The 116659-nt window shown below is 45.8% G+C and overlaps 1 protein-coding gene across 1 annotated transcript; it reads left to right on the top strand.

Moving 5' to 3' along the window:
• The first annotated feature begins 22904 nt into the window (after nucleotides 1-22904).
• On the top strand, nucleotides 22905-96870 carry arhgef10la (Rho guanine nucleotide exchange factor (GEF) 10-like a). Its single transcript, XM_042343619.1, has 29 exons — nucleotides 22905-23125; nucleotides 32294-32379; nucleotides 41729-41857; nucleotides 45072-45377; nucleotides 46715-46742; nucleotides 49339-49430; nucleotides 51915-52007; nucleotides 52689-52864; nucleotides 56539-56655; nucleotides 60834-60942; nucleotides 61525-61631; nucleotides 62311-62388; nucleotides 63431-63610; nucleotides 64291-64407; nucleotides 68841-68933; nucleotides 70144-70314; nucleotides 71340-71485; nucleotides 72117-72295; nucleotides 73254-73369; nucleotides 73679-73806; nucleotides 76284-76384; nucleotides 78737-78858; nucleotides 83066-83152; nucleotides 84533-84744; nucleotides 87431-87585; nucleotides 88309-88448; nucleotides 90099-90270; nucleotides 90861-90983; nucleotides 91918-96870. Exons 2-29 carry the CDS (start codon nucleotides 32343-32345, stop codon nucleotides 92439-92441), a joined length of 4038 nt encoding a protein of 1345 aa, XP_042199553.1. The 5' UTR covers nucleotides 22905-23125; nucleotides 32294-32342; the 3' UTR covers nucleotides 92442-96870.
• The last annotated feature ends 19789 nt before the right edge of the window (nucleotides 96871-116659 follow it).

Genomic DNA, 116659 nt, shown 5'->3' with positions numbered 1-116659 from the left:
TGATATAGCACCTTATCACGTCATTGAGGCACCCCAAAGTGCTTCACAGAATATATTGCAAAGTGAATTGGTTGTATTTGTGGGTAAAACGTGGCAACCAATTGCACACCGCAGTGTCCCACCATCAGTCGTGGATTGAGTGACCACATTTTTGGGGGAAGGCATTATCATTAAATTTCCATTAGAGGGGAGCTAGGAAAGTGATCCTCCAATCGACTAACAACCAAGTTCCTACTTACTGCTAGGTAAACAGGCGTGGAGTAGGGAACTTGCCGAATGTTTTGCCCCACCAGGAATCCTCTCACTTTCGAGGTGAGTGCTGTAACCACTGAGTTACAGGACTACAAGGTATAGAATTCATGGCAATAATCCTTGCATTTGATATAGCGCTTTTCACGTCTTCTCGACGTCTCAAAGCGCTTCACAGAATATACTGTAAAGCGAATTGACTGTTTATTTGTGGGTGAAATGTGGCAGCCAAATTGCGCACAGCAGTGTCCCGCAAACAGTCGTGGATTGAAGTGACCAATTTATTATTGTTTTGAGGGATTATTATCAGGCTTGTGGATTAAGGAAATTTGCCCAAGGTTTCACCCTGCCGGGAATCAAACCCAGGTCTCTCGCTTGAGAGGCGAGCGCTCTAACCACTGAGCTACAGATAAGGAGAATGCAGAAGTGAAGGGCAAAATTCATGATCGAGTCCCCTAGGATTTTCTCCTATAGGTTAGTGTGCTGAAGATATCTGCCTGGTCGGTGGCAGAGGTTTGTATAGCAAAGCAGCATAGAGATGGCTCAAATGTGGAGAGCAGCAAGTACAGTATCCAGTCCCAGCAGCAAGCTACTGACATGGAAAACTGCCCATATGAAATATGTGCAGAATAAATTTCATATTTTTTGTGTACAAAAAAATATTTCAACTATCTTGAGAAAAGCACACCAGAATTCAATAAGGTTCAGCTTTCAACTAATGTTGAAAGTGGCCCGACATTTACACATTATAAAGTCATAGGATGATCCAAACTTAAGAGGATCATTTCCTGTACCAACAACTTTGCAGTTGACAATTTGTAAATAGGTAAATAGGTTTACAGATTCCAACTCACAAATCCCTACATCGTAGTGTAACTCTACTGCAGGATACTGGCTAAATTGTCAAATCAGTTGTTCAGATCCCCAGATATCATATTTAAGCCATATAGTGCTCTCGTATTGCATTCATTTATAATAATCCTTGCATTTGATATAGCACTTTTCACATTTTTGAGACGTCTTAAAGAGCTTCACAGAGTACACTGTAAAGTGAATTGACTGTATATTTGTGGACGAAACGCAGCAGCCAATTATAATAATAATAATCCTTGCATTTGATATAGCGCTTTTCACGTCGGGAGGACGTCCCAAAGCGCTTCACAGAACACATTGTGAAGTGAATTGACTGTATATTGCGCACAGCAATGTCCCACAAACAGCCGTGGATTGAAGTGACTAATATTGTTTTTTTTTCTTGAGGGATTATTATCTGGCGTGTGGAGTAAGGAAACTTGCCCAAGGTTTGCCCTGCCGAAAATTGGACCCAGGTTTCTTGCTTAAGAGGCGAGTGCTCTAACCACTGAGCTACAGGACTCCACATTTCTGGTCTCCGCGACATAAGGGGAGAGGAGATAGCTATGAAGAACAATCAGACAATCTAGGGCTCTTCAGTCTTGAAAGGAGATGTGTCTAAAGGGACCTTAAAGATGTCTATCAAAATGTAAATAGGATAAAGTAAGCCCATGTCAATACTTTATCAATGCACCATAGATAGTAGAACAATAGGAGATAGGTTAATGTTTGGGATGAGCAATTTCAGGGCAGACACCAGGAAGTCTTTCTTTACCCAGAGGGTATTAATGATTGGATCAAGTTGTCAGAAAGAGTGGTTGAGGCCAGGACCCTGGCATGACACAAGCTGCCCCACCACGTTCATCAGATAGCTAATGTGGAAATTCTGAGGCTTCGGCCGACAGTTGGAAGGTGTTTCATGGGGTCTGAGTTTGTAAATGCACATTTCTATATTCAGGGCTTGGAATCCACCTTAATTGGGTAATGGACTCATTTAAAAATAGCTGGGACGAAGGTAGGTTGGGCATTCTGAAAAATGAGATCATGTGGCCAAAGGGCCTTCTTCATCCAAATGAATCTTATAACCATAAAATAATATGAATCACTCTTAAATCTCCACCAAATAAGAATGAAATACTGTATATCAATGCACGACTGCATCGCTGTGAAGTGTTCCAAGCAAGCAGTAAGTCCACAATATACTTTACAGTATACTCCGTGAAGCGTTTTGAGACGTCTCAAAGACGTGATAAGGCGCGATAGCAAATGCAAGGATTACAACAACAATAGGATTACATTAGTATAGCGCCTTTCACGTCGGGAGGATTATTATGTTATATACATATAGGGCAATAAATAAATGCCAGTTGTTGCTACCTCATCACATTTCCTCATGAGCATGAGTAGTTTGAAAGATAATGTCCTCTGAAGCATCGTTCAGATGTTGCCGATCTTCTGCTGTTGATTGCTGCATATAATTTTATGTATTATAGCTCGGCAACTTTGGATTTCAAAAATTGTCACTCCCTAGATGAATGGAATTTGTCATAAAACTTTGCATTTTTTAACCCCAATTTCTTTCTTGTATCCTGTCCTTCCAAACTGTACATCAACAAATTTACATTGATACAGAACATTTCCTGTTGGGCGTATGTCCCAAGGTACTGGACAGTCCAGGGTTTGCACCCAAGCTGAGGGTGGGAGCTGGGAGGGGTGAGGGCCAATGGGTGGAGAAGCAAAAATGACAGAAGATGTGGTCAAAGAGGAAGATCTCGAGGCAGAGCTTGAAGGAGTTGAGGGAGAGTAGCAGAAAGTCGGTGTAGTTATGCCTGGACGTGATGAATATGTGGATTAACGTCTTGGCAGCCTAAACAGATAGGTATTGGTGGAGATGGGTATATTAATATTAATCATAGGAGTTTGAGGAAAGCTGAAAAGGTCAGAGCATGGACTTGAGGTTTAAAGGACAGTTGAGAATCAAATGAGACACTGAGATCCCACATTGGCTCCCCAAAGCATGTAAATTGATGCTGTCAGCATCTAAGGTGTGAAGGCACTGACAGGCTAAGCAGGAGGGACTCTGTATTGTCAACACTCAACTGGAGAAAGTTAGCGCTCATCCAGGACCAGTCCTAGAATCTATAGTGGAGGTGATATCGCTGAGTGGGAGCATGTAGATATTAAAGAGAAGAGGACTATAGAAACAGCCCTGAGGAATGCTGCACATGACATTGCGGGGACCGGAGGAGAAGATGTTGGAAGAGACAAAGTGGAGACGTTGGGATAGGTAAGAATGAAATCAGGAAAAGGCAGAGCTATGAAGGTGGAGCTAAGAGGAGAGGTGGTGGAGAAGGATCGACGTGGAGAAATCAGAAGACATCAGAAAGAGGATAAAAATCGAGACACTTTTTGGCACTTTTAAAAGTACAACTTTCCTAGGTCGCTATTCCCTTCAACTCTCGTCAAATATGGTCCTGAGTTTTACTCATTGTTTGGCCATAAATATAGTGCTTGCACCTGGTACATGGGGAGTTTTTCCAGCGTGAAAGCACATAGCTGTTCAATTCAACATGAACTGAAACAAACATGAAAGTGAAATTCCAGGCCTCTAATTATTTTGGTTTCATTGCTCAAAATTTCTAATTTTTCTCAGCTTTACACCATTGTCTAAAAATGTAAAATTTAGGAAAACAGTCTTAACTTGCTGACCAGTTCTTTCTGGATCCTGTGGATACGCCTTCAATATTAAGACGTATTTAAGACTGTTTTCTACACAATCGTAAAAGACAGTGACCTTATCGCAAAGTCCAGGTGACATTATTCAAACGTAAGAGAAGATCTAAGATCTGACATTCCAGTTATTCTCATCCTGCAAGAACACTTGTCTTTAAAAATAATAATAATCCTTGCATTTGATATAGCGCCTTATCACTCTTCTAGACGTCTCAAAGCGCTTCACAGAATGTACTGTAAAGTGAATTGACTATATTTTGTGGGTGAAATGCGGCAGCCAAATGCACATGTCCCACAAACAGTCGTGGATTGAGTGACCAAAATCAAACAGAATTGTGAACTATTCTTAAACGCAGTCTCAATTTGGAACCCGGTTTCTTTGCAACTGCAGGAAATCATCTTTGCAATACAGATTGAATGTAAGACATTTCCATTGAAAGGTGTGGAAACATTGCACTGACCAGGTCACTGGCTTTTTCTTTGTTGGAGAAAAATAACAACACATCCCTGCCAAAAGTTGGTGATTGTATATGGGGTGCATTACAGAGACAATCATTCACCTCCCTCAAATGGGTGTTAATGTAAATCTGAAAGCAGTGTCAACCTTAGAGAAAATTTAACCAGATACATTAACAAAATAATTTTATATATTATTGTAGATAAATGTTAGGTTGATTTTTGTTATTTTTGATATTCTCTGCAATGGACCCTTCCCTGGGCAAATGGGTGTTCAGGCAACCTGCTCCCATCACACTGGAATCCTTCCTTTTCCCTCTGATAACTATCGGGAGATGCACAAGAACTTCTTGCCTGTAAAGAAAGAATTGGTCACTCACTTGATGGCTGCTTGTTAAACATTGCTGTGCACAAATGGGCTGCTGCATTTGCCTGCAAATCCAGTCACTACACTTGACAGTGAAGCTCTTTGAGACATCTCAACGACGTGTTAAGGGGCTATGTCAAATGTAAGGATTATTATTATTGTAACCTGCCCCCACTTTATGTGTTTGATTGTGAGCCTAGTGAGCTTTGCATTCATTGTGTGAGAAATCAGAGTTTCCTCAGCATGGTCTCTATCAGTGCATTACGCCACCACTGGTCTGAGGTGCTAGACTTTCAAAATGTTGCACAAAGAATTTGTTTTAGTTCCTTGTTTTTCAATAATTTCCAGAACCTATAGGCATCTTCAACCAGGATCTGCGGGCTGCCAAATTTACTGAGGGTTTGGAGTCTTCTCATTGGTAAGTAATGCTGTTGGTAATCACACAATTATGATTCCTCACACAAGGAATAACCAAAGCCCTGATGGTTTGGATTTGGTCCTACCTGGACAAGCAACGGGCAGGTTGCCAGCATTCGTAATAGCAAGTTGTGCGGTTTTAGCTGGTTGACCTCCATGATTACTCCACTACACACTCTGGGGTCCTCAAATCTTGGAGCTTAGCGACTCTTTTCCTATACTCTACCAGGGAGAGCATGCGCATTCTGTAATGGAAATCATATACATCTGGAACTCTCAGTTTGAAGACTGTTAAAACTGGTGATGGTTTTCTCTGTGTGACACACGTCCAATTAAAACAAAAAAAAGCTTGCAATAAATATTTTAAACTTATTTTCCACTGTCCATTACTTCTATCAATTTTTAAAAAAAAATTCTTTAAAAATATAATATTTGGTACAACAGAAATCCAAAACAAACACAAAGTACAACATCTTCTGTTACAATTTTTTCCCTTTCTCCCGATTAAAAAAAACATTCAGTTGTTTACGATACATTCCTTCACCGCACATAGGTTGTCAATTGACCACTAGGTGGTGCAGAAGACCTACCTTGCTTGGCTCACCATTTCACACTCGACCTTTTCCTCTCTCCCTGAGTGGCATATCTTGCCTTTTGTGCATCACTCCCAGTATTAGACATAGTTTAGATATATTGGAAGACTGTGATGAATAATATACCAGATCTGTACACTACGTTGTTTCCCACAAACAGCGCAGCACAGCCAGGAATTGTTTTCTACCTTGACAGGGTCTGGCACCATTGATTGGTGCAGTCTATTTTGTGGCCTTTCAGCATTGGTTAGCGAATAAGGAAGAATATAGGTTATATGCTAAATGGTAACATTTTAAAAGGAGAAAAAACCCAGGGGTTAACACACTAAAGGTGGGAAGGCAGGTGGACAAAGCTACAACAATAATTTGGATTTATAGAGCTCCCTTCACGCAGAGTAATGTCTTGGAGGACTTAACAACAACAAGATTCCATTTATAGAGCGCCTTTCAAGTCGGGAGGACGTCCCAAAGTGCTGGACAGTTGGGTCAGGACCCAAGCAGGGGGGAAATGGTCAGTGTGAGGGGAGGGAATGGAGGGAGCCAGGAGGGGGGAAATGGTCAGGGTGAGGGGAGGGAAGGGAGGGAGCGAGGAGGGGGGAAATGGTGAGGGTGAGGGGAGGGAAGGGAGGGAGCGAGGAGGGGGGAAATGGTCAGGGTGAGGGGAGGGAAGGGAGGGAGCGAGGAGGGGGTAGAGAGTCGAGAGGGGAGCTGAAGGCACGGTCAAAGAGAAAGGTCTTGAGACCGGCTTTGAAGGAGGAAAGGGAGGAAGTGGCGAAGGCACTGGAGACAGAGTTCCAAAGCCTCGGGGCTGAGAGGATCTAAGATCTGAGATCTAAAGATGGACAAGCAAGGAGCAAGGCTAAGGGATTGAGGCAGAGAGTTCCAGAGTCTTGGGGTGTAGTGGTTGAAGGCACGGCTGCTCATGGTAGAGCAGGAGGAGGACAGAAGGGCAGAGCAAAGGGGCAGGGTAGAGGAGTGGGGTATAAGCAGGTTGGAGAAGTACGGAGATACCATGGTGTGAAGTGATGATTTGGCAACCACTGCTCGGTGTGTCAGTGATAAGAGGGCATTGATTTAATGATAATAATCTTTGAATTTGACATAGCACCACATTCATTGTTGAGCCATCTCAAAGCCCTTCACAGAATATACTATAAAGTGAATTGCCTGTATATTTAAGATAATTATCAAAATAGCAATAGGGGAATGTTAGGAGGATTATTTTTGCAGTATTGTTAGAGAGAGTTGAAATGTCCTGCCATATACAGTATAGCTTTCAAATCCGTTGGTGGGCGGGAGACTAGTTACTGTAGATATCGTCCTCCCGACGTGAAAAGCGCTATATCAAATGCAAGGATTATTATTATTATTATTATTATATCCAAAAATGAGTGATTTGCATGGATATAAGGGGAAAAGGTAGGATTATGAGGAACTTGAAATCGATTTGTTCTGCAATAGGGAGCCAGTGGAGCCTGGCAGTGGAGCCTGGAGAACTCAAGACTGAGTTGATGCCGCGCAGAGTTTGCTATGGGTGAGGATACAGGCAGCAGGGTTTTGAATTAATTGGATTTAATTAAACTGTGAAGAAAGCTAATGGATTTTATATATAGGAGCATGGAACATAAAGCCAAAGACGTGATATTTTTACTATATAAATTGTTAGTCAGACTGCAGTTAGAGTACTGTATCCAGTATTGCTCAACTCACTTTAGGAAGCATATCAGGGCAATAGTGAGGGCACAGAGGAGGTTTACTAAAATGATAGAGCGAAAACTGGTTTGACGTATGAGCAGAGACTAGAAGAACCCGGCCTATTTTCACTGGAATAAAGAAGGCTATAGAGAAAAATGATCAAGGTCTTTAACATGATCAGAATTACCAAAAGATTAGTTTGGATGAAGAAGTCCGTTTGACCCCTCTGATCTCATGCCTCCAGAATGCCCACTGACTGTCTCCCCATCACAACATTAAACTACTTTGTAAATACGTCCAGCATTCTGGCTTCATCCACCCTTCCTGGTAATTATTTCCAATCGTTATTTACCCTTTGAGTAAAGAAAAACATTCTGGTATCTGTCCTGAAATCGCTCTTTGCAACTCTAAACCCTCATTGTCTGGGTTTATCCTAAATTATTGTTCATTAATAGAGTTGAGGAGAAGAAATTATTTCTTTTGGTTGGTGAGACAAGAGGGAATTGATTTAATAATAATCCTTGCATTTGTTGTAGCGCCTTATCACATTGTTGAGCTGTCTCAAAGCGCTTCACAGTGCATTCCAGAACATAACACTGTAAAGTGAATAGACTGTATATTTAAGATAATTATCAAAATAGCAATCATGATATTATTATTATGCCCAATTCTGTGTACCACACTTTAGGAAGCATATCAAGGTCTTGGAAAGGGTGAAGAGGAGATTTACCAGAATGGTACCAGCGATCAGAGACTTTAGTTATGGGAGACTCTAGAGAAGCTGGGATTGTCCTCCTTAGAGCAGGGATGGTTAAGGGGAGATTTAATAGGTGTTCAAAGTGATGAAGGGTTTTGATAGAGTAGATAGGGAGAAATTGTTTCCACTGGCTGGTGATCGGTAACCAGGGGACATAGATTCAAGATAATTGCCAAAAGAACCACGAGGAGAATGTTTTACACAGAGAATTGTTATGTTCTGGAATGCACTGCCTGAAAGGATGGTAGAAACAAATTCAATAACATCTTTCAAAGTGCTTCACATAATATATTGTAAAGTGTATATCTTGTGAACGAAAAATGGGAAAGGGCAGTTACATGGGACTGAATAAATTGCTCTCTCAAAAAGCCAGCACAAACAAAATGACCTTCAAAGCCAGGAATGTCCAATTTGCACCCCGTTCTATGCTATGAATAATAATAGTAATAATAAAATAATAATTTATATCACGTTGTTGAGACGTCTAAAGTGCTTCACAGAATATACTGTAAAATGAATTGACTGTATATTTTGTGGGTGAAAAGGCACTGTACCAAATGCAAGAATTATTATATTTATTATAAACAAAAAGCAAAATACTGTAGATGCTGTAAATCTGAAATAAAAACAGAACTCGCTGGGAACACTGAGCAGGTCATGCTACCTGACGTGCTGAGTGTTCCCAGCGACTTCTGTTATTATTTCAATCTTTAGAAAGCCTAGCCACTCACACTTAATGTGACCTGGCATTATTCATAGACATTGGCCATATTCTTATAATCAACAAGAGTTAACCACGTTGCCCACACACTGTAGAGCCGGCCACATTAAAATACACTCAGTCTTATGAACTTCACACTGAGGTGCAAGCTGGGCACAGACGTGGGCTGGAGGAGTGAGGTGACAAATGAATTGCACTAGTTTTCGAGATGTTCTTGAATGGGAACCTTCATCCAAGGAATCTATGTGTAGGTTAGAAAAATGTGCTGTGTCGGTGGAACAACTGCACATTGTTCCGCATTATATTTTCCAAGAGAGTTAAACTGCAAGTCATGTCTGCATATCAGTGTTGAGGATAACTACAGTCAAAGGAGCTTTACTGCTTTTTCTTGGCAACTTTTTCTACAAGGGGTCACAAACCCCCCGTTGTAATGATTTTATTATTTAACCTCTGATAGATTTATAGATATAAGGCCATCGCTATGTCCATGCAGGGCAGAGCTGTAAAGTCTGGGGGAGAAAAGAGCAAGTGCTCACTCCTCAATTTTCTATGAATAAGTCAAAACAGTTTATTCTCACTGTTTTGAAATCTTAATAGGTGTATCCATTTCTTGTAGCCAGTAACCAACAGGAAAATATAAAGTGGGAAGGGAAAAGAAGATGGAATTCAGACAAACAAGGGAAACAATCTTATGGCCTAGGCTCACACTTCAGTGCAGTACTGGGGGGAGCACTGCTGACAGAGGCCCCATTTTTTGGATGGATTGTTAGATTCATGTCTTCTCTCTTTGTTAAGCAGGTAAACATTAACATTTGGGCACCCAATCTTAGGAAAGATACACTAAACTTGGAAGAGGACCAGTGATGATTCACCAGAATAGTACCAAGGCTGAAGGTGACATACTAAAATGTTACCAACCTGCTCCATGGTCCTGCTCTACCCGCTCTATCATTGATGGTCAGGCTCTCAGCCTTTCTGCCCCCACCCTCTGGAACTCCATCCCAGAGCCCTTTCGCCTCCCTTGCCTCCTTCAATGCCTTCTTCTCAAGACATTCCTCTTTGGCCCTGCCTTTTATGTCGGGAGGGGTATGTTTAACCGAGAGTCAGATAGATACTAATGGATGTAATGAAGGTGCAGGAGACTGGGATCAATTGATCTGCCAAGATCTAATAATTTTGTTGAACAGGTTCATTGCAGTAACACAGGCATGATGGGCCAAATGGATCCCTTCTATGATACATTTTGAATATGTTTTACTGTGTTTCATCTGATTAATATGCAATTAGGAGTGTATTGGTTTTCGCCTCACAAGCAAGATGACCCTGGTTCAATTATGGGGGATGGAATCTTAGACATGTTTCCTTACTCCACACACACGCCTCTGTTTACCAAACAGTCAGTAGGAACCCGATTGTTAGTCAATTGGCAAATCGCTTTCTGGTGTTATAACTATCCCTTCAAAAAAAAATTATAATAATTTGGTCACTCAAGCCACGACTGTTTGTGAGACGCTGCTGTGTGGAATTGGATGTCGCGTTTTGCCCACAAAATATACAGTCAATTCACTTTACAGTATATTCTGTGAAGCTCTTTGAGATGTCTCAACGATGTGATAAATGCAAGGATTATTATTATTAATATTATTGTATTTGCCCTGTGTTGCGTCTAATCTATCTGCTAGTGGAGTACAAAATGTGATATTTTATAACAGGTTCAATGTGTTAATGTTAAGAAACAATTGCATTTGATAAAAAGTGATTGATTTCCCATCTGAAACCACTGCACACCAATTTTGCCACAATAGTTTGGCCCAAACGCGGGACAGAATTACCTTTTAATTAACTCAGGGAGCAGCAACACATCTGTAACGAAATGATGCCTTTTTTAATGACAATATTGTTGTGTTTATGTTATGCTTACTTTTGGGTCCTTTACTTTGTATTTTGCTCCTGTGTTGTGTCTGTCTGTCAGCTGACCTTGGGTATTACAATATAATAAATTAACTGGAGGTGATCAGAGTTTATTTTTAACCAATCCACATATTGCCACCAGCAACATCCTGTTTGTTACAAGGTTCCACTAGCTCTGCCAATACTGTGAGTGGTAAACTGCCCAGATGGCGAGGGGGCTATCAGGTATCAGCCTAACTCACTTGGTAGCACTTTTGCCTTTTTGGAAATGTTCAGGTGAGACAATAAACCAAGATGCAGTCTGCTTGTCCAGGTGGATATTAAAGATCTAATGGCACTTCATGGATGTTTATGGGACATGACTGCTGTGGTTGCCTAAAAAAAGTGAACACACTTTAAAATAAATACTGCAAAGTGCTTTGAAATGTCTTCCTGATGTGAAAGATTTGTTAAATGCAGGTATGATTATTATTACAGCAATTTACACTGAGTACAACACTTTTAATCTAAGATTGGAATGCTTCATTTTTGGGATGACTGAACAGGGAGAAGGATTGGGAGACTGTTGACCAAAGGCTTGGTGAAAGAAATAGGTTTTATTGCTTTTTTTATTTATTGCTTTGAGACATCTAGAAGACGTGAAAAGCGCTATATCAAATGGAAGGATTATTATTATTATTGCGGGCGGGGAGAATTTTTCTCTGTCACCCACATGTCTGACACATGTGGAATCCCACCACTATAATTAAGAGCATCCAAACCAGATTCAGAGCTCCAGATATGTATGGACATCTCCCTGTGTATTGAATGGAATGCATTATCCTTGACAACAAACCCTTTTTGCCTAATTCTGGAGAGGATACTGGCAGAGTGTGCATTGAGTTTGGATTGTATCCAGCTAAAACCTCATAACTCCCCATTGAGAACACTCTCTGGCAAGCTTGCTGCTGCTTGTTCAGCTAGGACACCCTATTCATTAAGGCATTGGTTTATAGGATTAACAGGAGCAGGGTGGGAAGAATCCCACCCTTCTTAAGGTTCTTAAAGTCCTGCCAAAGAGCCAGTTTGGCTGGTCTGTCATCAGGGGTGCGTTGGATTACTCCGGATCTGCCTGACTCAGCTACTGGACCATCAAGAATATGAAATGTTGACTCGACTCTGACAGAGACACCCACACAATGTATTTACTTCACAAAGGAGGCATCTGTTACATAAGATATGAGAATGGCCTGTAAACAAAAGGTCAGTGTCCAACATCAGCCAGGCTCGGTGATGGGCCATATGAGATATTGTAGTCTCCAGCTCACTGTTATAATAATAATAATAATCCTTGCATTTCATATAGCGCTTTTCACGTCGGGAGGACGTCCCAAAGCGCTTCACAGAACACACTGTAAAGTGAATTGACTGTATATTTGTGGGCGAACGCGGCAGCCAATTGTGCACAGCAATGTCCCACAAACAGTCGTAGGTTGAAAATGACCAATTTATTATTGTTTTGTTTTGGAGGGATTATTATTAGGCTCTGTGTGGAGTAAGGAAACTTGCCCAAGGTTTCGCCCTCTGCCTGGAATTGAACTCAGGTCTCTCACTTGCAAAGTGAGTGCTCTAACCACTGAGCTACAGAACTCCAACAAAACATGAAGAGTAAATGTGGCCTACCTAATATTGAGAACCAGGAAATGGAAGGATATTCTAAAATAAAATCTGAGATTCACACTGTGTCCAGATATCTGTAAGTGTGAGTGTGGAATAATAATAAATAATAGTAATTATTATTAATAAATGTGAGTGTAGAATAACTCCTAGTTGTAACTCTGTGGCGTATCTTAACCACACTGTGCAGTATTTATGACCGGGATTTCTTGTTTATGAAAGCCCTGACTGCAGTAGGATTCCCTCAAGCTGATGTGACCTATCTCTGGTTATCAGAGGGAGCTCAATACTTGCCTTTAATTAAAAAAATCTCTTAAGAACTCTTGGAAAATTGACCCTGAAATGTCTTGGAAATGTTTGGAAAACTTCAGTTCAAAAGGAAAATACGTAGATTCATTCAAACAATATCACGGGATGACTGGCAGTTCCCTTTGTTGATTTTAATTCTCAAGAATCTGATAGGAATTCAGTGCAGCACCCACGTGTGTGTGAGTGTGCCTGTGAGTGTGTATGGAAGTACATGTGTACGTGAGAGTGTGTGAGTGTGTATGTAAGTACCTGTGTGTGTGAATGTGTGTATGTGTGTTTTTGTGAGTGCCGGTGCATGTGAATGTATGGAAGTGTAGTATGTGTGTATAAGTGTGGTTTTACCTAGCAGTAAGTACAACCACTTGCTAATCAATTGGCAGATTGCTTTCCAGCGGTAATAACCACTCCCAAAAGAAGAGTTGCTCACTCAATCCATGACTGTTTGTGGGACACTCCTGTGCGCAATTGGCTTACAATTGTGTGTTTTGCCCATAAAATACAGTCAGTCCACTTTACAATGTATTCTGCGAAGCTCTTTGAGACGTCTCAACGATGTAATAGGGTTCTATATCAAATGCAAGGATGATTATTATTATGAGTAGGTATTTGTATGTGTGAGCTATTGTCCCAAGCCTCAGTCTTACCTAGTCAGTTTTTTGTCAAATATCCAGCTTGAAAATGGTGGAGAGGCCTTGACAACGCACCTTGATGTTCTAGGTTTCAAGTTCAGTGTTCAATATCATGTTAAATGGACACCAATTATTTAATCTAGCTCCTTATATAAGGTGTTTTGACAGAGAGACAATACCATCTGAAGGTGCAGAATGGCAGAATTCAATACAGACTTCCTCCCTCTCCAACGATGCACAAACTTCTGAAACATTTACAGTGTATTTAGGATCCCTGAACTCCGACCTCAGAAACATCTTTGGATGGCAGTGGTTGGAATGTAGAATAATCTGCTATTGGGTATGGGAGAATGATGGATCACAGGTAGAATAACACCAGTACAGGCAAGATGGCCCATACACCAGTCCTCTCTGCCTATTGAGGTGGGTGTTAAAGGTCTTGAGATAGCCTTTCCTGAAGAGAAGGGAATTTCTCCTGGGTCCTGGCCAACAATCCTCCATTATATAAATTGCTTATTGATTTCATGGCTGTTTGTGGGACTTTGATGTATGCTCCTGTGTTTGCCTCCAAATGCGCAATCACTTGCCCATGATTATCTGTGGAAGTGTTTTGATGTTTACAAGCACCATCAAACACAGGAGCTATTTCTCATTGCCTTAGCCTTAAGATGATAGTCTCATATATTGGAACAAAACAACAAAAAACTCATAAAAGGGGAAGGAGCACTAATCTATACTGGTTTCATCTATAGTGGTGTCTGGCTCTAATTGTACCAGCAGCCTTGAGCTAGGGAGAGAACAGTTAATGTCTCATCCAAAGGATGGGACCTCTGACAATGCAACACCACTGCATTGGAGCGTCATCTTAGATTATGTGATCCCAAGTTCTGACACCGTGGATTTAGCTCAGCCCTTTGAAAAACTCACCTTCCCCCTAACGAGGACAGTCACTTGTTGATCATTTAACATCTGACAAGCACGGGTTTGAGCCCTCACTAGGTGGATGGCAGGAATCAGAAACCCCCTGCGAGCTTCCTGATGTTCACCATAAAATGTATGAAAGCTTTACCACCATCTTCCTACCCACAGCTCAGATGCACATCACATCCCATTGAGCAATGCTTTCACCAGCTTGAGCAGCAGCAGCTGCTTACGTCTCTGCAACTAATCAAGGTGGATTCTAAGCCCTGGGTATGAATGTGTGTTCATGAATCCAGACTCCAAGTTATTCCCACCAACAGCTATTATCCCCAGCCTCAGAGTTTCATTGTCAGCTATCTTAAAAGACATCTGTCATCAGCCCAAACCTTAACAAGACAGCTTGTCATGTGCCAGCCCACCTTGATGTTCTCGAGATCCAAGGCAATTGCTGTGGACCAGGCTTTCTCAGCACCAGCTGCTTAATGCAGGTCCTCATGTAAGACATGCCTACCATGAAGCTGACTGTATCTGCAGGGTGCTCAACAACAGATCAGTGTAGGCCGAGCCCTCCCTGTAGGCACATCCACAGTTTGCTACAAATCCACTTCACTGCTTTGCTGGTCCTAGGCTTTGCAAATAGGTCAAAGGAAACTCCTCTGCTGCATTCCCAGGAGCTCTGAACCAAAACGAACTGTTTGGACACATGTTCAGGTGCCTCACGAAGCTCAAACAATAAAACTGGAAGGTATGGAAATACACGGCTACTTCATTTTTATCCAGGATGTCTATTTCAGCTGCAAGATCCGTGTAAGGGTTGACGGGAAACTCATCGAACCTATCTCTCTTGAAATGGAGATAAGGCGAAGCTGTAAAGTGTCATCCAAGTTATGGATGTATCCATCAATAACACATTGGATGTTATTGAGAGGATGGGTTTATACCTGTTCCATCTATTCCTGACAGAATTGCCGTACTTCTCTGTTTGCAGACGATTTTGTGCTTTTGGCAGACTCACCTAGAAACTTTTCTGGTACTGGAACATTTGCTGTAATTTGGCTCTGCATTGCTTGAGAGGGGACCTTGAAAGGAAAGTACTAATTGGAAAATACAAGGGTCATTAGTCCCAATTGTTGATTCATATCGATATCTGAGGTTGTGACTTGTCACCAGTTTTTGCTTGACCTGAGGGGCAGCACTGCGCACTCTGGCCATACTCTTGTCAATTCAACAAAGTAAAGTCCCAATGCAAGTTTAATATGTGTATGGGGGCACTGGGAGTATGTATTCTTCCCAGTTGGCATCTTTTATTAATAATAATAATCCTTTCATTTGATATAGCGCCTTATTACATCTTCGAGGCGTATCTCAAAGCACTTCACAGAATATACTTGACTGTATATTGACTATATTTTTTGGAGGCGAGGTACAGCAGCCAATTGCACACAGAAGTATCCCACAAACAGTCATGGATTGAAGTAACCAATTTTTTTTTTTTTTGAAGGAATTATTACCCCCGGAAAAGCGATCCGAAAATCGACTGCCAAATTTAACCGTAAGTTAAAGCCCTGATGGGAAGGGTGGTTTGAGTTGAAGAAACAGCTGTCAGGCAGTCTTTGCAATGGTAAATTGCACAATTTTAACTGGTTAAACTCCAGCAGTTATCCCAAATGAGGACCTCAATCGTTGGATGTTGCCAACCTGCACCTATTAATTTCTATGCATATGTGGAACTCTCAGCAGTTTGGGTTTGGTGACTCTTAAGCAAGGTGATGAGTTTCCATGTGTGTCAGACACTCAAATATTTAGATCAAATGTACAGTTATTCCTGTAGATTTAGTACAAGAATTAGATATCTCTCAAATAGTAATCATTAAAACCGGTTTTTTCTTCTTTCCCTATTTGGAATGGTAGCTCTGCAGAATACGTTCAAGAAAGATTGGACAGCTTGGAACTTTTCTTTCTTGATTTGAGACGATTGAAAGAGAACCTGATGGATTATGAATACCATCACGGGCTAGTTGGGCCAAATAGCCTATTTCCGTGCTGTATCACTCTGTATAACTCTATGTAACTACATTAGTGACATCCTAGTGTTTCAAACGTAGAATGAAAGATTACTGAAGTCTTCATGTGTCTGTGCTTGAGTTGAAAGCACGCTCATCTCCAGATCATAAGTTTGTGTGTTCAAGCCCACATCAAACTCTGCTTCTGGTCGATCACAAGCATTCTCTGTCCACTTAGCACTTGTTTCAAATTATTTTTTAGACTAAACCACTGTATAGAGGGGTGGTGAGGGTGGGGGGAGAGGAGAACTGTGTTCTAATCTGCTACCAGTTGATAATAGTTGACTAGATTTATGCTGTTTCTTAACAATGTGTTAAATTGAATGTGACAGGAATCTGCAAACTTTCATGTATGATGCACATCAAATTTGATAAGAAATATTTTGTTATCCTTTTAAACTGAAGGAAGAAACTTATCTGCTGAACTTGTGTAAATATTCACTACCAATTAAATAGACTGATCGGAATCAGATTGTCATCATATCAATTTTAAGAGGAATGAAGAAAAAAACAGCAGCAGAGCTGCCTTGTGGAGTGCTGGACTCTCAAACATTTTGGAACAATTATTAATAATCCTTGCATTTGATATAGTGCATAAACATCTCAAAGCACTTCATAGGTAACTGCTCACCTCCACTGGCTCGCCATCCCCCAGAGGATCGAATTCAAGATCCTCACCCTCACCTACAAGGCCATTCACGGCCTCGCTCCCTCCTACCTCTCCGACCTACTATCCCCCTACCTACCCGCCTGTACCTTCCGTTCCTCTGGCTCCGGTCTGCTCCACATCCCCCGCCCCAACCGCCCTACTATCGGTGACCGGGCCTTCAGCCTCTCAGCCCCGAGGCTCTGGAACTCTATCCCCCAGTGCCTTTGCCGCCTCCTCCCTTTCCTCCTTCAAGGCCGGTCTCAAGACCTTTCTCTTTGACCGTGCCTTCAGCTCCCCTCTCGACTCTTTACCCCCTCCTCGCTCCCTCCCTTCCCCTCACCATTTCCCCCCTGCTCGGGTCCTGACCCAACTGTACAGCGCCTTGGGACGTCCTCCCGACGTGAAAGGCGCTCAATAAGTGGAATCTTGTTGTTGTTGTTGTTGTTGCTGTAAACTGTATTGACTGTGTATTTAAGGGAGCAGACACAGCAGCCAATTAGTGCAAGAAATGTTTCACAATAACCATGAAGTGAATGTCATGAGATATTTAGCATCCACCTGAGTGGCCAAACGACCTTGGTTTATTGTCCAACGTTCATCCAAACAACGATATCTTTGATAATGCAGTATTCCCCCAGCAATTCACTGAGTACAAATGAGTACCACTTGACACAAGTATAAAAGAGTAACTAGTGGATCTAAAAGAGAATGAAGTGCAGGCTGATTACAACACCACCAAAATTACGTTTTATTGCACCTTTCACGTCGGGAAGACATCCAAAGGCGCTGGACAGTAAGGGATTTGGACCCAAGCTGGGGGAGTAGGGGTTGGGGTAATGGAGGGTGGAGGGCGAGGAGGGTATGACGGTGGCCAAAGGCATGGTCAAAGAGGAGGGTCTTGAGATGTGCCTTGAAGGAAGCAAGGGAGGAAGTGAGGCAAAGGGAATATGGGATGGAGTTCCAAAGGGGGGATGTGGAGAGGTTGAAGGCTCGACCGAAGATGATGGTGCGGGCCGGGTGGGCGATGTAGGGCAGGCCAGAGCCCGCTGAGCGGAGGAAGCGGACAGGTTGATAAGATTACAAAACCAAAATGCATTTATTATAATATTCTTCACATAGAATGGCAGCTCAAATGCTTCACAATGAGTGGTTGGATGTCGGGTAAGAGAGGAGGAAGAAGGGCAAGAAGGCATGGTGACCATAGGCTTGGTCAAGAGGTAGGTCTTTAGGCTGTGATTTCAAAGACTTACCAAGAAATTACAGCATGGAAACCGGCGGCTCAGCCCAACGAGTCCAAGCTAGTGTTCAAAATCTAAACAAGTCTTTACTCATTCCCTAGGCTCCCATGCCCTTCTATTCCCCTCTCTCATGTGATGGTTTAGCTTGCTTTTGAATGCATCTACACTGTCTGATTCAACTACCACTTCAGGCTGCAAGTTCCACAATCTCACTCCCCTCTGCATGAAGATTCACTTGTCACTATGTTATACTTGTATCAAATAGTATTCATTTGTACTCATTTGGAGTATGAGGAATTGACAGGTTTGATAGTGGATCTCTAGTGAAGCAATCCGTTACAAGGGGCATAGATTTAAAATAATAATAATAATAATCGTTGCATTTGATATAGTGCTTTTCACGTCTTCTAGACATCTCAAAGCACTTTACAGAATATGCTGTAAAGTGAATTGACTGTATATTTGTGGGCGAAACGCGGCAGCCAATTGCGGACAGCAGCGTCCCACAAACAGTCGTGGATTGAAAATGACCAATTTATTATTTTTTTTGTTTTGTAGGGGTTATTATTAGGTGTGTGGAGTAAGGAAACTTGCCCAAAGTTTCGCCCTCTGCCTGGAATTGAACCCAGGTGTCTCGCTTGCAAAGCGAGTGCTCTAACCACTGAGCTACAGGACTCCTGAATACAGGAGATATACCAACTCTGATCTGGACGTGCTCAATTTTGACACTGGGTGCCTGAAATGGAATTCCTCAGCAGTAACATTCCTATGTATGAGCAAACACAAAGCAGCATTTTTACATGTGAAAATAATTTGTATTAAAATAAAATAAGAACCAAGAAAGTTAAAACTAAGGTCAGGAAGTATTTCTTCATATAGAGGGTTGTGAAAGTGTAGAATGCTCTACCCCCAAAAGCTGTGGAGCTGGAATTAATAGGGATCTTTTAAAGAGAAATAGACCTCTGTCTATTTCTATTTGGGTAGTAGAGATCAGGGAGGGTGGAGAGCAGAGAGGGTAGGAGGGTGGCCGAAGGCATGGTCTTGGGTTTTGAGAAGTGTCCTGAAGGAGGGAAGCAAGGGAGGCAGTGAAGCAAAGGGAATGTGGAATGGAGTTCTAGAGGGTGGGGGCAGAGAGGCTGAAGGCCCGACCCCCGATTCCCATTGGCAGGACCATGGATATCCCAACATAGCTTGATGCCAACATCATCGAGCACACGCACTGTCCAGTAAGGGTTACCGATCATGACAGGAATATCTTTCAAGTGAGCATGCTAGGAAACATCTTAACTTAACAAACTTATTCCCTCCCTAGCCCAAGGGTGCTCGGGTTAATTGCAATGCACCTTATTGTCATTCTGGCTGAGATCAGCCAACTCAAGAGAATAATAAAATTGCTTCATCAAGAATTATAGTCAAGTGGAATCATGGTCGACTTGTCTTTGTAGGTGGGTGGGGCACAACAAGGAACCTCAAGCAGCCTTGAAGTGAATAATCAGTTTTTCCAGAAGATTGTCAGCCACAATTGTCGAGAGGACCAACTTTTGTCCCATATCACCCAGTTTCACAGCATCCCAGAGCCTATTGAATACAATGTCAGGAAGAACAAGATCAGTGAGAATGTACTGAAGGTGTTGACATCAAACTTGAAGGACTGTAATGAACTAGGAGTGTCCTGACAAATTGCTCATACAGTAAGAATGCAACCTATCCAGGGCTGAAATCTGCACTGAAATGGAAGAGGATTCCAATCGCAGGGTTACCTCCCACTCGAAGGAGGATCCACTAGTGTGTGTCAAAAACGGAAGAAATTGCAAGACGCAAGAAGGCTAAAATCAGGTAAGCTTTTTCAATACAAATGGTTGGTTATTGAGAAGCAAGGCCATATGTTTCAGAGGGTAGAAAGAGAAGGTACCAGGTGAAGGGATTTAGGGAGTGGAGTTCTGTAGCTCAGTGGTTAGAGCGCTCGCCGCGCAAGCGAGAGACCTAGTTCGATTCCCAGGCAGGGCAAGTTTCCTTACTCCACACGCATGATAATAATCCCTCACGAAAAAAAATCGATAACAAATTGATCATTTCAATCCACGACTGTTTGTGGGACACTGCTTTGCACAATTAGCTGCCACGTTATGCCTACAAATATACAGTCAATTCACTTGCAGTCTATTGTGTGAAGCGCTTTGAGACGTCTAGAAGACATGAAAAGCGCTATATCAAATACAAGGATTATGATTATTGAGCTCCAGAGAGTGGGAGCCTAGTGGATGGTGGCTTGGCCACAAATGGTGGGACAGAGGGACTGTGCCTTTGGTTTCCCTCCCACCTCTCTGCCTTCCCTCACCCCTACACCACCTCTCCCCCATGCTTGGGCCCCGACTCCTGACTGTTCAGCACTTTGGACATCCTCCTGACGTGAAAGGCACTCTATAAATGTAATTCTGTTTTTGTTGTTTTGAGAAATGAGCAGTAGATCAGAGTTGGAGCAGCAGAGGGTAGAATATGGGGAAGAATACAGTTGGAGGAGGATGCAAATATAGGGAAAGGCACAGAGCATGAGAGATTTGATGGTTAGGTCGGGGATATTAATAATCCTAAAAATAATCCTTACATTTGATAGAGCCTTTCAAGTCAAGTGTTTATAGGTGAATGCGGCAGCCCATTAGCACCCAGCAATGTCCCACAAACAGCCATGAAGTGAATGATTAATTTTATTTGACAGATTGTTGGCCAAGACCCAAGAAAGAGTACTCCCTTCTCTTTTTGAACAGTGCCACAGTATTGTTGATGTTCACCTGAACAGGCTTGGTAAGGTTGGCACCTCCAACAATGAAATACACCCCCAGTACTGCATTGGAGTCTCATCCTGGACTATGTGAGTTCAAAGTCCTCATGTGGGACTTGAACCGACAACCTTCTGACTCAAAGGCAAGAGCGGTACTAACTGAACCAGGCTCACAAGTTAATGTGCTGGGAGATGGGGAAGGTGTGGAAGGGGATAAGGAGTGTGTAAAGCGCTCTGAGATGTTACCCTGCGTGGAGGCACTATATAAGTGCAAGTTGTTGTTGTTGAAGCTTGGCGAGGGAGAGAAGTTGTGATTTGTGAAAGCCAAAAATTGAGGAGGAAAAGAATGGAACACAGGTACATTACAACCTTGAAATCCTGCGAGAGCAACTCAATGCAACAAGTCTTGTGTTCAGATAGTAATAAGACGTACATTCTCCTGTAATGTCGTTTTAGCCCGAAGCATTTTTTAATAAATAAAATTACTTTTTAGAAACAAAACCTGATACTGTTCAACCTAGTTATGGAATGATAGAACGACAGAGGAAAATAATAGGTTTAATGTCTCATCCATTGTTTGGATGTGAAACTAAGGTCCAGAAGGTTGTTCAAGTGATCATTTACTGCGCTATATCAAATGCAAGGATTATATTAAAGTCCCGTGACCATGTTGGATAAGTGAAGGGAGTTTCTCCTGGTGTCCTCGGAAACAATCATCCCTATCAATTGACCATTCACCTCACAGCTGTTTATGGCACTTTGCTGAGTGCCAGACTTGCCTAGAAATTTGTCCAGTCACTAAATTTGACAGTAAATCCCTGTGAAGCGCTTGAGATGTTTGATGTGATAAAGTGGCATAAAGATGCATAATTTAGCTTCTGGGTGTCCCCTTCTCACCCCTCTCCCCCCTCCCCAGCGGCCCCCATCCCTGAGATGGGTTCCTGAAGCTGTGGGCCAGTCTCCACAAGCTTTTAATAAAGAAGGAGCTGTGTTAATGTTAGGACAAGTCTGAGTGGCGTCACTCCCCTCCTCCCCCCACGCTGCTGCTCGTGCTGTTATTACAGACCTCGCTGGCTGTATCCTGGCGACCAGAGGCTAATGAGATCACCTCACGGATCTGCAGTCGCAGCCATTAACACTTCAACTCTCACCCACTTTTTCTTGGGCTTTCCTGCGGGGTGAGAGCCAGGCCAGGCTGGGCCGGAGGGTCCTCTCTTGGGCTTTCCTGCGGGGTGAGAGCCAGGCCAGGCTGGGCCGGAGGGTCCTCTCTTGGGCTTTCCTGCGGGGTGAGAGCCAGGCCAGGCTGGGCCGGAGGGTCCTCTCCCGCACACAGTCAGAGACCATGAGAAAGAAAGCTCGGCTGCCACTTTCATTGCTGGAGCTCAGCTCAGCCTGAAACTCGAGGCAGCCCTCTGATAAATATTCATGACTGCAGGATTGAAGCGCCCTTGAGGATTGTGGAGGAGATCACAGCTCTCCCATTGGCTGTGCCTCAGCTCTGCTCAGTGCAGAGGGCTTGACAGCAGCGGCTTCTGCTGATCGGTGGGAAGGAGAGGCTGAGAGAAAGAAGAGCAAGAACTGTGCCCCCCCCACCCTACTCCTCCCCAAAGCCCCCCCCCCTACTCCTCCCAAAGCCCCCCACACCTCCCAAAGCCCCCCCACACCTCCCCAAAGCCCCCCCCCCCCCACACCTCCCCAAAGCCCCCCCCACCCTACTCCTCCCCAAAGCCCCCCCCACCTCCCAAAGCCCCCCCACACCTCCCCAAAGCCCCCCCCCACACCTCCCCAAAGTCCCCCCCCACCTTACTCCTCCCCAAAGCCCCCCCACACCTCCCCAAAGCCCCCCCCCACCTTACTCCTCCCAAAGCCCCCCCACACCCCCAAAGCCCCCACACCTCCCCAAAGCCCCCCCACACCTCCCCGACCTTCCTTTCAGACCACTTGACAAGGATGCCTGGATTTAAGATTTCCCGTATATATAATGGCTGATGTGGACGCCGTACAAAGCTAAAGAATGTGAACAGAGACTCTTCCTGTGCTGCTACTCAACCGAGTTTACACTCAGTTAATATCTCTTCTCACGTGGGATTCCCAGGTCTTTTGTACATGACAACAAAGACTTAAACCACGGTAAGTGTCTGTCCTCTTGCCTCTTGAGAAGCTATTTTACAGTTTGTATCCGATACAGACCGATGCCTCAGTCCAGCAGCACAGACGGCTCCAGTCAGACCCCCCGCAGCTGACAAAGGAACTGAAGCTGTGGCGGGAGGAGAGGGGAGAGCAGTGCACTGGGGATGTGTGTGGATTAGGATATTCTGTCAATTGTAATTGCTGAAGGGTTGGGTTTATGATCTCACAGTATGTCGGACAGTGGCAGCTGAAACGGGCTGTGTTTGTGCGAGGCTGGAGTGGGAGGGGTGTGCTGTTCATTTCATCTTCCTGACAGCGCGAGTCTGATCCTGAACTGTGGTGGTGGGAGGAGGGAATGTGGTAGTGAGCAGAGGGACTGTGAGATCACTGCGCCCTGACACTGCCGCCCTCCATTGGACGAGGTGACGTCCTTCGGATAACTGAGGTCTTGACTCCTGTTCAGGTCGATGTTAAACGTCCCTTATCCCTGACTCTACCCCACCCCTATCCCGTGACCCTTTAGGATAAGAGAAGGGCTTTTCTCCCAACAATCAACCAAATAAATAAGTCATTCCACTCATTCATGCCTGTTTGTGGGACCTTGCTGTTTGTAAATTGGCTGCTGCTTTCACCTAGAAATACCCAGTCACAACAACAACTTGCATTTATAAGCATTCTCCTCATACAAGGCAGGGTCTCTGAGCGCTTGAGAGTGGCGGAGCACGAGGCCAAGCCCCAGGGAGGGGGTGAGGTGACCGTAAGCATGGTCGAAGAGCAACAAGAACAACAAATTATATTTGTATAGTGCCTTTCATGTCAGGAGGCAGTCCCAAGGGGCTGGACTTCAGGCACGACTGTAGATGGGGAAGGAGGGTGCAAGGCGGAGTGGATTGAAGGAGAGTGTTCCAGAGTTTCGGGGGGTATTGGCTGAAAGCACGACCATTGATGGTGGAACGGAGGGCATGAAGGATAAGCAGGAGGCTGGAGATAGTCGAGCGGAGGCAACGGGTAGTGGATTGGGGAGTAAGGAGGTTTGAGAGGTAGGGTGGTGCCAAGGCTTGAAGGGATCTGAATACGAATGTGAGGACCTTGAAATCGAGAAAACTCTACACTTGATAGCACTTACTTGTGAATTGTTTTGAAACAATTTGACATTCAGAGGCGTTGGATCAAATGGGAGCTCTGTTATATTTGTGTCTTTAAGCATCCACAAGCAACCTATGAGATACAGGATAAAGTTTGCAGGACTTCAGTCCCATTACAAGCTCCTCGGCTGGATATACACTAGACATTTTACTTTACTGCTTCAGTCACAGGCCAGTACCATCTGAGTAACATATTAAATACCATGATCCTCATCACCATTGGTATATAGTGCTGTCAGAATACTAAGGAATGTGACATTAAACTGACACTGGAGTCAGTGTTGGTGAGGCAGCAGTTTCATTCTTTTAGCTTTTGAAGAAATAATTTATGGTGCCTTTGCAGTAATTATTGCCAAGTAGAGTGACTGTCATTTAATAATAATAATCTTTGCATTTGATATAGCGCTTTTCACGTCGGGAGGACGTCCCAAAGCGCTTCACAGAATATACTGTAAAGTGAATGGACTGTATATTTGTGGGCGAACGCGGCAGCCAATTGCGCACAGCAATGTCCCACAAACAGTCGTAGATTGAAAATGACCAATTTATTATTTTTTTTAGTTTTGGAGGATTATTATTAGGCTCTGTGTGGAGTGAGGAAACTTGCCCAAGGTTTCGCCCTCTGCCTGGAATTGAACTCAGGTCTCTCACTTGCAAAGCGAGTGCTCTAACCACTGAGCTACAGGACTCCATACACACGGAGGCACACGGTGTGGTGCTCACCATCAAATGTCCAGTTCATGTGGAACTATCAACTTTCCAGAGGAACAGGGCTTATGGTTACTGTAAGAGGCAATGCATTTTGCTAATAACTTCAGCTTTTTCCTTGAATCACTCAATTGTGCTCACACCTCTGGGTCCAAAGCTCCCATGTCATGGCACTGTCCAGGCTGATGCTCAGAGTGCTGTATTGGCATAGGTGCTGCCTTCAGATGAAGTGTTAAACTGAGGCCTTGTCTGTGGCTACTCAGGTGGATGTGAAAGATGCCATGAGGCTATTAGAAAAGAGATAATAATAATAATTCTTGCATTTGATATAGCGCCTTAATCACGTTTTCAAGACATCTCAAGGGGCTTCGCAGAATATACTGTAAAGTGAATTGACTATATTTTGTGGGCAAAATCTGGCAACCAATTGCTCACAGCAGTGTCCCACAAACAGGGTGGATTGAGTGACCAATTTATTATTATTTTTTATTGTTAGATAGGAGTTTCTCTTGGTGAATATTCAATCAATCATTCACTTCAAGGCTATTTGTAGGACTTTGGTGTTTACAAATTGGCTGCTGTAATGTCCACCAAATGCACAGTCACTACATAGTATTTTTTTGACAATATAGGAGCTATATCAAATGGAAGGATTATTATTCGGTGATGCAATCAGAGCCTTCACTGATGGAGCTCAGCTATGTTCTCTTTTCTCTATTGCTTGATGAAATTTCCTATTTTGACCATAAACGTTATTACAAATGTAAAGATTTTCTTTTCATTTTACATCTTTAAATGTCAAATGTGATTTAAAATCATTTGTAAGTTCAGAGGGATAATGCCGCTGAATAGAAATAATAATTAGTCCAAGTCAAAAAGAGCAGAATATCCCCTCAGCTCTCAGTGAAACTCCTAGCAAAATATTATTTTCTTCTCAGTCACTAGCACTTTCCATTCTGAGGCAGAAGGCTGTGGGTTCAAGTCCAATGTCGGAAGCTCACAGTCTAGTCTGATACTGCAGTGAAGTGTTGAAGGAGGCACAGTCTGCCTGTTCAGGTGGTTGTTAAAGATACCATCAAAAAGAAATGGGAGTTTCTCCTGGTATGCTGGCCAGCACTTCCCTGGATAAAATCCATCATTCACCAAATGACTGTTTGTGGGACATTACTCTGAACAAATTAGCTGCTGCAGTCACCTATACCTGCAGCTTCTTTAGTTGCCCATCCCTCAGAGGATCAAGTTTAAAATCCTTGTCTTCATGTTTAAATCCCTCCACGGTTCTGCTCCATCCTCCGTGACCTAAATCCTATCAATCTTCATCCCAACATGCTCTCTATCCGCTGCACCAGAGGAGATCTGGCCTTTAGCCTTTGTGCCGCACCCTTTGGAACTCCATCCCGGAGCCCCTCTGCCTCGCTCCTCCTTACATCTTTCAAAGCAAGTCTCAAGACCTTCTTTGACCACACCTTTGGTCATCTTCCCAGCCCCAACCACCCATTCCCTCCGTCCTTCTTGACTCCAGCCCACATCTTGGCAAACCCTTGACTCTCCAGTGCTTTGGGACATTCTCCTGACACAAAATATGTTGTTGTTGTTGTCTGCGGGAAAAAATTGGCTAAAGGTTCTGCTTCTGGGATCATCAGGTCACCGCTGACATCACTTCCAGCATCCTGCACCGAGTGTCAGCTTCCTGAGCAAGCATGTACAGGGAGCCAACTAATCCGTGCCAGAAATCCTCAGTCCACCACAATACTGGTCACCACAGGTCCACAGGACACCTCACCATAAATGAACTCATGCTCTCAAGAGGCATTTTATCACAGTCACCTTGTACACAGCCTTTCCACTTTAGAGGAAATCCTCTGTAAAGCACTTTGACTTATTTCAACGTTATAGGCACTGTATTAAACGTGGTTGTTGTTAGGTATTTTATTATCTTGCCTCCTTCACGGTGAATCTCAAAACTCTCCTTTTTAACTGAGGCTTTAGCCACCCTCCCTGCCCTCCACCCTGCCTGATCCCGGCCCCCAGTTTGGGCCCAAATCCCTAACTGTCTAGCGCCTTGGGACGTCCTCCCAACGTGAAAGGTGCTATACAAATGGAATTTTGCATTGTATTGAATTGTATCATGGCTTCTACGATTATTCAGTGACCGTACAGATCAATTTGGTCCCAGGTTCAATGCTGATTTACTAATAAGAAAGGATTATATAAATGCAGATTGTTGTTGTTGTTATTGTAATTGGTGCACAGTAAGAGGAGGAGACATGCAGCCCATCAAGCCTGCTCTGCCAGTTTATTAAATCATGGCAGATCTTTTAATTCCAATCCCTGCCTTTTCTCCACACTGTAATTTCCATCCATCCAAGTTCAGTGATAAATAATAACAATAATCCTCGCATTCAATTTAGCGCTTTATCATGTCGATGACGCGTCTCAAAGCACTTCACAGAATGTACTGTAAAATGGATTTACTTAGTATTTTGTGGGAAAATGTGGCAGCCAATTGCGCACAGCAGTGTTCCACAAACAGTCATGGATTGAGTGGCCAGATTTTTATTTTTTGAAGGGATAATTTCATCCGTAAACGATCCGCCATTCCACTGTCAACCGTGTTCCTACTTACCGCTAGACAAACTGAGGTGTGTATATGTGTGTGTGTGTGTGTGTGTAGAGTAAGGAAACTTGCCTAAGGTTTCGCCCTGCCTGGGAATCGAACCCGGGTCCTCTCACTTGCGAGGCGAGTGCTCTAACCATTGAGCTACAGGACTCCACAACTATCTATCCATCTTTTTTAAAGATCCCAATCGATCTCACACAGGGATGCACTTGAGAGTTTCTGTGTTGAGAGGGCTGGAGGCATATGGCAGGATTGGTCACAATATCCCACTTCCCTCAGTGTCTTGAGGCCAAATAGTCAGCTGGAAGCCACCACCGAGCCTTGCCAATAACAACCTGGGTGAGGTAAGCAGACAAAAATGCATCCCAGCGTGTGTCAGCACATCACATGAGTCCTGTAGCTCAGTGGTTAGAGCAGTCACCTCGCAAGCGAGAGGACCCGGATTTGAATCTCGGGTGGGGCAAGACCTTAGGCAAATTTTCTTGTTCCTCATGTCTCTGTTTACCCAGCAGTAAATAGCAACCTGGTTGTTAGTCGACTGACGGATCGCTTTGTGGGGTAAGAATCACTCAAAAAAAGAATAATAGTAATAATGTGGTCACTCAATCCACAACTGTTTGTGGGACGCTGCTGTGTGCAATTGGCGCGCTTCACCCACAAAATATACAGTCAATTCACTTTACAGTATAATATGTGCAGCGCTTTGAGACATCTCAATGATGTGATAAGGTGCTGAATCAAATGTAAGGAATATTACTAATATTATGAAATTGGGAGTTAAACTAGTTATAGAAATTAACACGATGAATTGTACAGATCCCAAAATGGACCAATTGGACTTATTTATGAAACGGGCTTCTTCACCTGAACCTCTTTTATGATCTTTGAATGCCTCTCTGGTGGGGACTTGGAGATTGAGTTGCATTGTCGGAAGTGCCTTTCTCCAGATGAGACGTTAAACCGAGGCCCTGTCTGCTTGTTTGGGCGTAGGGTAAAGATCCTTGACACTATTCAAAAATAGAAGAGTGTTTCTCTCTCCCATTGTTCTGACCAACAATCCCCCAAATAAAATTGCCCATTCACTTCATGGCTGTTTGTAGGACATTGCTGTGCTGTGATTTGCTGTGTACTAACTGTGTAGCAGCAAATTGACTACCACACTGTTTCTACATGTTACAGTAAGTACTCCCATGAAGCACTTGGTGACATCTTCTTGATGTGAAAGCAATATACCAAATTCAGGGCTTCATCATTATAATTATTATTACCACTATCATCATCCTCCACAGGCTGTGAACACCCAGCACCCCATTCTCACGAGGCTCCATATATCCGTTACCTCATCCTTGCCTCCCTAGTTAACCTTCCTACCAATAATTCAGGAACCGGATTGAGTCAGGCTATCACAGTTTTTCTCCCAATAAAGCTAAATACAAATAGTCACTGCACTTTGCAGTTAATCCTGTGAAGCACTTTCAGATGGCCACGGACGGGAAAGGTGCAATCCCAAATGCAAGGATTATTATTGTATAGCGTTAGAGTAAAAGCCATTATCTGCTACCTATCACTTGGGCAAAGTAGCAAGTGTCTGATTTCTTAGTGAGAGAGGGAAGATCGTGGCCAGCCTTTAACTCAATTACTTGATTGTTTGTTTCTATTAGGATTTCTCAGTATTCACAAGGAAATAAAGAATAGCTAGTTTTATTATAATAACTAGTCCTTATATTTTATACAATGCCTTTCACGTCGGGTGAACTTATCAAAGTGCATCACAGTGCACAGTACAAAGCACTATTACAATAAACTGCAGTGATCTGTATGTTGCAGTTTTGGTAACTGGTGGATTTAACTCCCTTAACTCCCGTAATTGAATGGAACATCTCCTGTATAATGAAATCCTGTTTTATTAAAGCACAATGCTAATCTTGAACTGTTTATAGAGACAGCCATTCATTCACTCTGCACCGCAACCACTTTACTGGTGTCAGCTCTGGTCAAGATCGCATTCAGAACCTGAGGAAGTGGTGGATCCAACCCATAAATTCAATTAAGAACCTCTTTGACTCAGGATTATTTCTGGAGTCAAAATTGCAGGATTCCTTCACATATTCTGTTTAAAAAATCCAATTTGAAATAAGACCCCCCCCCCACTTCCATTTCTGAATGGTGGGAGTATGATGTGAATGACCAGTTTTATTGTTGGCAGAAACTCTTTCCCGTAGATCTTTAACATCCGCCTGAACAGGCAGAAAGGACCTTGGTTTAATATCCGAAGGATGGTAGCGCTGACAAGTACAGCGCTCCCCAGCACTGCAATGGAGTGTCAGCATGAACTTTGAGTTCGAGATTATGACGTGGGGCTTGAACCCACAACCTTCTGACTAAGAGATGAGAGGGTGGTTGAGCCAGGCTGATGCGAGCTTGAAATCTTCTTGGGAATCATTAATAATAATAATAATCCACGCATTTCAATTTGACTCCCGCTCATGGCCTCCCATGTTTATTCAAGGTTACTGCCCTCCCATCAGTTGGAGTCAGCCCGTGAATAAGCCCAGAGAGGCCATACTCCCCATTCGTGAAAGGCCAAAGGAAGCCTCGATGGTACCTCCATCATCAGGGGCTAGGGCTTCAGTTATGAAGAGACTGGAGAAGTTGGGAGTTTTTCCACCGGAGTTGAGAAGGTTAAAGGGAAGGCCTGATCCAGGCCTTCAAGATTACGAAGGGTTATGAGAGAGTGAGTAGTTCTCCACTGGATGCCAAGTCAGTCACGAGAGGACACATATTTCACAAAATAATCTCAAAACAAATTAAAGGGGAGATTAGAAAAAACAGTTTTTACACAGTAGGCAGATAATGGGGAATTCTCTGCTACAGTTGGAGTTGAAGCAAAGTCCATAAATCTTTCAAAAGGGAATTACTGTAGATAGAAGGTTGAAGAGGAGGAATATTGAAAGGGATGTGGAGCGAGCGGGAGATCTGGATTAGACTGGTAGGCTCATGTGGAGAAAAACACTAACAGAGATTGGATAGGACGAATGGCCTGTCCTAGGTGTTGGTTGTGTGTATATAGGTGTGTTTGAGTGTGCACATGAATGTCTATCATTGTGTGTGTGTGCACGCACATGAGTGTCCGTAAGTGTGCATGTGTGCGGACATGTGTCTGTTTGTGTATATATGTCTGTGTGTGTGGGAGGGCGTTGAGTAAACGTTTAGCTAGGATTCAGTGCTGAGCTGAGTTGCCTACTGCCAGTCACTGTTTGTTCGTGATGACTGGACGTTTGGCCAAGAGCTGAGGAATCACACCCAGGACAAGTAGATGCTTGTGCCTGTCGGCCCAGTAGAGTTGCCAAGTCTATATCTGCACTTTGCCTCATGCAACGCTTTGATTCACCTTGAGAATCGCATGGGGACAGATATTCCTGAACATATTTCATTCCTTCATTAAGGACGGAAACTGAAATCCAAACTAGATTTGGGAATCAACAGGTTTTTGAGTTAATTTCACCCCCCCACCCACTCCTTCCCCCTCCCCCAGTTTGGCTTTACTATTGTTTCGGGTCGCAGAGAGCAGCATTCACCATAATAATAATAATCCTTGCATTTGATATAGCGGCTTATCACGACTTCGAGACATCTCAAAGCCCTTCACAGAATATACTGTAAATACTGTTTATTTTTTGGGCAAAACGTAGCAACCAATTGCGCACAGCAGTGTCCCACAAACAGCCGTGGAATGAAGTTAACAATTTATTATTTTATTTTTTGAAAGGTTTATTATCCCCAGAAAGTGATGTGGTTTCAGGAGATGCCATCCTGGCTTAGAGCTCAGAGCTTCAGCTGGTGATTTCTGCGAAGAAGCATTGAAACGTTCATTCTCTGAGTCCTCAGCAACAATCTCTAGCAGAGAAATTGGTGGGCCAAACCATTGTGTTGAAATCGTGGGATGGGGTTGGGGGAGAAGTGTTCACTGCCAACATTAGTCATTAAGTGTTGACTGAAATTTTGGCATTTGTTACCAGAGTCAATGTGATCATTACCAAATGGAACCTCTTAAGAAGCATCATATTTTTTGTTAATTATTAATCTTAGACTGCATTGAAGATTTATTATTAATAATAATCTCTGAATTGAAATAGCATGCAAAACATTGAAATATCTCAAAAAAGCCTCACAGGGAATTGTTGTAAACAATTTACGTCATCATACATAAATTCATGGGGGGGAACATGGCAGCATGTCTGCATGTAGCAATGTCCCATAAACAGCCATGAAGTGAGTGACAAATTTGATCTGGGTGATTATCAGCCAGTACGCCAGGAGAGAGAAACTTCCTTCGCTTTTCCAGTATTACCATGGGATCTCTAACGTCCACCTGAACAGAAAAGCGCAGGACCTCAGTTTTAACGTATTATCGAAAGACCGCACCTCCAACAATGGAGCAACCCCCAGCGCTGTACTGGAGAGTCAGCCTAAAATGAACTCAAAGTCCTTATGTAGGGCTTGAACCCTATTCCTTCTGACGTGAAAGGCTCTATACAAATGTAATTTGTTGTTGTTGTTGAACGCACAGCCTTCTGACCCAGAAATACGGGTGCAACCAATTGAGCTAGGCTGTCAACTGTTGTAATATATGTTTGGGATGCATTATTGATGCTGGAGAGTCCCATGGCATTTAACCAATATTTTCTGTAACAGGAAGAACTCTTGAGTCATTTTACGAATGTGAAGGACAGCGGACTGTGGAATGGATTCCTGTGATCCACCTTCTGTCCCACCTGAAGGTACGTTAACACTGCACCATCTTGCCTTTCACAGCAACGTGCTGAGAGATGACTGAGCCGGAGGGATTATCATAATTAAAATAATCAACATAATCATAATCATCATACGTAAACGCCACAGTCCTCTGATCTGAGAAATTATCAGTTGTGGCTGGGGAAGTGTATCTATTGCTCTTCTTCATGAGATATTGGTCAAACAATTATTAAATAAAAAAGCAATTAAACTAAGAGATGTTGCAGTATTTTTCACTGCTGCTCCTCACAGCTAAAGCCTCATATCTCTGGTACCAGCCAGGCTTCTTTGGAAGATCAGTGATGCGAGAGTGATATCCCATCAGCGCTGCAGTTGAAACAATAGACCAAACAGAGAGTTGATGTCCTGTGTGTGATATCATGGGAATATCGGCGAGTCCTTCTTTACATTAGCCCCAGGAACAAACACCCCTTCATTGACACCACAGAACACAAGGCCTCTTTCTTTATCTTAAATCTCAGTGTGTGGTGGGGGGAGTTGAGCAGGGAACAGAGGTTTCATAGTAAGATACTGGTGATGTTCCACTGCCCCAAACAGCCTTCCCAGCTCGAAAGTCTGAAACACTGCAGGAGCAATAAATGGTGCCTGGAGAAAAAGACGGAGACCTTGGAAAAATTGTTTGTGTATATTTAGGAATGAGAACATGTAAACATACTTTTGTTGTCAGAGGAATCTCTATTTTATTTGGTGATGTTATGGGATTAGAGAAAGTTCTAGGTTCTTTGGCCTATCCAGTCCGCAAAATACTTGGGTTCGACACGCGTGAAGGGCGCAGTATAAATGCAAGTTGTTGCTGTTGATATTTATTGCCACAAGAATCTCTCAGTTTATCCCACTCTCTTACTTGTTCCCCCCACCTCGCCCCCGCTCCCCCCACAACCCCACCCTCATGCCGCTTTTAACTCAGTGTAGCTCAGTGGTTAGAGCATTTGCCTCGCAAGTGAGAGACCTGAGTTCGATTCCTGGCAGGGCAAAATATGAGGCAAGCTTCCTTACTGCACACAACTCTGTTTACCTAGCAGTAAGTAGGAACTCAGTAGTTAGTCAATTGGCAGATCACGTTTCTGGGGCTAATAATCCCTTAAAAAAAATTAATAATAATAAATTGATCACTCAATCCACGACTGTTTGTGGGACGCTGCTGTGCGCAATTGGCTGCCGCGTTTCTCCCACAAAATGTACAGTCAATTCACTTTACAGTGTATCCTGTGAAGCGCTTTGAGACGGCTCGAAGACGTGATAAGGCGCTGCATCAAATGCAAGGACTATTATTATTAACAGTCCTCTTTTTCAAGCAACAGTTAATTTCCCATTTAAAAGAATCATTGGGCTCTGGCACCCACCAGTTCTGTTTGGTTCCAATTCACCCCCACACAGTGGACTTCCTGGCAGAGGGAGCTGAAGGGATGTATTTTCAACAATATTGTCAACGTTATGGTGTTCAAGAACAACAACAACAAATTGCATTTATGTGGCGCCTTTCACGTCAGTATCACCTTCCAAGGCGCTGGACAGTCAAGGATGCTGGGGTTTGTAATCAAGAGGGTGGACGGCAAGGTGGAGGATGGTGGTGGGGGTGGGAGGAAGATGGAATACATGGTCAAAGAGTAAGTTCTTGAGATGGGCCTTGAAGCAGCCAAGGAAGGGAGCAAGATGAAGGAATTCCGGGATGGATTTCCAGAGAGTGATGCAGAAATGCTGAAGGTCCGACCGTCGATGGTGGAGTGGGCAGGGTGGGGACATGGAGTAGGCCAGTGCCCCGCTGAGCGGAGGGAGTGGGAAGGTTGGAAAGATATTAGTAGGTCACAGAGCAAGACCCTGGAGGGCTTTGAAAGTGAGGACGAGGATCTTAAACTATCTTAAACTATTCCCAAATACATTTGTTGTCATTGTTGTTGTTAATTATTACCCCTTGGATAAATACACAGTCAATCCACTTTGCAATACATTCTGTGAATCGCTTCATTGACATGATAAGACGCAAGGGTTATTATACATTCCACTTCTAATTAAAGACACATTGTTAAAATATATGTTGAACCTCTGTTAATTATGTTCACATTTGATGCAATGCCTATCATGGCAAAACTTCTCAAAGTCCTTCACAGCAATTGCAGTCAAGTGTAGTGACTGTAATTGTGAGCAAACATGGAAGCCAATTCTTGCACAGCAATTTTATTGGGGCAATTGTTAGCCGGGACATCGGGAGAAGAAGAAAAGCAATAACAATTTGAAAAATTATAGCAGCTTTCACCTTGGGAGGACGGCCCAAGGTGCTGGACAGTGAAGAGCTACGAGGAGGGGAAGTGGGTGGAGGTGGGAGGATGACGATTGTTGAAGAAGGTCTTGAGACAAGCCTTGAGGCAAGGTGGGGGTTGTTGACCTAGAGACAAGAATACTACCGACTAAGCCAAGCTGATGGCTTATTCAGTGCTCGTCAACACATTTGCAAAGTAGAAGCAACATTTGTTTTGAAAATCTTCAGAGGTTGAAGGGTTAATAATAACAATAATAATCCTTGCATTTGATATAGCGCTTTTCATGTCTTCTCAACGTCTCAAAGCGCTTCACAGAATATACTGTAAAGTGAATGGACTGTATATTTATGGCGAAACGTGGCAGCCAATTGCGCACAGCAATGTCCCACAAACAGCCGTGGATTGAAAATGACCAATTTATTATTGTTTTTGGTTTTGGAGGGATTATTATTAGGCTCTGTGTGGAGTAAGGAAACTTGCCCAAGGTTTCGCCCTCTGCCTGGAATTGAACTCAGGTCTCTCTCTCACTTGCAAAGCGAGTGCTCTAATCACTGAGCTACAGGATTCCACAGATTGCGAGAGAGAGAGAGAGAGAGAGAGAGAGAGAGAGAGATCGCTGATTGCTCAACTCTCTGCGGAGCCTGTTTACAAAGTGAGGGTCGAGCTGTGGAAAATTCCTGGAGCAGGAAACTGTCTCTCGGCTGTCTCCCGGAGTTCAGTGGGAAACCATCTGGTGCAGCCTGGAAGCCCTGTCCAGAAAGTGATTACTCAATCACATGTGTTTCTCATCTCTCTTCTGCACTCACTGCAGAGAGCCAGAAACCTTTCCTGTTCTTTTCTTATTCAATTCCAAACTGGTCAAGCCAAACAGGCGACCACTGGCTGATGTGAACACCGGTAGGGAATTTCAGTGAGTTTTTTTGTCCTCGCTCTTGTTAAATACTTTCTCTTTCGGTCGCCATTGATTTTCAAATCCCTCCACACTCTCACACCCCCCTTCTCTCACTACCTATGCAATCTCCTTCAGCCCCATTCTTCAACCCCACTCCTTCCGCTCCACAAACATAGGTCTCCTGTATCCCTGCCCCCTCTGACACTTTGTCCCGTGCTCCTCAATTCTCCGTCCATAATCCCTCCATCTCTCGCCTGCATGTCCTGATTTCAAAACGCTTGCAAAAAAGTTTGTACTGCCTGCCCCTCACCACTTGCCACCTTGCGTCGGTCTACACACTGTCCCTCCAAAGGGCTTTGAAATGGTCTCCCTACGTGGTTGTACTGTGTAAGAACAATGTTGTTGTTCTTGCTGTTATTTTGAGGTTAACGTTGTGAGGAGTGGGAGTTGCTGTCTGGAGTCTGTTGTTCTAGTGTAATTGCAATATTGGATCAGTGTTGATGTTAGTCCAATAAATGTAAATGTCAACTCCTGGAAAGAGCATGGAAATGTGCCATAAAACTGGAGTTCTAGCCATTATCCTGCAGCCTACACACGTGGGAGACGATCTCATCTCATAATAATAATAATCCTTACATTTGATATGGTGCCTTATCACGTCTTTGAGACGTCTTAAAACGCTTCACAGAATATACTGTAAAGTGAATTGACTGTGTATTTAGTGGGTGAAATGCGGCAATTGCACACAGCAGCGTCCCATAAACAGCCGTGGATTGAGTGACCAAATTTTTTTTTTTAAGGGATTATTACCCCCGGAAAAGCGATCCGCCAATCGACTAATAACCAGGTTCCAACTTACTGCTGGTAAACAGAGGCGTGTGGAGCAAGGAAACTTGGCCAACATTTCGCGCTGCCCGGGATTCAAAACCAGGCCCTCTCGCTTACGAGGCGAGTGCTCTAACCACTGAACTACTGGACTGTACATGTACTGTGATGAGCAAACACTGTCAGAATTTCCCGTGGATTTTCCCTTTACAGATTGAGTGACAATAGAAAGCAGGTCCATTCCCAGAGCCTCTCCACGCAGGTGGCATAAGGACAGGTTCCTGTACACTGGTCATAAATCAAGGAGGGGGCAGGATATTTCAAGTGGCCTCTGGCACCCGTTAAAAACAAATGATCCTGAGTGATAATCTCAAAGCGACTATGTCTTTGGAAGCTCTTCATCACAACATTAATGTTTGTAGTGAAAGGGCAATTTCTCACAGAAATGCGTTGAGTGTGCAGTTCTGTAAAGGTGCCCATTAGCATCGGTACAGTTCACTTACCCCGTTGTCACCTTCAAATCCCTCCACAGTCTTGTCCCACCTTATCTCTGTGACCACCTCAAACCATACCAATCCTCTTCATGTCGTCCCCCTCTCCTCCCTACCATCGTTGATCAGGCTTTCAGCCATTCTGCCCTCACTGTCTTGCACTCCATCCCGGAGTCCTTCCAACTTGACCCCACCCTCACCTTTTTCAATGTCCATCTCATCTTTGATCGCACCTTTTGTCATACTTCCCCTCCCACCCCTCCCACCCTCGGCTTCCACCTCCAGCTCAGGTACCAAGCCAGGACTGAGCACTACTTTGGCACATCCTCCAGCACATGAAAGGCACTGCATCAATGTAAATTTCTATTGTACAAAATCCAGTCACTCACTTTACAATAAATCCTCTGAAGCACTTTGAGACATCTTTGAATTCAAGATCCTCATCCTCACCTACAAGGCCATTCACGGCCTTGCTCCCTCCTACCTCTCTGATCTACTATTCCCCTACTTACCCGCCCGTACCCTTCGTTCCTCTGGCTCCGGTCTGCTCCACATCCCCCGCCCCAACCGCCCTACCATCGGTGGCCGGGCCTTCAGCCTCTCAGCCCCAAGGCTCTGGAACTCTATCCCCCAGTGCCTTCGCCACTTCCTCCTTTTCCTCCTTCAAGGCCGGTCCCAAGACCTTTCTCTTTGACGGTGCCTTCAGCTCCCCTCTCAACTCTCTACCCCCTCCTCGCTCCTCCCTTCCCTCCCCTCACCCTGACCATTTCCCCACTGCTCGGGTCCTGACCCAACTGTACAGCGCCTTGGGATGTCCTCCTGACATGAAAGGCGCTCTATAAATGGAATCTTGTTGTTGAGATTTTTTTCTGATGTGAATGGCGCTGTATCAAATTCAGGTATTATAATTATGGAACATCTTTCTTCCTTTAGCAGAGAGTCAGAATTGAGCACTCTCAGGTCAAGCAATAATAATGTACCAACCTCAATATAAAATCCCTCTCACTTCATGGCTAGCCCACGGCACTGCTGTGCACAAATTGGCTACTAATTTTGCCAACAAACAAGACAGTCACTACATTTGACTGTGATTTCCTGTAAAACACTAATAATCCTTGCATCCTTTATAATATAATGCCTTATTACGTCTTTGAGATGTCCCAAAACACTTCACAGAATATACTGTAAAGTGAATTGGCTGTATATTTTGTGGGCGGAATGCAGCAGACAATTGTGCACATCAGTGTCCCACAAACAGTCGTGGATTGAGTGGCCAAATTATTTTTTTTTTTGAAGGAATTATTACCCCCAGAAAAGCAATCCGCCAATCAACTAACAACCAGGTTCCTACTTACTGCTAGGTAAAAAGAGGCGTGTGGAATAAGCAAACTGTCCCAGTGTTTCGCCCTGCCAAGAATTGAACCCAGATCTCTCGCTTATGGGGCGAGGGCTCTAACCACTGAGCTACAGGACTCCACTGTGTGATGTTCCGACAATGGAGGCATTGTATCAATGCAAAAATTCTTTTTCTTCACATTTATGCAGTGTCCTGCATGTTAAAAAAGACATCTCAAAGCACTGCAAGGAATGAGACTGTATAGATATGAAGTGAATATTGTCACGGAGTGAAAATATGACAGTTAATTTGGGCGAACGACATCCCATAAACAATGAGACGAGGAGTATTAGGGAGGAATATTGGTAAAAATTCACTACGTTTAAATGTATGGGGAAGTTTTTTAGGTTACAGTTCCTTCTTTGGAGTTCACCCAATGGCTCAGCTGGTGAATGCCCCAGGATGAAACTGAGCCCTCAGATCAGGAGGGAACCAGACTCTGGGTTCTGGTTATGGTGAATGGGTTGATCTCAGCTCCTGTGATTAGGTGTTACCTCAGGTCAATAGATAAGATGCTAATCTCTGGGTCAGAACATGAGGACCTTCTCTGCCAGCTCTTGAGTTCATTTTCCCAGCTAACACTCCAGTGCAGTGCTTTGGGTCGTCCTACTGATGTGAACTGAGCGATATAAATATAATTTGTTTTTGTTGTTGCAGGTTAATAATAATAATCCTTGCATTTGATATAGCGCTTTTCACGTCGGGAGGACGTCCCAAAGCGCTTTACAGAACACACTGTAAAGTGAATTGACTGTATATTTGTGGGCGAACGCGGCAGCCAATTGCGCACAGCAATGTCCCACAAACGTCGTGGATTGAAAATGACCAATTTATTATTGTTTTTGGTTTTGGAGGGAGTATTATTAGGCTCTGCGTGGAGTAAGGAAACTTGCCCAAGGTTTCGCCCTCTGCCGGAAATTGAATTCAGGTCTCTCGCTCTCAAAGCGAGTGCTCTAACCACTGAGCTACAGGACTCCACGATTAGAGTTAGGTTTAGACGTTAGAGGGGTACTGTATTGTCAGAGGGTCTATACTTTAGATGGAATGTTAAATTCAGTTCCTCTTCTTCAAGTATACATTAGACATCCTGAAACATCAATTGAGAAAATAGTTTTATTCCCATGTCTTAACGTATAAACCTTCAGATAAACATGCAAAGCTTCTATTGTAAAGTTGAAGTACCATATGTCACCAGTGAGCAGCAGCATTTCCAAACAGACTGGCTTTCCTGTTCGTGTTTGCTATTGTGAAAAATATGGGGTGAAAAATGTCATGTGGTGTGATAATCATAGAGACAGATACAAACCATAGCCATAGCTGTCTGCCTCTCCAGGCGAAATCAGGACAACTTCCTGTACCCTGGTCATTAACAAGGAGGGATGACAAGGGAAGGCATATTTCAAGAGACTACCAGCGCTCTTTGACAGGAATACAAAAAGATTCTGTTCCCTGGTCTTCAAGACGCCATAGATGACAATTTGGAAGAGAGAGGAGCCCTGGCCAATGATGTTGAGAAATTGGTCATTCACCGCAAGGCTGTGTGGAGGACCTCCCTTGTGTGAATTGGCTTATGTATGTGTTCACCTACAAAAAGTCATGCTCCTTGTCAATAATTACTGTTAGTGAAATGTAAGGTGTGTAATAATTGTACTGTTGTGTTAGGTAGTTTCTTTACTGGCAACTCACTACAATCCAATCCTCCTCCTAGCTATAACACACACACAGTGGCTCCCTTCCCTTCCCAGTGTCCCCTTTTATACTTCCTGTTTTTCACTTCATTGGATCTTTCACAAATTGGCTTTCACTCTTAAAGGGATGTCCCACATCTTCAAAACAAAAAACAATAATAAATTGGTCATTTTCAATCCATGACTGCTTGTGGAACACTGCTGTGCACCATTGGCTGCTGCGTTTCGCCCACAAATATATAATCAATTCACTTCACAGTATATTCTGTGAAGCGCTTTGAGACGTTCGAAGACATGAAAAGTCTATATCAAATGCAAGGATTATTATTCTTGACATCAGCATCTGTGCCTGTGACCATCCATTATTTTCTATTGCCGTATTTCCACATGCCATTATCGCAAGTGTTTTTCTTTCCATTTTCAGCCTTTTTCCACATTTTCTTTACAGTATGTGTTGATCTCTCTACCATGCTGTTGCTTTGAGGATATCCTGTGGAGGCTGTTCTGCGCTCTATCTCCCAGCTCCTTGTGAATTTCCTGTATTCACTGCTCGTGAATTGTGAACCAGTGCCATTAATTATTGTCTGTGGTATTCCAGGCCAGGCAAACATTTCTTTGGTTTTATCTATTATTGTCTCTCTAGTCGTGTCATTTAGTTCTGTATACAGTAAACTGATAACAACTTGTAATCATAAAGCAGGTCAATGTCTCGGAGTACTATGGATTGACAGACTCATTATAGGGTCATTTGCAGATGACACCAAGTTGGCGGGAGGGAGGAACTGTAGAATCAGAGAAGGTAATAAAGGTCTTACAAAGAGAGCTTCCTAGAGCTTGATGTACATGGGGTGATTGGGAAATGACTCTGATGCAGAAAAATGGAAGGTTCTGCATATAGGAAGGAAGGATAGGAAACACATTTACTCCATGGGTGGATAGAACTTTCCAAGGCGGAAACTAAAGGCGATCTGGAGGTGTCAGTTAACTCACTGCTCACCATGTCAAAACAGTGTGAGGCAGCAATAAACAAGGCAAACAGAATGCTGGGCTATATTGCTAAATCGATTCAGTTTAGATCCATAGACGTCATAGTCAGGCGGTACAGTACTCTGGTCGGGCCACACCTTGAATATTGCACTCAGTTCTGGTCACTGACATTTTACCTACTTACCTGGGCTACCCAGGCTGTAGAGACAGTGCAGAGGAGAACAACAACAAGATTACATGTGTATGGCATCTTTCACGGTGGGAGGACGTCCCAAAGCGCTTCACAGAACACACTGTAAAGTGAATTGACTGTATATTTGTGGGCGAACGCGGCAGCCAATTGCGCACAGCAATGTCCCACAAACAGTCGTAGATTGAAAATGACCAAATGATTATTGTTTTTTGTTTTGGAGGGATTATTATTAGGCTCTGTGTGGAGTAAGGAAACTTGCCCAAGGTTTCGCCCTCTGCCTGGAATTGAACTCAGGTCTCTCACTTGCAAAGCGAGTGCTCTAACCACTGAGCTACAGGACTCTACGGATGGAGCAGCCAGGTTAGTAGGGGTTTAGGAGGTCGCAGTGTTATGTAGGGTAGAGATGAAGATCACACACCTAAAACACCGTGACTGCTGAAATCATAGTATTGTACAGTATTTTGTATTTTGTATTGCATTGTAAATCATAGTGACAACGCTGTGATTGGAGGTCAAAGGCATGTTTCAAGAGTGGAAATCAGCGTTTAGCTTGCTGCTGTAATTGGCAGGTTTGATTTTGTTCAGGTCAGAAGGCAGTGGAATCACCCCACATCGGAACAGAGCCCTCCAACTTGGCCCCGGAACAGCCGGAGATTAAGGAAGAGCCTTCAGACCACAGGACGCCAGAGACGCAGGACGTGCCATCGCAATCAGGTAAACTTATTACATGGTGTGTTGTGGGCGCGTCATGGCTCAGTGAGTAGCACTCTCTCGCCTCTGGGTGTATAGCAATGGTGACCAACCCATGGCCCGCAAACTGGAAGTGGCCTGTGGAACATTTGTAACTGTCTATGTGAGTCTCTTTTAAAACAATAGTGTGTTTCCAGTTTTTCTTGATTGAATATTTCTTGAATTGTGGCGTGAATGCAGAAATATTCAATCAAGAAAATGTATTTTGGTGGCCAAACGATAAAGGTTGACACAACAACAAACTGCGTTCATTTAGCACCTTTCACGTTGGAAAGGTGACCCAAGGCACTGAATCTCCAGCACACAGTACTGGGGGGAGTGCAGCATTGTCAGAGATGTCATTTTTCTGATGTGGATAAACTTAGTTGTCTGTTCTTCAGGTAGTCACTAAAGATTCCACAACACTATTGAGAAAAAACAGGCAGTTTCTCCCTGTGTCCCAGCAAACAATCCTCCAGATAGATTGTATATTCATTTTGTGGCAGTTTGTAGAACCTGCTGGGCACAAATTATCTGCAGCATGTTCCTACAAGTATGCAGTGACTATATTCGACAGCAATATTTTATGGAGCACTGAGATATTTCGATGTTATGAAAATATTATTTAAATAAAATAAATTCAAATAAAAATATTATTGAAAGTGGCCTTCTGCCATCCCACTCCATCCCATAGTCCCTCTGCCTTGCCCCTTCACTTGCCTCCTTTAAGACCTATCAAGACCCTCCTCTTCGACTGTGCTTTCGATCTCCCTGCTTCCCCCCCCCCCACCTGGCCTCCAACCTCCCCGATCCTGACCCCCAGCTCGGGTCTGAAACTCTGTCTGTCCAGCGCATTGGGACATCCTCCCGATGTGAAAGGCGCTTTACAAATGTAATTTTGTTGTTGTTGTTGTTGTAATAGGAGCCATATGAATTACAAAGATTAGTATACATCAACAACAGCAAAGGGTTACATCAGGTTACATCAGCAGGGGACAATGAGAACCTGGACTCTGCTCCAACTCCAGCACTCCCAGGACATTCCTAGTCTTTCGTGTACTAAATTGTTCCTCACTTCCTTTGGCACATCTTCACTCACTACCCCCCGCCTTGGGACATCCAGCGCCGCAAGTTCAGCGCCTTTGGATGTCCTCCGGGCGTGAAAGGCACTATACAAATGTAATTTGCCGTAATTGTTATTCTTTGCATCTCATCCCAAATATCCCTTTATCTCGTCTCTTCTCTCCCAACCTTTAAAACTTTCTACATATAAGAATGTATGATTCATGCAAACTTGATAATGTATGACTGATATATTTTGTGAATCGCCTTGAAGCATCTCAACGACTTGATAAGGTGCTATATCAAATGCAACAATTATTATTATCTCTTTGACTGTATCTTTTGTCAACAACAACAACAACAAGATTCCATTTATAAAGCGCCTTTCACGTCAGGAGGACGTCCCAAGGCGCTGCACAGTTGGGTCATGACCCGAGCAGGGGGGAAATGGTCAGGGTGAGGGGAGGGAAGGGAGGGAGCGAGGAGGGGGGAAATGGTCAGGGTGAGGGGAGGGAAGGGAGGGAGCGAGGAGGAGGAAGAGAGTCAACACTCTCTGTTTTCCCCTTCTCTATTTCTCACTCGTTGATCTGGAAATGCTTCCAGACATCTAATGCACAGTATGAATTACTGTTAAAGAAAGTTAATTTAAGAGTTTCTTAGACTCACTTTCTGTGAACCCCCCACCCATTCTTCATGTGTGAACAGAGACATCAAAGCTGTTGCCAGAAACCCAATCAACAGTGACCCTCATCTGTGACCAGAAATATCAAATTAAAAACTTTGCAGAATTTTGAAAAAATTCTTAAATCCAATCAGATTTGTAGTGGTTTCCCACCGTGCTTTTGAAGAAAACGGTTTCCAATTTGAGAATTTTCCATAATTCTTCATAATACTACATTTTAAGACAATGGCCTGAGGCCGAGACAGAATTCCGGGTCCCTGGAACAAGAATGCTGCCAAATATTTCTCTGTTGGATTAAAGCACAGGTAAGTGATCACTCCTGTTCACACAGGTTCAGGTTTTCATTCCAAAATATGAGACAAAAAGATCAAGGAATAGATCCAGAAGCAGAGATGATGACCAAAGAACCGTAGAGATCCAGGAGAAAGCAGAGGCCATTGTCAGTATTTGCTCATCCAGTGAAGCCATCTATCTTAATCCCAATTCCCTATACCCTCTCATAGGCTTTCTGCACATATGCCTGTCTTATTCTGTGAAGCGATGTGAGATGTCTCGAAGATGTGATAAGTCGTTATATCAAGAGCAAGGATTATTATTATCATTTATTCCTTTTGAAATCTCCCAATTGTGGAGTCCCAACCGCCACCTGAGCAGTGGGGTATGACAGTGAAGCATTATCCCATTATTGTATGGCCGTCTTTCAGCTCCAGTCATGACAAAACCATAAAGAAGAAAGAACTTGCACTTTTATAGTGAATTTTCATTGTCAACTGTTGTGACATTTTTGTAAGCAAATGTGACAGAACATTTTTCTGGACAACAAGGTCCCACAAATGTCCATAATGTAAACACCTGATTTATCTGTATAGATTGTTGGCCAGGATACAGGTAAAAAATCTCCCTTCTCTTTTCCAATAATAACCACTTGACCTGGCAAAGGGACTTTGTTGATATCTCCTGTAGCTGGAATCCTGTACCTCAGTGGTTAGAGCATTCACCTCGTAAGCGAGAGACCTAGGTTTGATTTCCAGGCAGGGCGAAACATTCGGCAAGTTTCCTTACTCCACACACCTCTGTTTATCTAGAGCTAAGTAGGTACATTGGCGAATTGCTTTTCTGGGGCTAATAATTCCTTCAAAAAAAATCATAATTTGGTCATTCAATCCATGATTGTTCTTGCGACACTGCTGCGTGCAATTGGTTGCCACATTATGTCCGCAAAATATATACAGTTAATTCACTTTACAGTATATTCTGTGAAGCTCTTTGAAACTTCTCGAAGGTAAGCCGTTATATCAAGCATTATTATATTATTATATCATCCAAAAGATGGCATTTCCAAAAATACAATGTCCTACTTTCGCATGATCGGGTTCAACTGACAGCTAGAAGCAGGAGTGTTACCAGGTAAAGTCTTTGAGTGTGATTTTCTTTGTTCTGATCATCTATCAACAGAGCTGGAATCTTCTTCAGAGGAAGAACATGGCGAAGAGTTTGATTTTGATGACAGCCTGGATGAAGATGTGAACGTGACTGGTAATATCGGACCAGCTATTGTCCTACCCCCTGGGAACACTAGTGGCCCCCCATCTCCAGACCTGGGGGCGGAATCAGAGAAAGGTCCTGAATGCCTGGAAAATGTGGTCCCATCAGACTCCCACCCACTCCCACTATCACACACAGCGGAAACCTTGAGCTCCATCTCTCGCTTGAATGGTGCCACTTCCTCCACAGACTCCATGGCTCACTCAACCAGCACAGGTAGGTCAGAAACCAAGGACACTTTAATCACAATCATCATGTCTGTGTTAATGTAACTTATTTTTCTAAGTTGTTCTTTGTTACTAATCCTCTAATTCTCTCCCAATATCCCTTATTATTTGCCCTGCTCAGGTGCTTATCCAGTTCCTATTTGACTGATCTTGTTGAGCCCAATAAATCCCTCAAATATCTCCCTGTGCAGTTGCACTCATCCTGCAAAAATATACTTGGAACTGGGATTGAATGCTATAACATAATTTGACCCAACTAGTCCTTGCCAGCATCGGCCTAGTTCAATGATGTACAGTCTGGCTCCGGTCTGCTCCACATCCCCCGCCCCAACCACCCTACCATCTTCAGCCTTCAGCCTCTCAGCCCCTAGGCTCTGGAACTCCATCCCCCAGTGCCTTTACCTTGCTTCCTCCCTTTCCTCCTTCAAGGCCGGTCCCAAAACCTTTCTCTTTGACCGTGCCTTCAGCTCCCCTCTCGACTCTCTACCCCCTCCTCGCTCCCTCACTTCCCTCCCCTCACCCTGACCATTTCCCCCCAATGCTCGAGTCCTGACCCAACTGTCCAGCGCCTTGGGACGTTCTCCCGACGTGAAAGGCGCTCTATAAATGGAATCTTGTTGTTGTTATTTTTGTTGTCTGTGTTCTCAAAAAGCCTTCCTCAACCCACCCTTTTCCCCCAATTACCACATCTCCAACTTGCTTTTCTTCTGAAAAGTACTGGAATAAGTAATTTATTGTCACCTGGCTCAATGGGTAGTACGTTTACCTTTGAGTCAGAAGGTTCTGAGTTCCCTTCCCATGTCAGGACTTTGAATTCACATGGTCAAAGCTGATATGCCAGTGCAGTGCTGAGGGATGCTCGACAAATTATTGGAGGTGCCACCAATGAGTTGTTCACTTCATGGCTGCCTGTGGGTCATTGTTGTGTGTAAATTGGCCGTTATATTTGCCTACAAATTACACAGCCAAGTACATCACTTAACAGTATATACTGTGAAGAGCTTTGAGACATCCTCCTGATGTTAAAGATACTATATCAATGCCAGAATTATTATTATTATAAGAATTTGCTTAGACTCAGGTGGAATTTCACTCCCTACTTCACCAGATACCGGTTGACCTTAATCACCTGAAATGTTGATGTATCTCCAAAGATTCCATGTGATGATCATCAGATCCAATCTGTTATGAAACGTCACATTGTTCGCCCCATTATGTGAGATCCAAGCAGTGTTTTTCAAGATTCCTTTTCCCCATAATAATTTATCTGGACTGTATAAAATCTTTCAGTCACTTAATATTCAAACTTGCTTTGTTTCTCTTTAGACTCGGCTGCTGTGGGCTCAGCCTCAGGGTAAGTTTCTCTTTGTAGCAAAATACCAATTGTATCTGTCTTATTACATTCAAAGCTCTCAAGGTATTTTGTATATTGAGTTGTTTGGAAGGATAGTGATTTGTAGATCAACTACATCTCAAACATACCACTCTCAGCATAGAGAAGAACTTATCAATTAATTTGCTTTTGTAGTTAATTTGGATGAAGAAGGAATATTGATTTGCACACTGGGAGAACTGTCACATGCTCATAAAAAATCTACCTAAACGAAGTCTCGGTTTAACCTATTATTCAAACAATGGCACGCACCTCCCACAATTCAGAGCTCCCTTATAGTGCCTCAATGGAGTGTCAGTTTGAACTGTAAGCTCAAAGTCACAATGTGGATCTTAAACTTACAACCTTCTGATTCGGAGAGCGAGGACACGCAGCAAATCCAAGTTAGCCGAGCAGAGGGGACAGGCAGGGGAGTGGGGTATGAGAAGATCAGAGAGATAAGGAGGTGTTAAGGCACAAAGAGATTTATAGGTGAGGGTGAGGACCTTGAAGTTGATCCACAGTGGAGCCTGGCGAGGACTGGTGTGATAGTTGTACAGAGTTTGGAGCAGGTGAGGATGCTGGCGGCACAGTTTTGGATTAGCAGGAGGGTATGGATGGTGGAGCTGTGGAGACCAGCCAGGGGTGCATTTGAAAAGCCCAAACAGAAGGTAACAAAGCTGTGAATACGAGTTTTGCAGCATATGATGTGAGGTAGGGGCAGAGGCGAGTGATTCAGCAGAGGTGAAGAAAATCAATGTTGGTTGGTTGGTTGGTTGGTTGGTTGGTTGGTTGGTTGGTTGGTTGGTTGGTTGGTTGGTTGGTTGGTTGGTTGGTTGGTTGGTTGGTTGGTTGGTTTGGTTGGTTGGTTGGTTGGTTGGTTGGTTGGTTGGTTGGTTGGTTGGTTGGTTGGTTGGTTGGTTGGTTGGTTGGTTGGTTGGTTGGTTGGTTGGTTGGTTGGTTGGTTGGTTGGTTGGTTGGTTGGTTGGTTGGTTGGTTGGTTGGTTGGTTGGTTGGTTGGTTGGTTGGTTGGTTGGTTGGTTGGTTGGTTGGTTGGTTGGTTTGGTTGGTTGGTGGTTGGTTGGTTGGTTGGTTGGTTGGTTGGTTGGTTGGTTGGTTGGTTGGTTGGTTGGTTGGTTGGTTGGTTGGTTGGTTGGTTGGTTGGTTGGTTGGTTGGTTGGTTGGTTGGTTGGTTGGTTGGTTGGTTGGTTGGTTGGTTGGTTGGTTGGTTGGTTGGTTGGTTGGTTGGTTGGTTGGTTGGTTGGTTGGTTGGTTGGTTGGTTGGTTGGTTGGTTGGTTGTTGGTTGGTTGGGTGGTTGGTTGGTTGGTTGGTTGGTTGGTTGGTTGGTTGGTTGGTTGGTTGGTTGGTTGGTTGGTTGGTTGGTTGGTTGGTGGTTGGTTGGTTGGTGGTTGGTTGGTTGGTTGGTTGGTTGGTTGGTTGGTTGGTTGGTTGGTTGGTTGGTTGGTTGGTTGGTTGGTTGGTTGGTTGGTTGGTTGGTTGGTTGGTTGGTTGGTTGGTTGGTTGGTTGGTTGGTTGGTTGGTTGGTTGGTTGGTTGGTTGGTTGGTTGGTTGGTAAGAACAACTGAAGATTAAACCAGACACTAACATTGCCCACTAGTTGGCTGAGTGTTGATTCTGTGGGTATAAAATCCAGGCAGTGTGTCTTTGGCGATCTCAGCCTTAAATGGGATTTCCCTTTATAATCGTTCAATAGCACTGAATGGATATAATATCTGCCTCTCTTTGCACAGGAGAATGAGAATAAGAAGGAATTAATCTTGTCTCCATTATGTAACACTACTAAATATCTGCACATGACCTCTGATCCTGAAAGGATGTCTTATGTTCCCTGTGAGAGAGAGAGAGATGGGTGTGTGGGGAGACTGGATCCCTATAAGAAAGGGAACAATGAGGGTTTCAGTGTATGAGGAGTGTGTTTAACTGTGTGTGAATGTGAGGAGTGTGGGAGAGTGCGTGCAGCACTGGCTCACAAGGTGCTAATTAGCAGCTGGAACAGGAAGGGTGGTTGAGGCTGGGACACTGGGAACTCATGTAAGAAGCAGCTCGAGGCTGTAATGGGAAGAAGGTTGGGAGGGGATTCTGGAAGGATGTGCCAAAAGAGCTTTTTCATGCAAACCTCTCTCTTGTGGTCTTGAGTGTGTGGGAAATGTATCTCAGCAAGAGGCTGAATGTTTGGGAAAGAAGGGGAGATAATCCTTGGGATGTCATCACAATGTGAAAGGCGTTATATAAATGTAATTGCAGAGGGTGAAGAGAGGGAAGTCGTATTTTGCAATGTCATGAAATCTTATGAAAAATTAGGTATTGTGCTAGACAGAGGCTTCTCTTCCTGACTCCGTCTCTTTGACCGGAACTTTAGTCAACATTTTTGAATTCTCCTTCCTCTTCTCACTGCTCATTGATCCCCATCATCTCAGAGATGCTTCAAGATGTTCATCCTATGTGAAAGATGCCTGTAAATACATGTTCTTGTAGAGGATAATAATATTGGTTGTGTGAGGTGATCCCAGTGCTGTGCTCTGGCCTCAATGCTGTCCTCTCTGCCTGTGTTTCCAGGACTCCTCCTGCTGCCAAGTGTAATGAATCAAACAGCAGCTGTGAGATGGGAATCGAGGATCTCTCATGGAAGGAAAACGCACTGTACAGTGGTAATGTACTACTGCATAATAATAATAATCCTTGCATTTGATATTGCGCTTTTCACGTCTTCTAGATGTCCCAAAGCGCTTCACAGAATATACTGTAAAGTGAATTGACTGTATATATGTGGGCGAACGCGGCAGCCAATTGCGCACAGCAATGTCCCACAAACAGTCGTAGATTGAAAATGACCGATTTATTATTGTTTTTTGTTTTTGGAGGGATTAATATTAGGCTCTGTGTGGAGTAAGGAAACTTGCCCAAGGTTTCGCCCTCTGCCTGGAATTGAACTCGGGTCTCTCGCTTGCAAAGCGAGTGCTCTAACCACTGAGCTACAGGACTCCACGAGCTCCTGCATGAGCTCCGTCCCAACCGGCAGGTCCTCAGTTACACACAAACATACACACGTCTTACACACATAGTCATGCACACATCCTGCACACACATACGCACATTCCCCCCGCCAACACACATACACATACGCACATACACTCACAGGCACACACACAGTCACACACGCACAGTCACACACAAAAACAAACACAATCCCACACAAACATTCCTCACACATAGTCACATACGCTCATGGCCACACACACTCACAGTAACACACAAATATACACACACCTCTCTCACACACACACAGTCACACATAAATACACACATATCCATACATAGTCACATCCACACAGTCACAGACCATCGTCTCCTCAGAATCTGTGCTCAAAGAGCGACACATTAAGAGGTGTGGGGCGCAGGTGAGGCTCATAGACTCTGGGTGGCTGGGACGTCTGTTCCTGTGCTGGATTGTTAGCCAGTTAAACAATTTTGACATCTAAACCTCAGAGAAATACAATTGCTGTCCTATAAAAATCTGTGAAATTGCTTCCTCTCTTAACTTCCTTTTTGAGGCTCCCCTCAGCTACCAAAATAAAATTAGGGGAATTTGCCAAAGAGCCCCACAATTAGAAACTCTGGGATACATTTCAGATGTGTAAGCATCAGTGATTTAAACGTTTGGATTTCCAAATTAAAGAGTTCTTGAGTCCACTGAGAGACAAGGCTGCAACTCGGTATCTCTGTTATACTTTACTGCACTGACCATCAGGGTAAGTAAGTGTTTATGGCAACTGATACCAGGCAAGGGGAGAGCAGCGTAAGAATAACAACAACTTGTATTGATATCAGTGGTGGCCAACACACGGCCTGTGGAACATTCGCACTCGTCTATGTGAGTCTGTTTTAAAACAATAATAATAATAATACTTGCATTTGGTATAGCACTTTTCACGTCTTCTAAGATATCTCAAAGCACTTCACAGAATATGCTGTACAGTGAATTGGCTGTATATTAGTGGCCGAAACGCCGGTGGCTAACTGTTTTGGTCGGCCAACAAACAAAATTTTCTTGATTGAATATTTCTTGATTTAGGCCATAAATCAATCGAGAAAAAACTGAAAACGCATTATCAATCGAACTCGTTCTTACCCAGACTTTGGCAAATGTTCAAGGGGTGTGGGGGGGAGGGGGGGGCTTACATTTCCTTCAGAGAAATGTGCAGCACAACATTGAAAATGGCTGCCCCAGCACAGAGTGGAAACGCCCTATTTTTTTTCCAAAAAAGTTTAGAAATTTACTTTAATGGTTGTCATGTACAGTTGGGTTTGGTGATGATTATCCACTCTACTCAGCTGTGATTTGTTCAGCTCCAAATGGCTTGTTATTTCTTTCACCTGGGCCTATTTAAGGCCTTCCCAATCTTTCCTTCTTAATTTTTTTTTGCCTCAAGAGTTTTTATTTTGATGTGGTCTCTAATGAAGTGCTGCTGCTGCCTGGTTCTTGGTACTGATGGCTTTAGCTTGATTTCCTGTTGCTGTGTTTGTTCAGTTGGACTTTTGGTTTCTAACCCCAGGATCAAGGGCTTTTCTCTCAAGCCTGTTCTCTCTTTCAGTTTCCTTTCCTGATAAATTGGTATTTTTTTCTCTTTTCTCTTCCCCTTACCCCTCAAATAACAGAAATTGGATTCAATCCCTTATTTTCTGGTACTTGTCGCTTTCCAATTAACAGAAAATCCTTTTTATGTGGATCTTCACTTCAGTGATTCAATCACCCTTGATCCACCTGATATCTACACAAATTTGGACCAGCCTTATTGTAGATCTGAAAATATTGTTGATAATGTATTTTTGTGTGTGTATGTCTCCCTCTTGCTCTCTTCTGCCCCTCCAATTGTATTTGTGTGTATGTATGCATCTCTCCCCTCTTATCTGTATATCAATGTAGGTGTGTGTCTCTATCTCTCCATCTAATATTATATCCCCTGGATCAGCCTCATCCAGTGCTGTCATGTTCTACGCTTGGTGTCCTGAGCTTGAGCAGATGTGTCTGACATTAGCAGTTCAGGGACACTAACCTTGGGTTAGAGTGCACATGGCAGTGTTAGGCCTTGTGGAATTTTTTAATTAGGAGTTTATTTTCTGTCCTATTTCAGCTCAGTCAGCCTCAGCCCAGCTGATTGCGCCTGATGCAGAAGAGGATGTAATCTACGATGACGTGGCTGAAGAGACTGATCAAAAAATCCAGTGTAAGTTGCTGCTCACAGAGACTTTGTTTTGTATATGTTACTAGCTAACTGCTTGTCTTTCATAGGTTACTGTCATTCCCCCCCCTCTCTCTCTGACAGAGAGAGATCAGCTCCAATCTTGCCTCTGGGTCAAAAGTTTGTGATTTCAAGCCCCAGCGTCAGTTCACAGTCCAGGCTGACACTCCAGCACAGTGGTGGGGGCTGCGGGTGGGGGGTGGAGTGGGAGGTGCCGCCCTTTGGATGAGATAATGATCAAATCTTCTGCCTGCCCTCCTTTTGACATTATTTGGAGGAAACCTTTGTGCCATCAGGCCTGGGGTTCATCAGCAGGAGCACTTTACTGATTGTATCGGATCTGTATTCAACAACAACTTGCATTTATATAGCGGCCTTCAAGCGGGTAGCGTTCCAGTAAAATTAATGACTGGATTATAAATGATTCCATTCTTCTCAAGTCTCCTGTTAAACTCTGGGTTTAATCCTCAATTTATACCAACTCACGCTGAGCTTTGGGTCAAAGTGATGGATGCATTTTGTCTACAAAATGCAAACACTTCACTTTACAGTACATTCATGCTTTGAGACATGATGAGGCGATATATCAAATGCAAGGATTATTATTACTATTATGTAGATGAATGGCTGAGTTACAGGATGCTCCTGTTCCCCTCTCTTGGACAGTGCCTCTAGAGGAGCTGATCTATGATCATGTGCATGGGGAAGGTGAGTGCATGAGCCCGGTTAGGACTGAGGATGGATGGAGTTCCAGCGAATTTGAGAGCTATGACGAGCACTCAGATGAAGAGAATAAATCCTCGGGAGGGCAGCAAAAAAGCAAAGCCATTCTTCAGCCCAAGGTGAGTGATCTGGAGGTAAGGATCTTACAAAAAACAGTCCCTTTGTGTGATGTGGAGTCCTGTATCTCAGTGGTTAGAGGACTCACCTCGCAAGCGAGAGACTTGGGTTTGATTCCCGGCAGGGCGAAACATTGGGTAAGTTTCCTTACTCCACACCCCTCTGTTTACCTAGCAGTAAGTAGGAACCTGGTTGTTAGTCGATTGGCGGATCGCTTTTCCGGGGGTAATAATTCCTTCCAAAAGATATAATAATAAATCGGTCACTAAATTTATGACTGTTGGTCACTAAATTCATGGGATACTGCTGTGCACAATTGGCTGCCGCATTTCGCAGACAAAATATACAGTCAATTCACTTTACAGTATATTCTGTGAAGCGCTTTGAGAAGTCTCAAAGACATGATAAGGCGCTGTATCAAATGAAGGATTATTATTTTAACCTCCTCAACTGGCAGGTTATATATTGGTGAAACGTCAAGCTTCTATTATTGTTCTTAATGGTGGGGTTTTGGGTGCACGTGGTCTATCAAAGTTCTGAGATGGGAGAACTTTGAGGAGACCAATTATAATTTGGGTGTATCGTGCTCTTATCCACTGGACGTCTTCCAAATTCCCTGCTCCTTGTTGCCTCTCTTCCTTTCTTCAAAGACCCATCCTTTCTTAACTCCCTGATCGCTGGATTTCCCAACTCTTCACTCCATAAAGGGCAGATTATTCAGAACTCTGAAGCTTGTGGCCTCTCCTGCATCAAGCTCTGTGAACCTATCACCCCCATCCTCGCCCGACTCCAGATGCTCCCCATTCCCCAGAGGATCGAGTTTAAGATCCTCGTCCTATCTTTTAAAGCCCTCCATGTCTTGCTCTCCATGGTCTTGCCCCTCCCTGCCTCTGTGATCTGCTTCCTCTGCTTGGCAAGCACAGGCCTGAGCTGTTTCTTAAATGAATGCAATGTTCCAGTCTCTACCCCCTATCCTGGTAACCCCATTCCAGTTATTAATTCCCCTTTGTGTGAAAAAAAATGCTTCCTGGTGTCTGTCCGCAAATTGCCCTTCACACCCTGATCCTGTGCCCTCTTGTCCTGCTGCCTTGTCTGTGAAGGTAATCTTTTGGGTTGATTTTCTCAATCGCATTCTTCTACATCTCTGCAAGTTTCCTCTGAGATGTCTCTTCTCAAGACTGATGAGCCAAGCTTGTCTAATCATTCCTCATATGGAGTCCTGTAGCTCAGTGGTTAGAATATTCGCCTTGCAAGTGAGTGACCTGGGTTCGATTCCCAGCAGGGCAAAAAGTAAGTTTCCTTACTCGCATTCCACTGTTACCTGGTAGTAAGTAGGAACCCGGTTCTCAGTCGATTGGCGGATTGCTTTTCCGGGGGTAATAATTCCTTCAAAAAAAAATAACAATTTGATCATTTCAATCCACGACTGTTTGTGGGACACTGCTATGTGCAATTGGCTGTCATGTTTCATCCACAAAATATACAGTCAATTCACTTTACAATATATCCTGTGAAGCGCTTTGAGACGTCTCAAAGATGTGATAAGGAGCTGTATTAAATGCAAGGATTATTATTATTATCACTAACACTGGGGATCCTTCTCATTGCTCCTGTGGTTTGTAATGATGGACAAAAGGTGGGAGAGGGGATGAGAGAACCTAAAGAAAGAAAAGCATGTGTTGTTGGAGAAAAGAAACGAGGGTTCAGAAAGCGGAAGTGAGACAGTAAGAAATAGAGCTGGAAGAAGGAAGTGAATTGCGAAAATTAGAAGTGAAGGATGAATTATTTTAAGCTTCATCCCAAAAGTGTAATTAATAATATTAATAATTATTATTATTAAAATATAATTACATTGGTTAATGGAAAATGATGTGGTGAAAAATCCAGCTTTTTATTTGGTCAGCTGAGTATCTGACACACCCACCACCATGCTTAAGTCTCCAAACCACACTGCAGTTGGATCCTGTTATAATATGCTGGTTTGGGGGGAGGAGGGGATTGTAGAACAGGCCGCACGTTATAACGGATTGCGTTATAGGGTGGCCACTGGTCATCACTTCCGTGTGTCAGGTTGTCACTGAACCTGCGTGTGTGGGCTGATCACCGAGGAAGTTTTCCCTCCTGCAGGAACTGGGATCACCGTTGATACCGGGAGCCTCTGACCATGGGCAGAGTGTTGGATGCCAATGGTCAGCCACCGCTCTGTTTCCTGTAGATCCACGGTGCCCGCGGTTTATCCAGACCTGATCTGCGTTAACTGTTCAATGGGTTCTGACTGTATTGAGAGTTCCACCCACACATGGAAATTTCCCTGTAGGCACACACCTTGCTTGCCCAACTCCAGAGAGAGTATTCGGCACATGTTGGCAAGAGGCAAAGCTCGGAGGAACTTGTGTAGTCTGATGCAGTGTTTTGGGTTCGCTGCATTGTTGGAGGTGCCATCCTATGGATGAGACGTTAAACCGTGGTCCTGTTCAGATGGACGTTAAAGATCCCTTGCACTATTTGAAAAGAGAAGGGAGTTTCTCTTGGTGCCCTGGCCAACCATCCCTTGGATAAAATTGGTCACTCACTTCATGGCTGTTTGCAAATTAATTTGCAGATATGCAAATTAATTTGCAGATGTGCAAATTAACTGCCACATTCACCCGCAAATCCATGGTCACTACATTTTACAGTAAATCCCGTGAAGCACTTTGAACCATCTCGATAATGTGATAGGGCACTGTATCAAATGGAAGAATGATTATTTTAAAGTTGTGACACACACTCGTGGTTTCAATACTCAAGATTTGCTTCCCTGTAATCTGTTCTGTGAATGAGTCATCGTGGAGAGACTGGGAAAGGCAGATGCTCAAGCCTTGTCCAGACTCTGATCCACTACGCATCTCCTCCATCCCACCATTGGTGGCTGAGCCTCCAGCCACTAATGCCCCACTCCCCAGCATTCTTTTCTAAAATCCCTACCACCCTAGCTTCAAAACTCTTGTAACAAATCTCCCTGACTTTGGTCAAAACCATCACATTCAGCCACCAACCCCTACCCTTTCCCGCCTCACCCCTGGCTTCGTGATCTCCATTAACTTTGCGAAGTGGTTCGAGACGTTCATTTTGCGCGAAAAGAAGTTGTGTGAATGCAAATTGCTGGATGCCTTTCTTGTTGATTAGTTCTTTCTGGTTCCATGGAGCATGTGACATTGCCTGCACAAGTCTTGTGTAATCTTGCTTGGCTGTGTCCCTGGCTCTGAAAATTGCCTGCTCTTGCCCGAATGTTGTAACTTCCTGCTTGCTGATCTCATTTCCTGTTGCTAAGGCTCACAATTCCACTCGGTCTTAGCCTTTACATGTTGCCTTCAAATATAGTCTAAGATTGAGCAGAATTGTGGAAAATTCTTAATTTGAAGATAGTTTTCTGCAGTTCGAAATTAACACCAAATGAAAGAATATTCAACAGTGAGGAACTATTTTAAGAATTTTCAGACAATGTGATCTTACAGGCTAGGTGGAATTCTGGGCCTGTAGATGTCGAGCAGTAAACATACTAAAACATACCAGTTTCATACCAGTCACTAACTGACTAACTAACTAACTCTTGTGTAGTTCTGTCCTTCTCCACTGCCACCCGTCTTTACTTCTCTTTCCTATGCTCTTCCTCCTACTCTCGGTTGCCGCTCAGCCTTCCCCGGATCTGAATAGGCTGAAGGAGAAGTATGCCAGGACTAAAAGAGAATTCCTGGCCATAAAAGTCGGGAGCAAAGATGTTCAGGAGCTGAAACAGCGATATGACTGCAAGGTACCTCTCCCGCTTTCTCCTTCTATCTGGTTACAGAGCCATCCCGCAGTAGACGTTGCAGTAGGATGAGGCATGCTAACTGTACAGGTTGGAAATGCCAAGTATGATGATTTATTTATCAATCAGTCGTGCTATGACATATCACCTTTTTTCCATCTGTTCCTAAAGACTTGGCTGCAAAGTGTGAAATTCCCCCCTTCGTCTCTCCCTCACATCCCCACCCACACACAACTTTAATACAGTGGTTGGGCCCAAAGAGTTCAGTGGCTGCTATTGTGATTCCAGCCCCAATTCACCAGATCCCAGGGAGTGCCTCTGACACCTACTCCAGGCTCGGAAACAAGAGGAGCAGGAATCCAAGTTGGCAGCAATGAACTGGCTTCAGACCCAACCATTGTGATGGTCAGGTGGGGGGAGACATACCTTACACCTGCAGACAGTCTTCAAGAATCGGTAGAAAAATGTGACTTTTCATCACGGATTTGGTAACTGGTTCCAAAATCATCAAATCAGTAATTAAGCATTGTATTTTTCACCCTAATATTAAAATGAAATCCAAGATTCCTGCCCCTCCCCTCGTCCCATCGCTCAGGTGATTTTGTAAAAAAAATCCTAGTGAGTAGAGGTTCCTAGGGTCAGGCCTGGACTGTGTTGACTGGATTGTAACCCAACCTTGGTCTCAGTGGGTCCACAGGCAGCGGTAACTTCACGTCATAGCTGTTTGTGGGATCTTGCTGTGTTAAAAATGGCTGCTCTGATCCCCAGAAAGTACATAGTCACTACACCTTATGCTTTGAAACACTCTCCTGATGTGAAAGGCACTATACCAAATGCAGGGATTATTATATTATTTTTTTCCTCCCTGGTTTATAATGGTATAAGTGTAGTATTGAAAGTCTGCTGTAATTCAGGTAGTGAGAATGGAAGTGCAGTGCCCCCGAAAGCTGTAGGTGTAGATGTGATCGGGATGTTCAAACTTGAGAAGTAAGACCATGAAGGAATATAGAGGGCAAAGTTGTGGGTATTCTATTACAATCAACAAAATGTCAGAATAGACTCTGCGGATTCAGATGCCTCCTTCCGATACTGTGTTAGAAAATGGTGCATTTTAATCCCTGGACCCATCGTCACTTTGGCTCAATAGGTCGTAACCTCTTTTGTGGGTCAAAAGGTTGAGGGTTCACTGTCATATTGGGGCTTTGAAATCACATTCTAGGCTGATACTCAGGCCAGTGCTGGTGGGCTGCGGGGAAAGGGTGGGGGCGTGGGGGGGAGAGTCTGTTGCATTGTCAGAGGAAGTTAAACCGAGGCTCCGTCTGTGCTTGAACATTAAATACCTATGATCTTATTGGAAAAGAGAAGGATGTTTATCCTGGTGTTCCTGGCTGATGTTCCCTAAGGTTGATAAGAAAAGCCCATCCACTTTGTGACTTTTGGTGAGATCTCACAGTGGGCACTTCTATGAGCTGCTATGTTTGTCTACAAATAGACAGTCACTACTCTTCACAGTAATTATTCGTAAAGCACTTTGAGATGTTTTATCAAACATTGAGATGTTTTATTGTTGAGGCTGTTTTATGGATTATGAAGAACACCAAATGCTGTCATGCTGATATTTCCCAAACCAGAGCTGAAACTCTGGGATTCACTGGACAGGAGCATTGATGGCTGCAGCGATTGGCTGTAGGACAAAACAAAATGGGGGGGATTGTGGGTGAGGAGAATGGCATTTGGCTGATGATTTGCATGATCCATGATGTCGTTTGTACCCTAAAATGTGTTCTCTCACTTGTAATGGCTGGTAATCCATCCACTAATAGCCTGTGTGCGGTCTGTGTGACCTAATATCTGATGTGTGTGTCTCTGTGTGGATGTAACCTGCTGTCCCTCAGGATGGGGAATTTTCAGCCAGTGCGGGGGGTGTCTGAGCTCTGGGACTATACCCCACGATAAGGGCGCTATATAAATGGAAGTTGTTGTTGAACTGTGACTGAGCCCAATTCACAAAAGATGTTTTTAGAAACGCTTTAGAAAATTTTTCAAATACAGTAAGTAAATGTAAACTAGCAAACCATTAACTACAGCAAAATATATTACATTTACAGTAATAATTATTGACAGATGTGAAATTTATTTAGGTCTTGCTCAACAAGAAATAGGTCAAATAGGTCTCAAATTACATCACAAAGATTGAGTGGAACCCTAAATTGGGTTAGAGATGGTTTTTTGGGGGGCGGGAGTGGGGGAATGAAAGGTGATCAAAGACGTAGTCAAAGATAGAAACATTTTAGAAGAGTTTTGAAAGAGGACAGAAAATGGAAAAGGTGAGGGATATTAGGAGGGTTTCAGTGAGTGAGTTTATAGTTTCACTAAAGTCTAAAACTATTTGCCAAGAACAGAAAGGGGTCTGGATGCGTACTCTCGTCCTACTAGTGGGTACTTTGCTCTGGGCTCAGACGGAGCTCCCTGAAGCAGGGCGTTGATTCTCACTCAGAATCCTCATCCTTCAGGTGGGACCTTACTATTGAGAACTCTTCGGCCTGTTATTCAGGTGAATGCCAGTAACGATCCTGTGATAAACGTGATGGTCAATAATCCTCAGCATTAATCGCTCATTCAAGCTCCTGGCTTTTTGCAGGCAGGACCTCGCCGTTTGCAAAATGGCCATCGTGTTTGCCTTCAAATCCAGGATTTTTACATTCAAATTAAATTTAAATTTAATTTACATTTTACATTTAAATATTAATACAACTGTGAAGCAGTTTGTGATTTGCATTCCCGTATCCGATAACCTATTTGGTTATTTTAGTTCCTGGGGGGGGTGTGGGCTCACAGCACAGACCTACTTTCTGTTTTAATCACGGAATTGGCAGGGTCTCGCTCAGTGATGTCATGGGCGACTGCTGAGGAACCTGTCACTGGTGGCGATACAAAACACTTGTTGGATCATCACACGTTGTTGGGACAATGTGCGGAGGGATCCCCGGGGCTCTCACTGATCTAAGAGGGGTGGGGTTGGATGAACAGGGTAGGGGAGCTGTACTCTGTCTCTAAACTGTTCTGTAGTTGATTTAGAAGTGTGTCTAATCCACTCCCCCCTCACCTCAGTCAAATCGTCCTTACACTCCAGGATCATCCTGGAGGCCAAAGACAACCCTATGCTCCTTTTTTGCACCACAAACCAGCTTCTTCATCCATCATTCGGTGCTTCCCATTCACTCTTCCAACTCTAAATGAGAGGAGGTGATGGACTTCCTTGGTCCAAAAATGAGAGCTGCCTCTGCCCTAGTTACTGGCACCCCATCCCCACCTCCACTTCCCCTTCTGGCCTCCCTCCCCCCGTCCCTCCCTCTCTCTACACTTTCAACCCCATCTCTCCCTCTCTCTTCTAGCATTTCCCAAATGAAGCCCACAACCTGCTCTTTCGACCCTCTCTTGACCTTTCCTCTCAGCTCCATCTTCACGGTTCTGTCCCAGTCTTGTTTCATTCTTGACTTTCCCATCGTCTCCACTTTGTATCTGCCAACAGCTTCTCCTCCAGCCCCCATATCATCCATCATGTGTGGTGTTCCTCAGGGCTCTGTCCTTGGTTCTCTCCTCTTTAATATTTACATGCTCTGCTCAGTGACGCCATCTGCAGGAATGGGATTAATGTTCACATGTCTGTCGATGACACCTAACTTTATCTCGTTACTCTGTCTCTAACACGTGCTGTAGCTGATCTGGGAGTGCGGACGGACAGTCTAGAGGGAGCTATATTCTGTCTCTAACCCTTGACCTGGGATTGTGGATGGTCACCCTGAGTTGTTGAATGAGTAAAAGGGTTCAATTTCCAAATTTCTTCCCCTTGATGACCTTCCATTTTTTAAAAAAATAATTAATTATTTAAAAATAAAAAAATAGGTAATTTTGCCTTGAAATGTTCTCATTGAGTGAATGTCAGAACTGTTAGAGGCAGGATTATAATGTTGTAAACGTACAGCCTCTAAATGTCTGTTTCTCAGCACGAAGAATCCCAGTTCTGACACAAATCTGAAGGGGGTCTTCTCTTTCCTTGCTCTTCACTCCCACAAAATACACAGTCAATTCACTTTACAGTATATACTGTGAAGCGCTTTGAGACGTCTCGAAGATGCGACAAGGCGCCGTATCAAATGCAAGGATTATTATTGTTATAGATGCAGCAGCTAATGAAGGCGGCTAAGAACGGAACTAAAGACGGTCTGGAGAAGACAAAACTTGCAGTAATGAAGAAGGTATCCTTCCTTCAAAAGAGAGACTCACAAGGTACTGCGTGTAACCAGCCTGAGCAGCCCTGGACACCGGCTCTCTTTACACTTGTCTCTCTCTACCTCTCGGGAGCCTTAGGGTTGACGGGGCCCGGACCAGATGAGGGAGATTTTAATGGCGTTGACCAAAAGCGTGGAGCTGTGTGCTTTTAGGGTAGTTTGAAAGATAGGGTGTGAGGAAGCTCCAGACTCCAGAGAGTGGCTGAAGACTTGGCAAGTGTGCAACGAGCATTAGACAGACCAGTTGGAATGCGTCAGTCAGCAGAGTAGGGCTGGAGGACATTGCGGGGTGGGGGGGTGGGGGGGAAATGGAGGAAGAGGGAGAGAGAAAGAATGTAAGGTTTTTTTTAAAGTCAGGATGAGTTGAAGCTGATCCCCTGGGACACTTGGAGGTTAGATGGTGGGAGTTAGGGGAGTGCGGAGCTGGATGGGGTTAAGGGATATGGAGGTGGATGTGACAGAAAAAGGGGGATGTGAAGCTCAACACAAGTGGAACATGTATTAACAATCACATTGAGTGTCTTAAAGGTGGTGGATGTTTGAACTATCTGATGGATGTTTGATCCACATTTTCCTACAGATCAGTTTGAAGAGGATAACGCCGGGTATCTGGATGTCAATGTGTCGGAATCAAAGCACCCTCCACCAGAGCTCAGTCCCATGCCCCCAGGGCTCTCTCCCCAGCAGGTCAGGGGCTATCCTCGAGGGAGGGGGGTGGCACTGGAGGGAGAGGGGTGGAGGGAGGGGGGTGGCACTAGAGGGAGGGGGGTGGTACTGGAGGGAGGGGGTGGCACTGGAGGGAGCGGGGTGGCACTGGAGGGAGGGGGTGGCACTGGAGGGAGGGGCGGGCACTGGAGGGAGGGGCGGGGCACTGGGGGGAGCGGGGACACTGAGTGCAAGGTGGACACTGGGTTTCCTTCCGTTCAGAAATAATCAAGTGGAAAATACAATGAGATGGATCCAATGTATTTTTCCAGCTATTCCCCACCACCCAATCCAATCCCACTCTCCTATTTGCTGCCCTTCACCCTTTAATATTCCTCCTCCTCCTCCTCCTCCAGCAACTTTCTGATTCCCTTTAAATTAATTGATGGATTCTTTAAGTTTTTGGAGCAGAGAATTCCATGTTCCCACCACTCTGTGAAGACCTAGTTTCTTAACCTTCCCTTTAACTCCCTTTGTGATTCTTAAATCTGTGCCTCTCATGACTGACTCGGGGGAAACTTGGTATTAACCCTATCATCACCTTTATCTTGACCACCTCGATCGAGTCACCTTTTCACCCCCTGAGTCAGGGCTTCGGTTGTGGTTTGTGTGACTGTTGCTGAGTTGCGACATCTCGTGAACGCTTTGTTGTGTCCTATAGATAGTGCGTCGTCACATCATGAACTCCATCGTGCACAGTGAGAGGAGCTATGTTGATTCTTTGAAACGCATCATGCAGGTAAGAGTCCAGGAATTGGGAGCGGAAATGGGGAAGGTAGTAATTTTGCACCACTCTGAGACACTATCCTATGTGAAGGAAGCTCTGGTTGAGTAAAGAAGCTCTGTACAATGCAACGTAAATTACACAGAGCCGGGGAGGGGTTTGTAACTAGAAACAAGAGGAGGCAAGTCAGCCATTGAGCGTGTTAAAGTGGTTTATTGATTATCGCAGATGTTTTTGCCTTAAAACCATTCTTCAGATGAGATATTAAAGTTAAGTCCTGTCTGTGCTTGTTCAGGTGGATATTAAAGATTCACGATAGTATGGAATCGAGAAGTTTCTCCTTGTCTCCTGGCCAACAATCCCCCAGATAAAATTGGTCACTCACTTCATGGCTGTTTGCGGGATGTTGCAAATTCACTGCTGCATTCACCCACAGAATGCAACCTTCACTTTACAGTAAATCCTGTGAAATGCTTTGAGATGTCCTCTAGATGTGAGAGGTGCTGAATCAATTGGAAGGATTATTATTGAACATCTCAATTGAGTCTGCTTTTTGGGAACTGACGCATGGGGGCTCGATTTAATGTCTCATCCTTTGGATGTCACGTCAGCACTCCCAGCCCTGACCCGGAGTGTCTGAGCTCCCAACATGGGGCTTGAACCCACTGCCTTAACATAATAATCCTGGCATTTGATAAAGCGCCTTATCACGTTGTTGAGATGTCTTACAGTGCTTCACTGGATATGTTGTAAAGTGGATTGATTGTGTATTTTGTGGGCAAATCGTGGTAGCCAATTGCGCACAGATGTGTCCCACAAAAAGGCCATGCAGTGAGTGACCAATTTTTTTTATTTGGGGGATTGTTGGCCGTGAAACCGGGAGAGAGAGAGAAACTCCCTTCTCCCTTTTGACCCATAGTCATGAGCGCGCTGTGTGTTGAGCTGAGCAGTCAGTGAAGTGATGGGTCTGTGTTGTCCAGGAGGAAAGGTTCCTGTCTCTCTCTCGCTCTTTCTCTCTTGCTCGTTCACTGACCTCTCCTTTGCGTGCCGTTCTCAGGAGTACAAGAAGCCTCTCCTGGAGACAGAGCCCAGGCTGCTAAGCGTCAGGAAGGTACGGATGGTCTTCTACCGGCTGAGGGAAGTTCTTCAGTGTCATTGCATGTTCCAGATCGCCCTGGCCTCTCGGGTCGCTGAGTGGGATGCCACGGAGAAGATCGGTGACCTCTTTGTTGCTTCAGTAAGTGCTGACCTCGTCTCCATCTACCTTCCATCGAGCAGCAGTGAATCCAATCCCAGGTGATGGGCTTGTGCTCCCGTCCTGGCAGCTTGGTGTTCCAACTGGAAAAACCCAACATTTTAACATTTGTGCTCGTGGGAAAAAGCACATTCCAAAGCCATCCTTAACTGGCCTGCTTTACGTCCCTGCCCTGCCCACCCCACCATTGGCGGTCAGGCCTTGAACCTCTCTCCTCTCACCCTCTGGAACTCCATGCCGGAATCTCTTCACCTCATCCCTTCTCGAACATCCTTCAAGATTGATATCAAGATCTTGCTCTTTGGCTTCGATCATTTTCCCACCCCCACTCCTATGTCCAACCCCCAGTTTGGGTGCAAACCCTCGACTGTTCAGTGCATTGGGACATTCTCCCAAGATGAAAGGCACTAAACAAATGGTGTTTGTCTGTTTTTTTGTTAATTATCGACCAGTTTGGGACTAACCACCATTCCCACCCCTTGTCTCCCAGCGCCCAGCGCTCTCCCCCCACCCCATCACTGCACGGGAGAGTTAGCCTAGACTGTGAGCTAAAAATCCCCGATGTGGAGATTGAACCCACAATCTTCTGATCCAGAGGTGAGAGTGCGAGCGGCTGAGCCAGGGTGACCCGCAAGTTGTCAATTTATTCCTTTTCCTTTTAGTTCTCGAAGTCTATGGTGTTGGACGTGTACAGCGACTATGTGAATAACTTCACCAATGCCATGGCGCTGATTAAGAAGGCCTGCCTGACCAAGCCAGCGTTCCTGGAGTTCCTCAAGGTGAGTCACAGTGTATGCGTGAATGACCCGCTCTCGTCCTATCTGGTCCTCTATTCTTCCTCCCACAATCTGACCTTGTGTTTATACCTTGTAGTTTTAGCTGGTCAGACTTTAGCAGTTACCCCACACACGCTCTGGGGTCCCCAAGCCTTGGATCTTGTCGACTTGTACTTACAGTTCCGCTTAAAGTTTATAAATAGCTTTAAGTGCTCCAAGACCCCAAATGAGGGATGCTATATAAATGCAAGATCTTGTTGTTGTAAAACTCTCTGAAATTGTGTTCTCCAAGGAAAGAGTGCGCATACTATTCCAGTCACGGGAATTTCTATGTATAGGGATACAGTGGCCACTGTGGGTGTGTGAGTGCTCCAAACACGGATAAAGTTACACTGAGAATCCGTACAGGGCACAGGCCTGTAACACATTTTCCTACAAAAGAAACAGTCACTACACTTTACAGTATATCCTGTGAAGTGCTTTGAGACGTCCTCACCATGTAAAAAGGTGCTATACCAAATTAAAGGATTTTTTCAAAAAGTAAGCAATCTGATCCACTAGGAGACAGCAGAGACAACGGTTTGTTTCTTACATTGATGGCCAAATGCTTCACATTTCACATTTATTATCCACTTTCTGCACTGCTTTAATCTCTCAGCTGAGCTACTCCAATCCAAACACCCCATACTTTGTGGGTCCTGCCACACTCTCAACAACAGCAACAACTTGGATTTATGTAGTGCCCTTCACGCTGGATGGTGTCTCAGAGCGCTTCATAGTAATGGATCCCGGGGCCGAGCCAAGGGGAGGGGGAGGAGCCAGGGGAGGGGAGGAGCCAGGGGGAGGGGGAGGAGCCAGGTGGAGGGGGAGAGGGGCCGGGGTGGTGGGGGTGGAAGGTGACCAAGGGCGCGGTCGAAAAGAAAGGTCTTCAGCAGAGGCCTGAAAGTAGGAAGGGAGGGAGTGAGACGAAGGGAGTGAGGAAGGCAGTTCCAGAGCCTCGGGGTATAGTGGCTGAAGGCACAGCCGCCGAGAGTTGAGCGGGGACGAGGGGGACGAGGGGGAGGCCAGACCCAGAGGAATGAAGGCAATTGGTACTGTTTTGAGGAGAGAGGAGGTCAGAGAGGTCGGGGGGTGTGGAGTGGAGGACTCGGGGGACGAGGAGGAGGCCAGACCCGGAGAAACGAAGGCAGGATACTCTCTTGGTATCTGTTCTCATTGAACAGCAACAACTTGCATTTATATAGCGCCTCTTCACACAGGGTTGTGTCCCAGTCCCTTTAAATGGGATAATGTCTCAGAGCACTTCACAAGGCCGGCCAACAGAGTAGGGAGGGGGTGGGGGCTTGGGGGTTGGTGGTCATCAGTTTGGGCAAGATGTCGATTTTAAGCAGGTCTTGAAGATTGACGGAGGGGGGAGAGCAGGGAGTTCAGTAACATCAATTTATATTATTTGTACAGCTCTTTTCATGTGTGAGCCTGAGCAGTGTGTGTGTGTGTGTGTGTGTGGAGGGGTGGGGAAGGTCGCGGGGGAGTGTTGAAGGAGGGGTGGGGGAAGGAGTGGGGAGTTGACCAAAAGAGCAGTGGAAAAAGAATGTCTTCAGGCAGGCTGGGGGGGAGAGTAAGTCTGCATGGTGTGAGGATGATCTCACACGGGCTGACAGCTTGCAGCATGTAACCTGTCTGTAGGTAAGTGAGGACAATGTATCTCTCTCAGAAGAGCCAAGTTGTACTGTAGCTCAATCTGTCCTCTTCTGTGTGGTTGGAGCACAGCCCGGCCTCTGACTGGCCTCTCGGGCTTGTGGGTCTAATTATAAAAGAAACACAAATGAAGTTTGCCCACACAGCAGAGCGATCCAGTCTGAGCATGTGGATTCAGACCCCGCTGATTCTTCATTTTATGATGCGGTGTCTAATTTGCACCATTTCTTATGGGCTGCTTTAATAAGACATTTCCATTGACTGATGTTGTGCTGGATTTTCTTTGGACAGCGTGGTGTCTGACATATGCTTTAGAGTATCCATATCCAAACCAGACTGAGAGTTCTGCATATGTATACAGTATTATCTCCATGTGGACATTTCTCTGTGTCCTGAATGAAATGTGCACCCTCACACTGGAGGAACACTAATTCCAGAGTATTTTTTTCAGGGCTTTCTCTTGGTATCTTTGCCAAAATCCCCCAAATAAAATCAGTTACTCACTCCATACCTGTTTGTGGGACATTGCTGTGTTCATCTGGCTGCCGTGTTTCATCCATAAAATACGCAGTCAATACACTTTACAATATATTGCTGATTACACCAGCCAAGCATAGATATCAGTAAACACAGTCCTGTCGGTATAATAAATGAGCATGATTAGTTTGTAATTCTCTTTTTATTACCACTTTGAATGTTGTTCCATCATATGATCAAAACCCAGTGATCTCTCTCACAGAACCGTGGCTTCCCTAGGTAATGGGTTTGTCAAATTGGTCTCAAAGCTCTTAACAGTTTAGAGAGAATTGTTCAAAACCATCAGCAATTAATGCTTTGGCATCTTCTGATACGATTGAGGACGTTGTTCCTCTATTTCCCTGATATACCTAGCAGTAAGGAGGAACCCGGTTGTTAGTCGATTGCGGATCGCTTTTCCGGGGTAATAATCCCTTCAAAGCAAAATAATAACAATAAATTGGTCTATCAATCCACAACTATTTTTGGGACACTGCTGTGTGCAACTGCTGCCAAATTTCTCCCATAAAATATACAATCAATTATACGCAGTATATTCTATGAAGTGCTTTGAGATGTCTCAATTAAGTGATAAGGTGCCATATCTAATAATAATAATAATAATAATCCTCGCATTTGATATAGCGCTTTTCACGTTGGGAGGACGTCCCAAAGCGCTTCACAGAACACACTATAAAGTGAATTGACTGTATATTTGTGGGCGAACGCGGCAGCCAATTGGGCACATCAATGTCCCACAAATAGTCGTGGTTTGAAAATGACCAATTTATTACTGTTTTTGGTTTTGGAGGGATTATTATTAGGCTCTGTGTGGAGTAAGGAAACTTGCCCAAGGTTTGGCCCTCTGCCTGGAATTGAACTCAGGTCTCTAGCTTGCAAAGCGAGTGCTCAACCACTGAGCTACAGGACTCCACAAGGATGCAAGGATTATTATTATTAGACACAGGTTGGCGAGAACCATGGCTTGCGGATTCCAGAATGTGTGCTGACGTTTAGTAAGATCTTGCTCCTCCCTTGCTCCCTTCAAGGCACGTCTCAAGGCCGTCCTCTTTGAGCGCGCCTTTGTCAGCCCTCCTACACCTACCCTCCACCCTCCTTATCCCAACCCCCTGCTCGGATCCAAATCCCTGACCGACCAGCACCTTGGGATGTCCACCCGACATAAAAGGTGCTATACAAATGTAATTTGTTGTTGTCTCTTCTCTTTGATTTCCTCACTGCTTATGTTTAAAACTCTGCACGTCTTCCTCCTCTCTACCTCTGCAACCAATTGAAACTTCACCAACCTGTCCAGGAATCCTGTAGCTCAGTGGTTAGAGCACTCGCTTTGCAAGTGAGAGACCTGAGTTCAATTCCAGGCAGAGGGCGAAACCTTGGGCAAGTTTCCTTACTCCACACGCCTAATAATAATCCCTCCAAAACCCAAAAACAATAATAAATTGGTCATTTTCAATCTACGACTGTTTGTGGGACATTGCTGTGCGCAATTGGCTGCCGCGTTCGCCCACAAAATATACAGTCAATTCACTTTACAGTATATTCTGTGAAGCGCTTTGGGACGTCCTCCCGACGTGAAAAGCGCTATATCAAATGCAAGGATTATTATTATTATTATTATTATTACTCCACACAGAGCCTAATAATAATCCCTCCAAAACCAAAAACAGTAATAAATTGGTCATTTTCAAACCACGACTATTTGTGGGACATTGATGTGCCCAATTGGCTGCCGCGTTCGCCCACAAATATACAGTCAATTCACTTTACAGTGTGTTCTGTGAAGCGCTTTGGGACGTCCTCCCGACGTGAAAAGCACTATATCAAATGCAAGAATTATTATTATTATTATTATTATTCCCTCCGCTCTGAAGGCACTGGCCTGCTCAATTTACTCCGCCCGCCCGCTCCAGTATCGACCGCTTGCCTTCAGCCTTTCTGCCCCACCCTCTGCAAACTCCTCCACCTCTCAAGACCATCCTTGTCAATTGTGCCTTTGGTCATCCCCCCTTGCCCTCAGCTTGGGTGCAAACCCCTCACTGTCCAGCGCCTTAGGAAGTCCTCCCTACGTATTTTGTTGTTGCTTGGGTCTTCCATTGCTGTTGTGAAGCGTGTTGTGATGGTCACGCCAAGCAAGAGGTGTTGTAATGGATGTGTGTTAATGTTATTGATTGTGTGTTCTCACCACGTTTGTTCTTCTTCAGAGGAAACAAGCTTCAAGCAGTGACAGGATCACGCTGTACGGTTTGATGGTGAAACCCATCCAGAGATTCCCACAGTTCATCCTCCTGCTACAGGTGAGCCTGGGACACAGAATGGGGAGTCTTTTACTTGCAAAGTGAAAGTTGTGCTGATAAAGGAAAGGTTGCCTGCTTAGCATTGGGCTGGTTAGCGTTAAACTTGTTAGCGTTGGGCTGGGGTCTAGCACGAGTAAATGAATCAATTTGTACTTCAAAAACCTGGCAAAAACTTAAGAGGTTAAAAATAAATAAAATGTCAGATTGATTAGCAATTCTAAGTGAAATACTGAGACATGTTGGAGTTAACCTCTATTCCTGACTTTGTCAGAGGGACATCTTTCTGAGGAGACATTTAACTAAGGCCCTGTCTGCCCGTTCAGTGGCTGATGAGGGCCATAGCTATGATGAGAGTGGATTGGGTGCACTGGGGTGATAGTCCTCAGAGCAGAGGAGGTTAAGGAGTGACATGATTGAGGTGTTTAAAATAATGAAAAGAACTAACAGGTTAAATAGTAGACAACTCTTCGCTCTGATAGAGGATCTGTTTCAAGGGCAGTCTTAAAATCAGACCTGAGCTCGTCACTGGGATCAGGAAACATTTCCTCACACTGAGGATTGTGAGGATATGGAACGCCCTGACTCAGAAAGCTCTAGAAGGGGGATCGAGAGATGTTTAAAAGAGACACAAGCAGAGGCTTGGGAAGTAGGGATATGGTAAAAGGGGAGGGACATTGGGATTAAAAAATCGGCCAATGTCTAGTAAACTGTTGAAACAGGCTTGATGGGCTGAATGGCCTCCTACTGTTCCTATCCCCTATGTTTCCTGGCCCACAATCCTCCTGAGTTAATTAGTCATTCACTTCCTGGTGGCTTGTGGGTCCTCACTGTACCCAAAATGGCTGCCGTGTTTGCCCATAATAAACCACTTGACAGCAATTCCAAGTGAAGCACTGAGACATTTTGACATCACTGCAACAACAACTTAGCCTTACACAGCGATTTTCACAAAGTTAAATGTCCTGAAATGCTTTACAGAAATGGAGTGTGAGCCCGAGCATAGCGAGAGATGGGAAATGGAAAAGGGGTTTAGGGACAGGGTCCTAGGGAGCAAAGGTAAAGTAGCTGAAGGCTCGCCCGCTGTGCAGTCGCCACGTCGGTGCAGGCTCAATGGCCTGAATGGCCTCCTTCTGTGCTGTAATGTTCACTGATCACAGAGCAGGCTTGTTATTTAGTTGTGAATTCCAGCTGTTTATGGTTACGGTGACAGGACATGCTGAAGAACACACCGAAAGGCCACGCTGACCGCCTGTCGCTGCAGCTGGCTCTGACCGAGCTGGAAATGTTGGCCGACAAACTCAACGAACAGAAACGAGTGGCCGATCAGATCGTGGAGATCCAGCAACTGGCCAAGAGCGTGGGTGACCGCAACCTCAACAAGGTGAGGAGACAGAGAGCAGCTCTGACAGTCTGTCAGTCAGTCACCGGGTCCCAGCCAGTAAACCTGGCCAGTGAACACTTGTCACTCGTGCACTCATGACGATATTCTCTGGTTATTGTAACCCAAGGCAAGTGTGTAAGACCGAAGCCCTGTCTGTAACTGTTCAGGCAGACGTTAGAGATCTATTCCGTGGTCCTGTTTGAATAGAGAAGGGAGTTTATCCTGGTGTCATGGTCATCAATACCCCTTGATTAAAATTGGTCACTGGCTTTATGGCTTGTTTGCTGTGGGCAGAATTGGCTGCCGCATTCGTCCCCAAATATACACTCACTCCACTTTACATTATCTGCTGTGAAGCGCTTTGAGTCATCCTCGCGACATGAAGGATTCTATACCAAATATAAGGATTATTGTTGTTATTATTAAGGATTGCAGGCCTGAAATTTCTCCTAGTCTCAGATTTAATATTGACGACTGAGCAGCATTTCTGGAAATGTTTTAAGTTGGAGCCGGTCACTGTTTGTAACGACAGAATTATGGCACCAACTTAGTGTTGAAACAACAGCAACAAAATGACGTTTGTCTAACACCTTTCATGTCGGGAGGCGCTGGGCAATCAGTGTTTCCGACCCAAGCTTGGGAGTCGGGATAGGGGAAGATGGAGGGCAGGGGGTGAAGGAGGGTGACCGAAGGCACAGTGAAAGAAGAGGGTCTTGAGATGGGTCTTGAAGGAACCTGATTTACACACTGGAAAAAATCTCTGCTGCACTCTTTCCCTATTTCTCTTTCTCTCTTCTCTCTTTTTCTATCTCATTATCTTTCTTTATCTTTTTGACACTAGAAAATCATCCAGCTGGGTCCTGAATCTATCTCTGCCACCATGAGCACAGTTGATTCCTAATGGTTGGTCCCTGCTGGCTCACGCCCAGGGCTGCCGGCCTGGTGCACAGGCTGACAAGATCTAACACCCTCTCCCATCTCCTCACCCCTCCCCTCTTTCCCCCCTCTTCCCCCACTCTCCGCAGTTACTGACGTCCAGCCAGAGGCAGTTGGTCTTATGCGAGACCCTGACCGAGACGGTTTACGGAGATCGGGGACAGCTCCTCAAGTCCAAAGAACGGCGAGTCTTTCTGCTGAACGACTTGCTTATCTGCGCCAACATCAACGTGAAGTAAGTACAGAACTTTCCAGAATATTAGAATGGGCTTTGAAAGGTTGGAAGTCGAGCCATGGCTTGTGTTAGTCAGCAGCAATACACCCAGGGCCAAAAAATCCATTCATTAGGATAGCAGCTAAACTCAAGCTGTACAGTGCTCTAGTCAGGCCACAACTGGAGTACTACGTAGCGCTCTGCTCAACATGTCATGAGGGCCTGATCGGGGCTTACAGAAGAACAATGAGGACAGTGCCAGGGAATGAGCTGTGAGAAACGATCAAATAATTATAGAAACAGGAGTAGGCTATTCAGCCCCTCGAGTCTGTTTTGCCATTTTATAAGATCGTGGCTGATCCGTACCTCAAGTCCAGTTACCCGTCCTTGCCCTATATCCCTTAATACCCTGACCTAACAAATATTTATCTAAATGCTCCTCAGCATTGAAAAGAAACATCTCAGAGTGAATCGTATAGACGTGTATAGGGCACTAAATAGGATTGAGAATATAAACCCAGAACAATCCTGCCACATATGCCGAGGCAGTAGGACAAAATGGCACAGGGCCATGATGTGGTTAGCAATGGCTTATTTCCTCAGTGAATGAGTCATCTCTGCAATGCTCTTACTCCCCTGTTTTCTGCTCTAGGGGCCAGCCTGACATCGGGAGCCTTGTTCCAGTTGGGCCGAAGTACACTGTGAAGTGGAGCACCTCCCTGCCCCAGGTCCAGGTGGTGGAGGTGGGGCAGGAAGGGAAGAGTTACGAGAAGGACATGATAATTTTTCAGCATCCAGGGAGCAAAAGGGCCTCCTCAACTTCTCTATCCAGTAAGTCTAAAGACCTTCCTCTTCAACTGTGCCTTCAGCCACAGGATGGTAGAAGGCAAACTAGATGGACTTTAGTCTTTTTTGTCTTTTTTTGTCCAGCAATTCGTATTTTCCAACCTTCTGTTCGTCCCTCGCCCCCTCCGGTCTAGCATCGGAGTCTGTGCTTTCAGTCACTATGCCCCAAAGCTCCCTCCCTAAGTACCTCCACCTTTATTACTCCCTCCCCATTTTCAAATCCCGCCTAAAGTCTTTCCTTTTTGATTGTGGTTATGGTCACCTCCCTTATCCCTCTTCCCCTGGCTCAGGGTCAGACTCTGCCAATGTTAAGCGCTCCAGTACGCTACCCAAGGTGTTGTTGTTCACAACCTCTGTGACCAGTTGGCAGCACTAGAGAACCTTTCCCTAACTTCCCATTTCATAGCAAGATGGCTTCAGATGAATAAGGTACCTCAGTCCATCTGAGCTTGTCCCTCCAGAACACCATCCCTACCCTGCCGTCCTCCCATCACACCATCATGTTTTTTTAAAAAATGATTCACAGTGTCTCGGGCTCAAACACCCTTCCTGGCTGTTCCAGCCTGGGTACAGAAACCCTCCTGGTGTCTGTCCTGAAATTGCTCTTTTTTACAGTTCTAAATCTATTGTTCAGTTTGTCCCAGTGCATCCTAAAGTATGTCGATCCAAAAGTAAACCATCCAAAACTTCCACGTGTATGTGGATGACACCCAAATAATAATAATTATAATCCTCACATTTGATATAGCTTCTAGAAGGCGCTATGTGAAAGCAAGGATCATTAATTATTATTATTACTTTTTCAATCCCAATTAAAATGTTACCCTCCGAGTGGCCGTTCAGTTCACGCCTTCGAATCGCCCACCAGGACAAATAGTCCCTGCCCATTCACCCTGTCATAGCCTCTGCTCGATCTGGTGCTGATTGTATCTGTTGCCCTCAGGCAAGCTGTACATGGGGCCAGCGCGGCTGTACCAGGAGTTGCAGGAGCTGCAGCAGGACCTGAACGTTGTCAGTCAGATCTCTCAGCTCATCGGCTCGCTCAACGGCACCTACCAGGTGAGACCTTCCTTTTTGATCGTGCTTACAATAACCTCCACCCTCACTCCCTCTCCCCCTGCCTGTTGTCAAACTTTGCCACCGTCAAGCGCTCCGAGGGGCGCGCTGTATAATATGCAAGTTGTCGTTGTTCCTGAGCCAGGTGGGTCTGCAATACACTCTGAGCCCAGCCAGGGGAGAAATGTGGGGAGCGATTATCTGAAGCCTGAGTTGATGGGATGATAGACCTGGTCTCTACTATTTCCTTTCCACATTTATTGATGTGTGTGAGGTTGACGTTTGCCTTTCTTGTCTGTCCGCTCTCTCCAGAATCTGAACCAGACGGTGGCCCTGGATTGGAGTAGGGCGCTGCAGAGGCTGATCCGTATTAAAGAGGATGAAATCCAATCGGCAAATAAGTGCCGTCTCCGGCTTCTGTTGCCCGGGAAACCAGACAAGTAAGGAGAGGGAGAGAGAGAAGGAAATCTTTACGCACTGTGCACTGAAATGTTTATGCTCAAGCAATACTGTCTGCTCAGCAAAACCTTTAAATGTGGTGAATTCAGCTGTTTATGCTGGTGTCAGCCTGGCTCAGCCTCTCATAGAATCATAGAATATTACAGCACAGAAGGAGGCCATTTGAACCATCATGTCTCTCCTAGTTCTTTGGAGAGCAACCCAATCAGTCCAACTCTCCAACTCTTTCCCCGTACCCCTTGCAATTTTTTTCCTTTTCAAGTACCCTTTTGTAAGCTGTTATTGAATTTGTTTCCACCAGCCTTTCAGGCAGTGCATTCCAGTTGTGGGGGCAGTCCTGCGTTGCTGGAGGTGCCGTCCTTCAGATGAGATGTTAAGCTCCATGCTCTTCATGCTCCAAAAAGAGAAGGCAGTTTCTCCCAGTGTCCTGGCCAACAGTCCTCCAGATTAATTAGTCCATCACTGTTGTATGTTGTATGCTGTTGTATGCAAAATCATACTGCACTTGACAGTATTCATTCCACACCAATGTATTCCTCAGATATGCTTTTGTGGAACTTTGTCTGGAAACTCTTAAACTTGCAATGGGGTCTCGTGTGCAGTGTGGGGGTGTGGGGGATGTAAATCACCCCCAAAGATTTTTGCAATTTTTTTTGTGATCACATTTTATAATAAATAATAATAATCCTTGCATTTGATATAGCGCTTTTCACATCTTCGCGACATCTCAAAGCGCTTCACAGAATATACTGTCAAGTGAATTGACTGTATATTTGTGGGCGAAACGCAGCAGCCAATTGTGCACAGCAGTGTCCCATGAACAATCGTGGATTGAAAATAACCAATTTATTATTTATTCATTTATTTTTTTGCCAAGACTGAGGGATATAGATGTTTGTTAGCTCACAGGGTATCAAGCGATAGGGAACAAAGACATATAAATGGAGTTGAGGTACAGATCATGAATGATCTAATAGAATGGTGGAACAGTCTTGAGGGGCTGAAGAGCCTACTCCTGTTTCTACGTACCTATGCTTGATGTGATAAGGTGCTATAAAAGGGGAAAATTCCCTCTAATAGAGGTTAAAATTGCAGGAAATCGAGTTGTTTTGGAAGATAGCTATGCTGCTCAGAGAGTGGTCTCTCAAGAGCTTTCCAGGACACTGACCCCCCAACCCAAATTACCCAGCCCTGTCTGGTTAATCTGGGTTGGGGTCAGTGTGCGTTCAGTGCTTGATGGAAATGATCCCCGCGTGCTGGAGTTCAAGATTACAGAGCTGAAAATATTAAGCAATGGGGGAAGAGGGAAAGGTGGGGGATGAATTCTAAAACCCATGTCAACACCATAAACTTAAATGTGTTTAGGAATTCTGGTGTCATCAAGAACCTCTTTGTTCTTGATAACAATAAGGTCCACAAGAACACAAAATATACAGTCAATTCACTTTACAGTATATTCTGTGAAGAGCTTTGAGACGTCTCAAAGACGGGATAAGACGCTATATCAAATGCAAGGATTATTATTATTATATAATACCCACCCAAAGTACAAGATGTCATTAGTGGGATGTCTAAGTCCAATGCCTAAGGTGGGGGGGTGGGAGGGTGGGAAGTTAATATCACAATCCCCAACAAATGGACCTCCTCTCCTGCTTCTCTTCCCCTCCCTGAGTTTGATATGTCTGTGCTGATTCTCTCTGTCTGGTCCAGCCCATCATTGCTCACAACGACTGAGTAAAACCCTGGAGTTTGTGTTCTATTTTAAAGAAATGATGAGTTCGCGTTGTTTGTTAATAAAAATGTAAAATTTCAACCTTTGCCGGGTTAGTGGGTGGATGCTGCCTATACTAAGCGATTTGGAGGCATATGTAGTTTTCTTTAACCAACTGATCCAAACAGGAAATCTGCTTCTGCAGCTGCTTTTTCATTCCCTAAAACTGCTTCTTTAAAGAAAAGGCTTAGCCTCTTAATCTAGAAATTACAGCAGCTCATTCCCTGAGAGACCCCTGTGGGGGCAGGCCGACTGAGACGGATTAGTGTAAAACCTCACACTTCACTTCCTGAGAGCTTACTTCAGCATTGTGCTAACCATTAAAGTAAACTGTGGTTGCTAATTGTATTCTCTCCATCTCTCCCCACTCTCACTCTCTCTCTCACTCACCTTTTCTAATTTTTTCAAAAAAATGGTATCCCTTTTTTCTCTCGTTCATTTTCTTTCTCCGTTTCTTTTTCTCTCGTTTGTCCTTCCCCCTTTTTCTTTCTTTTTTGTCTCTTTTCGCTACCTTTTTCTCTTTATTTTTGTCTCTTTTCTCTCTCTCCCTCCATCTCTCTCTTTCTCCCCTTCTCTCTCTTTCCCTCCCTCCCTCCATCTGTCTCCCTCTCTCTGTATCCCTCTCTCTTTCTCTCTCTCCCCCCCCTTTCTTTCTCTCTCCACCCCTCTGTCTCTCCCTCTCTCCAGGTCTGGAAGACCAGTCAGCTTCATGGTGGTCTTCAACACCTTGAATCCGCTCCGGAAAATCTCCTGGGTGAATCGGCTCCACATGGCCAAAGTTGCACTAAGTAGGTAATGTTCCAGCGGTGTCTCAATCTTACCTCTCCCTCCTCTGCTCCTGGGAGCAGTCACAAACCCTGTATCAGTGGTTAAGACTCATATTTTACAATATTATTTTGACTCCAAAGGGTGGAAGATTTGATTATTGCATCAAATTGGTTAAACAGCAGAAATTTCAGTGATCACCAGCTCAGTTGGTAGCACTCTGGCCTCTGAGTTAGAATGGTGTGGATTCAAGCCCCACGTCAGGACTTTGAGCTCATACTCTAAACTGACACACCAATGCTGTATAGTGCTGGGGGAACGCTGCATTGTTGCAGGTGCCGTCATTCTAATGAGGTGTTAAGGTGGATATTAGAGGATTACTGAAAAAGAGAGTTCATCTCTCGTGTCCTGGCCGACAATCCCTGTGATAAAACTAGTCATTCATTCCATGGCTGTTTGTGAGACACTGCTGTGCATAAACTGGTTGCTGTGTTCATGAACAAAATTCACTGCACTATACATGAATCGTGTGAATTCTTGTGAGGTGTTTGACGACATAAGGCACCAAACCAAATGCAAAGATTATTATTATTTTATTGCTTCCTGTCCATCGGATTAAATCTTATACCATCTGCCTGTTCAGGTGGACGTTTAAGATCCCATGGCACATTTCAAAAAGATAAGGGAGTTTTCTTTCTCCTGGTGTTCTGGCCAACAATTCCTCCAAATAAAAAAAATTGTTCACTTTCTATGTGGCTGTTTGTAGGATACATTGCCCCATTTCACCCACAAAATGCGACCCGCTCGATGGCCGAAAGTGTAATATTGGCCATGAGATTTTACCTACCATCATCAGATAAGGATTAAAATCAATTAGTTTGAAAGGAGAAGGGAGTTGGTCCTGGTGCTCTGGCCTAGCTCACAATCCCCCAGTTAAAATTAGTTGTTCACTTCTCGGCTGTGTGTGGGACATTGCTGCGGTAAATTGCCTGCTGCATTCGCCCTGTAGGTTGTTAATAATTTCAGGACTGACTGGGGCTGTTTGAGATCAACCGACCATATCGTTAACGCATGGGTCTGACCATATCCAGGGCTGATTCATTAATAGGTGCAGTTACTGAGCACTGAGAATGCCGCCCTGTGTGTTACTGTACAAGATGGATCACCCCGGTGTCCAGTCTCCGCAGGCTGCCAAATGGTCTTGTAAAGACTCTCAAATTAAAATAGGATCAACATAATAGAGTGGTGTGTGGTGCACAGCTGCTTAACAGTGAATAGGAACAAGGGTGCAGAGCAATTCAGTACAATACTTACTATTTAATTATACTATCTACACCAAGGTCATGATGTGACAAACTATGATCCGGGTAAAAGAGTAAGAATGTGGTATCAGCCTCTGCCTCCGCTCTGGGACTCCCTCCTTAATAATAATAATCATAACTCTTGCATTTCTACAGTGTTTTATCACATCGTTGAGATGTCTTAAAGCGCTTTGAGTTGTTGTGACAACATTGATAGGGTGCTTTAGTGAATGCAAGGATTATTATTGTGACACCGAAGCCATGGTTGTGATCTCCAGGGAGATGTATTTTGTGGAGCAACAGCAACAACTTGCACTTATATACCGCCCTCCATGCAGGGTAGCGTCTCGCAGAGCGCTTAACAGTGGCGGAGCCTGACTCCGAACCTGGGGGAGGTGGCCATAAGCACATTCAGAAACAGGAAAGTTTTCAGGTGCGACTTGAAAGAGGGGAGAGAGGGGGCAAGGCCGAGGGATTGAGGAAGAGTGTTCTAGAGTTTGGGGGCGTAGTGGCTGAAAGCATGACATCTGATGGTGAGGCGGAAGGTGAGAGGTACGGACAGGAGCCGGTGCCAGTCGAGCAGAGGCGCCAGGTGGTGGATTGGGGAGTGAGGAGGTCAGAGAGGGGGGGAGGTGCCAGAGAATAAAGGGATTTGAACACGAGAGTGAGAGGATCTTAAAGTTGAGTAGATAGAATCATAGAATATTACAGCTTAGAAGGAGGCCATTCGACCCATCGTGCCTGTCCCACTGCCCCGCTCTCTACTCGTACTCACCAGCAATCGGTTCATTCTCCAGCTTTCTGACAGTGAGGTGACACCCCTTGTTGTTGGGATGTCGCCTCACAAGGCAGAGGAGGTGGAGGTGAGTTTGCTGGGCGTGTCGAGCTTTAGTAATAGGTGGAAACGTGCACTTTCTTAACAAATTCAATAACAGATTTAATAATACTGAACCTGTACATCCACATATACATACTGTAGATTTGTTTTAAGGACTGGAAGTTCTTCTTGAAGCTTTCAGTGGGAATCTGATTTTATTGTAACTCTCCCTCTCTCTCCCCCGCCCCCCCCACCAGGTAAAGAGAACCAGCCGGGCTGGCTCTGTTTGGAGGACGATGGGAAAATGAAAGCTCCCTTTTGGTGCCCCCTGCTTGCCTGCAGACTGCCCATGCATACCTCAAAATGTCAGGACCTGATGGTAAGATGGCCAGTCTTTAAAAGATCACGAAGGACTAATTTTACAGCTCAACTTAGGTGAACAAGATTGCGTAGGTTGAAGGCGATGAAGAGCAATTTTAGACAGACACCAGGAAGTATTCCTTTACACAGAGGGAAGTTCACAAAAAATCGGGGTTATTAGGAACTGACTGGGACAACAATAACAAATAATTACATTTGTAAAGCACCTTCGGCCTCTTTTAAAGTTTTAAAGCTGCCTCAGACTCGATGGACCAAATGGCCTCCTTTTGTGCTAGGACAATGTCTCTTCATCCCAGCCTCGCCTGTGTGATATTGTGGAATCCTGTAGCTCAGTGGTTAGAACACTTGCCTCGCAAGCGAGAGACCTGGGTTTGATTCTCAGCAGGGCCAAGCGTTGGGCAAGTTTCCTTACTTCACATGTTCTTGGTCACATAGTAGTAAATAGGAACCCGGTTGTTAGTCGATTGGCAGATCGCTTTTCCGGGAGTAATAATCGCTTCAGAATAAATAAAAAGTAATCATTTGGTCACTCAATACACGAGTGTTTGCGGAACACCTCTGTGCGCAATTGGCTGCCGAGTTTCACCCGCAAGTTATACAGTCAATTAACTTTACAGTATATCCTGTAAAGCGCTTTGAGATGTCTCAAATAATTTAATATATTAATAATAATAATCCTTGCATTTGATATAGCGCTTTTCTGGACGTCTCAAAGCGCTTCACAGAATATGCTGTAAAATGAATTGACTGTATATTTGTGGGTGAAACGCGGCAGCCAATTGCGCACAGCAATCTCCCACAAACAGTCGTGGATTGAAAATGACCAATTTATTATTGTTTTGTTTTGGAGGGATTATTATTAGGCTCTGTGTGGAGTAAGGAAACTTGCCCAAGGTTTCGCCCTGCTGGGAATCGAACCCAGGTGTCTTGCTTGCAAGGCGAGTGCTCTAACCACTGAGCTACAGAAGTGATAAGGTGCTGTATCAAATGTAAATATTATTATTATTATCTCCACATCACCTTCATGATTGTACAGCTCAGCTGGTTATCCAATCTGACTGTATTGATCCGGCCTCCGGCACAGACTGGGGATGTGAGCCAGCCGGTGTGGCTGTCACACACTGGGAAATATCTGTTACCAACCGCACCATCAGGGTAAATAGTGTCACTAATCTTATTCCCCCAGAGTATAAATGTCAGCTCACATCTCCTGCTGCTTGTGTGTGTGTGTGTGTGTGTGTGTGTGTAAGCAGAAAGATTATAGATCAAAAGGAAAAACTAAGATGTTGACGCAGATTAGTGATAAAATATTGACCAAGGTGCCGGAAAATGATCTGCGAGTTGAACTGTACCTTGTGTGCTCGTGTCAACAGCCATCAACTGGAGGAAAGCTCCAATGTATTTGCTTGTTGTTTGTGAGGCGCGGGGGAGGGAAGGCGAGGGGACAGCATGTAATGGTACGCATCAGTAACTTTCAAACCCCACTTTCTCTCTGTTTAAAATAATAATAATAATCCTTGCATTTGATGCAGCGCCTTATCATGTCCTCAAGATGTCTCAAAGCGCTTCACAGTATATACTGTAAAGTGAATTGACTTTATATTTTGTGAGAGAAACACGGCAGCCAATTGCGCACAGCAGCGTCCCCACAAACAGCCATGGACCAAATGACCAAATTATTAAATTGTGGGGACGTGGAGAAGAAAGGAAAAAAAATTGCATCTTGTTATGTCAGTGTCTCAGAGCGCATATAATAATCACTGCCATGTGTAGTAACTGTGTACGATGTGCTGGTTGGTGCACGACTTTCTGGCGGTTTCTTTGTTAGTAAAAACATTTTGTTTCTGTAGAAAATCTTTTAACGGTCGACTAGAAAAAGGAAAGTTTATAAATTTGTTTACTGCACCCGGGAGCCCTGATTGAAGCAGACAGATGGAGTGGGAGATTATTCGGGCTGTAATTGCATCTGAGAGAAATGGACGAGGCAGGTTTCTGTTAAATGAAAGAACTGGAACACAAGCACAGTTCTTGACTTGTTATTAGCACCTTATCACCTCAGAACACTTCTAAGTGCTCTACAGCAATTACTGTCCAGTTTAGTACCTGTTTGTAAGTAAAAGCAGCAAGCCGCTATTTCACATCAAGCACAGTCCCACAAACAGCTATGAATTGAACGACCAATTTTATCGGTGGGATTGTTGACAGGACACTGTGGGAAACTATTTTGTTGAATAGCGCCCGTATCTTTAATATCCATTTAAACAGGCACCTTGGTTGAACATCTCATCCAAGTGGTGGCATCTGCAACGAAACAACAAAAGCAATTTGCATTTACACAAGCGCTCTGGAATGCTGCCCTGCGTGAGGGGCGCTATATAAATGCAAGTTGCTGTTGCCCATTACGTGGTGTGGCGTCTTGGAGTATTAGATTGCGACTGGACTGCGAGCTCAAGTTGTGACTTGCGTTTGATATGGCACCTTATCACATCATCGAAAGTGCGTTGGGCAGAGTTCAGTGTGAAATGTCGAGACTGTATTTGTAGGCGAACGTGTTGTGTTGTGTGAAGTGATGGTTAGTGTGTGATAGTGTGGAGATGCTCCAGTCAGTGTGTATGTACAGCACAAGGCAGCCTCTCAGCTCGTTTGCTGATGTGAAGTGAAGTGCTGTCAGTTAGACAGATGGATGAATTATATTTTTCTCATTTTAAGGACAGCTAGGAAGCAAACTGCAGCTGTCTAGGGTTCATTAATGACAGTCAGAACCTGATAATTACCGGTTTTAATTATCCTACCACATAAATAACTGTAATTTACATAAGTCAATGACTCTTACCTACAATCCCCTCTCTTTAATGTGAAAATTCCAACCATCTGCTAACTATTATACTGCTTTTACATTCTCAACACTTTAATAGCTAATCAGATGTAAGGGAAGTCGTATCGTGGTGTGGGAGCTATGAAACGCCCATTTATCAATGCAAGTCTCAGTATTTAACGTTCTGTAATATCAAATAGCCCATAATATGCATCTATAAAAGTTATTGATGCAGCAAAGATAGAAATTGAGATAGGATTCTGAGAGAGCTTGACATCGCTTCCCTTTGTACTAAGCTCCATTGGCTCGAATTCCTCTGGTCTTTGATGGGCTGTTTGTTCTTATTCCAGTTTTTTTTATCACTAACGCAAGTTCCTGTTGGACACTGTGTACTGCACATAATGTCTGCCATTGCAATAGTCAGTTCCTCTTCAACTTGATTTACTGCCTCCCAGACACATCCTCTGGCAGAGATTTCACCTGGTCTTGGCCTGGGAGCAATTTTGTCTTAAAATGTAAGAACTGAGGGGAAAAAAATCCTTAATTCCACTTCTAATTTGGAAACTGGTTATTTTTTAAGAATGGTGGAAATCCGCCTTCCAAATGAAGGCTACAATTTCACAATCCAGCGCAGTATTGAAATTCAAACTAAAATTGACTCAAGTTAAGACTAGGTGAAATTTCAGACCTTGGGTGTCTCTTACTCATGGCCCAGACTGGAAGTCTCCAAATCCCTGCTGACCATCCAACATCAAACTGCGTCTTACGTGTGTCACCACCTCACCTACCCTTCCTGGTTACCCCATCCCAACCGTCCTGAAATTGCTCTTCACACCCTTTCAGCGCCTTGGGACGTCCTGCTGACATGAAAGGGGCTATACAAATGTAATTTGTTGTTGTTGTTGTTGAACCTGTGCCCTCTTGTCTTGGTACATCTGAAAGCATTGTTCTGGGTTTCCTTTCTCAATCAATATAATGTGGAGTCCCGTAATGTAGTGGTTAGAGCACTCGCCTTGCAAGAGAGAGGACCCGGGTTCTATTCCCAGGCAGGGCGAGATGTTGGGCAAGTTTCGTTGCTCCACACGTCTGTGTTTACCTAGCAGTAAGTTAGTCGATTGGCAGATCGCTTTCCATGGGTAATAATACTTTCAAAATAAATAATAATAATTTGGTCACAGCTGTTTGTGGGACGGTGCTATGTGCAATTGGCTGCTGCATTTCACCCACAAAATATACAGTCAATTCACTTTAAAGTATACTCTGTGAAACGCTTTGAGATGTTTCAGTGATGTGATAAAACGATAGATTAAATGCAAGGATTATTATCAATCCTATTCTGTGTTCGGTCCTCTCTGAGATGTCCACTTATTTCCTGGTCATTTTCTTGCAGCCTGAAGCAGCTCTACACACTCCAGTACAATCATCTATCCTGGGAATTTCCACAGCCAGTACCTCCATAGCACAAGGCTACCTATGGGTGAGTGATACACAATGCTTAAGGCAAGTTATAGGAGAAGATAATAATAGCCTTTCAATCTAATCCATCTGAAACAGCACAGGCACATGTATATGTTTATTGAAAGAGGCTTTAGTTATGAGGAGACACAAGAACAATTGGGACTGTTTCCAGTTGTTAAAAATGATGAGAAGTTATCTTCCCTGGTCGTTGAATCTGTAATTAATGGGCATCAATTTAAGATGATCATACAAAGGGAGAGATTGAGAGATATGTTTTCTCTCACTCACTCACTCACCCACCCACCCACCCACTCACTCACTCATTCACATAGAGATTTATTAGTACAATGAATGCCTGACCAAAAACACTGGTTAAAGCTGAATCCAGAATAGCAATTTAAGAAAATATAAATGTGAGTGGGTGTGGGTGTGGGGAGGGTGGGGGTATTTAGCCAATCCCGGTACCAGGTTTTAAGTGTTTTGTAGGGTGAGGAACGGCAGGAGAGTGGGACTTGGAAAAGCACATATTCTTAGATTTGTTATAGCGCCTGATTACATCTTCTACATGTCTCAAAGTGCTTCACAGAATATACTGTAAAGTGAATTGACTGTAAGTTTTGTGAGGGAAATATATGGGCATGATGGACCAAATGGCCTCCTCTGTCCTGTAGAATTCTTTATTTCTGGCTACTAATATGAGTCTGCACATGTTAGGGGATGGACTTGATCATCACACAAAATTCTTCACATTCTGACCTGAAATTAGAGCTTCCCCACTAGAGTAATGTGTGGTTGGACACTGTCCCGATCTCAAACTGTACTGATGTTTAAAAGCAATTGAGAGGATAAATGGTGAGGAACTACTGTATCTCCACTAGTGCGTGATTCAAGGGCATGATTTTACAATTATTATCCAGAGTGTGAAAAGGGAAAAGTTGTTTGAAGTTTGTCAGAGAGTGGAATGAATTGTCAAAGGTGACTGTTGATTGGGGCATTTAAATAGACTAAAACACACAACAATTTGACAGAACAGGGAAAGAGCAGGCAGTTAGTGTTAGGATGGGATGGCTTAATTGGACAACCAAATGCCAACACTGATGCAATACAGTGGGTCAAATGGCCTCCTGCTGCACTGGAGATCAAGTGGGGGGGAAAGTGGGAGTGTTAATTACAGTTCAGGAGACCATTGAGATGCTAACTGCTCCATGATCTGCCACAGTCCAATTCTCACTCTTTTCCCAGGTCCCCTAATATCACTACCGGTGGTAATTATCACAGCGAGGCGGCTTCCTCCCAGTTACTTTATTGAGCAGCTGGTTTGTTGCCTTTTCTTTTCAGCAGGATCTCGAAATTCATTAACAATCGTTCTGTTCTGTCTGTCATCTTTCCTCTCCGGCAGGTTGGCAGCGGGCGAGAGCTGGGCCCGGGGCAAGTGGACCTTTACTCCTTAAACCGATGCACCCCACGGCACGTCAAGTCGTTCTTGGTCAGTTCCCGGGTCCTGTGCATGGAATTCATCCCTGGAAGCTTCCCAGATGTGGAGGAGGCCAATTGCCCGACTGAGCGCACTGCAGCCAGTCCCATCATCTGCCTGGGGCTGCTGGATGGCAGGTAAAAGGCTCCCTTGAATGTACGCAGAGTGAACGTCTTGTTGGGAATCACCAAGCAGGGCGGAGAGGAGAAAGAGGATTGAACAGGAGGAGATGGGAGAAAGTGCAAAGGATTGGGATGGACATCTTAATGAAGGAGTAAACATTCAGGGGAAGAGCGGGCTGAATGACCTCCTACTCTGTCATATGTTTCTATGGTGTGTGAGCTCTGTACAGTAATTCTTCCCCAGTTAAATTACCAAAATCTCATCATTTTTAATACCTCCATCGGGTCTCATTAATGGCTGTTCATGTATGTTAACACTGTAGCTATTTTTACACCAAGTTATGTAAGAGTTCTGAGGGGGTGTAGTGACAGAGAAGGCTCAACCACCAAAATAGTGAGATGGAGGGAGAGAGGAGCGAGCTGTAGATCAGATTTGGAAACTCTGAGGATATGGCCAGGAGGTGATTACAGAGATGTGTAGAGAAATGAGATGGAAGGGATTTAATGGTTACTCGGATTCTGGGAGTTAGGTGGAGTCTGGAGAGGATGGGAGTTATGGGTGTGTGGAGTTTGAGGTTCCTCTCTTTGGATATTATTGTTGGAGATTTTGGGAGAGGAAGGTGTGTGAACAAAACTGAGAATAATTGGGATTTCTCAAGCTTTGTTGTGTGGTGTCCTTCGTTCAGTTAATACCGACCTGTCCTTGTGGTGAGATATGGGTTGAAGCCCTGTATCGAAGCTCACTGGCTAACACGTCAGTGTTGTATTGTTCTCAGGTTGGAGTTAAAGAATCCCTGTATGCTTCAGAATAGAGGAGGGAATTTTTTCTTCCATCCATCCTCCAATGAATTGAGTCAATCAGACGTAGATGCAAGTTTTTCTTTATTCGCCCACAAAATACACATTTTCCAATATATCCTGTGAAACGTTTGAGATGTCTCGACGAGACATTATTATTATTTTAAAATTTTATAATATTATAATAAATTATAAATAAATTATAATAAAATTTTATTATTTTTTATTATTTTATTATAGGATTATTATTTCTATCTTTATAAAACCTCTAAAACTGAATCCAAGTAGGATTAATTAACAGCAATATAACGTTTCAACAGCAGGGGGCAGACACGTGTTATCCCATCAGTCTTCAGGTGAATCTTTTTGGTGAGAGATCTGGAGTGGCCGTCAAAGAGACTTCCCTTGTGTTTAATCTTTTTAAAAAAACAGAAAAACGAGCAATTTGTTTCTGAGTTAATACCTGACCCATTTCATTTTAATAAGTCCTCTCTGTTGGCCTACTGGGAGGATCCCTGTGTTCTTCCAGCCCGGCTCAGTCAGCAGTCAGCAGCGCGGTCTTGCTTGTGAATTAGAACGTTGTGGGTTCAAGCCCCATGTAGGGGTCAAAAGCTGATAGTCTGATCTGATACTCCAGTGTCCTAAGAGTATTAAGCACAGATTGGCAAGAGTCAGGGTTGGGGACCCCAGAGTGTGCCTTCACAGTTCAACTTCAAGGAGACCCTAGTTCCCATGAATTCCTCCCGCCCCCAGAGGATAGATGCAAGTTGGTCATTTGACATCTGATGAGCACAGGATTGAGGTGGTTAACAGGAACTCGCTGTGAGGTCTCACTGGATGGACCTTAAACAGGTACTATTGGAAAAGAGAGGGAGTTCCTCTCTCCGGTGTCCTGGCCAACTGTCCTCCTGCTCCACGTGAATTATTCACCTCGTGGGATTTACTGTGAGCAAAATCATTGCCCTTGAGAATAATTACTAAAACATCACATCTCAGGCTGCCGTTATTTAATGGAACATCTCAATCTGCAGCCAATCAGGCAGTGCTGAATCAAACACTTTGCTGGAAATAAATCCATCAGCAAAGAGGTTTTAGCCTCTGTGTCCAACTCCAGTGCCAGCTTTTCAATTGAGAACTCATATTGTGCAAATACTTCTTAATGTTTCACTGGGAGCACAGCCATCAGTCACTGAGAACCAGGGAAACAGACCACACAGCACCAGGCCATTGTACCCATTGTCTCTCCATTCCACCATCGGTGGTTGCGCTTTTAGCCACTACTCCCCCAAACTCTGGAACACTCTTCCTCTGTCCCTCCAACTTGCCCCTTCTTTGCCTATCTTTAGGTCATGCCTGTAGACCTTCCTATTTGACAGTGCCTATGGTCACCTCCCTTGGCTCGGCGGTGTGCTCCACCACTTTCAAGTGCTCTGGGACGCTACCCTGAGTTGTTGTTCTCCTGCGTCGGTGTTTGCTCCTTCAGGAAGCCGTCCTTCCTAATCCAGATCCCCCGCTCTTTCACCCCCATCCCCCACCCCACCCCCCCGGATCCCTATTCAATTGTTTTAAACGTCCACGAACAGCTCTGCTCTAACAGACTGCCCTCCTCCCCCGGGCAAATAGTTCCCCTCTCCTGATATCCCTCATGAAGAAGAAATTCTTCTGAGCATCTCCTTCTATTCCCCAAGGCACAATAATAATAGGCAGTGGGAATGTGGGATTCTCCGCTCTACACTGCAGTTGAGGCAGAGCACATCAATCCTTTGAAGAAAGAGAATTAGAGGTTTGAAGAGGAGGAATATTAAAAGTCTGAGAGAACAAGTGGGAGAGTGGGCTGGGGTCAGATAGGCGCTCTATTGAATGTTGAGGAGCTTGTAACTATAGTAGAATTTTGTCTTTTCAGTGTCCTGGGTTATGGCAGCGTTGACATGGCAGCTCAGTGCGTGTTTACATGTAAAAGCCCTGGGGAGGTGCCTGTCGCATGTCTCAAACATTTGCTGAATTTCCTGTTTGCCGGCCTGCAGGACGGGACGATGCTGATATACAGCAGGACTCAGGGTGAGGCTCCAGCAAAGATTACTACACTGCACAGCCCACACCACCACAATAGACATTAGCATAAAGCTCGATCCTGCTTACCAGCAAGAGCTGACTTGTTAATGGGGTTAAAATTGTGATATTCCCTAAGTGGTTCCGTTCTTTATTTAGGGAATGTCAGGATCTGGGTGCCGCCATCTTGCATTCCTGCCTGGGGGTAGTTGGGGGGAGAAGCGGATGGTGGGGATAATCAAGCCACAATCCGCCTCTCGAGTTTATTCCACCTGAATTAGGGAAATATTGATGGGCTCAGCCCAACTTAATTACTAACTTTCACGTAGCATGTTGGTTAGAGCGCTCGCCTTGCAAGCGAGAGGACTTGGGTTCAATTCCCAGGCACGGAGAAACGTTGGGCAAGTTTCCTTACTCCACATGCCTCTGTTTACCTAGCAGTAAATAGGAACCCAGTGGTTAGTTGATTGGCAGATCGCATTCCGCAGGTGGTAATCTCTTCAAAAAATTTTTTTTTTAAAAGAATAATTTGATCACTCATCCACAATACCAAGTCAAAATATACAGTCAATTCACTTCACAGTATATTCTGTGAAGCGCTTTGAGACATCTTGAAAATGTGATAAGGCTCTACATCAAATATCAGGATCAATACATTATACTAGCGTTCGGTTCTAATTCTTTGTCTTCCACCCTGTTTCCCCCCCGAATCGCCCCATTATGTCCCAGAAGGATCATGGGATTGGGATCGTCCTCGCTGTGTGAAGGTGGGCCCATCTCCTATCCGATCGCTCCTGGCAGTAGATGACACGGTGTGGGCCAGCTGCCAGAACCAGGTCACTTTGATCCACGTGGCTTCCTTCACAACCCGGGTGAGAGCAGCGCTGAGTGACCAGGCGGTGGAGGCTTACGTCCACCTGCTCTTAGCCCCGAGAGACCCATTCTGTCTTCAGAGATCTCCGAGAAGTCTTAAGTTCAGTCCTAACGACAGAGCCAATTTCTTTTCCAGAACTTTTCCCCTCCCCCCAAAAACGTTTCTTAGAACTGAATTTAAGAATCTTCCGAGCCATCTTAACTGTTAACAAACTAAAGACAGGTAGTATTTTTGGAGTTTGGGGTGAAAATAGGATGTTTTGTAACCTATTTAAATTATCGCATGGAATCTGTTAAACAGCAGAATTCCAGTTAATATTAAGTTCCTATTTTGGGTATGAACACTCATGCCCCAAACCACCCCAAAACTTTTAACATAATAATCACAATAATACCCAGATGAAGAAGGTCCTTTTGGCCTTCTTTTTGGTCTCATCTCATCTCTCCAGAATCTTCATCCAACCATCCTCCCATTACAGCATTCAGCTATTTCTCGGATGGTCTATACAGAATGATGGTGATCTCCTGTGTCAGCCAGGAGATCCCATTCCCGCTACCCATTAAGTCCCACTCCAGACCAATTTATCTGGAGGATTGTTGGCCAGGATACCAGTAGAGAGAAACTCCCCTCTCTTTTCTAATGGCTTCTCATGTGAAAAGTGGCACTTCTGACAATGTGGTGCTCCCACAGCACTGTGCTGCAGCATCAGTCTGGACTGTGAGTTTAAGACAAGGGGACAGTGTGGGTACAATGTGCTCCAAACTGTGTTGCCCAGAGGTCAGAGCAAGAGCGACTGAGCCAAGGTGACACTGAAATGAATTATACAAAAAAATGCAAAAGCCAGCACAGAGCAGCTGAGGCGAGGTGAATGAATTCTGTTTCCAATGTAGGACTCCATAAACAGGTTTTAACCTGACCCATTCTCTTAAGGCTTTAAAATAAAAACATTAAAAATTCATATTTGGTGTGTTGTGCTGGAGCCATTTACATTACAAAGTGAGCCGGGGATTGTATGGCCTTGTCTTGCAAATGATCTTTGATTAATTTCTGTTAGAATATTTTATGAAAAGTTACATTGAAGAGAGGGGGGACAAAATAAGTGTTTTTCCTCCACGCTGTCTAGCAGGAGATAGAATTAACAAGCAGATGCTGCATTGTCGTCTGACATCAATACATCAATACATTCCTCTGTTTCCATGAGCATTCTCAGGCCCACTCTGTCTTAAAGGGGTGGGACAGAACGTCTATTCAATCCTACAGCGGCAACCTGGCTCAGACGCTCGCGCTCTCACCTCTGGGTTAGGCAGGAGGTTGTGGGCTGAAGCCTCATGTGCGCTCACAGTCTAAGTTAAGGTGAAGAAGTTCCATTTGATCTCGTCCTTCCAGAATTCCCGCCCTCCCGTCCTCACATCACAGCGTCTATTTCTTAAACACATCCCAAGTGTCCTGACCTCGACCACAATTCTTGCACCACCTATCAATTCTCCTTTGTGTAAAGAAATATTGTGACTATCGTGAAAGCGCCCCCCCCCGCCCTCCACCTTTGTGGTCTCTGGAATATTGTCAAGTGCTCTGGGGCACTATATAAATGCAAGTCATTGTTGTTGTTGTGTTGGGGTGTGAGAGCTCCTGTCTCTCTGCCTCGCAGTGCTTCGATGCCCATCCTCAGAAGGAGGTGACTGTGACCCACATGATGAAGGCGGGGGGTGGTGTGTGGATGGCGTTCTCAGCTGGGGCCTCACTGCGCTTGTTTCACACCGAGACACTGGAGCACCTACAGGAGATCAACATTGCCCCACGCAGCGCCTGCCTCACTCCGGGTAATTCTCCCCGTCTCCCACTGAGCCCTCACACTCCACACTGGCACTTCCCCCCACCCCCGCCCCTGCCCTATTTCTCTTTCTTTCCTCCTCCCCACTCTCTCGCTTTTTTTCTTTCTCTCTCTCTCCCCTTCCCCTCCCCCCTCACTCTCTCTCTTGATCCCTCTGTTTCTCCCATCCCACACTCTCTCTTCCGCCCACCACCCCTGCCTCCTCCCCCCACACCCACCCCCCCTCCCCGCCCCCACCGTGAGAGATTTGCTCAGTGACGTTACCTGGTTATTGTGTTCGAGATGATCAGACTTTGTTCTCTGCTTGTTTGTCTCTCGCAGCATCTCTGCCCGCACACTCTGGAACTCTATCCCACAATCCCTCCACCTCACCCCCTCTCTTGCCTTCAAATCTCGTCTAAAGACCTTCCTCTTTGAGCATTCCTTCGGTATCCCTCCCACCCCTATCCCCCCTCTGCCCTCCACGCATCCTGTCCCTTACTCACATCTTGGTCCCAATCCCCTGATTGTCCAGCAGCCTGGGACATCTTTCTGATACAAGTGTAATTTGTTGTTACTGTTACTGTTGTTTCTCGCTAGGCCAGAGGAAGGTGCTGGTGACCAGCCTGTTGGTGTGCCAGGGGCTGCTGTGGGTGGGGACTGACCAGGGCTTGCTGATTGCGTTGCCTGTGCCAAAACTCGAGGGCATTCCCAAAGTAACAGGTAGGCTCTGAATTGGCTGTTTCTCTGACTGAACCTGAGGCACAGAATTTCTCCTGATCCAAGGCCTTGGAACCATAGACATTTACATTTAATGTGTCTGCCGGCTCCTTTAATAGTAATCCTTTCAGTCCCAGTGACCTGCACAACCCCAATCCGGTCTGCTCCACATCCCCCGCCCCAACCGCCCTATCATCGGTGGCCGGGCTCTCAGCCCCGAGGCTCTGGAACTCTATCCCCCAGTGCCTTCACCGCTTCCTCCCTTTCCTCCTTCAAGGCCGGTCTCAAGACCTTTCTCTTTGACCGTGCCTTCAGCTCCCCTCTCGACTCTCTCCCCCCTCCTCGCTCCCTCCCTTCCCTCCCCTCACCCTGACCATTTCCCCCTTGCTCGGTCCTGACCCAACTGTACAGCGCCTTGGGACGTCCTCCCGACGTGAAAGGTGCTCTATAAATGGAATCTTGTTGTTGTTGTTGTTGTACTGCTTTTTAAGTATTAATCCTTTTCCCTTTTGAAAGCCAATATGGTTTCCGCTTTAACCACAGCTCCCGCTGGTTAAAGCGGAACACGGGGAGAAGCCCTGACTACGCTGTGTGAACAATTTCTCCTAACCTCCCCATTTGCTAAAGAAATTCTGAATGAATATGGTTAGCAATTGAGCTAGTGTCGAGATTGAGTCAATGTGCCTGTCTCCTTACTCACTTAAATCATTGGTGTCTCAACGTAAAACGGATGTTGAGGAATTTTGGGATTCTAGTTCTTCCCAGTTGTTGCCCTGCAGGTGGGGGCTGACCTCCTACCCCTCCCCTCCCTTCCTGATCCCAACCACCAGTTTGGGTGCAGATCCCTGACTGTCCAGCGCCTTGGGACCTCCTCCTGATGTGAAAGACGCTGCGTAAATTGTTGTTGTTGCTGAGTATCTGATGTGATGTTTTCCAGGGAAGGGGATGATTTCGCTGAATGCTCATTGTGGCCCAGTGCAGTTCCTGGTTCCCGCGGTGGGCTCCCTGTGTTTGGATTCCCTGAAGAGCGATTCCTCCGAGGACGTGTCGGAGAGCCAGTGTTCCGAGGTCAAGACGGACTCCTCCTCCCAGGAATCCCTGCAGGAACAGCAGAGCCAGCAGGACAGGAAGAAGGGAATCTTCCTGCGCTACAGCTTGCAGACCACGTCTCACCTCCCCGGCCAGTTCCTGTCTGCCCAGGAACAGCCCCAACCCAACGGCAGCTGCTCCCCGGAGCACAGTGTGGAGGATGGTTCCATTTACGAAATTGTGGACGATCCGGACGTGTGGGTGAGAAGCAGGGCTTCCCCCCGAGAGCCGGCCAGGAAGGAGAGGGTGGGCTCAGTGGCCATTCTCTCGGGGGGGCGGGGTTACCAGAGGTTAAACGGAAACTCCAAGCCGACCGTACACAGTGACTCGGACAACACGCTGCTCATCTGGCAAATCCCTCTGACTCTCTAGGTCGCCCTGTCTGGGACACGCAGTCTACACATCGTCACACGGCAACACGGCGGGCGGCCAGTGATCAGTGCCGGCATTGGCAAGGTGGGGGGAGCGGGGCTTCAAAGGGAAACTAGACTTTTTGGAACCATGTTTGCGGGATTAATTTTGATTTTTCCAGGGAGACTTAGCTGTGCTTTGTTGGGTATTATTGCCCTGCAAACCATTTCAAAGGTTTAGAGAGGCTTTTGAAGTGACTTAATTTCCTCTTTGACAACTCTGTGTGGAGACTGGGCATTCTAGGTGCTCGAGAGTGCACTTGCATCGCACTTCCCCTCCACCTCTTAGGTTTTTCCCCCACCACGCACCCCACACCCACCCACTGGTTCCTTTCACCAATTTCCTTTCCCACTCCTGATAAAATTGGGCCATCGCATGCTGGAAATGACCGTGTTCTGATCCACATGTCACGGGTTCTGTCGCCTCGCCACGAAGGTTCATGAGATGCAATAAAACTGTTGAAAAACGGGCAAAACGCTGGCCATGCAGAGCGTGGAGCCAAGCAGCAATGTGAGTGGGAGCTGCCGCCGTGGAAGGAGTGAAGGAATCGGGGTAAATATGTACACTGAACGCTGTCAACAGAAAATGGCTGGTGCTCTGTCCTGAGGGAACTTGTCAACGTTGCCTGCCTCAACAGTGCTCCAAGGGGTACAAATCTATCTCCCGGCGCATTTTCTAAGTGTGGTGTTAAATCTGAGCTCACAGCACAGGTACCTACTCAGGGTTTCACAGCCATGTTTAATATCTCCCAATGATTGGGATCTCCTGTCCTCCTGGAGGTCGGGTTCACAGCATCCAAGATCAATTAATGTACTGCTTTATTTGTCAGCCTCTTTCTCTCTCTCCCCACACACACACACAGATTACCCCAGCAAAGCCTTGTGGGCAGCTTTGCCAATGCTTACACTGTGGCCATCACAGGTCTGAAATTCAACCCTGCCTCAGCCTAGAGATCCATTTGCTGTCACAGAGCAGTGGAGAATTCTTCAATTCGATCCTAATTCGGAAGCCGGCTTTCCGAGGTTCACTTACTGTAGTTAAAAATAAGGCTTTCCGGTTTAAGAGTAAACTTTAACAAGAGTTTTTCTGCGAATCTGAGCAATCATAGATTTTAAGATGCAATTGTCTGACAGGCTAAGACTTGAGTGGGATTTTCAGCCTGTGGAAAGGAGTTAGGAGGGCGAGACCGCTTCTATGCTTCACAACTGATGGAAAATAATTTGTGTCTTTCCTCCTACCACCCCTCCCACCTTGCCTGTGATCTGAACCAAAGCTAAGGCTTTGGCTTGACCTTCCACAGTCAGTCAACTGCACTGGAAATCTCTTGGGCTTCCAGGGATTTTATCAGCTTGACTCAGTCGCACTCACACCCTGGCTTCCAGGTCAGAAGATTGTGGGTTCAAGCCCCAAGTCAGTACATGAGCTAATCATCTGCTCCAGGCTGACACTCCTGTGGAGTACAGCACGGCACAAGATCAGCTGAGCCTAGGTTCTCAGAGAAAAGGAGAGCCTGTTAACATGCGAGTGGGGGGAGGAATCATTGAACGTTCTGGTAACGTTCTGCCTTGTGTCAACTCTCACCCTGCTTCAAATTTGGCAGCCAAAATAGTACTGCCTGGGGACGGGCCTCGCTTTCTGATATAATTGGCCTCGGAGTTGGAGATAATCAACCATGTACAGTAATCCTAACCTAAATCCACTCTGTCACTCACAGCGCTCTGGGCAATGTGTTTGCTGGCTGATCTGTCAGAAGCTGCTGGCCCGTTTTGTACAGTAATTTATAGTCATTGTCGCTAATCGTCTCTTCAGTGAAATAAGACCGAACGGTAGAAAAACTAAATTGCTCAATATTTTGTTCACACAAAAAAAGCTTAGAGCGGGAGGGGTAACAGGTTGGGTATTAAAGTGCAGTTGTATTAAGCCGCATCACTGGTGAAAACAGAGCTCCTCGAAACCTGCCCTGCAATTTTTGCCAGTTCTGTCAAATCCCATGGAAAATGTATCAAAGCTTTCTTTAATTTTTTTTTGACACAAATTTTTTGGCCTACACAAATCATCAGGAAAACGTGTGGGCTTAAGCCTTTTAATAGCTCAATAAGTGAAAGTTCTTGTAGATGCAGTCAATAATTTGGATCAGAAGGTTTTGGGTTCAAGCCCCCAATTTGGGGCTTGAGCTCAGTTGACACTGCTGCTCAGTGTAGTGCTGGGGGGAGGGGGCAGCTGTATTGTTAAAGGGGCCGTTCTTTGGATGAGACGTTAAACCGAGTTCCCTTCCATGGCTGTTAGTTGGACATTAATGATTCTATTGAAAAGGAAGGAATGTCTCCCGGTGCCCTGGCAAACAACTATCTTAAATTGATTCATAAATTGATCTTTCATTTCCTGGCTACATGTGGAACCTTGTGCGGTGCATAAAATGGCCGTCTCATTTGCCTAAAAAAAAGTCACTAGCCACCAAGTCCAGCACAGCCTCGATATAACACACAGGATTTTTGCTTAAAGTGGTTGCAACTTTGGGGCCCGTTCAATGCGGATTTTTTCATTCAACATTGGATAATGTATCTTGCAAAGGAAATGTCTCAGTCAACAAATCTTTGTTGGGGGAACTGTAGCAGTCTCTATAACATTCTTCGTGTACAAAAGGCATCGAGGCTAAAACGTTCGTCTTCCGGGTAAGCAACCAGGGATTGATGTTGGTGATGATGATCTGGAAGTCAGACATTTTTTCTTTTTAATGTGGTGACAAGGGACACCACGTTGTAAATGGGACGCTAATTACCATACATTTGTTTGAGACGTCTTGCCGTTATCAAATTATTTTTTTTTGAACCCGGGTCGACATCTCGTTGCGTTCCCTGTCTTGGCCTGTAAGCCTCTCCTTATGACTTTCCCAGGCCCCTTTCTACACCACTGATATATACTTTTGGCGGGACCATATCCGTCACCAGTGCCATCACCGCACCGAGCTGTGATTTTTATATCAAGCCTATTTATAAAATCAATTATGCTGCCTCCAAATGCCCCCAGCTGGCACCAGATGCTGTTAATGTTGTCAAGGTTGTGTATGTGTGTGTGTGTAGGGGGGCTGGAGGAGCAAAAGCTATTACCCCCATTGTTAATCCATTCTGATTGCCTTCACAGTCTAGGGTTAATGCAGATGAGAGCGTTGTGTGCGCTCTCATCACAATGTGGCTCGTTATTTTCCTGCATTTCTCACTCCCCTCTGACACCTCCTTATGCTCACTGCTAACACTCCCACCAGCCTGCGCCCCCATTCAAAGGTTTTGAATAAGGTCCTGTGTGTGGAGGACAGGGCTGAGGTTTATTCACTTGCAGAAGTTGATGTCTCTTCTATGCACAACAAACCTTGAAGAGCATTTCCCCACCGATCCTGAACCAATGTGTACATAGTCTGTACGTTTCTCCTTCAGCCTCTGCCCACTGTCCTGTGTCCCAGGGGTAGTGAGCAATGGCCTCTGGCTTGCTGTTGGCGTGTGCAGTGCCTCGCAGCTCAGCAGTGGATCCAAGAGCATCGTTCCGCTGACCGGGAACACGAACAGAGCCGGACTTTGCCATCAGGAAGCAGATCCAGGATCGTGTAGAACGCTCCCCCAGTTTTAGACATTTGCACTTTCTTGTTCTCAGCCTTGCCTCCCCCTACTCTCCTCTCTCCCCCCCCCCCCCCCCCCCCACTCTCCCCGTTAGTCACACGCTCTCCTGATCAGATTCCGCTCCCTAACTCCAAGGAATAAGCCAATCGCTTATTCTAACAGATTCAGTGTCACAAAGAGATTCAGTATCTCCTCGCCTGTTTTTCTGTAACCCGAGCCCTGAAATTCTGGTTTTGGCCCTAAACCCGTTGAATTCTTATTGAAGATGGTGTTTTGGAAAATGCTTAAAATTCGGTTCAAGACGTTTGGGACGAGGTCCCAATTATCCACCAAATAATAGCTGGAGTCATCTCTTAACATCGGAAGAAATAGTTTGACTTGAACTGAAAATAATGTACAAAAATACTTTCTATCTTCATATTAATTACTCCAGTAACTTTTTATATAGGATTTGTACTGTATATGGGATGAGTTTGGTTTTGCTTGCCTGTTCAGAGAGGAAACGGAAGAGCTTTCTATCTACCTGTGTAAAGGTTCACTCAGTGGGCTTATGTCTTGCTCTTTTTTGTATTGGTTTCGCTGGACAATGATGGAGCCATGGAATTTGGTGAACTGAATGTTGCACATTCCCCTTGACCAGTCCCTTGCTGGCCAGAGAGGTCGTCAGTTATTGAAAAGCTGCATTTGCCGTTTCTAATGCAGAATATAATTTATATTTCAGGAATGCCAAGAGGTCCTCGTTACTAATTGTAACTTTGAATAAAGTTTCAATCCTCAAAGTTGTTCCGAGTCTGGAATTTCTTTGGGAGGGGGCGGTTGGGGGGGTGAGGAGGACGGTGGGGAGGAGAATTTGCATTGTTACATAATAGATTTGAAGTGGAATTCTTGGTCACAAACCATCTTGCAGGCAGTTCATCAATTATTTTCCTCTGACTCTCACTGCGAGGAAATGCTGGACTTCCTCGAGTCCAAAATCAATGGAAACCGCTCAGCTGCCACTGCCCTCCCAACTTCCACCCCCTCCCTACCCCCACTCCGCACAATTACCCATCCCTCCTTCCACACCTTTGAACCTGTCACCCCCTCCTCTGTCTTCAACACAGTAACCGCCATGAAATCCATCACCTGCTCCCTCGACCCCATCCCCACCCTTCTCTTAAATCCCAGCTCCAACTCCTTGCCCCACTAATCGCCGACATCATTAACCTCTCCCTGTCATCTGGCACTGTTCCTTCCCCCCTCAAAACAGCCACTATCACCCCCACCTTGAAGAAACCTTCCCTCGACCCATCAGAGCTATCTAGCTACCAGCCCATCTCAAATCTCCCCTTCCTATCCAAGGTCCTTGAGAGAGTCGTTGCCTCCCAGCTTCGCTCTTTCCTCTCCTCTCACTCCCTCCATGAACCCCTCCAATCGGGTTTCCGTGTTGCCCACAGCACGGAAACTGCTCCGGTCAAGGTTACAAACGACATCCTGACCATGTGTGACCAGGGCTCCCTCTGCCTCCTCGTCCTCCTCGACCTCTCCGCCGCCTTTGACACCGTGGACCACTCAATCCCCCTCCACAGCCTCTCCTCCCACCTTAACCTTCAAGGTTCTGTTCTTGACTGGTTCAGGTCCTATCTTTCACACAGCCTCCACTTGGTCTCTGCAAACGGATTCTCCTCCAACCCCGCACTGTCTCGTGCGGTGTTCCTCAGGGCTGTATCCTCGGTCCCTTCCTCTTCACCCTCTACACGTTCCTCCTTGGTGACGTCATCCGCAGACATGGTGTAAATTTCCACATGTATGCGGATGACACCCAACTCTATCTCTCTGCTTCCACCCTGATCTCCAGGACTACTGGTGTCCTGTCCCACATCAAGTCCTGGACGAGGGCCAACTTTCTCCAACTCAACATCAGCAAAACCGAGGCCCACCTGATTGGCTCACGCCAGCGCCTCCGCACCCTGGGCACTGGCAGCATCAGCCTCCACGGCTGCACACTCAACCTCACTAAGCCGGTCAGGAACCTGGGTGTCTTGTTTGACCCTGAACTGTCCTTTCTCCCCCACATCCGCACCATGACCGGCACTGCCTACCACCACCTCTGCAACAATGCCAGACTCTGCCACTGCCTCACCCCTCAGGCTGCCCAAACCCTCACCCACGCATTCGTCACCTCAAGGCTCGATTACGGGAACTCCCTCCTCATCGGCCTTCCCAACTCTTCCTTTCACACGCTGCAGATCATCCAAAACTCTGCAGCTCGTGTACTCTCATGCACCAGGCTCCGTAACCCCATCATCCCCACCCTCGCCCAACTCCATTGGCTCCCCATCCTCCAGAGGATCGAGTTCAAGATCCTTGTTCTCACCTTTAAGGCCATCCATGGCCTTGCCCCCTCCTACCTCTCTGACCTGCTGACTCCCTACCAACCTGCCCGCTCCCTCTGTTCATCGGGGTCCAGCCTGATCTGGGTCTCCCGCCCGACCCGCCCTACCATCGGTGACCGGGCTTTCAGCCTCTCTGCCCCCACACTCTGGAACTCCATCCCACGGTCCCTTCACCTCGCTTCCTCCTTTGCCTCCTTCAAGGCCGATCACAAGAACCTTCTCTTCGATCGTGCCTGTGGTCTCCCTCCCACCTCTCTCTCCCTTCCCTCACCCCTACACCACCCCTCCCCCATGCTCGGGCCCTGACTGTTCAGCGCTTTGGGATGTGAAAGGCAGTTTATAAATGTCATTTTGTTGTTGTTGTATTATATAAAAGGAATTTGGATAGCAGCCTGCAGAGGAATATTAATAGGTGTGTACAATATTGTGCGGGGGAGGGAGAGAGCGCGAGGCAGGGGGAATTGTATAGATTATATAGAGAACAACAGTGTAGACTGAATGGACTGAACAGCTTTTTTCTTTGCCAGAACATTCTATGGGTCAAAATTGTGACAGTTTATAACCAATTCCATTAATGTTGTTCATATAAATGAGTGAGGTTTTTTTTCCCAGCAGATATTTTCATTCTTGGAAATGCAGCAAAAATAGAGGGACATTTATACAGTGATTTGTGGAGATTCTACCTGGGTTTGGATTGATCATGATCAATGTTATACGGTTTTGGCAAAGTGTTTAATTTAGTCTGAAATTCGAAGTGTTTTTCATAAGGGATTAACAGAAATTGGGCTTTAATGTTAAGATTGTATTTAAGAATCTGCTAAATCCTAGACACTGAAATGGTACCTTGACAAGAATAATTCTAGGCCTTGATGGAATTTCTACCCAGTGTTGTTTAAAGCATGGGTGGCTTCTTGCCTCTGCCTCAGGGTAATTTCCAGTGACTGTGTTGGTTACAAAACCAATTTAATCTGAGGTTTTGGTGCCAATGTTCTCACTGTCCCGGACAGAGAGATGCTGATTGAGGGCTTTTAAAGACACAGAACACCCAACCAACAACACTGCTTCAAGCAGAATCTAAAGCGTTTAAGAGGGAATTATAATAATCTTCCTTGTATTTGAAATGAACAAATAACTGAATGAATACAGGAGAAGGTTTGGGGGGCGCGGGGAAAGGGCCGTTGAGAAGGACTGAACAGAGAGCTCTTACCCCAAACAGCACAGATACGATGGGCTGAATGGCCACTCACTGCTATAGCATTCTAAGAGTCTTCTCCATCAATGAACCTCCCATTAAATGCTCAGTATTAATAAATAAATAATAAATCAATGAATTTGTTTAATTTTAATTGCTCTACCACCTTTGCCACCCTTCCCTCCCTCTCCTCCTTCCCTCCCTCCCTCCCTCCCTCCCTCCCTCCCTCCCTCATGTTGTGGGATTCTCAAATTTTGCAGGGCAAAGTTTTAAAGGTTACAATATCCTGAAAACCTCTCGGGGGAGTGGGGAGTAGGAGGCTTACCACTGTCTCTTGAAGAGGAAGGAACGTGAGGTGACAGAGCAGATCACTGGACCCTCAATGAGCCATCGTCTCTTGATCACGGGTACAGCAATTCATTGTGTTGTGCCTGGTTCTGATTAAATCAGGGAATGAATAATTAAATGGCCTTTGGGAGACAGATTAGCAAATCAGTTATTTTTAGTCCAAGTTTATATAAAAAAAATAATCCTGATACAAGCAAAAAAGCCACTTGGCAAAACTTTCATATCTTAGGAATTAAATAGTGTCAATCTGTGTTCTTGTCTGGTGAGGGCTGCCTCCCTGTGACATCCTTCACAAGGCTCAGAGCCAAGATCAGTGACAGGAAACTGGTAGGTCATTGAAATAACTAAGACTCATCTTTACATTTGATACAGCGCCTTTCACATCAGGACATCTCAAAGTGCTTCACAGGATTCACTGTAAAGAGATTGGATTCTGAAGTCAATCGCAGCAGCTAATTTGCACGCAGCAATGTTCCACAAGCAGCCGTGAAGCGAATCACAAATGTTATTTCGGGGAATTGTCGGCCAGGACATTGGGAAGGAGAAACTCCCTTCTCTTTTCCAATAGTCCGCAGAATCTTTAACGTCCACCTGAACAGATAGATTGGACCTGGGTTTAATAATAATTATCCTTGCATTTGATATCGCACATTATCACGTTGTTGAGACATCTCAAAGCATTTCACTGCGGAGTGTAGTGACTGTGTGTTTGTGGGAAAAATGTGGCAGCCAGTGATGCACAAACAGAAATGGAGTGAGTGACCAATTTTGGGGGGGAGATTGTTGACCAGGACACCAGGAGAGAGAAACTCCCTTCTCTTTTTGAATAGTGCCTTGGGATCTTTAATGTCCACCTGAACAGGCAGACAGAACCTTAGTTTAACGTCTCATCTGAAGGAAGGCACCTCTGACAATACAACACACTCCCAGCACTGCATTGGAACATCAGTTTAGACTAATGAGTTCCAAGTCCCGCCGTGGGGCTTGATCCCACAACTTCTGACTCAGCGTTGAGTGTACACTACCACTGAGCTAGGCTGACAAATAGCTGAGGCTTTGAGGAGGAGAGGGACTGGAGATTGGAGAAGTTAAGAGGAAACTCCCAGCGACAGATTGCACACATGTGAATTCATTGAAATGCAAATTAGATAGATTTCTTTTGGAAAATAATATTTTGGGATACAATACATGAATAATTTGAGACTTGACAAGTGTAGTTTCCTTGGAAGAACTAGGCAACTTTGGATTGAGTGACCCAATTTTTTTTAAGGGAATATTACCCCCGGAAAAGCGATCGACAACTCCACAGTACCCCCTCCCCACCACAAACACGCACACACACCTCTCCACACACATACCCCTCTACCACCTCCCCACCCTGACACACTCTTCTCCATTCCCCCACACACCTCCGACTCAACACAGAAACACTCCCCACCCCTTCCCCTCCCTCCACCACCACCCATACAGACACACACAACCACAACCCCCCCCCCCCGCCAAACACACAAATTATTCATTACAAACACAGGAGCTAATTCCAACGGCCCTCACCAGCTGTCTGGTCCCTGACCCCAGGCCCCCACCGGGAGAGAGGTAAACAAGCCTCGTGGTAAACAGAGTCGCTGGGTTCAAAGGTCAGTATGCAATTGGCCACTCAGTGCCTCATTAATGCTCTCCCGGGTCACAGGGGCTTCGGTTCTGACAAAGGGCAGAGCTTTATCTGCGCTTCATACTGAAAGTTCTTTAAGGACTGTGAGAAATCTGTGTCCTTGGAGAGTGAGAGTGAAGCCAGATGGTCAATTTCTGGCAGAGTATTGGCACCGGCGGGCACGCCAGCGACTCCAGCTCCCACGCACTACTGACGCTCAGATTACAGTCATACTCACAGCACGCCAGTGTTTTACTGAATCCCGGGCTCCGTGTCTGTGCAGGACTGAGCCCAGCCCAGCTGCCTCTCCATAAGGGGAGAGAACAACAGCCCGAACCTAAACCTAGCAACAGAATGTCTCTGTGCTAAATACAAGCTTATTAATAATAATAATAATCCCTACCTTTCATACAGCGCCTTATTATATTATCAAAACAACTCAAAGAGCCTCGCAGGATTTACTGTAAAGTGTAGTGACTGTATATTTTCGAGGTGAACGTGGCAGTCAGTTTCCTACACAACAATGTCCCACAAACAGGTATGGAGTGAGTGACCGATTTTATCCGGGGGATTGTTGGCCAGGAAACCAGGAGAGAGAAACTCTTTTCGAACAGTGTCATAGGATCTTTAACTGTCCACCTGAACAGGCATAAACGGAACCACGGTTTAACGTCTCATCCAAGGCACGGCGCCTCCAACAACGCACCGCTCCCCCAGCTCCACTCTGGTGGCCCAGGGCTGTGAGTTCCCGAAGTAGGGCATGAACCTACAATCCTCTGACTTGGAGACTGGAAGCGCTATTGACTGAGCCGGGCTGACACCCGGGTGAAAGGGAGGTGGGCTGACAGGAGCGTTTAACACATGCTTAAAGCGATGATCTTAAACCGCATTAAAATTACGCTCAGGGGTGAAGATAGCAAACGAGGCCATTTGTAAAGACATATCTCTCTGCTGTCGCGATGTTAATCAACCCAAAGAACACTTTAGACGATCTGAAATTGCTTTCTGCCCAGAAGGTAATTAAATCCTTTGATTTGCCTCTTGGTAACACCTGGATTGTTACAAAACCCCAATGACGCTGCATCAAAATCATTCCATCATCCCCGAACTGTGGCCCTGGTTTATTAGTAACCTGCAAAACTCTGACAAGAAGCTGATTATATTACATTTACACTGTCCGTTTGTTTCAACTAGAACAACAACAGAGCGCTTGACAGTGGTGGAGTACGAAGCCAAACCAGGGCGGTGGGCGGGAGATGACTGTAGGAACTGTCGAATAGGAAGGTGGAGGGATAGAGGAGTGTTCCAGAGTTTCGGGGCGTAGTGGCTGAAAGTGTGGCAGGAGGGCACGAGAGACATGCAGAAGGCCGCAGCCTGTCGAGCGGTGGCAGAGGGTTATGGGTTGAGGGGAAGGGAAGCAGGTCGGGAGTTGCCAGGGCATGAAGGGATTTGAAAACAAGTGTGAGGATCCTGAAATGGATCCGAGGGATTGTTAGTCAGAACACCGGGAGTGAGAAACCCCTTTCCCTTTCCCTCCCTCCTCCAGCAAGAACCAGATATTCTGGGGACGGGACACAGGATCCTTAATTGTGATCAGGAACAGTGATGATGATGATGGCGATCGTGATGGTGACGGTAGGGAAGGAAAACCCAACAGAAAATCTGCTGCTTTGTGACGGGGGGGCGGGGTGGGGGGTTGGTGGTTGGAGCTGTCCTGGTCTCTGTGGGCTGTGTGCATCAATTATCCCTCCTGATTAATATCCCAATATACCCACCTCCCCACACACACACACACACACATAATGTCTACACGTCATGCCAGCGAGTTCTGCTTTCCCCCTCCCCTCCCTCCCTCCCTCCCACACACACACACAAGCACACAGACGAGATACAATTGAATTAGATGTAGGTTTCCATTAACATTTTGCTTATCTGCCGGATTAATAAGGCCAGCTCTTATCTGCGGGGTTCCGGTAACTCTGATTCCGCAGTGACTCGTGAGGATTCTCTTTATCACCGAGCGAGCAGACAGGGAGAGGGAGGCGTTGGCCTTTTAATAACAAAAACTCAAATGGCAACATCTGGGTGTGATAGACTGCCTGTGTGGTTCACACCCAAACCCCCAACACCTTTTTAATGACTGATTGCAATTAAATCGAGGATGTGTGGTGTGGGATTTTTTTTTCTTTTTCTGCAACAGGACGGGGTGTTTGAGACGTGGAATGGAAGTCAAGCTGCTGCCGCGTCTGTTCGGGGGTTTTTAACACTTTGAGAAATTCATGAGCTTTTTTTTAAATTAAAATATAATTTGCAAGTAAAAAAACGCACTATTTTAGGAGTGAGAGGAGCGCTGGGACTCTGCCAAGCCTCGAAGAGGAGAGAATGTTCCAGAACTCTAATCTTCAACCACCAGCCCTGCCTGGCTCAGCCGTTCTCGGCTCTATGGGCAGGAGGTTGCGAGGTTTCCAGGACTGCGTGTGGACTCTGGAGCTCACAGTCTGAGCTGACACTCCAGCACAGCGCTGGGGTGGGAGAGCTGCATTGGCCTTCAGAGCAGAGGTTAAACTGAGGTCTTTTCTGTGTCTGTTCAGGCGCTTGTTCAAGATTCCGCCATTGGAAAAGATAAGGAAATTTCTCCCTGTGTCCCGGCCGACAATCCCCAGATAAAATTCACTTTGTGGCTGTTTGCTGAAGACTGTTATGTGCGATAAAAGCTGGTGTGTATCTCACTGATCACCGAGTCTGTGTCTTTATGAACTCAAGGTTATTAGTAATTACCTTCTAGATAATTATAGGACGAAGCCAATAAAGAGCCAACAATTTTATAAACCATAACAAGTATGAGTGAGTGAATGTGTGAGGGTGTGTGAGTGAGGGAATGTGTGTGAATGAGTGAGTGAGTGAAAGAATGAGTGAGTGTGTGTGTGCAGGTATGTGAGTTAGTGAGAGAATGAGTGTGAGTGAACTTTTATGAGTGAGTATTTGTGTGTGAGTATTTGAGTACTTGGAAGAAGTTACCCCCACAATCCCTAACCGATGCCTTGGAGTCCTCTGAACTCCTCTCCCTCTGGCCTTCAACCCTCACCGACCCCTCTTCTCCTCTCTCCCTCCTCCACAATACCCTCTCCTCCACACTCGATACTCTTGCCCCCATCACTTCCCGCACTGTCTCCTACTCCCGCTCCTCCCCCTGGTACACCACCCACCTCCGCTCACTGAAAAGCCAGGTGCGGGCTGCTGAACGCACCTGTGTCAAATCTGGCCTAACGGTCCACCGACAAATCTGGCTGGACCTCCTCAAAATTTACCGCTCCACTCTAGCCTCGGCCAAGTCGTCCTTCTACTCCAGGATAATCCTGGAGGCGAAGAACAACCCCAGGCTACTGTTTTCCACCACAACCCGACTCCTCCGTCCCCCCCGCCACCCCGCGCAGGTCATCTCCTCCAACCTTCACTGCGAGGAGATGCTGGATTTCCTTGAATCCAAGATCAAGGGAATCCGCTCCGCGGTCACTTCCCCTCCAACTTCCACCCACCACCCACCCCTTCCCTCCCACACTCCGACTCCTACCCATCCTCCCCTACACACCTTCGTACCCGTTTCCCCACCCTCTGTCACTGAACTCATCCTATCCCTAAAACCAACCACCTGCTCCCTTGACCCCATCCCCACTCCACTCCTTATCTCCCAGCTCCACTTTCTTGCCCCACATATCACTGACATCATCAACCTGTCCCTCTCCTCTGGCTCTGTCCCCATTCCATTAAAAACTGCCATCATCACGCCCACCCTGAAAAAACCCTCCCTTGATGCGTCGCAGCTATCAAGCTACCGGCCCATCTCCAACCTCCCCTTTCTCTCCAAGGTCTTGGAAAGAGTTGTCGCCTCCCAACTGCGCTCTTTCCTTTCCACCCATTCTCTTTTCGAACCCCTTCAGTCAGGTTTCCGTGCTGCCCATAGCACAGAAACTGCCCTGGTCAAGGTCACCAATGATATCCTGACCATCTGTGACCAGGGCTCCCTCTGTCTCCTCGTCCTCCTCGACCTATCGGCAGCATTCGATACGGTCGACCACGCTATCCTACTCCACCGCTTGTCCTCCCACCTCAACCTTCAAGGCACTGTCCTTGAATGGTTTAGGTCGTACCTTTCTCACCGTCTTCACTTTGTCTCGACGAATGGCTTCTCCTCCACCCCCCGCACTGTCTCATGTGGTGTCCCTCAGGGCTCTGTCCTCGGTCCCCTCCTCTTCACCCTCTATATGCTCCCCCTTGGTGACATCATCCGCAGACATGGAGTTAACTTCCACATGTATGCGGATGACACCCAACTCTACCTTTCCTCCTCTACTCTCAACTCCACGACCACCGATGTCCTGACAGCTGCCTGTCCGACATCGAGTCCTGGACGAGAGACAACTTTCTTCAGCTCAACGTGCGAAAAACCGAGGCCCTCCTGATTGGCTCACGTCAGCGCCTCCGCACCTCAGGCGCTGACACCATCAGCATCCAAGGCTGCACTCTCCACCTCTCAAAGCCAGTCAGGAACCTCGGCGTTTTGTTCGACCCTGAGCTGTCCTTTCTCCCTCACATCCGCACCACAACTGGCACCGCCTTCCATCACCTCCGGAACATCGCCAGACTACGGCATTACCTCACCCCTCACGCTGCTGAAACCCTGGTTCACGCCTTTGTCACCTCAAGGCTGGACTATGGGAACTCTCTCCTCGCCGGCCTTCCCGCCACCTCCCTCCACAAGCTGCAGGTCATTCAGAACTCTGCAGCTCGTGTACTGTCCCGCACCAGGCTTCGGGACCACATCACTCCCACCCTCGCTCGCCTCCACTGGCTCCCCATCCCCCAGAGGATTGATTTCAAGATCCTCATCCTCACCTACAAGGCCATTCACGGCCTTGCTCCCTCCTACCTCTCCAACCTACTATCCCCCTACCTACCTGCCCGTACCCTCCGTTCCTCTGGCTCCGGTCTGCTCCACGTCCCCCGCCCCAACCGCCCTACCATCGGTGGTCGGGCCTTCAGCCTCTCAGCCCCCAGGCTCTGGAACTCCATCCCCCAGTGCCTTCGCCGCTTCCTCCCTTTCCTCCTTCAAGGCCGGTCTCAAAACCTTTCTCTTTGACCTTCAGCCTTCAGCTCCCCTCTCGACTCTCTTCCCCCTCCTCGCTCCCTCCCTTCCCTCCCCTCACCCTGACCATTTCCCCCTCCTCGCTCCCTCCCTTCCCTCCCCTCACCCTGACCATTTCCCCCCTCCTCGCTCCCTCCCTTCCCTCCCCTCACCCTGACCATTTCCCCCCTGCTCGGGTCATGACCCAACTGTGCAGCGCCTTGGGACGTCCTCCTGACGTGAAAGGCGCTTTATAAATGGAATCTTGTTGTTGTTGTTGTGTGCTAGAGTGTGAGTGAGTGATTGTTAGGCAAGTTTAGGGCAAAACATTAGGCAGGTTTCCTTACTCCACACACCTCAATTTACCAAACAGTTAGTAGGAACCTGGTTGTTAGTAGATTGGTTGATCGTTTTCCAGGGGCAATAATCCCTTCAAAAACATAATAGTAATAATATGGTCATTCAATCCATGACTGTTTGTGGGACGCTGCTGTGCGCAATTGGCTGCCGCGTTTCGCCCACAAAATATACAGTCAATTCACTTTACAGTATATTCTGTGAAGAGCTTTGAGACGTCTCAAGGACACCACTTGCCCTATCCCCCTACTCCACTGGCTCTTTCCCCTCCTTTGAACACCACACCCTCTCCCACCCCTCATTCCTCTCCCTTAAAATCCTCCTCCTCTACCGGCCCCTAAAACCTCTCCTACCTTCATCTCTGACATTTCAACACTCCTCACATCTCTTTGCCTCTGCTCTGATCGCCTCATCATCCTGGGCGACTTTAACCTACACTTCACACCCTCCTGCTCCATCTCCACAGACTTCTCTTCCCTGCTCTCCTCACTCAACCTCTCCTTACACATAAACTCCCCCACTCACAGTCACGGCCACCCACTCGATTTGGTGATCACCCGGGGCCTCAGTGTCTCGGATGTCACTATTACCGACAAGGCCATCTCTGACCACTACTTCATCTCCTTCACCACCTCCACCCCCCTCCCCACCTCCACCATACCCACCACCATCTTCTACCGCCCTTGGAAGAAGTTACACCCACAATCCCTAACCGATGCCTTGGAGTCCTCTGAACTCCTCTCCCTCTGGCCTTCAACCCTCTTCTCCTCTCTCCCTCCTCCACAATACCCTCTCCTCCACACTCGATACTCTTGCCCCCATCACTTCCCGCACTGTCTCCTACTCCCGCTCCTCCCCCTGGTACACCACCCACCTCCGCTCACTGAAAAGCCAGGTGCGGGCTGCTGAACGCACCTGTGTCAAATCTGGCCTAACGGTCCACCGACAAATCTGGCTGGACCTCCTCAAAATTTACCGCTCCACTCTAGCCTCGGCCAAGTCGTCCTTCTACTCCAGGATAATCCTGGAGGCGAAGAACAACCCCAGGCTACTGTTTTCCACCACAACCCGACTCCTCCGTCCCCCCCGCCACCCCGCGCAGGTCATCTCCTCCAACCTTCACTGCGAGGAGATGCTGGATTTCCTTGAATCCAAGATCAAGGGAATCCGCTCCGCGGTCACTTCCCCTCCAACTTCCACCCACCCCCACCCCTCCCTCCCACACTCCGACTCCTACCCATCCTCCCCTACACACCTTCGTACCCGTTTCCCCACCCTCTGTCACTGAACTCATCCTATCCCTAAAACCAACCACCTGCTCCCTTGACCCCATCCCCACTCCACTCCTTATCTCCCAGCTCCACTTTCTTGCCCCACATATCACCGACATCATCAACCTGTCCCTCTCCTCTGGCTCTGTCATTCTCTTAAAAACTGCCATCATCACGCCCACCCTGAAAAAACCCTCCCTTGATGCGTCGCAGCTATCAAGCTACCGGCCCATCTCCAACCTCCCCTTTCTCTCCAAGGTCCTGGAAAGAGTTGTCGCCTCCCAACTGCGCTCTTTCCTTTCCACCCATTCACTTTTCGAACCCCTTCAGTCAGGTTTCCGTGCTGCCCATAGCACAGAAACTGCCCTGGTCAAGGTCACCAATGATATCCTGACCATCTGTGACCAGGGCTCCCTCTGCCTCCTCGTCCTCCTCGACCTATCGGCAGCATTCGATACGGTCGACCACGCTATCCTACTCCACCGCTTGTCCTCCCACCTCAACCTTCAAGGCACTGTCCTTGAGTGGTTTAGGTCGTACCTTTCTCACCGTCTTCACTTTGTCTCGACGAATGGCTTCTCCTCCACCCCCCGCACTGTCTCATGTGGTGTCCCTCAGGGCTCTGTCCTCGGTCCCCTCCTCTTCACCCTCTATATGCTCCCCCTGTGGTGACATCATCCGCAGACATGGAGTTAACTTCCACATGTATGCGGATGACACCCAACTCTACCTTTCCTCCTCTACTCTCAACTCCACGACCACCGATGTCCTGACAGCTGCCTGTCCGACATCGAGTCCTGGACGAGAGACAACTTTCTTCAGCTCAACGTGCGAAAAACCGAGGCCCTCCTGATTGGCTCACGTCAGCGCCTCCGCACCTCAGGCGCTGACACCATCAGCATCCAAGGCTGCACTCTCCACCTCTCAAAGCCAGTCAGGAACCTCGGCGTTTTGTTCGACCCTGAGCTGTCCTTTCTCCCTCACATCCGCACCACAACTGGCACCGCCTTCCATCACCTCCGGAACATCGCCAGACTACGGCACTACCTCACCCCTCACGCTGCTGAAACCCTGGTCCACTCCTTTGTCACCTCAAGGCTGGACTATGGGAACTCTCTCCTCGCCGGCCTTCCCGCCACCTCCCTCCACACTGCAGGTCATCCAGAACTCTGCAGCTCGTGTACTGTCCTGCACCGGACACCGCGACCACATCACTCCCACCCTCGCTCTCGCCCTCACCCTCACCCTCGCTCGCCTCCACTGGCTCCCCATCCCCCAGAGGATTGATTTCAAGATCCTCATCCTCACCTACAAGGCCATCCACGGCCTTGCTCCCTCCTACCTCTCCGACCTACTATCCCCCTACCTACCTGCCCGTACCCTCCGTTCCTCCGGCTCCGGTCTGCTCCACGTCCCCCGCCCCAACCGCCCTACCATCGGTGGTCGGGCCTTCAGCCTCTCAGCCCCCAGGCTCTGGAACTCCATCCCCCAGTGCCTTCGCCACTTCCTCCCTTTCCTCCTTCAAGGCCGGTCTCAAAACCTTTCTCTTTGACCGAGCCTTCAGCTCCCCTCTCAACTCTCTTCCCCTCCTCGCTCCCTCCCTTCCCTCCCCTCACCCTGACCATTTCCCCCCTCCTTGCTCCCTCCCTTCCCTCCCCTCACCCTGACCATTTCCCCCCTGCTCGGGTCCTGACCCAACTGTGCAGCGCCTTGGGACGTCCTCCCGACGTGAAAGGCGCTTTATAAATGGAATCTTGTTGTTGTTGTTGTTGTCTCAAAGACATAGTGCCTTATATCAAATGCAAGGATTATTGTTATTATTATTGTTGTAGGACAAGTTTTGGTGTTGGGATAATTGTGACATTCTCGCCCTCCTCCACAGTCACAGCCTCTGTGGCCGAGCCTGCATTGTTTTGAGGTGAAGCCCTCCCTCACACATTGCCCCCTCTCCCTGCAGGATAAACCTCTGACGTTAATGATGTTTGACAGCTCAGGATGGGCACCTTTTACCCTGACAGTGAGAAATGAAGAGGTCTTGCAGCCTCTCTGGTGTCTGTGCTTCAGCCGCTGTTGGCCATTCCGATGCCTCCGTGCTGCTCTCACTGTAGTAATCCACTCTATCACCTGTCAGCTCGCTGCTGTGCGGCAGGCAGGCCTGTTAGTGTTGGGACTGGCTGGGACCGAGCCTCGTTGTCCTGGGGTCAGCTTACCTCCTGTCTGCAGCCTCGGCCTAGCTCAGAGCAATGTTCCTGCTTCACGTTCTCATTCCCATCCATACAACATCGTACACACCTTGTCAAGGTCCTCGCTGAGACGTCTCTCTTTTCAAGGCTTAATGACCTTAAATTGTTCCTCAGAGCTCATTCCTCTAACATTGGGGATTGTCTTTGTTGCTCTCTTCGGCACTGCTCCCCCCCCTCCCACACCCCCCAAACCCCATCCATATGTTGTGGTGATCAAAGCTTTCACCCCAATTCCAAGCCCAAATTGTGTGTGTGTGTGTGCACGTGCTCTTGATGGTCCACACGTCCTCCCCATCTCTCGCGTGGATTGTGGGGTGAGAGGTGTGACTGAGACCACTTACTATCTGTCATGTACCACAGCAGCAGGAAAAGCGAGGGGTTTGGAGGTCAGAGGTCAAAGGAGGATCACCTGTGAAGAGTTAGTGAGGTGATGTCAGGTGAACAATGTTACATCCCTAACCTCTGAATCTCCCTCTCTCCCCCTCCCCCTCGCTCGGGAGCGAACCCTCCAAGACGTTTTCCTATGTGAAAGGCTCTGTATAAATCCAAGTTGTTGTTGATGATATTGTGAGCCATATTGCAACACGCTGCCATTCCTTAATTAATAGCTATCCATAATTAAAGAACAGAATAACAAAACACAGGTACAAACAGGTCCATATTCGTGGAAAATAATAATAATAACAATCCTTGTTTTTGAATTAGCATCCTATCACGTCTTCAAGACGTCTCAAAGAGCTTGACAGTGTAGTGGCTGTGAGATTTCATCCACTGGCTTTTTTCTTTCAAAATGGCCACCCCTTTCCTCCAGCAGGCGAGTGTGGGTGGTGGGGGCCTGTTTACTCCTGGTCGCGGGATTTAACACTTCTTCACCTGAAATCGTCTGAAAAACCAAGATTAAATGTTAAACACTGTAGATAATGGTGATTAAAAACATGGGGAAAAGTCTGAGAGAAACCATCGTTAGGAAGTGGGGGAAACGGAAGCCAGACATAAAGGACCTCTTTTTAACAAGTTTTCTGCCCATTTGGGAAAACGGTATTAATACTATCAATAATCCTTGCATTTTGATACAGCGCATCATATCATCGAGACGTCTCAAAGCGCTTCACAAAATATACTGTAAAGTGCATTGATTGTGTACTTTGTGGACGTTTAGGAATGTACCAGTTCTCCCCCCGAGCCCCCCACACTGCCCCCCCCCACCACCGCTCTGTTTGTTGGCTCAGATTAACGTTGTCTCACATTACACACTGCAGTCTGCTCACTCGCGCCCCACTCCAGCCGTCTAAAGGCCTCTTAATCTCACTGACATTGCTGGCGGACACCCAGTGAATTAGTGTAAAATGCACCATCAGAACATTTCCCATTGTCCCCACGGGACATTTTATGAAAAGAAACATCACAATAATGACCGTCCCCATCCAGGTTATTAAAGTTAACAGCTTGCTCTCGGCTTTTAATTATCACTTGAACCAAAGAGCATCTTACCGCTCAAAACTGAAACATTGCGAAAGACACTGAACTGTGAGACACTCCAGCTGAGAACTCAGGGACAACTGTGAACAAGGTCACTTTACGTGCAGCGAGATCCCAGCCACCCCCACAAGATGAGCAATCAGTTTAAATTGGACAGGACCCCAGTACAGAGAAACTCCCCGCTCTTTTCCCACAGCATCTTAGGATTGTTAACCTCCGCCTGAACAGACAGAACATCTGGTCTGAAGCACATCGTCTCTGACAACGAAACAAACTCTCTCTCCGCTACTGAATTGGAAGGTTAAGCCTGATTTGGAAGGTCAAGCTCAGAGTGCTGGCCAGCTCACAAAGTAGTGACCCAGAGGGAGACAGCCAGGCGTTTGACCCATGTCCGTATTTAAAAGTCTATAAACCAAACCGTGATTTCCATGCATCCCACCTGCACTTGGAAATCCCAGAGATAGGTTGCTGGATGGATGCGCATCTTGTTTTACTAATTCCAGAGAGTATTAGGCGTAGGTTGGCAAGAGCCAAGGTTTGAGGAACCCAGACTGTGCGTTGGAGTAACTGCTGGAGTTTAACCAGCAGTTACTCCAAGCATAGCTTGTCATTGAGAGAGAGCTGTCTGGACAGCTTTTCCACTGCTTTTCCAGCTAGGACCACCTTCAGGGCTTTGGCTTGCAGGCTTAATAGAAGCTGAGTGGAGAGGGGAGAGCGGGTGTGGAGAGCTAAGCACACACAGGGAGTGAGTGGTGATGCCAGGCGAACTGGCACGGGAGGAGGTGCTGGTGGGCGTGAGGTGGCAAATGGAGGAGGTGATGTTTGTATGAATTTCTGCTCAGCTGTGACCACTTCATCCAGAGCCAGAGCAAGTTGGTGCCATCTCCTCGACTCCCCTGATCTGTGAGTCCTAGTCCTCCGCCACCCCACCACCACATATCTGGGTTTTAGTACTGATGCCTTGGGTCTTAACAGGAGGATGGACCAGTGAGAAATGGCCAACAATCCATTAGATAAAATAGCTCATTGAAAGGGAAACCTCTTGTGAGGGCTGAGAGGATTCCCTTTCAAACACACCCGATTGCCTCTCTTCAGCAGATGCTCCTGGGACATCTGACAACCGGGCTTATTCATTCTCCTCGTTATAGGCCGATCTCTACCCTCGCTCCTCCTCAGCTATTTGCCTGCACAATACATCAGTCACAAATTGCTGCTGGTGGAAGGCCAGAGGGTGAGAAGATCCAAGAAGGTCCTAGGAAAAAGCTTCTCCCCCCCCCCCCCCCACCCGAGAAGGCTTTTTTGCCTTCAGAGAGTGCTTTTTTGCACTCTCTGCTCTATGCTGGAGTCTGTGTATCAGGGAGCTGCTTGGGACAGTTCCCAGATATCTGAGACGAAGAAAGCAAGATTGTTTGCCCACGAAATGCCAGCTGACATGAGTTTGCAGCCCCCCCACCCCTCCCCCCGATCCCCCTGCTTCACAGAGTGAAAAGAAATCGAAATCGAGATAACTGTGATAACTGCGTGACCTGTGCCAGAAAGCCTTTCCTTCCAAACCGTGAACCTCCTGCGTTGGTTCAGTCACTCAATTGCTCTCGGGGTCACATGTTTATGGGTTGGAGCCTCCACGTCGGAATCTGAGCTCAGGGGCCAGGCTGAAATTCGCTCACTCTGGTGAGGTTCCTCACTTGCCAGTCGGAGTGTGGGATCTTCTGCTACTGTGTTTTGCTGCACAAATCCAGCCACCAGGAGAGCACACAGCAAAGTCCATCCCACTGGTTCCCAAGCCAGTGTTGCTGCAATAACGAGCCAAACGTCCAATTTATGCAGAGGATTGTTGGCCAGGTCACTGGTACATGTTGTCTCGAAGTCTTTAACATCCACCCGAACAGGCACCGACGTGATGTCGGTTTAAAACCTCACATGAGAGATGGCACCTCTGACAACACAGCACTTCCCCCACCAGCCCTAGACTGGACCATAGCATTAATCAGCGCCAAACCCGATCGATCCGGATCAATTACACAAGGCTGGCGGGGGGATGGCCAGGCATGTGCTGATGTTGGGGTAGGGCAAGGATGGGCGGGCAGTGGGATGTTGTGTGTAGGAATTGTTGGGGTGGATGGCTCAGTTGCTTAGTTTCATATCCATGGTGTGTCTTCAGGTATAGACAGAAAATGTCAGCGCTCTGAGATGCTGCCCTGCTTGAAAGAGGCTATAGAAATGCAAGTTGTTGTTGTTGTTTTCAGGTTTGATATTTTTTCCCTGGAGTCCCAGAGACACAGAGAAAAAAAACAAAGATGTAAAGTTCAGCCTCACTGCTTGGCAAAGCAAATTTGTTGCTGCTGGATAAATAGTCTTCCACTTTATCTGCTAAGTTTAGTGGATCTACCCCTGTGCACTTATAAATACTGCAAATGAATATCATGCGTCTGATTTAATTTCTATATTTCTAATCCAATGTTCTTTATAATTTACAACTGGAAAGTGTTCTCTCCCCTTCCCTCCCCTCCTCTCACTTCAGGTCCATCTCTGTCCTGAGTAGACACCCACACTAAACGCCACACCCCGATTACCCTGAGGGAATTATCCTTGCCAAACTCCACTGGTTGCCTGTCACAGAGCAGATTAACTTCAAGACCCTCAACCAAGTGTTTAAATCCCTCTACACCTTGGCACCGCCCCATTCCTCCAACCTCCCCTCTCCTCACAGCACTACCTGCTGCCTTGGCTTTACTGGCTCCGACCTCCTTCTTGTCCCTTGAATCCTCCACTCCACCATCAGGGGCCTTCAGCCACTATGCCCCGAAGCTATGGAAGTTCCTTCCTCAATCCCTTTGCCTTGCCCCCTCCTTCCCCATTTCAGGTTGCGCCTGAAGACCTTCCTCTTCCTCCTCCGCTGTGCAGGACTGAAAGAGGGTGAAAGAAGATTCAATAACAAGTTTCAAGAGAGAAGTGGATAGATATTGGGGAGGACACATTTGCAGGGCTATGGGGATAGATTGGGGGAATGAGATGAATATGGATAGCTCTTTCAAAGAGCCGGCATAGGCACAAAGGGCTGAATGGCCTCCTTCTGTGCTGTATAATTCTATGATTCTATGATTTTATGACTCCTCACCTCCCTTGCTCTTCCCTTCCTCCTAAACTCTAAAGGATTCCTCCCTCTCTCACTCTTCAGATCACACCTGAAGACTTCTCTCTAGAATATGAAACTATGTCACTGTTAAGTGCTCCGAGACTTTATCCTGTGGGAAAGGCGCTGCATGAATACAAGTTATTGTTGTTGAGGCCATTCAGCTCATTGAGCCCGTTCCTTTGGCAGTTCTTGTGATCCCATTCTGCTGTGCTCTCACGCTCTCTCAGAATGAGGAAAGAGTGTCTGATCTGGCTGGCAAATGGTTTAACTCAATTTTTTTTTGCCAATTTAGACAAATTCAATTATTGAAGAGAATCTGAAGTGATTTTAGACACAGATTCCAGCATGTTCCCTGACAGGTGACCCCTGTAAGACGTAGAACAGAATGTTAATTCCCATGTCACCAGTATTTTTCTGAATTTAAACATGCTCAAAATTCAGCAAATTATATAAAATTGCTGTAATGTCCTGCATTAGGCAGTCAGCAAATTGGGCTTTAAACCAATTGCCAAAAAAAATTGAACTGAACAAGCAGCGTTTCACTGCTGGTAAATGTGACCAGCCGCCAGACACCCATTCCCCCTCCAACCATGTTCTTATCCTCACTGAGACCCCTCCTCACCTGCCACCCTGCCCAGCGATCCTGCCCGAGTCATTGCATGTGAAGTGCTTACCCCTGGAAAAGCGATCCAGAAAATCGACTAACAACCGGGCTCCTACTTATTACTAAGGCACATGCCATAAGGGGACTTGTCCAATGGTTCACCCTGCCAGGAATCGAACCCAGGTTCTCTCGCTTGTGAGCGAGTGCGCTAACCACTGAGCTACAGGACTCCACAAACTTTGGCTCAGCGTGAGGCTCCTGGTATGAGCTTGGACGCTCTACACTCTCGGTCGCTTCAGGACACGAAGTGAAGCCAGCTTCATGCTGGCATGAGAGGTGCTGGCCTCCCCTCCCCCACACCTTCCTTGGACACTGAGAAACATCCAGCACCTGCTAAATACCAATGAGATGGCTTAAAGCCACACTCATCCACAAGGAGCCAGTGCAGATGGCAGGAGATGGGATGCCAAGCTGCTGGGAGCTGGGAGCCAGCATGGTGAGGTCCGAGGCAGAGATGCCAACAGCTCACAGAGTCGCGAAATTCTAAATTATTCCCCCTCAGCACAAGACCATATTCCAATTAAACAGTGATAAACTGAATTGGTTCCTCGAGAGAATCCTCTCTGTGCTGTTCGTTTATAATCCCAGCACAGAGACAGGCCACCCGGCCTGAGGATTTACACCCTGCAGGACTCCTCACCCACCCTCACCCTCACCCACCCTCACTCATCTTCACACTCACCCACCCTCACCCACTCTCACCCACCTTCACCCTCACCCACCTTCACCC

The sequence above is a fragment of the Callorhinchus milii genome, unplaced genomic scaffold (genome assembly GCF_018977255.1).
Source record: "Callorhinchus milii isolate IMCB2004 unplaced genomic scaffold, IMCB_Cmil_1.0 Scaffold24, whole genome shotgun sequence".
In the NCBI taxonomy this organism is placed as follows: Eukaryota; Metazoa; Chordata; class Chondrichthyes; order Chimaeriformes; family Callorhinchidae; genus Callorhinchus; species Callorhinchus milii.
This window is presented reverse-complemented; position numbering and strand designations above follow the sequence as displayed.

Coding starts and splice junctions, on each gene's coding strand:
- arhgef10la (XM_042343619.1), top strand. CDS start 32,343: ATGGATTCCTGTGATCCACCTTCTGTCCCACCTGAAG. Junction 52,865..56,538: donor AAGCCATTCTTCAGCCCAAG/GTGAGTGATCTG, acceptor GTTGCCGCTCAG/CCTTCCCCGGATCTGAATAG. Junction 73,807..76,283: donor TTGCCCGGGAAACCAGACAA/GTAAGGAGAGGG, acceptor CCCTCTCTCCAG/GTCTGGAAGACCAGTCAGCT.